The sequence below is a fragment of the Symphalangus syndactylus genome, chromosome 4 (genome assembly GCF_028878055.3).
Source record: "Symphalangus syndactylus isolate Jambi chromosome 4, NHGRI_mSymSyn1-v2.1_pri, whole genome shotgun sequence".
Taxonomy (NCBI): domain Eukaryota; kingdom Metazoa; phylum Chordata; class Mammalia; order Primates; family Hylobatidae; genus Symphalangus; species Symphalangus syndactylus.
The window spans coordinates 62,373,421-62,517,599 of NC_072426.2; the positions used below are offsets into that span (position 1 = coordinate 62,373,421).

At 35.5% G+C, this 144,179-nt stretch overlaps 2 long non-coding RNA genes across 3 annotated transcripts; one reads left to right on the forward strand and one right to left on the reverse strand.

Annotated features, from left to right (window-relative positions):
* Nucleotides 1-25,868: 25,868 nt before the first annotated feature.
* On the forward strand, nucleotides 25,869-103,043 carry LOC134736397 (uncharacterized). Its single transcript, XR_010120397.1, has 3 exons — nucleotides 25,869-25,940; nucleotides 49,652-49,762; nucleotides 102,919-103,043. It is a non-coding gene; the product is annotated as an uncharacterized lncRNA (long non-coding RNA).
* LOC134736398 (uncharacterized) lies at nucleotides 72,033-88,931 on the reverse strand. 2 transcript variants are annotated; one of them, XR_010120399.1, is made up of 6 exons: nucleotides 88,697-88,931; nucleotides 84,199-84,292; nucleotides 80,609-80,704; nucleotides 78,775-78,909; nucleotides 75,549-75,664; nucleotides 72,033-72,362 (listed from the first exon to the last, which is right to left on the reverse strand). It is a non-coding gene; the product is annotated as an uncharacterized lncRNA (long non-coding RNA). The 2 variants fall into 2 exon arrangements; XR_010120398.1 differs by lacking the exon at nucleotides 88,697-88,931 and adding an exon at nucleotides 85,079-85,271.
* Nucleotides 103,044-144,179: the final 41,136 nt, after the last annotated feature.

The following is a 144,179-nucleotide window of genomic DNA, read 5'->3' on the forward strand; positions in this document are numbered from 1 at the left end:
AAGGAAGGGGGGAACCCACAAAAGAAACTAACACATATTTATGTTTCAGGGATGTCAAGCCTTAAGATTAACTCACAGGATGATGTCCGAATTCTGTACTTTTTCAGAGTTTGCTGGAAGTGGATCATGTATTTAAGAGTGAACGGATGTTAAGACGACTCTGCTTTGTTAAAAACTTGTGTTTTGCAGTGAGCAGAAACAGGTTGGGCTAAAACACTGAACATGAAATAAGCTTCACAAAGAATTTAATGACTGTTGAAGAAGGAGAGGGTACAAAAAAACAGAAGAGAGGACAGGCCAGTGAAAGATCATTGTGGAAAGGGGAAGCAAAGAGCTGGAAGAGCAAAGGCTTCTCTTTCAATTGTTTGCATGTGCAGCCAAAGAGCTCTGTACCTTGATGATGGGGGTAGTGCTAGTGCGTAAGCATTATAAGGCTCCTGTGGTGTTTTTGGAGAAACTCTAAAAATCGTTTTTCTAAATTCAGGTTGACTGTAAGAGGATTTAACTGTGTCTGTATCAAAAAGGCTTTCAGGGATATAAGGATTTTAGAGCACTTGAAATAATACCTGCAGAGCAGGCAAGAAAATAATATCTTTAGTAGATCTTGATCCAGTAAAAGAGATTATTAAGGAATCACATATAATAGATACAGTTCAATTTACTGCATTTATACTGAAATTATTTGCTTAGCAAAATTAAGCAATACTTCATGAAATCAGCCTTATTTACATGAATTTTTTTCAAGTATTGATTTGTCATTTGTCTCAGCACATTTGTTACATTTTTTTTAGAATGTAGTTCTATTTTTTAAATAATCTCTCTCTCTCTTCTCCTCTCTCTTCTCCTCTCTCTCTCTTCTCCTCTCTCTCTCTTCTCCTCTCTCCCTCCCTCCTTCCCCCCCCTTCCCCTTCTGGCTGTGTCTAGAAGTGGGAAAAAAATGAGTTAATAGCTTGGTCCGAGAGTCTGACAGACTTAGATTCACATTTAACCTTGGGCTAATTGATTGTTCCATACATATCTTTTGGCACACTACTAAGCTTCTTTGAGCCTCAGTTTCCTGATTAGTAAGCTGAGCATACTCACACATACCTCATAGTTTTATATGTGGTAATATATGTAAGGTGCTTAGTATATAGATATTGTGGAATATGTAAAAGCTGGTACTTTTTCATTCTCCAAATGACATTTTTATGATAATGTTGACAGTTTATATTACATATTAATTATACAAGCAATGTTACTTTTATTTTCTCATTTCTGACCTTGCAGTTTGGTCAGACTTATTATTCCCTGTGTACAGATAATAAAGTTTAGCCTCAGAGATTTTCAGTCATTTGCAACTACTAACTAGAATAATTGAATTGAAATTAGATCATCTAATTGTAAGTAACTGAGAATATTTCTGTCTCAGTGGTGTATAGAATGCTCATTATGGGAAATGAGAATGAAGAGAATGACTTTTAAACAAATTTTACAGTGATATCTTCTGTTTTAGCTTATGCCCCTGATTCTGTAGTTCTATGGCTAAAACATCTTGTCCTCACCTCGAAAGGCTCACTGACAGCAGCAGGGAGAAATATTCATGCATGAAGAGTGTTGGCAAGCACACCAGGGAAATGAGCCAGCCTTTTCATTGCTGTCCTACCTTAAGGAATGAGACTTTACTGTTGCTCAGATAGTTTTTAAAACTCAGGGACATACCATATAAAATATAATTTAAAGGAGCTATCCAGTTCCCCTGAGATAAGCAAATGGCTATAGGGATTTTAGCCAGCTTAGAAAGTAAGGCCAGGACATCTTCAGCCTCATTTATATCCTTGAAGGAAACTGTAGGATGGGGTATTTTATTTGGCTTCATTTCTACTGGCAGGATGAAAAAAAGAAACATTATCAGCTCAGAAGGATTTTTTCTGGTCTTAAGGATTAACCACTGAAAGGAAAGACAATTTTATTAAAAGTTCTTCACTTTAACCATCTATAAAGGATTGATTTGAACTATGGATTCCGAAAGGTTTTAAATTAGGTGACAGAATCATTTTTCTTTAAAAAATCCACCAGTCAGGGCATGAAACTAAACTCCTTGGGAAAAATGATGCCATATTACTTTTGGTTGAGTATTTTCATACTGAGAACAAGAGTAAAATTTATACCATCACTTAGAAGAAATAAATGCCATTTTTTTTTACTTCAAGCACAAAATGTCACCTATTCTTTATTTTCCCTACATCTATCTTGAGTATTTTTATTTTTTAGAAAATATAAGATAAATGCTTGATTTTAAAAAATTTAGCAGTTTTCAAAATGAGTTAGTTCCCTAGCATTCTCTGAAAGCAACCAAATGCATATGAATTTAAACAGGCAATCTATTGCAGTTACTATAATTATGGATACTCATATTGTCCCACTTTTGGCCAGTGGCATCCTCTTTTGTCACCTGAGTTCTTTGGACATGTCCTCAATTGTTTTTGATAGCTTCCTGATCTTCTACCACACTCGTCCTATACACTTCCCACTTCAGAGTTGGAATCAGCTCTTTCTTCAAGGTGTTCTGCTGCTCTCTAGCACTCAACCATTTTAGAGACTACAATCGGATGTGAGAGAAACCAACCATTTTCAACTGACCTGTCATTATAGCTTATATCAAAATTATTTAGAGTATTGCAATTGATTATACTTCAAGATCAAACCGAAGTAATTTAGACCAGTGGTTTTCAATTATTTTTGTTATGTGCACTTGTAAGTAGAATGTTTTCATGATACTCTTTCCTTGTAGGTACTTTATTATTATATTAATGTACATGATTAAAAGTTAGCAAGAAACAGAAATAGGATCTTTATAATTTTTTTTGTCACATGCCTATATTGTGTTGTAGGGTGTGAGAGGTGCGGGTGTACCCTCCAGGTCAGAGAACACTGATCTAGACTAAGAACGTCAAATATTACATGTTTTAATTTATGAAATATTTCAATCTTTCACCTGCTTAAGATTGGTGAACAATTTCCTCTTGCCCATTTTGAAAATTAAGTCAAGATTTAGTGATGATTCATTATGTGTTTAGTAAAATTGAGAAGTACTTGAGATTTAGAAGTAGCAAATTCTGAATGTGCTTTTTCAATGTTTTCTTTTGACTCATAGGTCCATTTAAACTCTTTAGCTGTTGATTTAACTGTTTGGCTCAAGTACTTGTGGGCAAGTAATAAGAAGTTATTATCTGTTAGTCTCCATTTAATTAGTGTTGATTAATATATAAATAAAATCCTCTCATTCCTTCAAACACTAGTGCTTATGTTAAACTGAAATCAGTAGATTTTTATAGTCCTAGGAGTTTAATAAAATGTTACTTGATTTAAATTAAATTTTGATTTTGGAGAATACTGATTTTTCACTTGTAATGATGGATAGAAGGCCTGTAGAAAATAGTTCTTGGGATTTTATTTTAAGTTGGGATCCATTCCACTATAAAAATAATAATATTTAACTAATTTCATTACCTAGGTGTGTACTATACACTATTAGAGAATAAAAAACCTTTTTTCTTTACTAGATTTCGAAGCACACTAACATATCTTAGTTTGAAACAGTATACTCTTTATTTTGTTACTATAGTTTTAAAGTAAGTTTATGTAGTTTAAGGGTATGTACTCTATCTCAAATATAAGACCTAGTTATGGTGAAAAATTATCTTTACTGTACTTTGAAATAAGTGTATTAGATTAATGTGCTAATAAGCATCACTCACATTTTGTCCTTGAGGTTTTGTTTGGTTTGCTCTGTAATCCATGGTTGGCAACCTGTGAAGAACAAGATAATAAATATTTTATGTTAGGCTTTGTGGACCATACAGTATCTATTTCAACTACTAAACTTTGCTGTTAAAGCATGAACGTAGTCATAGACAATATATAAATGAGTGACTTTTGTTGTGTTCAAATGAAGCTTTATTTGTGGAAACTGAAATTTGAATTTTATATAATTTTCACTATCACTAAATACTTTTCTTCTTGTAGTCTTTTTCTCCAACCATTTAGAAATATAAAAACCATTCCTAGCCTGCAGGCCATAGATAAACATTTGGTGGGCTAGATTTGACCTGGGGACCATAGTTTGCCCATGCATTGTATAGTCTACAGAACACAGTCCACAGATTGAAGTTTATATTTGGTTATTACTTTAAGAGAACTCAGAGAAGTTGAAAATTTAAGTCGTTGAGAGTATAGGAGATTGTCTCAATAGCAATCACTGATGGTCAATTTCAATTATCTAAAGATTTTAGGAAATAAGTATAAATTTGAATCCCTTCTAGCCTCAGCTATAGTGTTAGTCTTTTCTCTATAATTTTCTTGTTTTATTTTTTATTTTTATTTATTTATTTTTGAAACAGGGTCTTGCTCTGTCACCAGGGCTAGAGTGGAGTGGAGTGGCGGAACACAGCTCGCTGAAGCCTTGATTTGCCAGACTCAAGCAATGCTCCTGCCTCAGCCTCCCGAGTAGCTGGGACCCCAGGCAGGCGCCACCACACCTGGCTAATTTTTTGTATTTTTTGTAGAGATGGGGTTTTGCCATGTTGCCCAGGCTGGTCTTGAATTCCTGGGCTCAAGCGATCTGCCCACCTTGGCCTCCCAAAGTGTGGGGATTACAGGCATTAGCCACCCCGTCCAGCCAATTTTCTTGTTTTAAAGAGGTTATTTTTGTATACTTACATGCATGAAGTGAATTATAAGATTAGGATTATACATGGAAATCAGTTGAAATGGTCAGCAAGACTAATTTTATTTTATTTTTTACTTCTGCAGAAAAAAAACTTACACAGATAATTCCTTGGAATTTAGAGTAATAACTAACAGTATAATAACACTTTGATTTTTGCTGATTTTAATTTGCCCTTGACAACAGCTTGTGAGGGAGGTGTGATTATTATCTCATTTTTTTAAAAAAATTAGTGGTTAAGAAGTTAGAATCAGGGCTTGAACTACTTTGAATTCCAAAGCTTGGTCTCTGCCACTGTAAATGTATTTTTTATATGTATGTATATATATATATTTATATATAATATATATGTATGTATATATATATTTATATATAATATAAAATATAAAAATATATATTATATATAAATATATATAATATAATAAATATATATAATATATATATAAATATATATATATAAATATATATATAATATATATTTATATATATGTGGGGTTGTGTGTTCATGTACATATGCACATATTAATACATATCCATATACATATTACCAACATATTTAACAGATTTAAAATTACCTCATTACTTATTTGAAAATAAATTGGAAAACATTGCAGATAATTTATTATGCAAACATGAAATAGGAAATTTAGGATAACTCCTTTCTTTAGTAATTTTTAAGAACACTTTCTCCTAAATTTATGTAATTGAGAATCTTAAGCCAGTATCTGAATCATCATCAATGCTGAAACTAGGATCCTCAGAGTTTACCTTAAAAAAAGAGAAAGCTTTTATTTATCTTTTCTCTCCTCCTACTTTAGAAGATATTTATCTAGAGAATAATGGAGGAAGGTTGAGATAGAGCCAATCAGATCAGATGAAAGGGACATCAGGAAAGGTGAGTTAAAAATATCTGATTATTTCCCTTAGGAATTCAATGGAAACACACTAGAAAATTATTTGTTAGGGCCCAGATTCTAATTTTATATTGATTTAAGAGCATTCTGTTGAACTTTATACTGCTATGTAATTCAATAGCACCCTTATGATGTATGCTTTATGGCAATATTTTTAAAACTGTGAGCCATGACACATAAGTGGGTCATGAAATCAATATGGCAACTGTGGTCAGCTTAAAAATGATAGAATAAAAAATGTGAGCGTCCATTGCACTAAATAAGGATAAGTATTGTTTCACAAGATGTTTGTTAAGCTGCAGATGTTTAGTTGTATTTCTGTGAATGTGCTTTCGAGCTTTAATGTAAAGTGGATTTCTTACTGTGGGTGGTGGGCCAGACCCTTAGAAGCCCCTGCTTTATGGTGGGGGTAACCCCCTTTCCTATCCCTGAATGCAGTTTGTTCTTTCAGTTCAAACTTAGACTCCAGCTCTATTTACAGAGTAGTAAGTGATCGAGAACTTGATTTAGAGGGCATTTGATTTAAAATGTTTACCTTCTTTTGTCATTTACATTTAACTATACTGAGCAAGAAAATCGCAAATTCAGACGTTTGGACAGAGCTGTTTTAATGATAGTTTATACAAATATGGGCAGATGTTTAGAAGAGTCACAGGGAGAAAAAAATGGAAATAGAGACCATAACATATATGGATACACAAAGTTAGAAAGTCACAAAAAACACGCTTTGGGGCTTATATACTAATGAAGGATATATAGGATGACAGAAAAAATTCTATATTTACTAAAATAATAATCTGAATTAACTATACTTTTCCACAGACAACATGTTTATTTACATATGAAACTTTAAACCAGTTTTTTCAAGACTTTCAGCTTTCTGAGATCAGTAAAAATAAAACTGGGAAGACAGGCAGCGTAGCTTCAAAATTTTCATTTTGTCAAGATAAAATCAAATGGTTACTTTTAATTAGCCTCTTTTGTTTGTATAAAGCACATTTTTTATGTTAACTTAATTTTTATTTATTTTTTTTATTTTAGGGGGTACATTTGCAGGATGGTTACATGGATATATTGTGTGATGATGAGGTTTGGGCGTCCATTGAACCTGTCACCCAAATAGTGAACACAGTACACAATAGATTCAACCTTTGCCCCCTACGATCTCTCCCCCTTTATGGAATCCCCAGTGTCTATTGTTCCCACCTTATAAGGGTATTTTAAAAGTGAAAAAGTACAAATTACAAAAAAAAAAAAATACAGTTGATTTTATTTAAAATTCACTAGGTTGTCCTTTTTTTCTTTTTTCTCATTTCACCAAACACTGAAGGAAACTCAAGTTTCATCTGGTAATCACTGCTTTAAATTTTGTTCCAACACTGTGTAAAGGGTGTGTCTGCCAGTCTGTCTATCTAGGTTTCTATTCAAAAGAGGAAACACAAGACCTTGGGAACATGTGGAAACGTTAAATTAAAACTATACATTAACTGGCTTCCAGCATCTGTGGGAAAGGGTGGTTCTCAAGTAGATTAGCATTTGCAGAGAGAAGCACGCAGTTAGTCAAACACGGTGATGGATAGCTGGTTGATTCTCTGTGTGCTTTGCTGCTCTATTCTTTTCTCTAAATTACTGCCTAGAATTTCCCAGTATCTCTTTGTTTATTGGGCTATGCTTTCATTGAAATGTTAGACTCTAAAAATGACATAAATCACAAAAGGTAGCTAAAAAGTTTTAATTGATGACATATTTTATGTCCTATTAATTCCTCTATAAATTTGTCTGTCATCACCTTGAGATAACTGACATAATTGGGATTATCATCTCAACACTTTGGAAATTCTTTTTTCTAAATCATTTTTATAATCATCTTGATTACTACTCTTACATATACAAGAGGGTATAGTTCTAGAATTAGGTAATTCAAATTATTATTTGCTTTGGTATATTAAATCATTCAAAACATTTTCTTTGGTCTGCCTTCTTTCTTTACCCAATTATCTGTGGAGCCAATACCTCGCACAGGGTTTTAGATCTTTCTCTTTCTATCTTGAACTTAGAAGATATGATTCTATTTAAAAAATCAAAATGCAATTCACATTCAATTATTATTGTTAAAAACAGTACATAAAACATACAGCAACCACATGTCAGCAGTAGCACTATTATTTTTCAAGTCTTTTAAGTTTTTGGATTCTATGGAAAACTGATGAGGGGGCTTACTTGACTAATATCCCAGTTTTCAGCAAAATCACATGTGTATTTTCTATGAAGATTGCATATGGATTTCATAAAACTGTATAACTGCCTAAGGAAGACAAGGATGTCCTTGTCAATCTGTCTCAGATGTGTTGATAGATGTGCACTGAGTTCTGCTAGCATGCTAAAAATGTCCTTGTTCCAGCACTCACTGACTCACTAGATCATCCATGAGTTGGTGAGTATCTCCTTCTAGATCCTCCAAAGAACTGTACAGATCACGCAGTCACTACAGGACTTGGGGATTAGATTGGGAAAGTTTGTGTTGCAGATATTTCAATGCGACTGTCATTCTAAGAAAATCCTGCCCTAGACTTTCAGCAATTGTTCAAAACCTGTCTCGGTCATTGGTAAATTGTCGCTGTCACACTGTTCTTACAATGTTGGCTTTACTGTCAGTGGCAGATTAGGAAGAAAGCCCTGGGAAGCAAACCACAGATGCATTTGTCTTTAAGCTTTAAGAGTGACTTTTAACACATAGTGTATCTTAATTTAAATCCAAGTGGGATCAGTGGAGGATCAAATTTCTTTTGCTTTCACATTCATCTTACAAAGCTGTTTTTAGAGGGAAAATGATTAGATCTAGACCTCTTCACTGGCCATCTTATGGTATTTGAAGTTGAAAAGTCACTCGGTGATTATGAATGGAAGAGCATCTGATAACCTCAGCAACTGAAAGGAAAGAGTAGTTGATGAAAGCTTATGGCTACATGCTCTTTCTTCCTCCATCCCAATAGGATAGTTGATCAATTTTCACTTATTTTTCTCATATACAATCACAGATACAGCTTCTATTCTCCAAGGAATCAATATGGTCTCAATGGAGTACAGGAGTTTTGGGATATTTTAATGACTAGAAGTCTTAAATAATAAAACCACATTTAAAAATCATTATAAACACCTTGCAAAAATAATCTTTAAGATTGTTTTGAAAACATAAAGGTTAAGAATGGTAAGATGATGGGCTGGGTACAGTGGCTTATGCCTATGATCCCAGCACTTTGAGAGGCTGAGGTGGGAGAATCACTTGAGGCCAGGAGTTCCAGACCAGCCTGGCCAACATAGACTCCTATCTCTAAAAATATTAAATAATATAAAGAAAAAGCTGTAATATATCTACCTTAGGCAGCCATATTAACTATCCTGGCTATGTTGGCCAGGGAGATTAATGTCTTTAAAGAATTTTTATTATCTAAAAATATTAAAAATAAAAAGAATATAATTAATTTACTAAGCATCAAGAATTTATTGAGTGCCTACATTTACCAGATTTAATCCTTGTGATACACACAGGTGAATAAGAAGTAGTCCCTTCTTCAAAGCCAGTAACTTCAGTGATAGAGATTGATATTAGATATTACAAAAGCATTTGATATGAAGACATAACCTGATCAAGGGAGTTCAACAATTAAGGAAGTTTATTTTACTTTTGAAATTTGCTGGGATTGCTTGCCTTTGTCAATAGCTACTCTCTATTCTTTTTTTCCAAAGTGTAGATCAAATTTTCTGCATTAAGTATGATGAGGTACTAGTCTCAACACTATCAGAAAATCTCATCTTGTGCAAAACATAGTAGGGCAAAAAATGTACTACAGTGTAATGCAAAATACTGGCCTATGTGCCAGTCACTTAATCTTTCTATGCCAAGTTATCCATAAAATAGAGATAATACTTGCCTAACTATCAGAATTATTGTGGACATATTACATGAAAACAAATGCTATGTAGTATACAAAAAAGGGTTTTAAGACTATTAAGCAAGATTGTAAGAAAAATCTTAGAAAATAGAGAATTTGGTTTGTAAAATTTTAATACTGCAAGAAACAGTCATTGTTTTTTCCTTTTACTTTGAAAACTGTTCATGACTATGAATTAGAAAATTGTAGCATTATTTTCACTGTTTAAAAATCTCTCAGCTATGCATTTATCATTTAGTTCTATATGGAAAGATAGTCTAATTTTTGTGCACAAGTACTGTTGACATGTAAGTGAAAGGAATTATTCTTCCAGTATATAAAATTTATCATTGCACAGCCATTCTGATACAGTGAAAGAAACACTGGACTAAGAATTTAAAACTTGGTTTAGAGTTCTTAATCCATGGTTGTTTGTGTTACCCTGCATGAGTTTTGGTTTACTCTTCTAGAGAGACTAGGAATAATAATTATTTTTCTATTTACCTTATTAACTAGTTGGGAAGAATAATTGAACAGAGCCTGAAATGCCATATAAGTTGTGTCTGGAATTGCAATAGCAGGGCACATGTTGAGTTAAAACGTATGTGGTAAATGCAACTTTTCTAGAATGTGCAATTACTTCTAATAAAAGAAGCTTCCCTGGCATTTTCTATATGTGAAATATTTGTGCAGGAGTAAGAGCCATAATTTTCATTGCCTTTTCATGAGTCCTAGGAGGCAAGAGTCTCTCTGCAAAGCTCATAGATATGTCTGCCTGAGGACAGAACTGCTGCCAAAGAAGTTAGTATTTAGCCTTGTCCTTGGAGATGTTCAAGCTGCACAGTCTTCCATTCCTCAGAGGTCGTTTATTTTAAATATATTAAATGTGAACATGATATATTCACATGTTCTGGACAGAAGCAAATGGACCTTTTTTAGCATCAAGGAAAGTTGATCAATCTAGATCATAACAATCTGTAACAATCTAGAAAGTTACAGAATCTAGATATTAGGGAAGATACTTGAACAATATTTTATGAGGGATCAGGAAAAGAAGAAAGCAGAAATGATCATCTATAACTAAAGCTAAATTCCTTGCTGTGAAATAATTGCATGATGTATTTTAAGAGAAGCATCTTAGTTTATATTATAACAATGCCATAAATGTGGTTAGGTAGAAGAAAGAGGCTTTGAATGGCTGATCCCTATTAAATGTAAACCAAAACAATTTCTGCTCACACAGAAGGTGGTAGCTCTTAATTATCCACCAGTTCCATAGCGCTCCACAATAGGACACTAAGCTACTCTCTAGTTCTATATCTTAGTAGCACTCTTTTTGAAATTATTGATTGTACTTATTATTTGAAATAATCCTGTGAAGTTATTTATTCATTCATTGTTAGTCTTGTTCTCTCTATCCATCATACCCAGAAGAGTGGCAGGCACTTAAGAGGCAATCCTTTATTACTGTTGAATGACTGAGTGAAAAATGACCTCTGTAACAATATCAGCCTCATCTATGGCAGACTTCAGTCTGTAAGTTGTGATATTTACTTGTGTGCACAGCTTCCCTGTTTGTTATGAAGTTTTTAAGGAAAGAAATGGTAACTTTATTCATCCTTGTATTGCTACACAGCCTTAACCTAATGCCTTGTACTGGTAAAGCCATAAATACATGAATATAAATACATTTGTTTAAACATAATTCTGGCATTATTTTGGTATACGAACATATAAAAGAGTAATAAAATATTTTAGTAAATACAGTTTTTGGCCGGGCATGGTGGCTCACACCTGTAATCCTAGCACTCTGGGAGGCTGAGGCTGGCAGATCATTTGAGGTCAGGAGTTCGAGACCAGGCCAACCAACATGGTGAAAGCCTGTCTCTACTAAAAATACAAAAAATTAGCCAGGTGTGGTGGTGGGCACCTCTAGTCCCTGCCACTCAGGAGACTGAGGCACGAGAATCACTTGAACCTGGCAGGCAGAGGTTGCAGTGAACTGAGATTGCACCACTGCACTCCAGCCTGGGCAACAGAGTCTCAAAAAAAATTAATAATTAAAAAACATAAATACAGTTTTTCATTATTCCTTTTTAGAAAACTCTAAGCAAAATTCAATTATAAATGATTTGTATTATAAGTTATTTTGAGTCTCATTTTTAGAAATTTAGTGCTTTTTATGAATACTTTAATATAAACATTTGTCCTTAACGTCATTTAAGTTTATGGAGATACTTTAAACACAGTTTAGGAGTAGAAAATCTCAAAAGAAGCTATCAGGTGACAGATAATGAAAATGATAGTCTATGACTTAGCTGGGGGTTGTACATTGCATATTCTGATTTTCCGTATTTCTACTCAGATTTCTTTAACAGTCCAATTTCAGTTTCACATGTTCCCACACTGTCATTTGGTACTTATTGGGCGTGACAGACTTTGTTGAAATGAATAATCTCAAAAGACATCCAAATATTTCTTTTACTCTATGTAACTATCGGCTTAAATCTGAATTATTTTCTTTTTATAGGCATGTTATTCAACAAACAATTTAGTGGTCACATTTTTCCTATGATATATTTTCTAGTTTGTAAGTATTTAAGCAGGGTATATAACTTTTAGTTTGATGGTGGTATTTTACCATCATGATGCTATGACATAGGATAGTTAATAGAAAAATCAACAATTCTAAATTATATCAAATGACTACATAATGGAAGAAATTATATATTTTTAAGGCCTCCACCAGAAAAGTTGTGAAATATCAAAAGAGTTAGAATACTCACTTTAATGGATAACAGGGAAACTTTATGTAAATTGTGGGAAAAATACCTTTAGAATCAGAAAAATTTTAAATGTGTAGGGTAAGTATGTGTGTATATTCCTCTATGGGGGATAAAGAAGAAGCAAACAAAGAATGTGGTTAAATTTTGTAATAAATATATATACATATATATATATATATACAGTTATTTGTCAACTTACAATTTTTTTACTGATTTATAATTTTAAAAATTGCATTGTAAATCTAAGTGATTTTAAGCTTAGCTAACACTACTACTTGTGACCACTTCTTTTGAGAAGGGAAAGAGGTTTCAAAATTAGAAGAATGTCATTAAATACGTCTAAGTCCTTTAAGTGGCCAACTTCAGAAAATTCTGTTCTAACCCTTCATATAAAGCTCAGCAGTTAAACAAAAGGTATTTTCTCTCTTACTCTCCTTTTGCTAATTCCTTATCCATTTAAGTTTTTTCTAGAAGATGGAAGATTTTACTGTTTTCTTTGGATAACTTAGAATTATTTGTATTATATATGGTAAAAGACAATAAATTACCTTGTTAAGTGACTTTTTTGATAAATTAACCCAATGTCAGTAAGTAAACACTGGGTCGTTTTTTTTTTCTTTTGAAGCCATTGTGATATGGAAGATCCCAACAAGCCCAGTATCATAATTAATTTCAAAGACCATGAGATAGTGGTGAAACTACCAGGCAATTGATTCAGTAGGTCTGCTACACTGGTGTAGCTTCTTGGCTTTATTCCAACCCTTAACATTTTTTCTCCCTAAACTAGAAAATAGTTCAGAAAACTTACGTATGTTGTATCCCTGCTCTTGCATTTACTCTAGAGAAGACTACCATTTTGTTCTACGTAGTACTTGTATCTCTATGTTATATATGTTTCTATGTAATTTCTATGAAGTGAGTATTTCATTCATGATTAGTTTTTCCACTATTTCGTTTGCACTAATTTTGTTTCTGTCTTCTTCAACCTACCGTTCGTTTATTAAGACATCTGGACTTTCTGTGTCATCTTTAGTCTTTCTTCAGTCCTCCAACTTCTTTTCAATACTGCAGTCATGATGATCCTTAAAATTGAGAGGATCATATCACTTCTAAGTTAAAACTCCCTAGTGGCTTCCCTTGAGAATTCTACAAGATTCTATTTTTTCCCACTGAGAAAACATTAAGCTTCCTTTATTGATTGCTACAGGATCAATTTTGAAAATAATTCATATATATTTTTAAAAATGCATGTTCTTTATTCGTTAGGTAATGGTTCTACATATATCTGTTAAATCAAGATTGTTAATTGTGTTGTTTTAACCTACATCCCTACTAATATTCTGTGTATTTTCAGAAGTATTTGGAAATCCAAGGTTTTACCTATTTTTTATTCTTGTTATTTTTGTCAGGTTTTGGCCTTGATGTTTGAGACTTTATTTTAAGAAATATTCATACTTATGATTGTTATGTCTTTTTAGACCTTGTTTCCTTTATGAATGAATAAAATCATGTTTTACCTTATTCATATTTTTTGTCTTTTATTTCTATCAAAGCATTGTTTTGGTAAATATTTGCCTGGTCTTATTCCCCATCATTTTATGTTAACATTTCTGTCTCATTGTGTTATAAACTTGTCTTTGGTAAATATAGTGATGTTGTAGGTAATCCAGTATCAGAATTTTCACTTTCATGTTTAATTGATTTCCATATATTCTAATTGTTAATGTGTTTGATTATAATTCTATTATCTTATGCTATGTTTTTCCTGGATTTTTATTTGTTATTGTTGTTTTATTGTTTTATCACTCTTTCTCTGAATTGGTCTCCTGCACTTCATGCCTGTGATTTGGAAGTTTAAACAGTCTCTCTCTCTATATCTATATCTATATCTGTATCTATATATGTATATATTATTATATATAATGCATATTATAAATATACACTGTATAAAGTATTTTCTATATATACTGTATCTACATATACATTTAATTGAACAATGTATAAACTTCATCCTAAATCTTTCTCCTGATATTGTTACTTTGTTTATTCATTTAAACATTTTATTGACGCTTATTTTAAAGTCATTTTTAGATTGCCCTTCTATTTTGGGTGTGAGACTTCTTGGTTTTTGAATGTATTGACTCTCTTATGATATATTTCTGCCTCTTGCTATTACAAATTTTAATTGTATATTCTTCAGTGAAAATTGCCAACTTGTGGGAGTCCTGTGCATGACCTAAGTTGTAGAGGCAGCAATTATCCCCCCAGGTTTATTTCTGTCTTATCCATACGAGTTTAATTGATTCTTGACCAGTTACTTTGTTTTTCTTCTTGTTCTACGCTTTCTGTGCAGGGCAATCGTTTTCTTGAACTCATGGCCCATAGTATGTGGCCTACATCTGTGCTACATCTCCATGCCAGTGTACAGATTTATTTATTTTTTTCTAATTCACTTACTCTAGTTCCCATTTCACGGAAGAGACAGCTCATTCTGGTCCCTAGATTTGTGGATAGACTCTGGCTTGTAAGTTCTAGCTTCTTACCTGGTGTAAGATCTCTAGAGTTGGCTCTTACCCTCAGTTATTCATGAAAATCCCAGCCTCTACTTGTATATGTGGTCCTGAAACCCTGGGTGCTTAATCATATTTTGGAATGGAAATGTCTGTGTGTGTATCTATAGATCTATCTTGAAAATTATTAGAATTTTATCCTTATATATACCAAAATACATTTTGGCCTTTTATAGCATTTTGTCAGCACAACTACAAATCCTGATTTCCTTATTTGACTCAGATGAATACATTTTAGTTAGTATTATTTACATTTAAACTTTTTTTCTATCTATATCTCATTAAATGTTTCTTAAAATATTACAATTTTTGTTTTTGAACTTTACTTAAGATGCCTGTACTTATTTGCAGAGGGCGTTGATAGGTATTAATGTGGCAAGTTTTAAAATTTATAGCTGTAAGAATCGTGAGTTCCAGGTGACCAGGAAGAGGTAGAGACATGCACATATACACATGCACACAAAGTATGAAGGTAAAGGAGTTCCCAAGTCATTTAGGTAAATATGTAAATCCTTATTGGTAGTAACAAGTTGATACAAGGTAGGAACTCATCTCCCTTAACTAACACAACAATGACCGTGACCTATAACTGTCAGATGGCAGGTGCTCAGTGTTTGGCTCTTTATACTCACCAGTTGGAGTGCCTTCCACCAAAAATCCAGGTGGGTCTATTTAAGGGAATGCTTACAAACAGGATTGTCTCGATTCTTGAACCAGTGTGAGCAAGGCCACATACTCATTTCGGAAGGTGAAAAATCTATGCACAGGTGTTTTGAATAATTTATTAGTCTTCTGCTTACTACGGTTCCAGAAAGGCAGTTTCTCCATAGATCACCCTTTTACTCTGAGTAATACGATTCCTTTCTGGATAGTTCTGATAATGTGTTTTGTCCAAATACATTACCCTGTAGTAGAATTCATTAGCAAACATTTATTGAGCACTATCTCCCAGGAAGAATGTAGATGCTAAGAAAGCAGTTGAATCAGACATCATTCCTATCTCAGGTGGAGCTCATGAACTGGTGAGTTTGCAGAACTGTGTGTTTCTTCCCTTTAGATGATGATAATGATGATGATTGTTAATGTTCTATAAATAGTTGCCATGCCACTTGCTTTAATTTAAAAGAAAAAATCATACAAAGCTTGGTAGTTTGGTATTAGACCCATTATTCTGCAACAATCAGATCATGCTTAAATCATGATGCTCAGTTTGGGACATTATACTTCAGAGAAGATATACACTCTCATTTATTCAGAAATGACCATAATGTTGGGGAGATTTGAAAGCATGTTATGTGAAAAAAGTATAAGGGGACTGGAAAAATAAAATTGCTCATAATAAAGTTGAGAAGACTTATATACACCAATCCCTACATCCCTTTTTCATGTAATATGATGTCATTCAGAATAAAAAGTCTATAATTTCCTATTCCTATCAATGCGAAAGTCATATTAACTATTTTATCAGAGCCATGACATGTCGAACTAGTATATTTGCCTATTGTCACAGGCTCCCAATGCCTAGTAGAAGGAATCAAGCCCTTTTACTGTTGATTCTTCAATAAACACCAATGTCAATGGCTGGCTCAAGTTTTATTTACATGAAAGGATGCTGAAGTTATCATTGTATACTAGAGAGGGCTCTTCACATTTGTTTCTGGTCAAATCCAAATGTGAATGGTCTTTAATTTATTTATTTACCAAGAAATAAATTATAGCTTTTCACATTGAGAATAAACTCTTTCCATCTGTCTCTTCAAAATTGTGTTGCACCACGCATGGGACTTTTGTGAGCCACAGATAGAGTCACATTTCTGTCTACTAACTGAAACAAGCTTGTATAGAGTTAACCATCAGAAAGTTAAATATTTGTTATGGGTTTTACAAATGGAAAATATGAACAGAAAATTAGTATTTCTTTTTCTTGAAAATATGATCTATCTGTAAAATGGTAGGATAGCAATATAAAAATGATTTTGGTGCATGATAAATTCATAGCTCTCTACATCAATTTTGGTAAAGGGGGTAAAAATGTTGGAACTCTGGCTTGTTATCAAATTTAAATCATTACCAGACAAGATCATGCTAAAGCCCAGATACTGTGGTTTGGAACTATCTGAATCCATTCCAAATTACTCTTGGACAACATCAGACAGGTTTAAATGCAGTGACTTATATAAGAAATTACTTTTTGCCTATACTGGTTCCATCTGTTCTAAGTTGCAATGAACATATCCCCATTGTGTCTGCAGTTCCAGTAAAGGTGTCTCACAGGTGCACATGGGGCCACTTGCTGGTAAAAGGTCACTGAAATTCCTTTCTAGCTCTAATTTTAGATTTAACTCCTTTCTCAGAGAATTGAGGAGAGAATCAGAGTGGAAAGGAAAGAATGCTTTGTTTCTCAAAGTAAAAAAAAATCTTATTCACATTCTTCGTTCCCTTTTTCCCATAAAGGATTTGGACTTGCAGAGACCATTTATATTAAAGTGCTGTAGTTCAACGATAAGTTCCAGACATCTCTAGCTGCATCTTGTTTTATGTCCTTCTGGGTATGTCATTTCAATAAGGTAATATTTATGCCAGTTCTAGTGAGGAAGATGGAGAGGGGGTTTTGCACACCAGCTGTTAAGATGGAAAGTCTGAGATTCTCCAGCATATTTTTTGGAAATTATTTCATTCAATAAAAAGTTTTTCGTTTTTCAATGAAAAATGTATTGAATAGGGCACAAAATAATCTAATTGATGTTTTAAAAATTTAAAAAAATTTGCATTATTCCTCAGAATCATCTCCTGGTATGCAAATGTACTTTTACATTACTGAAAAAATCAGAATATCTTTCAAAATTTTTTATGAATTTATATGAACGGACTTTTTATTTCATAATTGTCTATTTTGCACAAAAATTTTTATTTTCAATAAGCCTGCTTTTACTGATTCATAGTCCAAGCAAAATAGGACAAATCTTCCCCCAATTTTTAAATCTCGTTTTCTTTGTTGTCTTTCTCACAACAGCAGATTCACTTCATCGTTATTTCCCTATTTTCTGTCATTTCTTTCTTCCTGTATTGACCTATGGCTTGACGGAACATGGAATGCAGTTCCTGGCTTTTCTTCCAGGGAGATATGAGCATGTGGATGTTAAATGCACTGCGTAATGGGCTGCAAGCAACATGTTCTATGACACTTGTAGGAAATTTTGCGAAGAGAGAAATGGACATACACTCTGTCCTCTTATTTTCTTTTCTCATTTTGCTGTCTGAAGGACACGTGTGGATCCTCTTGGACCATAAGCATGAGGCCACACCCAAGAGTGTTGGAGTGGTGGCTGGAGGAACCCCAGAGGGCTGCACTATTTGTGCAATTCCAGTGGGCAACAATCTACATGACCTCTATGAATAGTGCCCCACTGGAGTTTGTAATGCAGTAGCCATAGGAGATGGCTCCCTAAGGACTTTGTGGGACAGAGCCACTGCACCATGGCCTCTCTCCCCGGAATTCATATATGTGAGAAACAAACTTCTTTCTTGCTCTGACCATTGTGAATTTGGATTCTACTATTAATTGTAGTTGAATCTAATACCATCTTATGGCTTATATAAAATATGTATACTCTATATGAAATACATGTAAATACATTATATATGAAATAAGTTTACAGTTAAGTTAGGAAGTGAGTATGCATACATGAGATGACATGAAACAGTTACCAGGTTATCTGACAACAAGTATAAATATTAAGCTAAATTATATATTAGTGGAGGCTATCAAATCTTTTTCCGCTTAGTAAATACACACAAGGCGAGAATTTCATGACAAATGACACAAAGCCAGAAACTAAAACATGTTGGTGATGAAAAGCTGAAGAAGATGCTAAAATAAAAAATAGCATTGGACTAAACAAGCCACGAAGGAGGCGACATGTGGGAAATCGTACTACAAATGCCAACGGTGGAAGTGACTATAATAAGAAAGTTCATAGGACTAGTATTTTGCACTGTGACATCATGAGGTGTTATTTATATTTCAAGAGTTATTATATGTCTTCTCATGATATAAGTTAAAATCACTAGCTTGTGGATGATGGGGATTTTGTCTTTTATTGTTTTATAATTTCCCAACATGGCCCTGTGTTATTTTTATAGTAAAAAGTAAATAAATAGCCCTAAAATGTCATCTTTTATAGTGAAATTTCAAATCCATTTAGATCATGAAGAATTTAAATAATTTAGTTTGAGTCTTCAAAGAGATTTAATTTTCAGAGATTATATTATAGCCTCATAATTTCCTATATTAATTCATGGCCACATTTTGAAGTTTTCACTGTTGGGAAGCTCTTCCATATGCTTTAGTTAAATCATGTGATTTAAACCAACTTTCCTTGCCTCTTATTATAGATGCAGTTTCATGCCCTGTCCTGTCATCATTTTAGAAAGAAATTCAATTGCACAATAGTAAAAATAACATCTTTATATTATAAAGCTTTATACATTTTAATACACTATAGTATGTGTATTTTATTTATTTTCACAAAATATTATAGAGTTACGTTTATTATAACTTAATGTTATCTCTCTTGGAAATTACTGAACAGAGAATTAAATCCAGCTCCTATAATTTCAAGTCCAGAAGGCTCTGTGTATGGATCTAGATTTTATGCCGTGTGAAACCTATTTGTGCAATTTTAGGGACTGTCCTTATCAAAAGTAATACGACATTAAAAATAAAAATATAGGCTCAGAAGTGAGAATTAGAATAAGTAATCACAAAAAAGTAAAAATGTGAAAAAGCCAAAATATCTAAAAAATATTTAAAAGTGTAGAATTTTAATTAACTGCTTCTTACACATCCATAAGATATTTATTTTAATTTTTTCTTAGGAAACATCCTGTGTACTATTTGATTATCTTCTCATATGACAATGATTTTGTAATTTCTTTAAATAGAAAGGTAATTCAATCTTTTTTATTGGCAATCTTTTTTTGTTGATAGATCTGAAAACTGTTAGATTCATGATTCATTTTAGTAATGTCAAATACATTTTTAGTCTTATTCTCAAATTTGGCAAAACTGTTAACTTTCTTTCATGTTTGGGCTATAATATTTCATGGCTTTTGGAGGCCATTTATGCAATAATTAAATACTCCTTGCATTAACCAGTTTTTTCTCTACTATGTCCTTATTGTAAAGGCTAATTGTGAGATTTGTAGTTATTTTTTTCATGTCAGCATTTTGTGTCCAATCAGCAAAAAAGTCTTTACTAAGATTTACTTTTCTTCATTTATTGGATTTTCAAATAATCTAAAAGTCTTTTCATTACTGCTTTTCAAAATGTATCTCTTAAGGAATTATTACTGATAGCATGGTCTAATTTTTTGTCATAATTTACTTTTCAATGTCAAGGTAAATTCCACTGCTTCCCTTGCTTTTTTATTGTTTTGTATTCTATTAATTTTCATCAGAATTTTCTTAGTTTTTTCCATAAATAAATTTAATAATGACTAAAAGTTACCCTTCATTTGTTCCAAATTGGGAGTACTGAGCTTCATGATGGTGTACTCAAGCACTGATACTATATGCATTGCTTGATCAATTAATATGTGAAGAATTTCGGTGCTGAATGTTTATTTCTTCATATTGACTTGCTAGATCTGTAGCAGTTTGCACACCTTTTATTCTGAAACCCTTAGACTTCATCAGGCCACAATGAGTCAGATATACTTAGACATGATCCAATATGTTGGCATGCAGAAAGCAGGTGATTTTACCCAGAAATTTTTCGGTGAAGCAGTACTGCTGGGCTTCTGTTCTACAAACAGGATTTCTGATCACATTCCAATATAATTCCCATAAATAAAATGTTTAGTGTGTGTATAGTTATTATGATGAACTACTGATTCTAATCCTTTCCTGATGAGAGTGAATTTATGTTTTGTCTAGGTATTGATGAGAAGCAAATCCCCCACTCATAACTATACGTGTCTGTTGATTAGAAAATTATCCAAAGGCTACATTCAAGCTTCATTCATTTTCCTTCCTTCCTTCCTTCCTTCCTTCCTTCCTTCCTTCCTTCCTTCCTTCCTTCCTCCTTCCTCCCTTCCTCCCCCCTCCTTCTCCCCCTTCCTCCGTCCCTCCTTCCTCCCCCCTCCTTCCTCCCCCTTTCCTCCCCCCCTTCCTACCCTCTCCCTCCCACTTCCCCCCTTCTTCCCTTCCCTTCCCCCCTTCTTCCCTTCCCTTCCCTTTTCCTGCTTCACTATGCACATACTTCCATTTCTAGGTCTTCAAGGACATATTCATATCATGGTATTATCTCTGGCTCTGCAAATGGTTGGTAGGAGGATTAGTAGGAACTATTCTTATGACTGACGATACCTAAACTATACACAGAAATCACTGCCAGTCCCTAAAATATATTCCAGTAAATCTAAACTAAACATTTCTCCAAATAATTTCCCCTTAGCTGGATCTCAAAAATGTATTTGGCCACTCTACTGTTAGTCAAAATTAGGAGATAAATATAGAGGGAAGTTGGAGTCGAAGGAGAGAGATTTCTTAACCAAATTAAGAAAACATATCTTACTTTAGAGTATTCTGCAAAACTATATAACCTTCAGAGTCCAGGAAGGGGTTGGTGAAAGTGAGAAATGCTTAAGTTTCAATAGCTTTGCAGTAAACATGCCTCAGTATGCAGTGGTATCATTTTAAAGACATAGATTTTGTATTTAACATGGAAATACTTGACTGTTTATTGTTAGATAAAGGAGTAAAATCAGAATTTTTACTGAGGTTATATTTAACTACAAATTTTATCTGCAATTTGTCAGCTGGTTAGCCATTTTTATGGGTGTTCTTTATGTATTCAGTTCTGTTTTGTTTCATCATGGTCGGCATGACACACACAGTTTGCTACGCATTTGGATGATCTGTTGGTTGCTAATACTTTCCAATAGTTAATGACCATGCCATGATGCTTAAAAGACCTCCCATAAAATTTTAGTAACTCATCCCTGCCCATCTTATTAAGTGTGCCAGAAGGGAATCTTACAGTTATTTGTTTTTCTTCTTTTTGTCTCTTCATTCTACTGAAGTTAGATTATTTTGCAGAGGGCAAACAAAAATGTCAGTGAGTGACCTGCCTATAGTACACATTTCTATTGGTGAGTCTTCTTTAGTGGTAAAAGTATCATATAACACATTAGTGTGCACTGAAGGTTGAACATGTTATATGTTGCAAGTCAATACATGCCCCCACTATATTTTGTGTTTTCTTTTGTCTCAAACATATGTGTTTTCTTTTGTCTCAAACATATATGTTTTCTTTTGTCTCAAACAATGCTGCATATTTTGTCAGCAAAATTCCAAAAGAACTAATCTTGCATTCTTGGTATCATTTCTTACTTATTTGTTTATTGGAGACACCAGCTGTATTACTTTTCTTAGATAGCGTAGTATATGAATAAACATATATTTTCTTGATTAAGCTTTTTATCTCAATATTTATTGCAGTCTGTGTTTGACAAGAGTACCAGTAGGTTAAAAATTCTCCTCAAAAAGCTGGTACCATGACCCTAAATTTTGCACATTTTTTTTAATGTTGGAAAAACACAAGGTTTTCCTAAGGATAGTTTATAATACTTGGTGATGATATATGACAAGGACTGGGTGTTTATATTACCTCTGTCAGGATTCCGTTAGGTCTATTAATGTGCTCACCAAACACTATAGAATTCCCTGATGAATGTACGCAGCCTTTTAACTGAGTGACCCAAGGATATGCTGTATTTTAATCTCCACCTTCTACATTCGCTTTTCCCAAACACTTTATTTGGCATTTATCACATTCAGTGCCCTCCTATTCTTTTCATCCTTCTTGTTTTATTGATGAATAATGAGAATGTTAACACTGCTTATCTTGACTTGGGCAAATGAAGAGTGACTTGCCTAAGAGCCTCTAGCCTGAATCAACTGGATGATTTCTGTGTGTTTGCTTCCAGTTTTAAGCTGTGATTGCTTACACCTAACAGTAGCTATAAAATACACATTTGTGGGGAAGGCTCTAATCTCACAGTCAACGAAAGTAATCTTATTTTGTGATATGACTATAAATGAAACCATACTTTGCAATGGCTAGTCTGATGCCTGTGTAAAACCAAAAGGGTTTAAGACAGAAGAAAATTGAAAGGAGATAGCTCAATAGGTGTTTTAACTATGCTAGCCATTTATTCCATTCAAATAACTGCTATGATGAATATTTTAAAAATATGTTCATTCTCACAATTTCAGTAGGTTAACTATCTTTGTGAAAGAATTTATTTTTTCACAGAGAGACGGATTATATGACAAAATTGGAAACGTGGAAATTGAAATCATAATGATAAGATAAACCACATAAGCATAGGAAAAAGGTGAGTTAGGGACATCTCCAAATGAGTTGTGAAAAATGTGGATGTTACAAGAAGATGCCACGTACTTACACAGAAGTGCCTGAGTTACTTAAAGGTTAATGCTAACAACATCACGTGTATGTGTACACACACATGCATACTATATGTACGTATGTATAGGTATACATAGAAACAGAATAGCATATGTGATCCTAAAGTAATTTCTATATGAAATAAACAGCCAATATTTGTTCTTTAATTCAAACCAGCCATTATGGTCTCTTAATATGCATATACGTATGGGTATATATAATATACATACGTAAGTGTATATATCATATGTTACATATATATTCAAATAGTCTTCTTTCAGCAACAAAAGCCAAATTTTTATAACATGTTGTGCTGACCAAGCATAAACTCTGGCAACTTCAGCCTTTTAACACTTTTTACGTCCAGCACGTTTCTCAAATTGCTAAATTCATGTCTTACAAGAAAAATGGATTGTTCCTGCATCTTACTTTTTTAATCTTGCTGCTTTGGTTCTTCCTGAATTATATTACAACTAAGATGCATATTTTGAGTTTTATCTTCTATTTACAAAATCAAAACTCTGTCAGTCTGCTTAGTCACATTGGATTGTGTTTTGTGATCATCAAAGATTTTACTGGAGGAGATTCAGCCACATATTCCTCTTTTCCCTTATTGCTTATAGCAGTTCACAGTAGAAGTGCTCACTGAAATGGGAAGGCATTTTTGTTTGTGAATTCATTTCCTCTTTAATACTGTGTACCTTGTACTCTGCAACTGGTTTGTGTGACATTTTTTTGCTTTACTATAATATTTTTACATGGGATAGAATACATATTTATGTATAAAGTTAAGAAACATTAAGAATAAAGAATTGAGTAAGTGAGAAGAAGCCTCACAGCTTCCAAGAGACAATAGCTAGCTTCGGGTATGCATTTTTTGAATAACATACTTGCTCCTTGTATACTCTTGAGGTCTTTCAAAGGATACCACTATAAGTAAGCAGAAGTTAGTACAACACAACTTGGGCACTATTTGTTTGTTAAAGTGGTACAATGTGTAGGGTTGGGGAGAAAATCAGTCCTCCTCCAGAAATGAAACTTTCTTATTATCTCTGGAAGCTCTGGCTCTGGCCTATGAGATTGATTTTAATCAAAGGATCTGTGTCTATCTGACATAAAGATGTCTGTAAGTGCATGAGCCCTTCTTCAATATGCAAAATCTTGAGATGCTGTGTTCTTACCTTTAGATGCAATAAAAAGTGTTTTGAGTTTAAAACAATAGAAATATCATTTCATAAAACCTTTGTGATTCTTTTAAACAAAGTTTAGTTCTTTTAAATTTTATTTCAATTAATGTTTTTGCAAAATTGCAAAGTAATTTTGGTACTTCTGTGGAGGCAATTGAATTGTCTTTAATTACATGAATTTCTTAAACTGCTTTTAAGTAACTGTTTTTAAAAGGTTTAAAATTTTTTATATGTACCTTCTGAGCCTTGGTCAATGTTCTAAATTGAGCTTGGGCTCAAAATTAGGATTTGTACCGTGAAAACATATGCAATCAAAATACATGGGTTGGAGTCTAGGGTTTATGACTTCCTAGCTGTTTGACTTCAGTGAGGAGTTAATTGGCTCCCTGAACTTGAGTTTTTCTCAAGTTGAAAATAGATATAATAGTGTGTGATTCACAGGATGTGTGAGAAAATCAAATGATATGTATCTATTATATATGTAACATTTGTGTTTTTCTATAGTCATATGATATTTAAGGCATCATCATTATTGTCAATAATTAGCTAATAACCCACATCTGGCATCTATCTCCTGTCTCTAAGAAAGTGAATATATGTAATTGTGTGAGCAAATATCCTCCTGGACCCTGTATAAAAGAGACTGATAACACAATGGGGAGATGTGATTATTATAGTCCAAGGAGCACCTCACATATATTAGTGCTCACAGCTGCTGAAGAAAACAGTACTAGCAGTACTAGCACTGACAGAGATGAAGCTAAAGCTGTTATTTTAAGGGATTAAACATAGAACGGAGGTACTATGCATTTACCTCAGAAAGGGCATGCCTGCTGGAGAGGTCACAACAATCACAAATCTGGTTTTATTTTATCAGTTTATGTTGAAAATTATTATTAGTGCTAATAGGTCCATAAAAATTGTTCAAAATATTTCAAAGAGAGCGAGTGCAGCTGTTTGGCAAGCCTTAGGTATTGATAATAAATATGCCTGACAGTGACTTACATAAAACAGCAGTACTGCATTGAGCTTAAGCAGCCCACCTTACTATGTCAAAGCTGTAAATTCTGAACTTGAGTTTTTCTCAAGTTGAAAATAGATATAATAGTGTGTGATTCACAAGATGTGTGAGAAAATAAAATGATACGTATCTATTATATATGTAACATTTGTGTTTTTCTATAGTCGTATGATAATTAAGGCATCATCATTATTGTCAATAATTAGGTAATAACCCACATCTGGCTTCTATCTCCTGTCTCTAAGAAAGTGAATCTATGTAAGTCATAGATTTCATCCTGGAAGTCATGTTATGTAACATCACGTGAAATCAAACACCAGCCACTTTTGAAAGTAATAAACTTAAAGGGTAAGTAGGTTACTTTTCTCACCTTTGTATCTCTCAACCTAGAGCTTGTGTGATAATCTAAAATACAGAGACAGTTTGGCAGAATCTTTAAAATCAAATTATAATTTCAGAACAGAAACTATATAATTAATCCTATAAGTAGTACAACTTCTTGGATAACTTTGAAATATCTTTCACTTCAAAAAAATAAAAAGAATATGACAAAAGAAAAAACACAGGAAAAAAGTTTCATTTATTTATATAATTATGTACAGGATGATAAAATATTTCATTGAATGTTACAACTGAGGTAAAATATACACATTTAATGTATGAAAATTTTCTTAAGGTATGTCTGTAAAAATGATAAAATATGTTAAAACTTTTAAGTTAATTCTATCATAGAGTGATTTAAATCTATTTATAAATTTGACAAATTGTCTACTAACATTTGCTTCTTGCTTCTGATGTCCTTTACAGATCCTCATTAATTATAAGACTTTACACAAACAGATTCCTTTGGAAGGGATGGTGGTTTTTTTTCTTTCCACAGTATAGTATAGTATCTTTAGAGCTTGTTAGTCCATCATTTCTTCTCCCCTCCGTGCTTATCCAAAGTTAAGCAAATACACTATAAGAAAAACAAGCAAAACTGTATTCCAAAAAACATTTTTGCTGATATTTATTTATATCAATAATTGCACTATTAAACAAAATTTCTGTACAAATCATTGCCTTTGGAGCTACAAGAAACGTAAATATAGACGACAATGAGCTTTATCTAGTAGAGGGATGTCACAAATATTTGGTTAAGGACAACTCTCATCTTCTGGATGCTTATACATAGAGGGTAATTTGAAAGCTTTAGGCATGAAAAGCTTTGACACCTTTTATTTGTCTGAATATTTTAGCATGGCTCAAATGGAAATCCCCATGTGTTCTAGAATGGTGATCTCCAACCTTTTTGGCACTAGGGACCGGTTTCGTGGAAGACAGTTTTTCAACAGACAGGAGTTGGGGATGGGAAGGGATGGTTTGGGATGAAACTGTTCCACCTCAGATTATCAGGCATTAGTTAGGTTCTCATAAGGAGCATGCAACCTAGATCGTTCCTATGAAAATCTATTGCCACTGCTGATCTGACAGGAGGTGGAGCTCAGGTGGTAATGCTTGTTCACCCATCAATCACCTTCTGCTGTCTGGCCCTGTTCCTAACAGGTTACAGACCAGCCCAGGGGGTTGGAGATCCCTGTCCTAGAATACTTTTCAAAAACTTTCATGTGATAAATGGCAAAAGAAAGGCACAAAGTTTGCGAGAGCTCAGAGAATCCAAAGATCACACTTTGTGGTTGATGGGGAGGGACTTAGAAATACCTCATGGCTAGACGCTGACCTGCAGACTTCTCCATTTTACCTACTTGATGCCTTCAATTGAATGTCCATTAGTAATTTCTAATATGTTTAAAATGGAAGTCTTAGATTTTTCTCTCAAATAGTTTTCCATCTGATGATAAATGGTACCAGTGTCTTCCTAGTTGTTGAAGCCCTAAACATAGGCAATATCCTTTACTTTTCCCTTCCCCTCTCTCCGAATTTTCACATCACCCATATCATCCAAGTCACTCCGGTTTTCATTGTCTTCACTGCTACCCCTTATCCACACCAACATCATCTCACTACCAGAGCACATACAGTCACTCACATGCTTAACATCCTTTTCTCTCACAATGCCCTTTCCTGGGCTAACTGCATGGATAGTCCTTTTTCATCCTTTAGCTGAAATGCCATCTGAAGAGAGAAGTTTTTTGCCTAGTCACTCTCTCCCTGACACTCCTCTATATCCTTTTTTATAGCATTGCTTGAAACCTGTATTATATAATGCATCTGGTTTGACACTGGACTAACAACTCCACTGAGAGTAAAGAGCTTGCCTTCCTTTTTTACCATTTGATATGGTTTGGCTCTATATACCCACCCAAATCTCATCTTGTAGCTCCCATAATACCCACATGTTGTGGGAGGGACCTGGTGGGAGATGATTGAATCATGGGGGTGTGTCTTTCTCGTGCTGTTTTCATGATAGTGAATGGGTCTCACGAGATCTTACAGTTTTAAAAATGGGCGTTTCTCTGCACAAGTTCTCTTTTTGCCTGCTGCCATCCACGTAAGACATGACTTGCTCCTCCTTGCCTTCCATCATGATTGTGAGTCCAGTGAAACCTCTTTCTTTTATAAATTTCCCAGTCTGGGGTATGTCTTTATCAGCAGTGTGAAAATGGACTAATACACCATTGTATGTCTAGTGACTGAATGTTGGGCATATGTTAGGTGCTGAATAATTATTGAGTGATAGAATACCTGTACATGTTTTGGGGGTTCTGGTGTTTCTAAAGGAAAACTACAGCACAGAGCACGTCATGAATATGTAAAAAGGAGGCCTCTTCAATTCATAAAGTATATGAAGAGACAGTAGAGCACAGTGGCAAAACTTACCATCTGAGGAGCCAGAGTTTCTAGGGTGGAATCCTAACTCTGCTTCTTCCTTGTCATGTGGCCTTGAAACATCACTTTATCTTTCCCTGCCTCATTTTCTTCATATGTAGAATGGAAACCATAATTTTAATATTTCATAACGTTTTTATGAAGGTTAAATATGCATAAAGCACTCAAAATTGTACCTCATTTTTATTAAATATTAGTCTTGTTTCACATTTAGCCACAGGCAAAAGTTCATGTGTTTTGTCCTGTGCACCTGTAAAATACCCCAACTTACAGAATAAAATAATGGAGAAAAATATAACTTGGCCAAGTTTGGTATCTTAAAGAATTTCTTTCAGTTGACAATACAGTAGTCTTTTTGGTAAACTTTGTTGTCAGTGTTAATGTTGTTTATAAGTAACCAGTTTTATAGGGTTTCATCCTCATCCTTCCAACTGCCTTCCCCAAGGGAAGATGCAGGTCTGGTATCTGTGATAAAAGAGAGAGAAGAAGAAATCTTAGACTGGCCAGGCCAATCAGGAGTCCTTAAGCCAAAGATGCCCATTGAAAGAGTCCTGAATTTCACCAGAAAGTCCACTTTTGTGCCTCCACTATTGTTAGTCATTTGCTAGAAGTAGCCTGTAGGAAGTGTGGCCTCCATGGAAACACAGGGGTGGATCCAGGGGCAAACCCAGCAGTGGAGGCTCTCCATCCACTACGCTCCACACTGCAGGAGATCTGAGTGGTGCACTTTCATGACTGCCACACTAAAAAATACACATCTCTGACTTCTTCCCCTCATAACCATAGTCAAATTATTTCAGCTGAGTGAGGCAGAAGATGGCTAAGGCTTGGGAATGATTGCAAAACTTAGTGCTATGCCAAAATCTGGCAGGTGAGGGTATGCACAGGGCTTTGTCTCCCTGTAAGCTGCACGTGGTGACTTGAGGTAGCACAAAGGCTTGAGAGAGCACCAGAACACTGATGCTTTTAAGCAGAGCATTGCCTATGTGATCTTTGAAATGCTAGTGGAAGGCTTGTCCCTGTACTCATGGAAGGTCCTGTTAGGACCTGGGAGACACTACTGCCTATAAATGAAGAGTAGAGAATATGAACTAATTAGCTGATACTGTTCTTATCCAGGGACTGGGAGAGGGCTAATTGTCTTCAGTTTGTTTTTTTTTTCCTTCTTGGTGTTTTAGCATAAAACTGATGGCATGCAAATCATCAAACTTCTGGCTAATGGAGGCCAAGACAACAACATGTCCCATTAATAATATATTTATTGTGACCTAAAGTACTGTAACAGCTTATTCTTGGCTTCCCTGATAGACATTCTCATGAACAGACAGCTCTTGGAGAAGGCTATGTCAGGTGATTCTGCAGTGAAGGGGAGATAGAAATTTTGGATTCCTTCTGTGCTATATAAAAGATCAAGGAAACTTGATAGTGACTCAGATCTGTTCTGTCTAACCACAGCCATTTAAACTTTACTGTAAGTTTCCAAACAGAAAACGCAATTCACCTAGAAGTGCACTTTATGGGTGCTCAGCATGCAGAGAAAGAATAAGAAAAATCTTTAGAAGAAAACCAGGAAGGCCTTATTTTCTCTGTGGTAACAACATTCAGTGCCAGAAAACGGGTAGAGATAGATAATTTTGACAGCAACAACAGAAAAAAAATAAGAGAATCTGTGAAGATTTGAATGCAGCATTAAAAAAGACCAGGAATTAGAGTTAAAAATTTGTTTTTAAATTGTAAATTTCAGTAGATACATTCAGGGATGATTAATCACTCTTGAGCTTCCTTTCTTAAATGATTAGGTTTTGCCACTGAGTCTTTTGAAGTTTTATCCATAGATTTATGGCTGCTGCATTTCCTGAGTTTTTTCATGTTTAAAAATATCTGTCTGTTGCCTTTTTACTTGAATAACTTCTTGGCTGGGCATTATATTCTTGCATCACATTTGTCAACATTGTGCAACTGTTTTCTGGCACTGCCTAGTTCTGTGGAGTAGCCTGAGATGTGCTTGATTTTTCCATCCACGTAGGTGAACTGCTTTATCTAGATGCCTGAGTAATCCTTTATCCTTGAAGTTTTATGGCCAACCTAGGACCGAATATTCTGCTTCAGTTTTTTCAATGTGCTCTTTAATTGCAAATTCAGTTTTTTATTTCAAGTAACTTCGTGCAAAGAACATTACAGAGATATGATCTATTTGTTGGGATTTCTATTCCATCTCATTCCATCTCATTTTGATCTATCTTTTATGTATATTTTCTTCTCTTTAGTTTCTTTAAGATTTTGGTCTTCCCCATCTGCATTTATGTTGAACATCTTAAACCTTTTATTTATGCCCATTAACTTTTGAGCAACATCTATTTTGGTCATTTCTTATTCTACAACAAACTTTTGTCTTCAGTTTGGTTTTTTTTTCAATATTAAATATCTCTCTCCAGCCTATTCAGGGTTTTAATATCTCAACTCTGAGATCCTACTTGACTTATTTCATATTTTTACTATGTGTTTTATAGTATAAAGAAGTTGTGAGTAATAATCTTCTGTTCTTTGATTTACATTTTTTTCTAAGTTAGGTTCTTTATCTTTGAATGATCTTGATCTTTTCCTTGTACTAAAGAGAAGTGAAAAACATTGCTGGAGGGAAACTGGAAAGTAAACCATAAGAGATAACTCTTTCTGATTAAAATGAAGGCTCTGGGGCTAATATCTACTTAAATGTTATGAGACCTGTCTTAGTCCCTTTGAGCTTCTGTAACAAAATACCCTAGACTAGGTAATTCATAAACAACAGAAATTTACTGCTTACAATTTTGGAGGCTAGGAAGTTTAAGATCAAGATATCAGCATATTTGGTATCTAGTGAGGGTCTACTCTCTGCTCCAAAGATGGCACTATGCATATTATCGACGGGATTTTTAAAAGGCTAATGAAATTAACCAGAAAATTGTGAATAGACATATAATATATTTTAAAGTGATAAAATGAGAACCGAATAAATCAAAGAACAAAATTTCTATTGAGTAGAAAACAATGTCATAATTATTACCTCCATAATTAACATAGACATAAATGCAATTGAATTAGAATCAGGATGGTTATTTTGTTTGGAATTGGCCAAAATAATATTGAATTTACAGATAGGATTAGATATATGAAATTAGCTAAAAGTTATTTAAAAATTGATAAGGAACTTATTTTAAAGGAATTAAAATATAACAAAGCTAGTATGATTGTTCTAGTATAGTATTGGAATAAAATCAGATGAACAAAAATTTGATATCTTATTATATATAAAAACTTATAATAAATGTATTTTTTGAATTCAGTGGTTTATTGAATCAGTTTAATTATGGTGTATTTAATAGTGCCTATACAACTGGTCCTCCATCTGGAAGAAAATAAAATGGAGGACCTATATGATATGATATATACAAAAATAAATTCCTAATGGATTAAAGTATTTATGTAAAAATTAAACAAGAAACAAAGTGAGTATTTATATTATCCAGGTGCTTTAAAGACTTAAAACAGGTAATCTGAAATTAATGAAAAAAAATTTGCATTCATACTTCTTTGAATTTATGGAAAAATATAACCTCAAAAGATGTTCTATAAAATGAAAAATAACTTCTGAATTCATGATGGATAAGGATTTAATGTCAAGATTTTCAAAAGCTCTTCAACTTGAAAATTAACAAATTTATATCTCTATACTAAAATGGACAAAAATGTTATTTTGTTGTTAGTTGATGGGCAAATCCAGATGGCTAACGAATGTATGAAAATATGTCAAGCTTCATCACTCTTCACAGAATTTTATTTTGAATTCTTCTAATGAGGTTTCTTATGATATCCATAATTTCCAACATTGCCCATAAAATATCTAGAAACAAAGGTTATTGTTTTCTATCAATAGTATGGTACACTGATAGAAAAAAAAAATCCAAACACTGGGTTTGAGTTTTTTTAGACAAATTCTCCACATTGATCAATTTGCTATAGTTTTATTCAAACTTTTAGGACATAGATCGTGTATTTCTAGTGAAGCTCTTCATGCCACATCAAAACTCCTATCGGGACTGGAGTGACCAGTCCTTTGTGGTAAAAACCATTTTTTTCTTATTTTGTTGCATTTTATTGTTGGTATTTTTCTTATAAAATTTGATTTACCTGTTCTTTGTCTTCTTCATGAGTTTTGCTTCACTTTTTTACCTAAAGCAGTAATCCTAAGAAATAATTCAAGAGCGTATGGAAGAGGACAGAAGGATGCAGAATAAGAGGAACTTGCTCTTTGGGTCTGTCACTGCTCTTTGCGCCTGAGCAAGGCTCTTAGTGCCTTTCTGCTGTGAAGCCTCGGTCTGATGAAAGGCTGTGTGAGGGTTGTGAGGGTCCACTGTTTGCACTACAGTGGTCTTCAGTGAAGCGAACCCTTAATCTACTGACAAGGGAAATGGAGTGCAGAGGTAGTCTGAGAACTCAGATTTCCCAGTTTCAGCACAGTGATTTTTTTCTATACTAGCAATATCTAAGTATATATTTTCTCTTTTTTTCCTACTAGCAGTCTATTTATATCACTACAGATTATCTTAAAAAATAAATAGGAATTTCGGAAAAAAATTTCATGTTACATGATAAGAAACAATTTTAAGTAAACAAAAATCTTTTGGTCAGTGCATTATTAAAGATTTTATTATAGGGCTTATTTATAATTCAATTTTTAATAGTGTTTATTATATGAAATATGTTTTTATTTAACAAATTAAAAAGCATTAAACTTTAAATAAATTATGTAAGTAAAATATGATTGCTAACTAATAAATTTGAAAATAACCTAATATTTTACATTTGGTTTGGGATCATTTAAAAATAAAACATTTACATAAAATTTAAGTATGTTATATAGAATCGAAATAGAAAAAATTCTTAGTGGAAAGATATTAGTCTATTTGTACTTTTTGCTTAACAAAACAGTTAAATTATTTCTATAATTTTTTTCTACTTGATAAGATAAAACATTTAGGTTTCTTTTTTGTAAGCTTTTCTCTAATTACATGACATTACTGATGGGGTAAATTTTTTTTTCTCATAATTGGAAATAGTTGTCAAAAATATTTTAAACGGTGAATTTATTTTATAAAAGTGGCATTATTATGTATAATATAGTATTGTTGATTATAGGAAACTAGTAAAGGTTATTCTGAAGTGAATTTGCAGTGTCATCACCTCAGGTTCTGTGTCAGAATTTTCCATTGGTTCTCTTACATTTCTTAGCCTTTTTGTAGTTAGGGAAGACATGAAACTAATTTTTGCCAGTGGACATTTTGTGAGGAGAAATGACACATGCCATTCTGGCCCAAAGCTGTGAAAAGTCCATCGTCCAGTCTTTTCTCTTCCCTTGCCGTGGTTACCAAGAAGGCCACATCTCTAGATGGTATAGTTACAAGATGCTAACACCATCATCTCCACTATCTTGGTCCTTGAGTGACTGCATTTAATGGAGTACCTCTGTCCCCTGCAACCCCACCAATCTCACATTGGATATAACCTGTAAATAAGAAAGACAAATTATTTCTGAGAATTTGGGATTGTTTGTTGCTATAGCATAACTTAGCCAACCTAAACAAATATAAGCTCTTTATTACTTTATAATCATGTTCAAATAAAGGCCCAATATGGATACAAAAAATCATTTATAGTGTAATAGTGAAAAACATCGCAGTGGTGACTGTTGCTCAGTTGAGTGACTAAGACATTGAATGAATGAGGCTAAACATACTCGTTTGATCTTCATTTACCCCCATACTTAGTGTGCCTGAGAAAATTTCACGTTCTAACTTATTAAGATGGAAATTGAGAAAACATGATATTTACCACTTTTAATGCCATGAATCTTTGAAACAACTTAAGGTTCTATAAAAAATGCTCAGAAGACAATTACAAAAATTCAGCTTCAAGGGCATTTTTGAATCAGTAGTGCTATTGGACTATGTGTATAGCATCTCAATAGTTGTAAAGGGGAAAATATATGTTATATAAGTAGATCAAAGTTAGTTTCATGACTTGTTGCATCTCATATTTATGTCTTAAGTTCAAAAGGATTACTTAATTTTGGTGCATTATCAAAAATATAATATCCACTTTGATAATATACAAGGACACTGTATTTGTTCAGTCACCTCAAACTAACTTAAAAATTAAATGTAGCAAAATTACATGAAAGTGCCAAGCTTCTGGAAAAGCATGGATGTATCTCAGCCTCAGAAATTAATAAAACAGAATATAATTTGAATGCTGACAAAACTGTCTCTCTGTGTTTCTCTTAGTGCCCATTTTCTTTTTTCTTATTGTAGATTTATTGTTTTTTCCACATAGCAAACAAAAACAAAAAACACAGGAAACAAAAGTCTGGATTTTACATTGATTTGCCTTAAGTGACTAAGGATAAACTGAGCCAATTCTCTTGGTCTTGTATTCAGAAATCCCAGGAAAGGGGCTAATTTGCCCAGCTTGGGACAGGAACTTCTCCCCTGTCCTATCAATTGAAGTTCTTCAGATTGATTTGCCCATATGTCTTGTGGGTTTTGGTTGTCTGCTCATGTTTGAAAATGATGGACAAACTAATTATTTCTGCTAGCTCTTGTGAATTTTCTCCAGATGGGCTCTTCCATGATTGAGAAGTTTGGGGACAAGGGTATAATTGGCTGGCTGACAGGCTTCACTGTGTGATACAGGGTGGGGAACAAAGGAGTTGATTGAAGGACCCATAAAAAGGAGAATTGTTAAAGTTTGCGTTGAGACTCCAACATTCCCACTTAGATCTGCCCACGCAGATTAATCACTTTTTCATCTCTTCTCTTCTCTTCTCTTCTCCCCTCCCCTCCCCTCCCCTCCCCTCCCTTCCCCTCCCTTCCCCTCCCCTCCCCTCCCCTCCCCTCCCCTCCCCTCCCCTCCCCTCCCCTCCCCTCCCCTCCCCTCCCCTCCCCTCCCCTTCTCTTCTCTTCTCTTCTCTTCTCTTCTCTTCTCTTCTCTTCTCTTCTCTTCTCTTCTCTTCTCTTCTTTTCTCCTCTCCTCTTCTTCTTTTCTTTTCTTTTCTTTTCTTTTCTTTTCTTTTCTTTTCTTTTCTTTTCTTTTCTTTCTTTTTTGGTTAATAAAAGCTATATGAGAGGGGATGGGCAAAAAGGCCAATTGGTACAACTATTTCATAAGTAGAGCTTCCTTGAGCCTCATGTTCCAGCCGTAATTCTTACACATGATTTTTTGTTCCTTCTTTCTCTTTCTTTTTTTTTTTTTTTCTCCTGCAAAATGGAGTCCTGGGCCTGTCCAAGATTTTTCTTGAAAGAGTAACTTAAAACATATCTACTGTCCATAATTTTCATCTAGGGTTGATTCAAAATATTTAAAACCCATAGAGCATAGGGAAACTTAGGCAAGGAACTGATATCAGTAGGAAACAACTGTAACTGACTAAATAACAGCCTATGTCCTTACTGATGTGAAGGAGACTTGGAAGAGAGGAAGTAGGGGAAAGGTATGCTAATTTAGCTTTTGAATCATGTGTATATTATTTTTAAGTCACCTTCTTCATATTTGCATTGTGAGGCAAAAACAAAAGAAAACAAAACCAACCCCTGTACAATTAAAATTAGAGATGGAATTATAACAGCAAGCTTCTGGCCCTTGGTCCTATTTTCACATTAGTCCTTTCTAAATTTTTATTTTTATTTTATTTATTTATTTATTTTTGAGATGGAGTCTCGCTCTGTCGCCCAGGCTGGAGTGCAGTGGCAAGATCTTGGCTCACTGCAACTTCCGCCTCCCTGGGAGGCGATTCTCCTGCCTCAGCCTCCCTAGTAGCTGGGATTACAGGTGCTCACCCCCATGCTTGGCTAATTTTTGTATTTTTAGTAGAGATGGGGTTTTGCCATCATGTTGGCCAGGTTGGTCTCAATCTCCTGACCTCAGATGATCTGCCTGCCTCAGCCTCCCAAAGTGCTGGGATTACAGGTGTGAGCCACCATGCCTGGCTGCCTTTTCTAAGCTTTTTAATCAGATGTAGCTGATGGAAAAAATATAGTTTGGACTAAAGTGGCTTTCATAAAATTACAATGTAGACATGGCTAAAACTGAGGGAGGTCATTCGTTACATGATGCACTGCAAGTTGTGAAGCTCATTTTTTTCATAAAAGTACATTTTAAAGGGAAATTAGTACGTATGTTTTAGATTCATTTAAATCACTAAAGTAGTTTCATTTAAGCTCTTAGACGCTACACACATATTTACTTCGCCTCTTTCACTCTCTCTTAAGAGCTAGCAAATGTCTTTATACAAAGGGTTCATTCACATCCAGGGAACAATTCCAAACATATACGATTGGGCTATGACACAAACCAAAAGTAACTTCTTTTTTCCTTTGTATTGTATTTTACCAAAATAGAATCAATTTTTTCTTTGTGTTGTGATGCTTTTCTTCCTTCAGTTTATATTCTTGCTCACTGTAAGGTTATAGTTTTAAAATATAAGATAATTCAGGTGCCAAATTATGTAATTAATTGAATGACTTAGCTTAAATACATTCTTTTTTAGAATAAATTAATACTGTCTTGACTTGCCTATGGAAGAACACACAGTGATGATTATAGAGAACTAAAGGAGAAGTAGTAACTCATTTGACTTTTAAAAACTATCTTCAACAAATGTTGAACATTTCTTGCTACTCTACATGCTACTAGTGATGTGGCAAAGAAATCAGTGAATTTACTCTTTCCCTCAAGAATTAGTTTTGATTAAATTGTCCTCAGCTTTTATGCCTTTTGGCCTATTTTTTTATACTCATTGTCTCATTTAAAGATGTCTTTTAGGCCGGGCGCGGTGGCTCACGCTTGTAATCCCAGCACTTTGGGAGGCCGAGGCGGGCGGATCACGAGGTCAGGAGGTCGAGACCACGGGCGGGCACCTGTAGTGCCAGCTACTTGGAGAGGCTGAGGCAGGAGAATGGCGTGAACCCGGGAGGCGGAGCTTGCAGTGAGCCGAGATTGCGCCACTGCACTCCAGCCTGGGTAACAGAGCGAGACTCCGTCTCGAATAAAAAAAATAAAGATGTCTTTTAGGACTCTGCTTATCTCATTACACAGTATCTTTTGAATGAAGAAATAGGAGGCATTTATTGATTGTAATACTATGGATAGTTGAGTTTCCTTGAAATATTTTATTTTTAAACTTATGGCTACAGAATCGTGAACTTGATTAGGTTCCTGCTTTGAAATGGTTATGACAAAATTCAGAGTTGGTTATCTTTGTTAATTACCTTGCAGTAGACATTTTATGTACTAATCTTATACCTGGCTTCTTCTTAGTTATACTTACCATATTTTCTCTTTGCTTATTTTATATTAGCAGCTATAGCTATAACTTCTATTAGCAGTTATAACTATCATTTTTCCCTGTGGAGAGAAATGTTTTTATTTTAGCAAAGACATTCATTAGCCTTCATGGCTAGGTGACAATCTAAAATCTTTAGTAATATTGTTACCAGAAAGGGTTCCCAATTCAGACCCCAAGCGAAGGTTCTTGGATCTTGGGCAAGAAAGAATTCAGGGTGAGTCCACAGAGTAGCGTGAAAGCAAGTTTAAGCAAGTTTATTAAAGAAGTAAAGGAACAAAAGAATGGCTACTCTATAAGCAGAGCAGCCCCAAGGGCTGCTGGTTGGCTATTTTTAGGGTTATTTCTTGATCTTATGCTAAACAAGGGGCGGATTGTTCATGAGTTTTCCGGGAAAGGGGTGGGGATTTCTCGGAACTGAGGGTCCCTCTTGCTTTTAAACTATATAGAGCAGGACATTGCCATGGCATTTGTAAACTGTCATGGCTCTGGTGGGAGTGTCTTTTAGCCTGCTAATACATTATAGTTAGCATGTAATGAGCAGTGAAGAAGACCAGAGGTCACTTTCGTCACCATCTTGATTTTGGCAGGTTTTGACCAGCTTCTTTATTGCATTCTGTTTTATCAGCGAGGTATCTGTGACCTGAATCTTGTGACCTCCTATCTTATCCTGTGGTAAGAATGTCTAACCTCCTGGGGGATGCAGCCCAGCAGGTCTCAGCCTCATTTTATCCAGCCCCTATTTAAGGTGGAGTCGCTCTGGTTCAGATGCCTCTGACAGTATCAAAAGGGATTGTTTCCTTGTTTCAAGGAGACTTTCGTGCAATGCTGGACAGAGAGCTGGTCAGAAGGCACAAGGCAAAGGCTGAGGACAAAAGGAACTGAGGATAAAGTCCTCTGATAATTAACTAAAATTTGGAGAAGGACTTAGGGCTTCCATAGGTCAAAGAAAGCTGTCAAAATGCTAGCAGAGTCCCCCAGTTTATATCTCAGCTAAACTTGTGTATGAAATACTTAAATGAAAATATTTTTGAAGTATACTGTGCAAGTATCTTATAGCCCCTCAGATTACGTTATTTTATGTGTAACTTAATATTGCACATTTTAAGTTTTTAGTATTCCATATTTGTTTCAATTTATTATGTATGTCATTACAATTTTTATTTTTGTCTTCCCCAGATTATACACCTTTTATAAAACAGATGAAGTACACTTAGAAATTCTAACGTTTGGGAATATTTAGCCTGCTGTATATATAGCAGTTATGTTTACAAAAATGTAGATTCTTTATTTTTCTTTAACAAAATCAATAGATTATCATTATTTTAACAGAGATTAAATAAAATATTTTACTTTATCTCATTTTATTCCATTATTAATAATTCTATTCCAATCCAGAAAACATACCATGCCAACAAGCCAAACACAGACGACATACTCAATGACATGTAGTAGATACACATTTAGTACCACCCCTCCCCCTCCAACCCACGTATTTATTGGGGACCTCTATGCTCCATGCACTTTCTAAGTACTAGAATAATGCAGAAAACAAAACAGATCAACATACCTATCCTCGTGGAACTTATATTCCAGTAAGGGGAGATAGGCAATAAACACAGTCAATAAGAAAATACATTGTACGACAGATTGTGAAATGTTGTAAGGAGAAAAATGGAAATAGAGAAAGGTGATAGGGAGATATGTGGGGCTTAAAATTTTAAGCAGGTCATAGAAAGCATTGCAGAGAAGACGATATTTGAATAGAGACCTGAAAAAGGTCAAGGGTGACCCAGGTGGATATTAGGGGTACCAGCAAACAGCAAGTGCCAATAAATAAAATTGGATTTTCCTTTTTCTCATGTTTTATTCCATTGTTAATAATTCTAGTCCAATCAAAAAAAAAAAAAAAATACTGTGCCAATGAGCCAAACACAAATGACATACTCAATGATGTGTAATAGATACAGAACGTTTAAACATTCCATACGTATTTACCGGATAGCTCTATGCCCCAGGCACTTTCTAAGTTCCCCATGAAGCAGGGAGCATGGCCTCTGTGTTGGAGCAGTGGGAAAGTGACTTGTGTCTGTGGAGTGAGTGGGAAAAGCAGAGGGTAGGTAGGAAATGATGACCAGATTTTGCAGAGCCTGAAAGACCACTATAATGGGTAAGGTTTTTTGTTTGTTTGTTTTTTCTCTGAGTGGGGAGGGACACCATTGGAAAGTTTTGAGTATAAAATTGCTGTAATCTAAAATGCTTTAAACAAGAATCACTGGCTACTCTGTTAAGAAAAGACTTAAGGAGAAGGATGAAAGCTTAAAGCCTAGTTAAGATGCTAATGCAAAAACTCACATAAGAGCATATAGTGGCCTAAACCAGAGGAAAAGTCATGGTGAGGAGTGGTTGGATTTGAGAGTTAAACCCACGATTTGTGGAATGATTGGATGTAGAGTGAAAGAGAATCAATGAAGACCTTGGGATTGTTGTATAAACAACTGGGAGGATGGAGTTGCTAGGAACTAGGTTGAAGAATCCTGCCAAAAGAATGAGTTTTCTGGGATGATGTGAAGTTCATTTTTGCTCCTTTTGAGATGTTTATGAGATATCCAAGTGGAGATGACAAGCTGATTCAAGATTGCCCAGTGTTTTGTGTGTGAGCAATTATGTATTTATAAAACTCCAATGATCCAGGAAGCTTGGAAAGTCCTATTTTCAGCTGACGAGGTGTTTTTCTCATCACATATCTCTAGATATTTCTGCTGCCATCATTGTCTACTGTTGTAAGAGTACTGGCTTTTACCCGATTTTAAAGTGCTTAATTCACTGTTTATACTAGAAATGCGCATACATAATGTTTTAAGGAGAAAAATAAAGCTGTGAATAAGAACAAATAATTCCTCATATCTTCACATGGCTTTCAGGAGGTCAATAAGAAATCCAAACAGAATGAGAGAGGTATTTGACATTAGCATATGTACACACACACACACACACACACACACACACAAATCAAAGTAGACTGACCCTTCCGTGTGAAAAAGAAATCGAGAGTAAATAAATGTTTATACCTATTAAGGGTCTTTTGTATTAAAGGAGGCCAAAACAAGCTGGCTGTATCTGGCTGTATCTATGGTGGCTGTATTCGCAGGACATTTCCTCTAAGGGAGCCTTGCTAGTTAAGACTGTAGAAGGAGCAACGGATAAGGTGGAGAGCTCACAACTTAGCAACAACTTGGAAAGTATTGTCAATAAATGCTCCAGGTTGAAATGGGGCCAAGTGACAGGATGTGATAATATCATACAACTGAAGCAGCACTTCAGTATCTAATCTTGGGATTGGAGAAAAATCTGGGGGTTCACACCACGGAAACCATGTCAGTTTGGAATTTATAGCTCTTCTCCACTTAAGAACAGCCACAGATTACTGGAGGCACACTGTGATACAGCTTACTGCAACATGTCTATGATAAAGCATGGAAACTTGCTTTTTATACCAGAAAAAAGAAAACAAAAAACACCCCCCAAAAGTGTTGTAATAGAAACCAAAGCATCTGGTTCCCACTATCACCATGTTTTGTATAAATGTTTCCTAAGATCTAGTTCCTTGATAACGGCCTTTGGTAAACTCATTTAAGAAAAATTTGGCCCCATGTCAACGTTTCACTAAACAACAATGACTTTACATGTGAGCTATCCTCTAACCTAGTCTTTCACAGTTAGCATAATGTTGAGACAATTTGCATTTAGTTCATAATAGGCAAACAGGAAATCCAATGGAAGTGTGTTAGGACTTCACAAATAGCTGGTCAAGAAGCCTAGAGGAGAAGCAAGAAAGTGACTAGAGGAGAAAAAAGAGGCTGAGTTAGAAAAGGGAGTGAGGAGAGAAATGGAGTGTGAGAGAGAATACAAATTGGAAACAGAAGCTTGGATGGGAAAATGCCATTTTAGAAAGTAATCTTTTAAATTCTGTTTTTTAAGTCATGCCTAGAAGCTGTCCAAACTACAGCCAAATAATAAGATTATGTCTGATTCCCGATCCTAGCACTGTCAGGCTTGGTTAGTGTGACGCCTCTGATGTATTTGGTGTGATTACTTTTTGTTTTGTAGCAGCAGCAGAAATCCTCTACACTAGATAAAAATCGTTTACAGCTTAAAAAATGTTTTTATTGCAAAATTTGCATGCAAATTTCAAAGTGAACATTTTTACTTTATAATTTTTTTGGCCAACTAACAGATATAGCTACTTCAACAGAAATGAAAATCACTACACACAATCAAAAATTCTCTTTCCTGAGAATAGAGGAGACTTCATATTTTATAGTACTTTTACATAAACATGAGAGAAACCTTGTTCATCTTCCTGTTAGAAGCAAATCCCTGCATCATTTTAATGATGTTAATAATTAACAATACTGATAACAATAAAACCAATACCAAAAAGAGAATAATATTATACTTGGAAAGTTTTATTTGATGACTTCCTTATTTTTAAGACTATCTTTTATCCTTTATCTTATCTCAGGAAATGTTTATTGATGGGTTCAAAATACTATTTATTAGAAAAAAAGAACAGATTTAGGACTAAGATATGTGATGTTGATATTAATTATTGAGCTAAAGATTTTGCCAATTTTACAAATTGTTCTTCATTGTAAAAAAATGTTTTTATCTTTCCATTTCCCAGTAATTCTTACAGGACTAGTTAGCAAATGCTGTTGATTTACAAATGGTATACACTTTAAAATACTGATATTATTAATACTTCTAACAGTTGTTAGCTTGATAGGCTCACAAAGGAATGAATGATTAGCTTATTTTATGGGCATAATTCTTAGAAATGGAAATGAAGTTTAAGTCACATTTTGAACACAGTTGGATAACATCAAGTTCACACTTCTGAACTGAGAGAAGTTTTCAGATATTTGCTTTGATCTCTATCATAGGTCCTTAAGCAATTTCACTTTTAAAATTTTTCTTTAGAAATTTACACTCACATTTGGGTAAACAGATGGCTTGCACTGCCCAACATCAGATGATGTGCCAAATAGTAATAATGTCAGTTATTTTTGTTGTTACCCTTACTGTTGTGTAGAGTACATTTGATAAAAACAGTGAGAAAAATAAAAGAATCCAGAGCTTAAAACTTCATGAGATTATTGTACTTGGTTACTGTCTTCAACACAAATTCTGATTATTGTCTGGAGAGTTCTGGCAGGATTTTGTAACAAGTTAGCTTCAAATATTTAACTTTTCTGGGACAAAGACTCTTGGAACTTCAGTCTTCTTGCCCTGTAAATCTGCAGCGTTTCTTACTTTTGTCAACAGGCATGCGGAAAGCCTTAAAAAGACACATTTATTTCATTTATGAGAAACTAAATCCAGATACAAAGCTCTTCTCTCACCCACTACTGTTGGCTTTCTTTAGAATGATTCTGTGGTGGTGCTGGGCCCCAGGAAGCATTGTAACATGTGTTGGCAATCTTGCAAACCAAATTTAGAGTCTCTTAGATTCAATATCAAGATATTTATTAGGAGTAAAGCTTGCCTTGAGCTCCTTCTGTGAGTTGATGTTAAGCCACTGGCAGTGCTTCTAGGGTGAGTTTTCTTGTTTATCCCTGGTGATGTTTAATGCAAAGCTAATTCACTTCCTGGGACATCCTACTGGGGACAAGTCACTCTATTAATAGCCAGCAGTCTTGATTGTGATTTCCGGCTAGGTTTGGAATTACGGTTTATAGCTTCTGGGTAGCTTTCATTTAGATAAATCAAAATTATCTTGAGACAACAGGAAAAGATGACATGAAAGAGTGGAAGTTTTGCTACTTGTGACATCTCACTGCACATTGTTTTAAATGTAACTAATTTGTTTTAAATTACTCTTTGAAACAATTCCTACTATTTTTAGCATGGAGCCAATCATAATTCAAAAGCAGAAGACCTTTGTTGTTTAACAGTATTGGTTTACTTATCCCACTCAAGGAAGACTAGTGGTGTGCTGATAAATGTTTAACAACTGGCTTTCCGAAGGAGAACAAAACAAAATAAAACTCAAAAACAAAAGCATTATGTGTAGCATTTGAAAAGGTATAGGGTACAAATGATCCCAGTATGATCAGTTCTAACTTCATAGCCTAATGTCAACTGGCTTTCGATACTTCTAAAAATTTAACAGTAGGCTGCACCTATGTCTGGCTCCCACATGCCACTGGAAAAATACTGTGTTACTTATATGCATTTTATGTAAGTAAGTGAATACGTAAGTAAGTGAAATTAAGTAAGTGAAACCGGAAAGGTTCCCTTGTCCCCCACAGGCATGTGACAGGGGGAGTGGCTGGCTTCTTCAGTGCCCCCCTGCTCAAACCTCTAGGGGGAGCATACAGGCGAGCAGAATGAGGGGCTCTGACCCCACAGCAGTGTCTAGGGGTGAATGATTACAGCTCCTGAAGCTCCAGTGGGCGTGTGTTACAGGGTGCTCTTTTAGTTTACCTGTCCATAGGCGGCTTGTGTTAGCTCAATTAGACCCTCTGCCTTATGGCAAAAACAGAGAGCTGTCTGTATTCTAGGGTTCTTGCCTTGGTGTACTGGAAGAATCAGATCACACGTGGACTTGGAGAATGAGTGCAAGGTTTTATTGAATGGTGGAAGCTTTCAGCAAGGTGGATGGGGAGGACAGAAGCAGGAGGGAGTGGGAAGGTTCTTTTCCCCTGGAGTTGGGCCACTCATCGGTCCGGCCTCTCTTCTGTCTGCCTTGGCCAATCTCCATGTCATTCCGCCAGTCGATGGCCTGCTGGCCTGCCAGCGGCTGTCAGTATGTTCTTTCACTGGCCTGCTACCCTAGACGTCCTTTCGATGTCCAGCCGCTTGTGTGTTCTTCCGCTAATGTGTTTCTCTCGACGTCCAGCCTCATGTGTGTCTGGCCACTAGGGTCTCAGGGTTTTTATAGGCAGGATGCGGGTGTGGCAGGACAGGGTGGTCTTGGGAGATGTAACAGGAAGGGAGGAGTGCCTGTCCTGACCTAGGTCCTTAGGCACAGGCCCGAGAGTGGAGCCCTAGCCAGGGACCCGCCTTTCTCTACCCAGCATTTCCCTGCCCCCCTCCCATATCAAAAGAGCTGAAAATGATGCTAACCTTCAAGAGAACATAACAGTTCTCTCTACAAGAGTGTATTATTTGGAATGGCTTTTTTTTTTTTTTTTTTTTTTTTGAGACGGAGTCTCGCTCTGTCACCCAGGCTGGAGTGCAGTGGCGCGATCTCCGCTCACTGCAAGCTCCGCCTGGCGGGTTCACGCCATTCTCCTGCCTCAGCCTCCCCAGCAGCTGGGACTACAGGCGCCCGCCACCACGCCCGGCTAATTTTTTTTGTATTTTTAGTAGAGACGGCGTTTCACAGTGTTAGCCAGAATGGTCTCAATCTGCTGACCCTGTGATCCGCCGGCCTCAGCCGCCCAAAGTGCTGGGATTACAGGTGTGAGCTACTGCGCCCGGTCGGCTGGAATGGCTCTTTGAGTTATGTCATAGAATTCTGGAATTTGGGAGCTAGGAGGACTTTTTTTTTTTTTTTTTTTTTTTTTTTTTTTTTTTTTACATTTCTAAACTTTTATTTACAGTGGATGCATAATGACATATTAATGGGGTGCGGTGTGATGTTTCAATGCATATGTGCATTGTATAGTGATCAAATTGGGGTAATTAGCATATCTATCACTTTAAACATTTACCATTTCTTTGTGATGATAAATTGAAAATTCTCTTCTAGTTATATTACTATTAATTATTTATTATTATTTGAGACTGAGTGTTGTTCTGTTGCCCAGGCTGGAGTGCAGTGACACAAGCTGGGCTCAATGCAACCTCCACCTCCCAGGTTTAAGTGATTCTCATGCTTCAGCCTCCTGAGTAGCAGAGATTACGGGCATGCGCCACCACGCCCAGCTAATTTTTGCATTTTTAGTGGAGACAGGATTTCATCATGTTGGCCAGGCTGGTCTTGAACTCCTGACCTCAGGTGATCTGCCCAGCTTGGCTTCCCAAAGTGCTGGGATTATAGGCGTGAGCCACTGCGCCCGGACCTCTTCTAGCTATCTTGTAGTGTATAATATACTGTGCTAAAAGAAAAACTTCAGCCAAATTAAATTTAAAAGAGTTTAATTGAACAATGAACGATTCGTGAATTGGAAAGTCTTTCGAACCAGAATAGGCCCAGAGACTCCAGTGCAGGCACGTGGTGGGAGAAGATTTATGGACAGAAAAAGGAAAGTGACATGCAGAACAGGGAAGTGAGGTACAGAAACAACTAGATTGATTACAGCTCAGCATTTGCCTTTTTCGAACATGATTGGAGCAGTTGACCAACATGGTTGGAGTTTTGTTTGGCCAAAACTTGGTGATTGGCACAAGTGTAGGCTACCCAGTCTGTTTATACCTCCATGTGTTATATAGTTCACAATGTACAGAAAAACCTTTAGGCCGAACTTAAATAGGTAAGAAGGCAGCTTTAGGCTAAACTTGATTTTTTTTTTTTTTTTTTTTTTTTTTGAGACGGAGTCTCGCTGTGTCCCCCAGGTTGGAGTGCAGTGGCGCGATCTCAGCTCACTGCAAGCTCTGCCTCCTGGGTTCACGCCATTCTCCTGCGGCCTCCCGAGTAGCTGGGACTACAGGCGCCCGCCAACACGCCCGCTAATTTTTTGTATTTTTAGTAGAAACGGGGTTTCACCGTGTTAGCTAGGATGGTCTCAATCTCCTGACCTCGTGATCCGCCCGTCTCGGCCTCCCAAAGTGCTGGGATTATAGGCGTGAGCCACCGTGCCCGGCCAGGCCAAACTTGATTTAACAACTGTTATTAGTTATGGTCACCCTAGTGTGTGAAAGAACACCAGAATTTCTTCTTCCTATCTAACTGTAACTTTGTACCTGTTGACCACCCTCTTCCCATCTTCCCTTATCCCCCAGCCTCTGGTAATTACTATCCTATTTTCTACTTCTGTGAGATCAACTAAGGAGGACTTTTGAAAACCTTGGGTTCTGTATCTTCATGTTGAAGACACTAAGACCCAGAAAAGAGTCATTTTTCTTTTCAAGGAGGCAATGGCAGCAGTAAGACTCCGACCAGATTTACTGAGCTTCCAGCTCTGTGTTCTTTCCATTAACTTATTCTTTTTTCTTATTTAATGGCTCACACAAATTGTTTTGATTTGCCTGGTTTCTTCTTGTTCTTGATAGAAGTAGTTTGCTGCTCAGTTGTTATAATCAACTGTCCAATCTCAGGAGAATTAAGACATGAGTCAGTAAATGGTTTCTTATTTCTTTAGTGCATATAGATAATGACTATGAAGTCTAAAAAACAAAAAAGGTAAAATTCCACAGGAGGAGTATGTGCCCTTTTAACTATGATGTTCCTCTCCATTTTACCACTTCAGATCTCAGCCAAACATGCAAATGATGGGCATTCCTTTGGATCCACAGTTTTGATCTTTTATCACTTTTAACTAGAAAGTCATTCTAACATTTCTGCTATAAAGCCCCTTGTTGGTATTACCTTTAGCTGTTGCTACCCTATATAAATATTCCACTACAAGACTAGTGAATTATTTACCTCCAAGTCAGTTTTCATCTCAATACTTCTCTGTTTAAAACCAATAAAAGGGGCTGCCTTTCACCCAACAGAATAAATCCCAAACTTCTTAAGTTAAACCCCTGAAAACAGGAATGTGCTTTGCTCCCCTATATCTTTAGTGCTCCCTTATATCACAGTGCCTGGCTCAGGCCAGTATTATTAATCATGTATTGTCTTGTGTACCCACATATGCCTTGCGAGTGGGTACTATTGGAATTACCACTTTATACCTGAAGAAATAAGTGCAAGAAACTTTCCCCTAAACTCACAGTTGGTTGGCAACATCACCTAGACTTGAACCTAGCTTTTCAGATTATACTTTAAACAGCATGCCATACTACCCTCTTGAATATTCTGATGCCCTGTCCTAGTATGAAGTGCTCTCCATAGTTTCCTACCAGCACATCTACCTAGGTTCTCTCTCTCTAAGTCTCTGAGTGAAGTCTTGATTTCAGGCACCCTGGTCCTCTCAGGATGACCTAAATAGGCTCTAGAAATCCTCTATGCCTTTTCTACAACTGTCTCTCTTGCCCTTGTCATTGGAATTCCCCTTCTTTACTTTGAACAGCATCTTAACATTCCTTCACGGATGTTCTTCAACCACCTTGACGTCGGCCTCTCCTCTTCAGACTGCTGACTTCTCCTCAGCTCCATACACTGCTTGTGTTTCTGGACTTCAGGTCTCCCCAGGCAGTTTACCACTTTGAATGGGGACAAGCATTAGGTGTCTTTCTGTTATCCATTGCAATCTGTACACTATCATAACCATTTTATAATACTTAGTATATGTTGATGATAATTTTATTTGCCAATCATTCAGGCCTTTGTAGGTATTTTGACTGTACCTCAAAAGTGAGATTCTGGAGAGGAGCATTGCATTTCAAGATGCCTTTGATGAGTGATAATTTGATAGAGACAATAAAGAACAATTCACCTGTGAAGAGAAAACTATGCTAAGGACACAAGACTGAACCTTCCAGAGTGAGGCAACAGTAGCAGAAAAATAATGGGATTAGAGTGGATAACAAGCTAAATGGGAATCAGTAGCATGCCTTTATGAACCAGCCATAAATAAAAGCATAGCAGGCTAGAAGTCTGTGCTAATCCTCTTATTAGATTTAGCATAGGTCTGACTTTCTTAGAAAAAAATTTCACTAGCTTCTGAGTTTCTCTCTTTCTACTGAAGTGATGAGGAAAGGAGTATAACAGTAGAAATTTAGATGATATATTGGAAAGATATTTGAAAAAAAGGAGCATAAAATTAATTCAACTTTCTGCCTTTTGAAAGTCATCTAATCTATAGTTACGATTTTGCAAAGGCTACTATCAAACCCAACCAGAAGAGGTTTTAGTCTTGTCTACAGTTTCCAAGCTCCTTGTCAACAATGTTTTGGCTGCAAAAATCTGATTGTCATGAACTTCCACACAAGACTCCATCTCAAACTGTATGGCTGTGATCTATGTACAGACATTCTTGCTCCATTCTCTGCAAGGGCCAGCTCTAAAGGCCAATGAAGCTCCTAATTTAAAATTCATATTTACATATTACCTTATTACATATTACCTTATGAAAATCCTTGTATGCTTACCTTTGAATTGCTAAATTGAATTTGTTTCTAGCTGCTTGAAGCTGGTACACTTAACGAAAAAGGCCTCCTGTGGGAATGGTGAAGTCTTTAGTCCTATGAGGGAGCCTGTTTGGGTTACATGATGGTGATTAATGTTAATAAATATTTTGGATGTGTTAGGAATTTCTTTACTTTCATTTGTTCAAATATGACTTGTTCTTTCGTATGGTTTTATTTATTTTTATTTTATTTATTTTTTGTGGGGGACAGAATCTCCACTGCCCAGGCTGGAGTGCAGTGGCACGATCTCGGCTCACTGCAACAACTTCCACCTGCTGGGTTCAAGTGATTCTCCTGTCTCAGCCTCCCAAGTAGCTGGGATTACAGGTGCCTGCCACCATGTCCAGCTAATTTTTGTATTTTTAGTGGAGACAGGGTTTCGTCATGTTGGCCAGGCTTGTCTTGACCTCCTGACCTCAGGTGATCCATCTGCCTTGGCCTCCCAAAGTGCTGGGATTGCAGGTGTGAGCAACCATGCCCGGCCTTTCATATGGTTTTATAAGAAACAGACATATAATTAACCTTCAGTGATTTGGCAATGTATGAGGTATTTCACACTCATTCCATCTGATAACTTTTTGAAGTGATATTATTATGCTTTTCTTAATAGATGAGGAAGCAGAAGTTAAATATCTGTTCAATGAGAAACAGCTAATAACTTCTTGACTTTATGATCTTTCTACTGTATTGTGGAGCCACATATAATCTTCTCTTTGACCAGGTCAGTGAATTTGATCTTAAGTGTTCCGATTTTTCCATAAGAGTTATAGTAAAAGTCTTCAGCAAAGAAATTTGTGTCACATGTTTACATTGGAAAGTAGGAAGAGTCTTACTGGTCAAAAATAAAACAACTACAGTGTATCTTGTATTTTTATAACATAGAAAATGCTTGATATTAATAAAACTATGCTAAAGAAATATCTGTATTATAAAGGTGCTTATTAGGGACAAGTGGTATTATGTTATAGCGAGGAATCTTTTTGGGAATTACATATAGTAACTCAGATTTGTAACTCTTTGAATACTGTCAGCATTGTTTTTATTATTAGAATCATTACTACCACAGGTTGTATTTTTACAATTAGCCTTGTTGCCATCATTTCCTTTCCTACTCTGGAGCTTCCAGGAAGTGTTGGTCATTTCACTCCAATAGGCCTAATGATGGAGTAACTTTAACCCTCCTTAAATGGCTATCCCTTGATGTACTAATTTTTCACAGGCTAAAACTGTAGCCTGTTAAAAGTAAATGCATTCTTTCCAGGCTCCAATGGTGAATTCATTCTCAGATGACCCCTTGACATTTCACAGGCATTGATGAGGTGCTGTCCCCTCTCTGGAAATAATCTAAACACTGATCCCAATGAATGGAAGAGAGCCCTAGATAAGCAGAGGGAAATGTGTTTATGGACATGTTCAGGTCATCCCCACTGTATTACTGAAGGCTAAATACTTATACTTCTAGAGAGAAGGTAGAGGGTGGGAAAGGAAGCACTTCTACCTAGCCAATTAAATTTTTTTTTTATTCCTCATATATAAATGATCTCTTGGATACTTTATTAGGTTAGTAAAATGCAAGGCATATTTGTATCCTGTTAGGTGGTGAAAAAGCTCATACTGACAGCTGAGATAATGTTAGATGGTACCAAATAATATTCTTTTTTTCACTTTCTAGATATTTTGGCAAATTTTAACAAAATAAGCATTAGTTTAAAACATGTCAGAGAACATAGACTGCACTGGACATTTGCTTTGGATTTGCTTAAGAATTTTAAATCATTTTTTAAAGAGCTCTGATGATTCTTGGTGTGAATACAATGACTTAATGCTTTACAACTCATGTACTAGGAGGTATGGTTAACATTTTACATGTCTGGCAAACTGCAGTTCTTAATCTCAGCATCAGTGGGGGTATTTGCTAATTTTTGATAGTATTGCACATTCAAAATTTGAGGTAAAATGTATGTTTTCTAATACAAAGAAGCAGTAGCTGTATACATATAAGTATATATTTATTTTTATGTAATTTATTTTAAGGAGTCAAAATTTATTTAAATTTAGTTTAGTAAGCCAGAAACTTTTCCTAAAATGTAACTTCCACTGGGGTAAGGATTTTTGTTTATTTAGGTCATTGCTTTATCCCTAATGCTTGACACATGGTAAATGCTTAGCAAATATTTTAGTAAATATTTATAAATGTTTTAAATATTAATACATGTTTGAAACTAATGCTTATTTTGCAAAATTTGCCAAACTATCTAGAAAGTAAAAAGAGAATTTTATTTGGTTCAATCTAATGTTATCCCACCTCTGTCAGTATGAGCTTTTTCACCACCTAACAGGGTACAAATATGCTTTGCATTTTACTAACCTAATAAAGTATCCAAGACATTATTTATATGTGATGATTTAAAAGATATTTAACTGATTAGGTAGAAGTGCTTTCCACCCCTGCCCCAATAAAATTCATTTGAGGAGAATTTATTCAACACAATCTAGGACTTGCTGGGCTAGGCAGTGGGTATAACCTTATTGTGCATATGGGCTTGTAAGACTCTCTCAGATTAATGTCATCAGGCACTCACATCATATAAGTAACATTTCACCCTCATCAGGCAAACTTTTGACTATCATTTGCCTTCCCATGTCTGTGGCCTAGAGGTTAAAATTTCCATAATGTAAGGAAACTATTGTCTATTGTTCAGTGACCTTGCAAATAGCTGTTTTTATTATAAATTAATGAACTCATATGGATAATTTTAGTTATTTCTAGAGTTTGGTAATATTAGTCTGTCCCTGAGAGACAGTTTATATATGGAGCAGTGCCATATACTAAACACTGCATGGGGATAGGAAACAAATTACTTCTACTCTTCAAAGAGAAAGTTTGATTGAGGCACAAATGACACAATCTTAAATAAACCATATAAAATCAATGCATTTATGTGGTACAAAATATGTACATGTGAGCCAAGGAAGAATACAAGTAAAATTAAGGAAGGCATTCTAGAAGAAGAAAATAAAAATAGATTGACCTCTAATAAAGATGATATTATCACTGGTAGTGAAAATGCTATGGATAAGAGATATAAAAATGGAAGGAAGCTTATGTAAAGGATAGGTTAAGCAGATTTGCTTAAACAAAATAGTTTGTGTTAGGAAAAATTAGGCATGAGGCAGATGTGACAGATAAACAAAAACTTATTATCAAAGGTGGAGGCAATGGGCAAATGGCCTTAAGTTTCATTAGTGGTTTTGAAGATTAACATATAGTTTTGCAACTAATACTAGGTGTTTTGGTTCTCTATTGCTGCATAATGAGCCATTCCACCATTAAGTGACTTAAAATAGCAACATACAATTATTCCCCAGGTTTCTGTTGATTGACTGGAGCTCAGCTGGATGGTACTTTTGCTGTTCTAACTTGGTGTCACTCATGTAGCTGTCATCAAATGGTGGCCAATACTATAACATCCAAGATGGCTTCCAGTGTCTTGGCAGGATGGCTGCAAGGTTGAGCTGAACTTGGGTGGTAGGATGGCCGGGCCTCTTCATCTCTATCTAGTCTCCAAGGTCTCACCCTCTCTTTGTGGTCTTCCTACATCTTCTCTCTACATGATATCTCTGTATCATGTCAGCTGGACTTCTTATATGAAAACACAAGGTCTCTCAAAAGCTCAGGAGAAGCTGTCAGGCCTAAAAAGGCTTAGGCTCAAAACTGGAGTGGTGTCACTTCTACTACATTTCACTGGTTGAAGCCAGTCAATCCAATGTAGAAGCAGATTACACAAAGGCATAAATACTGGGAGGTTCATTGCTAACTGGGGACCATCTTTGGAAACTCTCATAGTCAGTGATTTGAAGTCATTATCAAGTCAAGCCTCATCAGCATCATCACAACTGCAGCAGCAACAACAACAACAACAACAAAAACCAGCTAATATTTCTGGAGCCCTTAGTATTTACCAAGCATGATTATTAGTACTTTACTTTTATTAATGTATTTAAATCTGGAGAGAAGCAATATTATTATTCAAATTTTACAGATGTGGAAACTGAGGTCTGAGAGATTAAGTAATTTGCTCAACATTGTGTAGTTTATACTTTGAACCCAAGCAGCTGTCAGAGTTTGTGCTAGTGAGCACAATATTATGCTGCTTCACTTGTGGAATATAAAATTCCATGAATATCTCTCTATATCACACCTGACCATCTCTACTAAACAAAAAATGTCAAAAATATTTTAAAATGATATGCTATTTCTCATTATTTGTACCATTCTCAAAATGCTTTAAAATAGCACAAAAGATTCAGCTTTGTTTATTAGGAAAGGATTTGATGTGAGTCTTAGTTGAGTTTGCCAGCTGAAGGGCTGTGGTATTGTGTTCCTTGTACATGATTCAGGGTCAAGAGTTCCAGACTCTGTGCCACAGGAATGGGGCTTAAGCCTGAGATGCCTTGTTATTTTTTGTGCTACCATACATTATCACATAATTTCTCTAAATTTAAATATAGCAGTATGACTTTAATAACTCATTCGGTGACATAAACATACTTTCCTATCTGTAGAATAGGGATGATAACCTTTAGTTCTCAGAGTTTTCTGAGCTGAAATGAATGTGCAAAGTTATGTATGCTAAAATAGTTTCATATAATTCAATTTATACAAACCACAAGGTAGTATTAATGACAATTGAGATAAAAATAGAGCTGAATTCATATTTTACAGTTATTGTTAGAAACCACTTCAGTAATTCAACTGACCAGCCTAATATTCTTTCTGGTGTGGTACCTATGTTAAGATATCCCCAAAAGTTTAAGATTGACTCAGACAAAGCCTTTGAATATGTAAAAAGCAGAAAAAAAATATTTGTTTTCTCTAAAAACAAACTTTACTCATTTCATCTTGGATACTCAAAATGTCTTCATTATTTTCTTTAATTTTCATTGGTGTCTATTACATGCCAGGCATTATACTGGCTCAGCTCAGGCCAATTTCTGCAACAATGGAAATGCTTTGTGTATGCACTATCCAGTGCAGCAGCCACTTGCTACATGTGGCTTTTCAGCCCTTGAAATATGGCTATTGCAACTGGTGAACAGAATCTTTAATTTAATCTTATTTAAATTAATTTAAACTTAAATTTAAGCAACCATATGTGGGTGGCAGCTACCATATTGGATGCTGCAGAATTAGACGCTATCAATGTGTCCTACTGTCCTTCATATCCTGGTTCACTTTTGGGAAGTGATGCTCTTGGAGTCTTTCATCTTTTGATGGTGATTGGTATTATTCATCCATACCCTTTAACCTTGCCCTGCTTTAGTTAAGGGTATACATTTTCAAGGCCACTGACAAATGCTGAGGAGGCCATCTGGCCTAAAGAAGTGTTGGTAACTGTCTTCTCTAGGCATGTGGAGCTCATGAGTTTGAGTCAGATTTTCCTTAAACATCAAACAATTTTAAAAAGCTAAAAAGCCTAACCATATGCCCAATCCCCTTATAGTTTTAGCAAAAGAAATAACATGGGCAGTAAAGGAGCCATTTTAACTAATATGTACTCAGCATTAGAGTGGGAAAACTCAGTAACTTCTTAAATCCAGTGTCTTACATGATTTAATTTTTTAGCTTTTACAAAATTCAAAAATCATTGTTATGTTCCTTTCATTTAATTTTTAAATCTTAAAAAATTCGGTTCATATGTTTCTGATAAGTGTAGATAGAGCTCATCAAAATGCGTTTGGTAAGAGTTGTTTTTAGAAGGTTCCAGACATCCTGTGAATCTTTGGAATAATGAGAAAGACTTCATTAGTTTTGCATAAAATTCCCATTTAGTTAGAGATTGTTAAACTGAAAGCCCAGCCATCTACCAGGTCAGTTGAGTGCTGAAACTATTCCCTGTTCTATAGCTGGCTGAATATTAGTATTTAGGAATAAGTTATGTCTATACAAACAATATAGGACTCTAAAGAGCCTAAAAATCACCTACCAATTTCCTGTCTATGTTTAGGATAAAGAAACTATGGCTCAGAGAATAAAAGTAAGTTGTTCAAAATCTTTAACGTGGCTTAAGACAGATAAGAAATTTGAACTCAGGCTACCTGGTCGTTGGTCATTAATATTTTTCAACAGAGTACACAGTCTCATCTTCATTCTTTAAGTCAATGTAGTGATAGGTTAGAAAAACGGTGTTTTTAAGAGCATACAAGAATACCTTTAATTTTATTTAGTTTTTCCTCTGATAGCACATAATTAACAATTCAATTAAATATATATGCCAAAATTACTGTCAAAAGAAATATATCTTTTAATTGACATAAACATGAAGACATTTCTTACGCAGAATATCTAATGGGAAATTCCTCTTGGTAGCTAGCCGTTTTTTGATCAAAGGAAATAAAAAGAAGATAAAAGATTTTGCCTAATTGCTTTCCAGAGAAAAATAGATGGAGTCGTATTCTATATGATTTGTGAATGTAAAAGCTTGTAGAATTGTATGATATAATTCAAGGGATGAACTGTGTGTCAGTTCACACCTGATGCCCTGAGATCCCATGGCTTTTTTAGGTTTTTGTTCTAGGGATTTTAGAGAAGAGGTGTCACTTAAACTCTTAAGTGCTCTGGGTTCCTTTGGGGAATGTCTGTCTGAAGGAATCTTGGTGTCTCTAAATTCTTGTCTGTTGCTCTCATCAATTCAATAGCATTGTAGCTCTCCTCCAAAAATTTATAAGCCAGCAAATGGCTGAAGCTGGGAAGATAAAAAATGCCCACTGTGCTATCATTTGACTCTTTCAGAGACGTTTACACACAAAGGCTTTTTGGACAGACACTGTTCAGCTCCTGACAATTTACAAATGCCTTCCTAGATAGATTTAAAAATTAATCTTAAGGAGACTGAAGGTTTGGAGCATGGAGATGGGATGTTCAGGGTATAGCCCTCTTTGTATGCTTGATTCATGGGAAGTATGACTTAAAATTTTGAGTGTCTGGAGATCTTGGATCCAGTCTACAATCTTTTCCTAGTTGCTCTGCAATGCTGAACAAGTTAGTTAACCTTCTTGTGCTCATTCTAGGCTCTCAGTTTAAAAAAGGGAGACCAATTCCATGAAAATTAAGGTGCTATTAATAGTTATACAAGATAATACATTAAAAACTCTCTGTATCATTCATTAAAAATCAGATTGGGTTATTTAAAAAGTTGGAATTTAATCTCATCTAAAAAAGCTTAGTTATTGAAAATTAAAGGACAAAGGTTTTAAATACTTTTGGAAGATAAAAATAGAAGAAAACAAATACTCTACAGATAGAATTAAGTTTACAAAATAGCCTCACAATGGAAATATGGAATCAGAAAGGCTATCAATAAGAAAAAAAGTTAAAATAATGAAAGGCATTATTTTCTAGAATTTACAAATATATGACATTTAAGGGAGGAAGAAAAGGCCACTATTAACATAAATATTATAGATCCTTATAGTAAATGATTACTGAACAGAATTTTCATCATTGTATTCTTTTAAGTAAAGTTTCTTTGTGATGATTACAATGAGATGTAAAAATTTTAAAAGAAATGTGCCTTTTTGGCCAGGCGCAGTGGCTCACACCTGTAATCCCAGCACTTTGGGAGGCTGAGTTGGGCAGATCACAAGGTCAGGAGTTCAAGACCAGCCTGGCCAATATGGTGAAACCCCATCTCTACTAAAAATACAAAAATTACCCGGGCGTGGTGGCGGGCGCCTGTAGTCCCAGCTACTCGGGAGGCTGAGGCAGGAGAATTGCTTGAACCTGGGAGGCAGAGGTTGCAGTGAGCTGAGATTATGCCACTGCACTCCAGCCTGGGTGACAGAGCAAGACTCTGTCTCAAATAAAAACAAAAAGGTGTCTTTTTAATTTGTATATCTTTCATCTATATTTACTACTAATCATATAATTATATTTACTACTAATAATATAATCAAACATTAGAGACCAAATATGTATTTTTGTGGTTGCAATAAATCACATGCTAAAATTAACTCATAGGTTAGCAGTCCAGCTTTAATTCATATGTCTCCTTGTTTATGCATATTGCCAAATATTCATGTTTTATCAAACACTAGAGAACTGCTTTTTCACCTCTGATAATTTTATGACCATGATTGGATTTACTATAACCTCAACTCTAAGCAATAAAGACTTCAATAATGTCAAATAAAATAGCACGCATAAGTGGTCTTGTAACATACTATTATTGTTTCATAGTCACATTTAACAATAATTATTCTTTGGAGAACTTTGTGTTACGTGGTTTTTGTAGAACTACATGTGATTTAGTGATAATAGCTTTCTTTAGTGATTACAGATTTAAAGGATTACTGAACTCTTCAGATTTTAAAACAACAGAATTTCCAAGAGGATTTTATTTTCAATTCTTGTTTACTTCCTAAATCATGCATTAATGTGATGTTTGGAAAATGAGCTAAATTTCTAGTGCTGAACCAGAGCCATCTAGAATGTGAATTTGAAAATTGAAAACAAATTGCTAATGTGTACTAGAAATGATGTATTATATGCAAATGTATTTACAAATAAAGCACAGTGTAAGTAGAAGTATGAGTGTGGAATGTGCACCTAGTTAGGAAATAAACCTAATTTTTGCATGCATGGTATGACACCCCATGGATTAAAAGGGTTTTATATATGTCAAAACTGTAGATCGGTGCCTAGCACACAGTAAGAGCAACAGTGTTTGCCTCCTCCCTCTCCTCTCCGTCCCCTTCCTCCCTCTCTTCCTCCTCCCTCTCCTCCCCCTCCTCCCCCTCCCCTCCCCTCCCCCTCCCCCTCCCCCTCCCCCTCCCCCTCCCCCTCCCCCTCTGCCTCCCCCTCCCCCTCCCCCTCCTTCTCCTCCCTCTCCCTCTCCTCCCTCTCCTCCCTGTCCCTCTCCTCCCTCTCCCTCTCCTCCCTCTCTCCCTCTCCTCCCTCTCCTCCCTCTCCTCCCTGTCCCTCTCCTCCCCCTCCCTCTCCTCCCACTCCTCCCCCTCCTTCCCCTCCCTCTCCTTCCTCTCCCCCTTCCCACCCTCCCTCTCCTCCCCCTCCCCACCCTCCCTCTCCTCCCCCTCCCACTTCCCCTCCCGCTCCCCCTCCTCCTCCTCCCCCTCCTTCTCCTCCCCCTCCTTCTCCTCCCCCTCCTTCTCCTCCTTCTTCTTCTTCTTCTTCCTCTTCTTCATCATCATCATCATCGCTGTTATTCACCCTCTCTCTTTCTGGATTCTTTGACTTGTATATGAGATTAGATTCCTGGCTCAATTATTTTAGTTCTTTTATCCTTTTGCTATTCCACCTGAGCCAATTCCAAGCTTTGAGACAATTGAACCCTTTTCTGCTTCCAGAATTTCACCTGGGCTATTTGGAGTACCAGCATTTGAAACTGAGCCTTACATTGCTCTGCAATCCTCTTATTTATCTCTAGTCAACTAATTTCTCTCTCTCAAAAAGGAAATTTCAAACTTAAAAAAATTTTAAAGTTTTATTTTAAATTGACATAATAATCGTACATGTTTATAAAGTATGGTGTTATCTTTTGATCCATATATACAGTGTGTAATGATCAAATTAGGGCAATTAGCATATTCATGATCTCAAATATTTATTCATTATTTCTTTGCGGTGAGAACAATAAAAATCCTTTCTTTTAGCTATTCTGAAAGAGACAATATATTATTGTTAATTACAGACACGCTACTGTGCAAGGTAACACTAAAACTTATTTCTCCTTTCTAACTGTATCTTTGTACCTGTTTATCAACCTTTCCCTCACCTCTCCTCCCCTCTCTACTTCCCAGCCTCTTGTTACTATTCTGTTCTTTACTTCTATGAGATCAACTTCTTTAGCTTCTGCATATGCGTGAGATAGTGCAGTGTTTGTCTCTCTGAACCTGGCTTATATCACTTAACATAATGTCCTCCAGGCTCATCCACGTAGCTGCAGATGACAGTATTTAATTATTTGTTATGGCTGAATAGTCTTCCATTGTCTAAACAGACCACATTTTCTTCATTCATTTCTTGATGAACACTTAGGTTGATTTCATGTCTTATAAAATCTTTATTGCCTCCTTGAAACCTTAACTGCAACTTGCTTTTCTTGCTCTGTTTTAGCAAATGATCTCACCTCATTCTTTGTTATAAAAGAAGCAAAGTGATTAAGCTCACACCACACACACACACACACACACACACACACACATTTTAAAAACCCTTCAACTTCTCTCTTCAATGGCTCAAAATAACTCCCAGTGTCACCCAGTTTTTTTCCTTTCTTTTTTCTGCCTCGGTGATGGGGGGTTCAATTTATTTTCTGGTCTTTCTCCTGCTATTCTTTTGGTCAAGGCTTATTTTAGTTTCTCACAAACCTTGGTCTCTCACCTCCTATCTAAGATATTTTGAAATATAGCCCTCTTCCTTTTGCTTCCTTCTTCTTAGACATAAAAAATTCTATCCTTCTCTTAGGAAAAAAAAATTCTTTAACCAATCAATATTCTTCTTCACTGTGAACTTTTTCACAAACATTAAAAGTCTTGATTGCGCTACTTTACCTACCATTGATCCTCAACTCACTGATTCTAAAAGACTAATGATACAGAAGAGCTTTTCTAATTGCCTCATCAATGACCTGTTTTTCTTGATCATTATACTGATTGGGGAACATCTATCATTTCTGACTCTGTTCTCTGGTATTACAACATGAATTTCTCAACACTTGCTGACAACATGATCCGAGTCTCTTAAAGACTTCTTTCTTCACCTTACTATTGTGTTTTCACTGATGGCTGCTTCTGCTTTGTTGGAGTCTTCTCCTTAAGATTCCCTGATATTCTTTCTTGCCATGTCTCCTCCCCTCTTCTTGATTTCTCTGTTTTAATATCCTTATCTCCTTTAGTATTTCCTTTTCTTGTGTCTATCCCTCCTATAAAGCCAATTTCCCAAAGGTCTATCTTTGGTTTTCTCTTACTACTCCATGGTCCCTTCCATTAAAGATCTTGCTTCCTTCACTTACTTATGTGGCTTTAAATTTCACACATTGTCATATGGGAAGAATATATAGTTCTTCTATCTTACATACACTATGTACACTTACAACATATATCATAAATGCATGATGAAAGTACTATGAACTCTTTCCATCTTTCTATTAATGATCTATCATCTCTCCATTCTCCATCATTATTTCTGGCTCTGTTTTCTCTCTCCAACTATAGCGCACATTCTTAAATACTTGCTGGCAACATGACTTGAATATCTTTAAGACTGCCCTCTTGACCTTAGTATTAATATTCATTTATTTGCCAAATTCTGAGTATGCCATTTCTAAGGGCCTCATATCTACCTCTCCTAGATCCATTCATACTCCCAGTTTAATAGTTCAAGCTTCTTCCATTTCTTACTTAAAATATTTGATTAATCTCATTGTATTAGGGTTCTCCAGAGAGACAGAACTAATAGGATATATATATATATATATATGAGTTTACTAGTGAGAATTGGCTCACATGATCACAAGATGAACTCCCACGATAGGCATCTGCAAGCTGAGGAAGAAAGAAGCCAGTAGTGGCTCATTATGAGTCAAAAAGCCTCAAAAGCAGGGAAGTCAACAGTATAGCTTTCATTCTGTTGCCAATGGCCTGAGAATCCCTGGCAAACCACTGTTTTATGTCCAAGAGTCGAAAACCGAAGAAGCTGGAGCCCAATGTCCAAGGGCAGGAGGAATGGAAAGAAGAATCCAGCATGGGAGAAAGATGAAAGCCAGAGACTCACCAAGCCAGCTTATTCCACCTTCTTTTATCTGCTTTGTTACAGCCACACTGGCAGCCAACTGGAGGGTGCTCACCCATATTGAGGGCGGGTCTTCCTCTCCCAAACCACTCACTCAAATATTAACCTTCTCTGGCAACATCCTCACAGAAACCCCCAGAAACAACACTTTACCAGCTATCTCAGCATCTTTCAATCCAATCAAGTTGACATGTGGTATTAACCATCACATTCATGTTTTTGTTTTTATTTTTGTTTACATTTAATTAGAAATCATCCCCTTCAATCCATCTTTTACCTATATAACATATTTTTCTAAAAATTCAAATATGATCATATAACTCCTTTGCTAAAATATCCAACCTGATAGTCTTTTTTTTTTTCTCTAGGATAAAGTCCAAATTTCTTAGTCTCCAAAGAGTTCTCCATAACCTGCATTTCTAGTTTTATCAGCATCATTCCATCAATGTACCAAACACTGGGTAGACAGGACTATTTGGAGCTCTGTTTATTGGATCTCAATTCTGAATCAAGTCTGCTCATCCAGCCAAAACACATCCTCCCATCCTTATCTGAAAGTTGAACACATAAAGCTTTTAATAGTGCACAGTCATCATTTTTAATAGTGCATATGGATATTTTATTATCACTTGGTGATATTTTCTCTTATATGTTAATATGCGACTCCAGTGCCACCTCTTCTATTTTGCTTGATCCGATTCTGCCAAGTAGGAATTCATCACTCACTCCTCAATCTCTCATACTACTTAATACATTCTATATTGCCTTATGGGTAGTTTGGTTTGCCTTTCTCCTTGAAGAATATGGTCTGAAGTCAAAAGAACTTTAAATTTTACCTTTACCTTTTGCCAGCTTGTCAACTTCTTGATCTATTTGGCTAAGGCATAATGTTTAAAATACCGAGCATAATGCCTGACACCTATTTAATATTTAACAAATGTCATTTCTGGTTATTTCCCTTTTCTCTCTCTCTACTTATTTTCTAATACCTAGCACAGAGCAAATAGTAAATACGATTTTTTCTTGCTGTTCAATTACATTCAAAGAAAGTTATAGGAGGACTAACTTAGATATCTCGTCCAGTAAATTTTTAAGGTTTAAGAAATCAAAATACCCACCTGGCAGCATTTGGAATTATTAGCTCCGTCCTTACTATCACATGACAACTTCACATTGTTAACTATAATGACAAAATGTGGGAGTACTGTCAGGCACTGTGCCAAGCACTTTTTATACATTATTTCATCCCTACATTAATCTCAAGAAGCAGAGGTTATTATTACATCAAGGATTCCACAGACAGGAAGTAATAAAGTTGGAATAAAAGACTAAGTAGTCTGACTGAGTTTAACTGTTATCACTATTACATTAACTTTACTTCTGTTTCTGGCCTCAGTTCTCCTACTTTCTGTATATCAATTGATTAACTGAAAAATATTAGAGCACCGAGATTGGGTGTTTTGCAAGACAGGAAAGAGATCCAAAGAGTTGAAGTTTGAATATTGGAATAGGTAGTTGATGGTAGAATTTGAAGGAATAATGGTATCAGAGTATAATAATAAAAAGATTTGGGTCAATGAAATGGTAAACCAAATAAAGGAAAACTATTCAAATGACCTATATAAATATTAATCCAGTAGAAAGCTCCTTCATATGGTTTATGAAGAAGATGCAACTCACCAGAGTTATATACCACTGTATATGACTTGATTCGGGCCCACTGAGTAGATAACACGTACAGTGATGCTAATATGCAAGAAATGTGTACCCTGTATACTCTGCCCCGAGAAGACATACATGTTACCTTTCTTTATGCATGTAAAATGTGGTTAAATACAATTATGCACAACAATGTTTTGGTTAACAACAGACTGCATATACAATGGTGGGCCATAAGATTATAATACTAAATTTTTACTCTGCCTTTTCTATGTTTAGATATGTTTAGATACACAAATGTTCATCATTGTGTTACAATTGCCAACAGTATTCAATCCAGTAACATGCTGTAAAGGTTTGTAGCCTAGGATCATATAGCCTAGGTGTGCAGTAGGCTATACCATCTAGGTTTGTGTAAGTACACTCTATGATGTTCACACAATGACAAAATCACCTGGTAACACATTTCTCTGAAAGTAAGCCCATTGTTAACACATGACTGTAATTATAAAACAATTCCTAATTTTGGTATTAGATTTTTTGAGGCTTTGTTGTATACAGTTGCACATTTATAAATTTCGGAATAACAAAAATTATTAGAAAGTTAAGCTTGATATAGGAATATGCAAACATGTCTTTGCTGAATTCCCATAAAATGAGATTTCAGAAACAATATTTTTAATGTAATTTATTTATAATGAGAATTATATGTGCCATTTTGAAAACTAGTGTGCATTCAATACAGTTTGCACTTATATAATTTCTTGATTGCTGTGTAATTTTCCCCTAAATGAGATGTTGAGCTTAATCTACCAATAGAGTAGGTCATTCATGCTCAAAAGCCCATCTCTAGATAGCGAAGTGGAATACTTATTTAAGCACTAAAAGCACAGCTCATGAAGGATCATAGGGCAAAGAAAAGATTAGGAAGGCTTTAAAATGTTTGTAGGGAGAAAATAGAAGACAAAGCTTATCTCAAAATTTCAGAAAACCAGGAAGATGCCACTACATTAAAAGCTTCTGCACATAGAGTGTTTTTTGTTTCTTGGATTATATATGAAATAATTACTTTGGGATTTTAAGCATTAGTAGAGCCTTAGGATCTTTCAGTGTACTTTTCTTAAATAACATTTTGCTAACTGTCCTTTGTGACTATAGGATGCCAGGTGTAACTTGAAATGATAAGTCCACTTTACTTCACCTTTCAAGGGTTTTTCCTCTCCTGACAAAGACAGTCAGCTAATAGTTATGTGCTCTTGTTGTAAGGCATGCTAACTTACCCTTCTTTCTGAGGTAAACAAGTTTAAATGTGAAAGTTTTTGTTGTTAGCATACACCTCCTACCTCAAAAAGATAAATGTGACATGAGCTGGCATTTCTCCATAAGAAAACAGATTTAGGATGATGATCAGGTTACATCAGAGAAATTAGGGATAGGCATGACTACCTACCAAGAAATCTGTAAGTGATAATTGTTACTTGTCATTTTCTCTATCATAAAGTTGTTCTATTTGGGAGAAGACTGAAAAGAGCTCTTCGTATTCTCCATTAAACTGGAGATAAGTGTAGTTTGGGTTTTCTTTAAAAAATTTGTAACCATCTTTCCTTTAGTTTGTGAGGTGTGTGAAGTGACTATGATTCTATAGCTACATTTGTGTGGGTGCTACAGCTACTGCCTTGAGATCTAAAGCTAAACTTACATGCTTTGAATGCGAGGAAAATGAAGGTGTTTATGGGATTTAAAGTTTCTGAAACAAATGTCCTAAGTTTGAAATTTTAAAAAACTGCTAGATTTCCCCAGATCTCCTATTGAAATGTGTTGATTGTCTTCTACATCTTGGTTGGAAAGTTTACAAAATATTGCACTAAGGAAATGCCACTGACACTGAGACCTTTTAGAAGACAGCCAGATGACCCACCCTGCTGTCACAGCCTTCAGTGCCACCATTCTGCCTGTTTGAAACGTGCACAATTAAAAATGTGTCCTTGCTGTTTTTCACATAAGCAGATTAAATTGAACAGACTTTAACAATAATATTTTGATAAAAACCAAACAGTAAACAATACCTGGCCATCTGTAATACAGTTTAATACATATTTACTATACTGATGTCTCATTTATCCAGCAGTAAAAGATGAGGTATTTCATGCACAGACATTTTCCAAATAATTCAACCTTACCCCTTTGTGTGCCAAACCATTTTATTTATTTTTATTCTGTGTTAAAATTTTATAAAATGTATTTCTATGCCATCCAACACACAAACTATAGCATTATAATTCACCTTTTCTTGATGACGCAAGAGCATCATTCTGAATGAACACGCCTTCCTATGGAGCAGTTCATCTCAGTGTGTGCTTTTTTCTATCACCTTTCTTGATATCATTTGTCACTTCATTGCTGTCAGAGTAACTGCCTCTCAGTTTTTATTCCTACCACCCAAACTTTCATTCTGTTATTATTATAATCTTTTGAGTGTTAGGAAGTCAGGTAATCAAACTTTAAAAAATTTCTATGTATACAATTATACATGTTCATAATAATAGAAATAAAAATAACAGTGATGGAAGTAGGAAATAGCTAAAGTTTTATTGTTAGCATTTGCTCTAATAATATCCTTTGATCTTTTTGCTATAAACACACACACACACACACACACACACATATATAGTTTGCTTAAAAATAACCAAATTTGGCCAGGCGCGATGACTCACGCCTGTAATCCCAGCACTTTGGGAGGCCGAGGCGAGCGGATCACGAGGTCAGGAGATTGAGACCATCCTGGCTAACATGGTGAAACCCCGTCTCTACTAAAAATACAAAAAATTAGCCAGGCGTGGTGGCGGGCGCCTGTAGTCCCAGCTGCTGGGGTGGCTGAGGCAGGAGAATGGTGTGAACCCGGGAGGCGGAACTTGCAGTGAGCCGAGATCGCGCCACTGCACTCCAGCCTGGGAGACAGTGAGACTCTGTCTTAAAAAAAAAAAAAAAAAAAAAAATTATATGTCTCTGAATGAAGGTAGAAAGAGCCAGTTGAGTGGGACCATCACTTTGACTTGCGCCAGGTTGCTAGAGTTGAGGCTGGTCTGTAGAATGGGTAAAGCCAAACTAAGGACATTTTTAGTTCTACCTAGGAATGTGAGCATCTTTGAGAATGAAGGTACAGTCTGGAATCAACAGCAGCAGGCAGGGAGAGAGAAAGAACTACAGCTAAATGCAGGAGTCCGGCAAAAGTAGTTTGTTTTCTTCATAATTGGAGCCAGAGATAAACACAGTAGAGAATAAAGCATAAAATGATTTTTTTCTTTTTAAAATGCTATGTAGTTTATAATTTATAATTCTTAGCAGCTGTCAGTTTTGAGGGAAAAAAGTAGATGCTTTATCCAGTGTGCAAAGGCATGAAAGTCCTATTTTTGACAGAAATAAAGCTACTAAATTTATAAGAACATAACTCATTTGGAGAACTATATCAATGTGTCATTTTTGACAATGTAGAATATCAGTGATAAATAGAGATCAGAAATAGAATTTGGAATAATATATATTTCTGGATTCAAAGGCAACATTTAAAACGATAATCACACTTCTATGCCTTTATTACTGTTAAAAAAGATAAATAAATAAGATGATGTAATTAAGCCTGATAAAATTCTGGAGTTGGAAGAGTCGTTAGAAATCTCCCTGTCTAGTATTTGTATAGTTCCCTGGAACACTATCCTTCAAGATGGTATGTACACACACACACACACACACACACACACACAGTGTTCCTTTGTCAAATAACTTAGGAAACACTGCAAACTATATCTCTCTTGCTGGAGATTCATGGTGCAAATCAGTGTTGTAAAAATTCTAAGTCCTGCCATAAACAAAATCTGTTTAACTGTGTTTAAACAAACATTGCCCAAGTATATTTGAACACAGGACACTTTGTTTGCTTCGTGTAGGTTTTAAAATCTTACGTGGAACAACTTGTGGGAAATGCTGATCTCATCCTAAACCCTTATTTTACATACAGAAAATTATGTCCAGGGAAGGTTCATGAAATTTAAAAATAGTAAATCCGGAACCCAAATCAACACATCATGTTACCTTTCCCTGCGAGTCACTCTTTCTCTGACTTGCCTAATTCTGCACTCTCATTTTCCATTGCATCCAGCATCTTATTTTTCCCTGCTCCTCCAGCATCTCTACCCTGTAAAAGTTCCTCTGTATTCAGTTTTGGGACTACTCACCCACTCATAGCCTGGTATATATCACCTTTACCTTTGATGCCATATTCAGCTCCAGCCCTGATTTCTCATGGAAGTATCGCTGTGAAATTACTGGCAGCTGTTAGGTTTATTTGTATATTTTGTCTTTATTTCAAACCCAGAATGTCTAAAATCAAATTTATCTCCCTAGCAAATTGTCTGTCCATTTAAACTTCTCTATTTCTGGTAACAAAATCATTCAATTTTGAAGGCCTTTGTTTTTACAGTCAGTTTTGAAGTATTTATGCCTCACATTATTTAGATCCAGTCATATTCTAATTTCTCAGGTTATTTTTCACTTAAAGATCATCCTAATTCACCCCCTCTCCTCCCTTCTCTATTTTATATTTGCATTTATAGCTGCAGTACTAAAAATTTCATCTCTTAAACCAGTCTTTTTCCATTTTATTATTATTTATGTAATTAAAAAATGTATTTAATTTAAAAGATTGTGGGTTCATAGTAGGTGTATATATTTATGGGGTACATGAGATATTTTGGTAAAGGCAATGTGTAATAATCACATCATGGAAAATTAGGTGTTCATCCCCTGAAGCATCTATCTTTTGTGTTACAAATAATCCAGTTACACCTTTTCAGTTATTTTAAAGTGTACAGTTAAATTATCATTGACCATAGTCCCCCCTGTTGTGCTATCAAATACTAGATCTTATTTATTCTTTTCAAGTACTTTTTGTACCCATCATTGTATTATAATTTAAATATGACTCCTAGGTTATTCACTAAAAAGCAAGTTTTATCTTGTTAATTCCGTGTGCGGGAACTCTTAATGTGTATCCATTTCCTGATGTCCTTGTCTGTTTTCGAACATCCAAAACCTGGCCACACATCATCTGCTGGTGGAAATGACCTTAGGCTCCACATTCTCTTCAAAGTCACCACTCTGCTCACTGAGATAAATGCATATCTGATTGCCTCCTTTGGAAAGGCTTATCAGAAACTCAAAAGAATGCAACCATTTGTCTCTCACCTACCTGTGACCTGGAAGCCCCCTCCCTGCTTTGAGTTGTCCCCACCTTTCTGGACTGAACCAATGTTCTTGGTTCTTACATATACTGATTGATGTTTCATGTCTCCCTAAAATGTTTAAAACCAAGCTGTGCCCCGACCACCTTGGGCACATGTCATCAAGACCTCCTGAGGCTGTGTCACAGGTGTGCACCCTCAACCTTGGCAAAATAAACTTTCTAAATTGAGGCCTGTCTCAAATTTTTGGGGTTCACACCAGTTAAGGTCAGTGAGAAGTAAGGGGGTAAATAAAGGGAGAATAGATCATGTTTATTGTTTCTTTTGAGAAAACATAAGAAAATAGAGTCTGTTCGATTGACAAACAGATGAGCTGTAAGTCAGGATACGGTGAGAATGAACAGCATGGCTAGATCCGCGCTTGGGGGTGGTCTCCTGTGGTGTTCTTTCAAAGATCACTAGTGCTCCAAATGACATTATACATTATAGTCATATTAGCTCACTGCAGCTCATCACTTCATTAAAATAGTCATCTGACTCATCCAAGTCTAAGAAGGAAAAAAATTCTAGTTCAAGCACTTTGCTGAGGTGCAGAAATACTGCCTGAGGGAACTGTTACTCTTCACGGGGCTACTCAGGCTTTCTCTCCCTGAGGATTAAATGCCTGCTAAGAAAGTAAGCCTTAGTTCCAGAATCCTTTCTCATTGGATTTGTAATGATAGGATGTTCTATAGAACTTTTCTGCGTGTCTTGGATACATAAATTGGTTTGGCATGCTAATTGAATAAAGTATGAAATATAGAAGAATGATCAAGTACATGGGGTGCAATAACATGATGTAACTATATGGAAAGAGATTTTTCAGTATGTGAAAGAAGTGTAGAAAACCATACTGAGCTCTTTTTGTTTGTTCAGAGGCCAATACCAGAAATTCAAGAGACTCTTAGAGATCCTGTTCTGAAATATGTCAGTTGGTCCAGTTAGTCATGCTGAGATGTGAGAACAGATGATTACATCCTTTCAACCCCTTTGATTTGGGTATTCGGTTCAGTTTGATTAATTTTTCTATAAGGAGATGACTTCCTTATTTAAAGAAGTTATCTCACTTTATGTATTTTGATCTTTTTCTGCTATCATAATTTTTAAAAAGTCAATGAGTGCTTGATGAAAAACAGATTCCTTCTTTATGCAGTCGAGACTGAAAACCATAAACATCATTCCCTTGCTGATACAGATAACAAAAATTGATGGTGGGAGTGGAGAAGAGACCATTTGACTCCATTTTGTGGATTTTCTGGAAAGAAGCACTTTTAAATAAATCACTTTATCAGTATTTGAGCAAAATTGTCAGACTCTAGGTTTCACGAATTTAAAAAGAGCACTTATGAAGTTATTCACTAACAGGATTTCAGACAAAGGCATCTGAGCTCTCAACATTTTATCCCAAATGCCAACCTTTCTCTTTTCTCCTTCCTTCAGACTTCACTCCCTTTCTCTCTCCTTCACTTCCCTTCACGTCTTCCTTCTCAAATACGCATTCAATAGATACTAGCTTTTGTGTTTTATTTTCAGTGCTTTGTGTTTGCAGAACTATCTGGGGAAAGTGAAAAACGACTCTCTAAAGATTTTCTCTAAACCAGCAGTGCACACTGTCTGCACAGCAGCCCTCCCCTCACTCCCTCCAAAAAGGAGATAAAAACCAGTCCTAGTTTCTTATTGTTGGGAGTTGACAACTAATCCACACTTATGTTAAATTGTTGCATGGAGAAAAAAGTCAGATATCGTTTGACAATAATAAAAGAAAGTTAGATGCCAGTGCAAACTATGTGTGTAAATTAAAAAAAATACCTGCACACGTTGAGACAAGAGACTGAGCTATTGTGTGCCACCTAAATGTCCAATTAGGAGGAGGGCAAATTGCCTATAAAAGGTAGCGTGCTGTGAGAATGGGAGGGGCTGTTGGCTCCATGTGCAATAGTATAAGATTCTCTGCTGTGATAATTGCTATTTTTGGCCTTCCAAGTGTAGCTGAGAATGAAGCAGCTTATATTGGCCTGTATGCATTTAGACAGTTGGTGATACCAAATCCAATTATCCTCAGCTGCATGACCACTGAAGCTGTTTTCATCTGTGAGTGATTCCTTACAGCAAGGAGAGGGAGACAACACTAATACTCTTCTATAAGGCATGGGTTGGGGTGTGGGGAGAGACCATAACAAGAGGGCTAACATAAAGCAAAACAAAAAAGATTAGGAGGGAAGAGAACAAGGCTGATGGTGAGCTAGCATTGAATGAAAGGATTTCTAAGCTGCTATCATTTGCAAATACCTTTTACAAAAGGCCATACCACAGCCTACCAGGCTGATCAAAAGCTGCTAGTTATCAGCTAAACATTTTCATTGGCCTAAAATGTATTCCCACAATTTTTTTTTACATTTGTGATTCTCACCCTGACAGCACTAGAATTGCATGAGAACTTTTCGAAATGCTGATACTCAGGTCCCAGCCCAAATCAAATAAATCAGAATCTCTTTTTATGTTTAAAAAGACCCCCAGGGGAATTCTAGTGTGCAGCCAGACTTGAGGACCACTTAGGGAAGGAACACTAAAGACAATGCAGACGTCCTTAGTATGCAGGAATTTCCAGGCATTTACATTTGCAAAATTAGGGCTAAAATATGTGAGGAGCTCTCTTCTGTTAAGGTGACTTCTAACCAGTGTGACACATTTTGCCCTGCTTTTTGTTGACATAAAGTTGTATGTGGCTGCCATAGACCAAACTGTAATCTTTAACAGCAATGCTTCCAAATATGTCAACAAAGCCACTGGACAGAAATGTTTGGGAAATGCTGTATTTTGGGGAGTTTTTAGAACTCTTTTTTTGAGTATTGTCACATGTGTACTTACTGTATGCTAATGTATATTTTTAATCTCCAAAGTTTCTTAAACTTATTTGATCAAACATGTTTTGCAGAGAAAGAGAGTATCCATATAGTTTCCTGTTCCACAAAATACACTTTGGAGAAGATCTGTTTAGTCTCCACACCCTTCACCTCCTACCCTCAAAACTCTCCCTTCGTCATTCCTATCCCATAACTTCTGACACTGACAAGAGTTATGCTGGTTCTGATTAGAATTCTGAATATCAGTAAAACATTGCCACAATTGAGATGTATGTAAATATATATCTTTCACAGTACTTCAGTGGACATGGTCCTTGCCCAGTGAGCTATTGATAATGACCTGTCAAGCCATAGAAAAAACACCTGTTTTTTATCATTAAGTTCCAAAAAGTCACAAAACTGGACCATTGCTAGCTCTTTAGTGGGAGTCAGCATTTCTATGTATACTAAAGTTTTGTAAGTGTCAAAAAAAATTGCTATCAATGTACTGTTACACCCTACTTTCTATTGAGGGAGTCTGCAATGCCTTCATTGCACTGCAGATGTCAACCTCAAAATTGGGGAAAAGTATCTGGGGACTCCCAGACCATTTCCTGTTTATTCTCTTCTCAGGCAGATTAAGCTACAGCAAAGAGGAGTTAGGATAGCATTTGTTTATTTCCAGAGAGGTCAAAATTGTTCATTGAGTAGATTAAATCCTATGAAGAAAAATACCTATGGTTAGAGAGGTTCACTCACTCCATTTCTCCGTCAATGTCTGCCTTCTTTCCTTCCCTAGGTGCTTACCAACTACTTCCCCATTTCTCTCTTTCTTCAATCACTTTCCTTTACTCTTCTTGTTGTGTTTTTTTTTTTTCCTTTGGTTGTCATGTCATTCTCTTTTCCATTTAAATCTTTATGATTTAGTTTCATTTAATGATCTGAAAAGTTGTGTAGACATAATAGCCAAATAATTGCCTATTAATTTATCAGCACTACTCAGTGATATAGGTTTTCTGAAATAAAACTGTGTGTGTTTAAACTTAATCAAATAAGTTCAAATATTCCAAATATAAGAGAGATTTTTTTTTCTACAAAGCAACTTAAGATGTTTAGTACATTATAATTATGTTTTAATTAGTTGTTAGGATATTTTATTAGGTTATGTTAATAATGTAACAAATCTGTAAACAATAACATTCTAACTCTAATGGGATATTTTATTAGGTTATGTTAATATAACAAATCTGTAAACAATAACATTCTAATGGGATATTTTATTAGGTTATGTTAATAATGTAACAAATCTGTAAACAATAACATTCTAATTCTAAATGGATTTTTCTCATGTAAAAGGATGGGCAAAGATACTTTCACTGAAGGCAAAAGAATAAAAAACAGTGGCATTTTAAGATGTGTTTAGATATTTTCCTTGGACAATATTTAAAGTTTTCTTTGAGATTACGGATACTTTTCCAACTACCAAGTGTGATAAGACAGCCTCTTGAGGCCCTCCCCAAAGTGGAGAAGTTTTATTACTGCTCAGGGCCTTTTCATCCTTTCATCTTTGTAAGGTGAATAAATTGTTTTCTATGCCGTATTCAATCTGTAGATCTTTTCTATTGAGACGCAAATCTTCTTTTGCTCTTTGCAGCCATATTTTTCAAATCTTATGATATTTTCCAGAAGAGTAGGGCTTTGAATATATCAATGGACTGAGACGTTAAGAATCTAAATGAAAATCAGGAAAGTCAAGATCTTTGCCAATCTCATTGGTTCATTGTTTGAGAGGATATTTTCTTAATATACTGCCTTGAATTCATAAAGTCCTTTATATTTCTAAAATAAATTTTAGATTAATCATCTCATGAGACTTTTTCCTTGTGGCAAGGACATAACCACTTCTGCCAACTATTACGTACAAAGAAGGAAAACGTTTTTTTTTTTTTTTTTTTTTTTTTTTTTTTTTCTGAGACGGAGTCTCGCTCTGTCACCCAGGCTGGAGTGCAGTGGCGCAATCTCGGCTCACTGCAAGCTCTGCCTCCCGGGTTCACGCCATTCTCCCGCCTCAGCCTCTCCGAGTAGCTGGGACTACAGGCGCCAGCCACTGCGCCCGGCTAATTTTTTGTATTTTTAGTAGAGACGGGGTTTCACCGTGGTCTCGATCTCCTGACCTCGTGATCCGCCCGCCTCGGCCTCCCAAAGTGCTGGGATTACAAGCGTGAGCCACCGCGCCCGGCGAAAACGTTGTTTATGAGAGTCACACGACATAACTCCAGTCACGCGAAGGATTAGGAGAGAATCACAACCAGGACCCGTATCCTGAATACTAGTTTCTTGTATTCAGATCTCCACTCTTATCCCTAGCCTAGGGGTAAAAATATAAAAGAACAAAAAAAGTATAATAGTAGTAAGAAATGACAGTGGAGAAGCATCCTTGTATCTTAGCCTTAGAGTAAATAAACTGGTTTTTGAAAATGGAAATGTTTTGTTAATAAGTAAAAGGAAATATTTTAAGATAAGAAATAATAATATAAAGAAGTTTGGAATGAAATGTGTTTCAGTGATACTTTCACAAACAATTATACTTCAGACCTATGTATCAGTTTCCTTTTCCTTCTTATTCCCCCTTCCCATTCCTTCCCTGTTTTCTTTCCTTCTTACTTTTTTTTTTTTCCCCTGAGACAGAGTCTTGCTCTGTCACCCAAGCTGGAGTGCAGTGGCATGATCTTGGCTCACTGCAACTTCTGCTTCCTGGGTTCAAGCAATTCTCTTGCCTCAGCCTCCTGAGTAGCTGGGATTGTAGGCGACTGTCATCGCACCTGGCTAATTTTTGTGTTTTTAGTAGAAATGGGGTTTCACCATGGTGGCCAGGCTGGTCTCAAACTCCTGACCTCATGATCTGCCTGCCTTGGCCTCACAAAATGCTGGAATTACTGGTGTGAGACACCGCTCCCGGCCTCCTTCTTACTTTTTCATAATATATATATGATGTGAAGTTGGTCAAGGCAAAGTTTCAAATTGCTATTTTGATTGAGAATTAATACATTTTTAAGCTAAAATGGGGATTATTGGATCAACTTTTTACTTAACACTATATCTTGTCAACAAAGGAATCAAGAAAGATTGTTTTTTCTCTTAGGTAACATTCCGTAATGTCAGCAATAAGTTCAATAACCATTAGCGATTATTAGAGGATCAAGAAGAAATTGACAAGTACCTAATAATTTTCCTGGGTAGCAAACTCTGTCTTCCTGTTTTGCCCTCTGGGCTGAAATAAAAGATTTTTCAAGTTCCAGACAAATAGGTAGAAAATGCCTATACTTTATTCTTGTAGACTGCAGCATGTTCCAAGGCCTCAATATCTAATTATACTTACTAGAGAGTTTTGAAATAAAGATAACCCCTTTGGCTATTAAGTGTTTTAAAAATTATGGGAAGAATCCCAGAGAAATTTTCCTCCCTCCTGACACACACTTCTTCTCCTCCCCGCCCAAGCCCATTACATCTATTGATCAGAGAAGCCATATTAATCCATGTATGTACATTTCTTCATGGTATCCAAAAATCCTTGGGTTAATTTGAGTATGGGAGAGAATATAATTGCATAGAGTTATTTTGTTGATATTGCTGTTTCTGCTGATACATCAGCGATGAAGCAGCTTGGATGCTTTACTTACATGAATACATCAGCAGGGATAAATTTAATAAAGCAATAAGCATAATATTTGGCAAATATGATATTTGGGACAACCTCTTTACCTCTCTCAGCAGAAAGGACTAAGTGATTTTTTGTAATTTACCAACCACATCTGGATGATTCTATTCATCACATGCAGAGTGGGGATTTTAAATTACACAAGGTAGGCATACATTTTGAGTTTAGATAGAAAGCTCCATGTCAGGACTCAAAGATTCATAGACTTAAAGAATCTCATGTTTGGGATGTTCTACCTCAACCTGCTCTTTAATGCTTAAATCAACTCAAATTCCAACAGCTATCATCTGCCGGCTCTGTAATATGTGTCTTAGGCACATGCTCACATTTAGTGTTCCTATGAGGCATGGATTGTTGGCAAAGAAACTGCAGCCCTTGGAGGTTAAATAATTTGCCCCAAAATATACCATTAGCTTTGTATATAGTAAGTGGTGGATTCAAGATTTGAACTTCTACCTGTGTGGCTTTATAACTGATGTTCTTTAAATTGCCACCAGGTTATCTAAGGCCATAACACAAGTTACACGGAAGAATTCGAGAACACTGGGTTTTTGGCTAGCCAAATTTAGATATTGCATTAATCTGGTCTCTGACTATAGCTGAGAGTAGTTTTTGTTTTGACATCTGCAACTGTCAAGGCCAAACCTCTATAAATACTCTCTTCTACAGATAGATGACACTCATGAGGCTAGAACTTATATCTGAATATATGTATTTGTGTATATATACACAAACACACACAAAAATATTTGTAGATCTAAATGCACGTTTCTTTTCTCCCACTAAAGAAGGGGAATGAGCAGGTGGATCACGAGGTCAGGAGATCGAGACCACCCTGGCTAACACGGTGAAACCCCGTCTCTACTAAAAATACAAAAAATTAGCCAGGCAAGGTGGCGGGCGCCTGTAGTCCCAGCTACTCGGGAGGCTGAGGCAGGAGAATGGTGTGAACCCGGAAGCGGAGCTTGCAGTGAGCTGAGACCACGCCACTGCACTCCAGCCTGGGAGACAGCGAGACTGGATCTCAAAAAAAAAAAAGGGGGGGCGGGGATGATTTCCACATAAGATAATATTATCTGAATAAGGAGAAATATCAAATTATTTTTAAAATATGGACAACTGAAGACATAGCATGTATCTCTCTCATCAACAAAGAAAAAAAAATCATTCTTTGGAAGTACCCACTAATTAGTCTGTACCTGTTGCTGGGTATCCATAGGCCTCTACTCCCAACTGTCTAAAGTAGTATGTCCTGCCAATTACTTTGAACTTCAGTTTCTTCACCAATACAATGGAACAAGAACAAATTCTATGTCTGAAAATATTTAAAAAATTTTGTATTCATATATGGATTTTTTAATTACACTGCAAATCTTGGTTCTTCCAATTTTAAAACATATTTAATATTTATTGAGTGAGCATTGCTAAATGCTGAAAACTATTTTAAGCATTTTACATGTCTACCTCACTTAACCCTTATAGTAACTTTATCAAATATATACTGTTTCTACCTTTAATGTACAGATGAGGAAGCTGTTATAGGGAGAAATTAAATACTTTCTTATGCTCATAGAACTAGTAAGTGAGAGATCCAGGATTCAAGACTGAGCAATCAGAAACTAGAGAAAAAACTAAAGAGGTAAGCAGGAATTAGAATGTCTGTTTCATGAAAAGTCATTTGCAAAAATATTAGTCGTCTCTCCACTTTGCACTAGCCTTGGGGGAAGATTTCAAAGCAGAAATATTACTCAAAAGAAAAAAAAAATTGTTTTGGAAAGAGTTAACCTGACTAGAACTATCCAGGTCTTTCCCCTAATGGGCTGTTTCTCTCAAGTAGACTGTGGAGTTTTCCACCTTGTCCTACCTCCAAGTCCGAAGAAAAAAAACTATATGACTAATGACAGTGCAAGAGGAAAAGAGCGGCTTTATTTTCAGATTCCAGATGAAGTTTATGATGTTGTCAGAAAGAAAGCCATTTGACTTATAGCCTCAGTAGTCTCAGTATAGATTCTTTTTTGAGACATACACTAGCTGTGGAATGCTACAGCATAAATTAGGTTTTACTATAATTTATTTACTGTGTTTTATAATTCAGAAGTTTTGAGATTAAAACTTCAATAATAGGCACTTCTTAAAAATAATTATGATGAAATTATAATAGAGCAAGAGCTCTAGAGTCAGACTTGGGCTTGAATACTAGTTTAAGTTATTCAATGTGGCCATTTAAAAAAAATTTGTACTTTAGTTGTCTTATCTGGAAAAAATGGGGTAATAATGACCTTCAGGATTGTTTGGGGGTTAAATTAATAAAACTAAAGCATTTAAACTGCTCAGAACATAGGAGCTCATAAATTTCTGATTTCTGTTTTTTTTTTTTTTTTTTTGAGAAGCAATTTTGCTCTTGTTGCCCAGGCTGGGGTGCAGTGGTGCGATCTTGGCTCACTGCAACCTCTGCCTCCTGGGTTCAGGCGATTCTCCTGCCTCAGCCTCCCAAGTAGCTGGAATTACAGGCGTTAACTACCATGCCCAGCCAATTTTGTATTTTTTTTTTTAGTAGAAATGGGGTTTCACCATGTTGGTCAGGTTGGTCTTGAACTCTTGACCTCATGTGATCCACCCGCCTCAGCCTCCTAAAGGGCTGAGATTACAGGCATGAGCCACCGCCCAGCCAACCTCATAAATTTTCTTTGGGTGATGCTAGGTTGGATGAAGATGAACACTGGCTTCTCTCCCTCTTTTTAAAAATGTATGGTGACTATGCTGAAATTTTTCCCATTAACTGGTCACAACTGCTGTGTTTGGTTACAATTGTGTGTTGTATATTCCACTCCTTTGAATTTAATATAAGATTCATTCTTTAGATAGTTCCTTTTGTTAAATAAAACAATACTCCTTTCAAGGTGCGGAACTTTTTCAAATGATATATTCAAGATCAAATTAAATATTTTCCAATGGAATTAACTGTAATGGACATTTCTATAAAATGAATTCTTTCCCCACTCCTTTCAGTTGTAATGTTTGGATGTGGAAGATTTAGAAGGCAAACTCTAGTGTCAGAATGAGTTTTATCCTTGCTCACTCACAATTAATTTGTCCTTGGCAAATTAACCATGGTTACCAAATTTTAATTCCTCATCTTTATAATCTGTACATGCTATTTAATGTACATCAAAAATAAGTCTTCAATTAAAGTGGATTGTGTGATATTATTATATAATTTTATGTATTTTGCATTAATTCTTAGTTTATTGGTATTTTAACTGTTAGAAAAAGCTAAGGGTAATAAGAGGAATATAGTAATAAGATTAAATTTCTGCCCTATAATTTACAATATAAGAATCATGAAGTTTGTGAAGTATTATAAAATAAGTAGACTTTTAAATATAAATTTCAAAAATTTATAATTTATATTCTTAATATAAATTTCACAAAGCACAGAGTAATGTATGCCTAGACAAACTCTTCTTTCTGAAATTTGAAAGAGATGTCATAAATTTAGGCTAAAAATGCTTAATCCCAAAATGACCAGTCCAGTCAAAACTGGAAGCAAAATATCACATAAATTATTTGCTGCTAAATATCTGGTTTATTTCATATAAACTGATCATTTTAATAGTCACAAGATCATCATAAAATATTAATGAAGAACATTATTTTTCAAGATTATTATAGTTTTAAATCAAAGTACACTAATACTTTCCTACATGGTATTTAAACATAACAGACAGAATTAACTGACAAGTGGTTGGCAAAAGTGGACTTATTTGCAAACGATTACACGTCCAACATAATATTATAAAAAGTGTCTAGAAATTTGTTGGTTCTCAGTGCAAATAATTAGTTATTTATAATTAGTAATTTTATATTTACAGTGAAATTTAAAGTAATTTTATTACCAATCACTCTAAAATAAAAGATATTTACTTTCGAATGGTTCTTCAAAGGAATTGAAAAGCAAGTAGAAATTGAAATAATATTTAGTAATGGGATTATTGCTGAACTATCACAAAGAAAAAATACATTTTTTAACTGTGTCGGTCAGTACAACCCTTGATTTAGAATTCTCTTAAATGAATTATTTCACTCACTGCAAAATTATTTCACATTACAATGCTACACTTACATTATTGTCACATGAATGGCATGGTTTGTACAGTTCATATTAGGATTCTAAATATATAGGAGTTATATAGTCATGGAGAGAAACTAATGTGACAATTCAGAATGATAGAAATTTTGGAAAAGTGGAATTTCCACAGAAATTTGATTTCTCAACCCCAAACTTCATGTAAGAAATGTAAAGCCTATATTTATTTTTCAAATCAAAAGTAATTAAAATCAATTTTATTTTGAACATACTGCTACACCCCTTATGATGACTGGTAGTAAAGTATGCTGTGATCAAGTTTGGAATTCAGTGCTTACGAATTTCTTTTTGGAATCAAAACTCTTTACCAGTGACTCCAGTAGAGGGCACCATGCATAACTTCGCATCCTAAAAAGTCTCTGTTCTGCCTGCCTTCGGTTTTCTTAAGTCATGCAGGGGCTCCCTCTGCTGTCCTTTTAGACCAGAAAACAGATGTCAATGCGTTGACCCCAAATGTCACAATTGTTGTGCAATTACATTCTAAATATTATTGCATAATATTGCAGTTCCAGATTAACTACCCACAAGATTACAAGAAAAGATAGCAAACAAGTTGAGCAAGACTTAAATGCTTCTATAGTTCCTAACAAATGTTACTTCTAAAATGACCAGGTAGGCAAATAAAATCAAATAGTACCTGCGCATTGTACAGTAATAGGCGAGAATGACACATAGCCACTGAAACTGTGAACAATGGTGATTAGTTTAAAGAATCAAAATACTCGGGATGTGAGTGCATGTGTCTTTGTGCGTGTGGGTGTGCGTGTGTGTGTATGCTAGATGGGAAAGAGGGAAGGAAGAAGAAGACACTGCTTGCTTGGCTCCTACAACTATCTTTGATCCAAGTTATTTTCATTATACTTTTTTTACTTCATTTTAAGTGAAGACAGAGAATAGGTTTTGGTAAACTCTTAAGAGTTTGCCTAGTTATCTAACAGAATCAAAATAAATGAGATCATGTGTTTCTGCACATGCAGAGATACATATTGAGGCAATTACCTTGATAATTATTTTTTCTAAAATTACTTTTATATTAAATAGCAGGGTAATTGCCAAAAAAGTGTTTTTAGCTTGCCATGTATCTTGCTACATACCGAATATTGTCCAATTTCTGTAGCAAAGCAGTTAGCAAATTACAACTAGTATGCATTTTAATTTCCAGTGAATATTCTCATTCTTTACTTTCCTATCAGGGTTTGCCCGAATGCCACATATTAACAAATTTTGTTGGCCTTTATACCTTCAAGTCAAACACAAACCACAATTTCAAACAAAATTTTGGAAATTCTTGAAATGTTAAAATTTATCAGCTCCATTTTAGTAGTGCATATTAATAAATGGGATATTCAAGCTTTTGCAACAACAATAATAGAGCTGTTTTTATTAATTGGCCAAGTGAGTTTTCTAAGTGTTGATAACTAATGATTAACTATGGAATTTTAGTTAATGGGTAAATGATGATGAGGCAGAAAAAAGAAATGTTCTATGCAGTATATACATTAAATGGATATGTTGTCTGATCTTTTGGGTTACTCCTAACATTATCAGTGGTGGGGTTTTCGTGGGAGAAAACCAATGTTCTAAGCTCTTTCTGTAACATGAGGTTTTGAATATAAGCATTCTTTGTACCACTGACATTGCTATATTTGTAAAATAGTCTGGGACCAAAATTTGGAAAAAATATTATAAAACTATTACATTGATTTGCTTACCATTAAAATGTTATAATCCATGACCCCGTAGTCAGAGAACATTCCAAACAAATACAATAAAAACACAATGTGAAAAAAAATAGGGCTTAAAATTTGGAGAATTAACTTTTTAATTAAGTTGGTTCATTTGCCTGATGCCTGCTCTAGACTTTGAGGGTTACTTGGTGTGCAGAAGATAAAACGGTAAACTTCAGTGAGTAACGCAATTTTAGACATAGCAGACAAAAATCTTCACTAATATTTTAGAACAGATTTTTTATTTTGGTAGATTTCAAAGGATGGATTTTATTCCCCCAAGTTGGAATAATATTAATTAGAAACTTATATTTTTGAAAATTAATTTTTATTTCACACATAGTTCAGTTACAAAGCATGTAGAAAATTTAGATCACAACATCACCTTTAACATCCTCTTAGTTGTTCTTGAAGCTGATAGGACAGCCTTCTTGTCTTGGTTCCTTGATTTCTACTTCCAGTCCTTACAAATTGCTTACCTCTCAAAACAATTGACACCATAGTGAGAAAGCACAAAGCCCAAACCAAACTAAATATTTTATGTAATATTATGACTAAAATCAGATTTTATTCAGAAATAAAAAAATCCTGTGTCTATAGAGTCCAATAAAGCATTGCCATACAATGATAATTACAAAAAGTTGCAAATGATTTTTAGGTGATTTTATGTTAAAATCACCTAAAGTTTTGACCAGATATAGGTATCATAAAGATAGGACTGGGCACGCTTATGTTTGTGTGAATTTTTCTTTGGAATTGCTATAAAAGAAAAAAAAAGTGACTCAGATTCACACAACAGCCTTCTTGCTGTAACTAATCCCTCTAGATCTGGCTGAGTCGCTCAGGCTGTACTTCCTGCCTGAACCCGCCTATTGAACTGAAGACAGAACAAAAACAAAATAAAATTTCGGCAAAGATCCTTTTCATTATTTTTTAAGAATGCCAAAACTTGTCGAATTATTTGAACATCAAAGTGTCTTCCTGTCTCTCGCTCATTGTCTGTGGTATAAAATTCTTCATTCATTGTCTTTATAAAAAGAGGGCACAGATCTTTGCAAGGAGCTTTGCAAGTAACCTGTGCATATTCCAGCAATGAAAAGGCCTTGCAGATTCATAAAACTAGAGCAAATCAAACTCTCTTTAGAAAAGAGTTACTTATAGAAATATCTTGAAATCTCAAAGGACATTTTCTTTCTTTCTTTCTTTTTTTTTTGAGAAAAGCCTCTATAAAATAATCTGCTTAAAATATGAGGATTTTTTCTTCCCCATTTTTTAAAGATAAGGATAAAGACTATAGATAATTCATGTGGATCAAAGCATGTTGGTTTAGTTATCTGTTGTAAGGTTTTACTTGAATCTTTTACAAAAGATTTTTGGTTAAGTCTTGTTAGGTCTCTGTTTTGCAACTCTAAGCTCTATGTTATTTATAATATTTTAACAAGGATTAGTGGAAGTGAGGTAAAGTGATGAACTTCCACATTTAAATAGTATTTCTTCTGGCAAATTTTAGTTAAAATATGATAAATTATATTTGCACAGACAAAATACACTGATAAAGCATCCGTCTGCCAGTGACTCACAAGGCCAAGTCTCCCTTGTGTACATTAGTCCGTGGAAGACATTTCACAATAGAAACCCTTCTAGAAAATGGACTCATTTGGTCTGAAATGAGTGAGAAATTCAGTCTGAAATATTGGTGAGAAACAATCCTAGTTCTCACCTCACTATCATGATTTCACCACTGGTTTGATTAGAACTTTTAGAAAGTTGAACCCCAACTAATTTTATGTGGGGTTGGTTGAATCCCAACCCCACATAAAATTATGTGATTCCATCATTTAATGATTCTAAATCCCCTGGAAGACACATTATCAAACAATACATTGCTCAGGGTAATATATTACCTTTGAAGCCTTTCATTCCAGAGAGATGGGCTGAAGGGCTTACTCCCTGAATATAACCTGATTTTCAGTTCTGTAATAAGCACACATATTCTGAACAATATAAATGTATTCTAGATACATTTTTCCTCTCTAGCCCTCTCTAAAGAGAGTTTCTGAATTATTGAATTTTCCCTTTACCTTTCTACCTATATGTGGGTGGTACTCAAATTACTTAATTTCTAGTAAAAATTTAGGTCTTATTTTCTCTAATTTAGGAAGTTGACCCTGCTTCTTTCTGTAGGTAGTGCAGCCTGGATAGTTTTTGTTTCCCATAGAAGAATGTAGTCTGTTGCTCACCTAGTGGGTTCTGATCTAGGAGAATTGGCAAAGCTCTGCAGTTTGTGAGTAGCCAGGAACCCATAATAACATAAGTCTCTTCACACTACCCACTGGCTATCTATATATCCGTGTATCCATATGCATGTCTTGATAGAATATGTTTTGATTGTTCACCCATTCACCACCCCAACCATCTTTGTATTATTTATACTTGATATTGCTCCACAAATAATTTGTTACAGTTGACAAATATGGACATCTGAAAAATATGCACATACATACCAATGTTTCAGGGACTAAAGGAAAAGCGAAAATAAGAGGTGTGACATCCTGACCAAGAGCCACATCTTGGTTAGCTCACAAAATGTGTTCAATAACTATTTGTTAAATAAATCAGTAAGAAATTATAAGGGCAAATGCATCATTTGTATCTTGGATTCTGAGTAGCCAGCACACAGAAAATGGTAAACCTAGTAACATCTGCTTTTTAAAAAATGCTTCAAAATCTTCTCCTCTTTAGATGAGCAACATGGTAACTGAGAGGAGAATATGAAGCAAGTTGTTCCACTTGTGCTTGGGGACATATTTTTTCTTTATTCCTAAGAAGCTACATGAATAGTACTTTCCAGAACTCAAGTGGGAGAATGTAACTATTGTGAATAATGGTTACATTATTAATTGTGATTAATAATAAATATAGTGAATAACTATTGTGAAATAGTATTGCTTAATAGTTTTCTAATGACCCAGTATATCAAATATTGTGCCAACTGTGACGTTCCTAATAATAATCTCCTATAAATGAAATGTCCATAACTAGGAAAATATTTAATTTCTGGATTGAAAATTACAAAATCCTTGACTTATGTATCATTTTAGATCTATGTGAGAATTGTCACAGTAGGTCAATCAGCCCAACATTCTTCAGGTTAAAAAGGTTTGCTGTGCAGAGCAAAAGGCTGTTCATCTTCTCTGATATCAACCTCAAAATATAAAGGTAGAAAGAAGACACCCTACCTTCTGTGTTTCTTATTCAGTTATTCATGAATTAATACAAACTTTAAGATTTTTACTTTCAGGACAGATATTTTTAAATACATTTGTCTTTTCAAGCCCTAGAAGAGGACTAAGATATCCCATTTGTATATATGCACTCACACACATCAACACATAACATAATGGATTGTGTCTCAGTGCTTATACATTCATATATTGTTATGACTCTTGGCATATCCAGATTAGCTGAATGTATTTCTGCATGTATGTGCATGAACTCACAGGTGTATACTATCGCAGCCACACCCACACACTTTCCCAATTGTTATCTTCTGCCTTGCACATTACTATTTCCCAACTTTCATGGCCTCCAGCATAAACATACCTTTCCTCCTCTGTTTACTGATTTACTCTTTACCAGATAAACATTATCTTGTGACCATGACCTCCTTGCTCATCTGTCAGCCTTTGCAAACCAGGGGAACTGTGACTGCCCAAGATCCCTTACCAGGGGAAAATATTAATCAGTTGTAAAGTTTAGGACTTGCACAACGGAAGCTGACACTTCTGAGAAGTCCCCCGAATATCTGTACCCAGCAGATGTTACTCTGCATATTTTAGGCTTAACGACCTCTCCCACCATGTAAAGATTATAATGTTTCATTTCTCAGGAAATGTAAAGGTAACCTATTTAAGAAAGAATATCATTAATCCAGGGAAAACAAATCAATATCAGTTCTCTAGTTTCAATACTTACAGTAAGTGCATATTTGTCTTGTTTTACTCATAAAGGCATCCCTTTAACCAATAAGTTTTGATGCTCTCTAAAATTCAGCAGGGGCAGCCTGAATCTGTAAAAACATTGAGAAGTCAAAGTTTTCACACAAGGATCATATGCACATTTTGCTTGCATTATATTAAATTAATAATCAAGAAATATGGGTTGAAAATATACCATTGATGACCACAAGTGTCTGTATTACAGCTTATGTGGTTGGGCTAAAAGTTATTGCATGCAAAGAATGCCGGACGCCAACTTGCTTTATCTAACACCATGACAGTAGGAATTATCATATATCTATAGCAAAAAATAAAATTGTAGAATTGAAAAGGATAAATTTAACCCTTGCAATCTAAGAAATGTGTGACATGACCCTCACACCAATGACTAGAAAAAAAAACCATTGGCACTAGCCATATTTTAAACTTCTCTCACTAGCAGGATGTCTTCCTTGTCAGTTTGAGTTTATTCAGGACATGGTTTTATACTCCATTCTTTTGAGTATAAAACTCTCATTTTTAAAAATTTTTAGCATGAATTTCTAGTGTGAAAACTCCATTGTTTCTCCAAGTTATAGTTTTTAATGTAAAACTGGTTTTTGTGCTGTAATTATTGCAACTTGTAACAATCAACAAAAAAAATTTTCAGTATCAATTTCTTTAACACTAGGGTCTCAAAATGAGTTAGATACATCATTTTTATACATAGTCTAACAAAGAGTGGCAAACCAAGGAAGGCCACAGAGATTTCTTTTACAGAGCAGATCTGTTTGTTGTCCACATTATTAGCTTCTAGTATTGCATAGTAAAACCCCCCAAGTGGATTCTGAATATGCAGCAAATTTATATAAACTTACCATATTTTTTTCCAGGCTGTGTTTTCTACTTCTTTCCCTTCCTGCCTGACAATATGTTGCCATGCTATAAAAGCCCTAATGCCCATTTTCAACGATTAGCTGTACATCAGCATTACCACCACAAATCCACAAGTTTCACATCAAGCATTAAATGGGATGAATATTGATCTGCTAAAGAGGATTTATTTATTTCTAGCTCTATCCAAAGATCAACTGCTAGCAGCTTTTGGGGGATCTGTGAAGCTCTCACAGCACAAAGCTACTGCATACATGACACTGGACTTGACATTTCAGTTCTGGAAGAAAACCAAACAGTAAATTCAGTGCAATAATCCTAGATAAATGAGATGATCACTGGAAAAGCTGAGATAGTTAAGTGGTCTATCAGAGAAGTCCAACGGATGGTATTGAACAGTTGCTACATAGAATCCTCACTCATGTCAATATGGTCCAAAGCACTATCATATCAGATGCCAATATAATCACATTAAAACAATCTCTACCTCCTGCTTTCATTTCTCTGCGTGTGTATTTTTCTGGATTTACAAGTGATTGTAAATAATGCACAATGTGACAAAGCTGTAGCCTAACAATTGTTTTGAGTATGCGTAAGCTGCATTGTAGTATAATATAAAATATAGGCAATGCGTTAAATCACCTTATGCTATGTAGCTTGCGGGATGCAGCTTCATATTCTTACTGGTGGATCAAAGGATGATGGGGCATCATGTTTTTAAAAAAACAAGAAACGTCAAATTCTGTCTTAAATTTTCCGAGACCACTGAAGTTCCTTTCCTTCTCCCCCAATTTGTAATAACTATCCTCCTCTATACCACTGAAGTACTATAATTACCTTAAACTTACAACTAACATTGGCTGAACCAAGTAAATACTCAGTGTTTGCAAAAATTCAGTGTTGTTGAGAGAGGTGCCCTTTAACTTTGCCACAACAAAAATTTTACTTCTACCCATACAGGCATTTGATTAACATTTTTTTCTTTTAAAATCTTTTTTTATCAGAAAATGTGAAAACTTGTGTACATCCAGCTTTAATAACATTAGACAAAATAATCTATCTTTCATCATCAGAAATATGAAAAATAAACTGTATAAATATTAAAAATGCTTGAATTATCTTGGTGTAAGTCACCAAACATTCATTGAAAATCTAGCAACTCAGTCCTATCAATACATATAAAATAATTTATAATGAAGACTGATGTAGTAAAAATGATTGTGTTATATGCCATTTTAGTATCAGTCTATTTATATTAAAACAGGTACATAAGCATTATCTTATTAGATCACAAGCTATGTGAAAGGCAGGGTGGTGTCTTATGCCAGTTGTACAGGTAAGGATTCAAGAGGGTAAGTTACTTATTCAGTGATGGCAAAAGGCTCCAGCTCAATTCTTCTCATGTCAGCTCCCAGGTTCTCATTCATAGACTTTGTGGTCTGCAAGTGTCCAGCTTGGCTGTCCATACAAAACAAATTAGCTGGAAAACCGTCCATTTCACTTTGCTTTGTAGAGACACCATCTGAAAGGAAGTGTATCATAAATCAATAGAGGTCGAGGGAAAGTTTAACTAAGCCACTTCCTCATCAAAGAGAAAAAAAAAAATCTTAGAATTTTCTTCCAGCCTCTACTGCATAATAATGCTTTTCTGTTTGATTGTTTACATTCATTTTAATTATACCTGTCAAACTGTGTGTGGAGTAAGACGACGTAAATAACTGAAACAAAAAAGAAAAAAGTGACATAAGACTGGAAGTTTTGTAGCTCTAAAATAGTAGAAGCAATATCTCAAATCGTAACTTTACCCTTTTGGAGAAAAATGTTTCTATATTAATCATGTTTCTGGAGGTAGGAATATTATGTTTTGTTGTGGATATTTGAAACTTTTGGTAGCAGATGTCCTTGGAGAGATACCACTTAACTTAATTAGGGCTTATTCACAGGCCTGTGCGTCTAGATTGCCAAGGCCAAGTGATGTTTATCAGTCTAAATAGTGTCATTGGAAAAAAGAAAAACTGGAATAAGCGGTGCATATTTATCTTCACTCTCTGATTGTGCAGTTCATTTCAATTAATGTTAGTCACCCAGAAAATAGAGTTCATACACACTGATTTTTAAAAAGACACTAAAATACCCACAAACTGCGTGATGCAATAGTTTGGGGGTTGCTTCTGAGATTTTTCAGTTACTCATTTTGAAAATCGTTTAAAAATTGGTAATTCTTTGGTTTTAGGTTTTTTTCCAAAGAAAAATAAAGTGTTATAATAATATCATATGCCAATTAATAGTTTATTTTCAGGAGATGCGTTTTCCACATCTCCGAATCATATACCCTTTAGGAAGGAAAGCAATATCCCCCTTAAAGGAAAATTTCGGGGGGCAGAGGGGGGATATGGGATGGTTATCACACAAAATTGTGACCCTGTATTTAGGGCATTTCTCAAGCCATTGATTCAGGAAACTGGAAAAGTCTTGAGTTTCAAGGCATTGACGACATCATAGAATATGGATTTTTTTTTAGTATAACCTATCATTGATACTTTTCAAAGTTACCCATGCAGGAGAACAATTTACTCTCTTGGTTCATGATGTCTGCCCTCTCCTTCTTCAAGGTCTCATTTTCCTTCTAAGCATCTCCTCTCTCTGGCAGTTTTTGTGAGATAAAAGTCATTATACATGGAAAATTTCTATAAAAATCAGAGACTTGAAGACATTAAGAAACTGTAAGCTCAACTAACAACAATTCATCTCTGTTATGCTTAAAAGTTATCAGTATGCACACAGTGGGAATCCAATAAATGGTTTTATACTAAACTACATTGAAAACTTTTTCACCATGCCACTCAATTAGTTAAGAGGAAATCAAGCTATTTAAAAATATTAGGAAATGCATTCAAGGATGACTTACACAAAAATTTTAAAACAGAAATACAAACATTTATTTATATCTACATTGTTGAGATTCTAAAGTCATTTTACATATATCTCAGTAGATGTTTCTAGTACGCCTGCAGAAGTCTTACTAAAGCTGAGAGTGCAGAATATTTGACTCATTCTTCTTAGTCATAATGCTGTTACCTAATACTAATGTCTTTCTTCAGAAACACTTAATAACATATGCCACATTGAAGTTGACAGCAATGCTTGCAGTTATAGTAACATGGCAAAATTTCAGAAAGGAAGGAAAACAGCCCTTCTTCCCCTGCTTTAAAAAAAAAAATATGGTCAGCCATGCCTTTTCCCTTTCTGCTGGGTATGTAAGACAATATCCATTCTGCCTTTTGTTGCAGGTAAACCAAGACCATTTAGGTAATGTGTTGCTTTTGTCTTGATTGTTTATGCCAGCTATGAGCAAATATGCAAGCGAAGTGCTAAAGGCAAGCTGTCAAGTCATTGTACTGAGAGCTGGACTAGAAATTCGAGTTGAATTACTTAGTTAATCAAATGTCTCAATGTAAAAAGAGTGTGGAAATACTGTTTTGTGGTAGCTTATTTCAGAGACAGATCTGCTTAGATCTCTGCTACGTTTTTTCCAATTTCCTACCAAGAGTAAATTGGTTTTGCTCACATTATTGTTCTTTCTCACGTTTCATTGGTCTTACCAGAGAAAATGGCTCAATGCGTTAGCAATGATTTGGAGAATACCAATCCCTTGATTTAGGCGACAGGTTTTTATTTCTTCTCACCCATTGTTCTGGATGCTTTTTCTTCTTTTCATAAACAGAACAGAACAAAAGACTATTGTTCTTAACATGCATTGCATGTGCTAGTAACGTATATGGGAAAATATAACAGGAGGGATTTTCTTTTCCAGTTACATATTATACCACTGCTTAACAGAAGTGCTAGCAGCATAAAATGATGCAATAAACCTCTCTAACAGTAGCTGATTTGTATGCAACAATGACCATAAGGGTAACTCTTCAGCAAACCTGAATCTCATATATAATGCATAGCAGTTAATAAATCATAGTAAAATCAGATGGCTTAGAGCCAACAGTACCCACCTAGTAATGGAAAGGGGTGGAAAGATTTATAGACACACAGATTCTGTCTGGATTTTGCTTTTAAGATGCTTACCAACTGCAGTGGAGTATCTGACACAGTTTCTAGCTAGACTTGTATCCTGTTCATTCACTCCATCTTTTTGTCTGAGGATCTTTTGCAGAGAGCTGCTACCCTTTTTCTTCTACCACCAGGTGGAGTGTTTTCTACCATTATTTAATATTTTACAGTTCAGACCAATACAAATCTTATGAGGAGAAAATGTTCTTTTTGAACATCTCATTTTTAAAATAAGTTTTTAGTAAGCTGCGTTCCTCGATCAAATGCATTCAGATAAATATACCTTGAAACCACTTCTCAAAACACTAATTTTGCTTTAAATGACGTCACATATCTTGACAGAGAAGCAGAGTTATATTTTTTGCTTTATACTTTCAGAACAAAGTGTTCTTAGATATGCTTATTGGATCTCACTGCCAGTGTTTTACTGGCTCTTCCATGTGAATCTAAAAATGCAGAATTTGCAAATTTGTCACATGTCAAGGGAAAGAATATTGAGGACAACATGTGCCATACAGATCTGAGAGAAGCATTTACTTCAAATCTGTTTCTGGTTATTGGTAGGTCTTGGCCAATTTCCGGTGCTGACATGGGCTATTGAGATGTGTGGCAAACATGTCACCTCGGAGTTAGAAATATTTGAAACTACTGAATTATGATCCTGTACAAATTCTTAGCATTACAAAAATGAAGATAAATTGCTGAAGTAGGGGTGGGTATAAGAAATTGTTAATGCTTCCGCTTAGTTTTCTACATAATTGTCTGTCCTGTACAGACTCACATTTTTATTTTAGATTAAAACTTTACATTTTCCTTTACTGCTGGGTTTTGATGAAGTGTGGAACAGGGATCATCTTCCTGAATGCTCTAATACTCATGTACATATTTTCACTAAAAAGCATCGTGTTATCATACTGTCTCTTTAATGAGGTATGTTGAAATTAAAATGGATAAAATAGCATATAACATCTCAATCTTTTTTTTGTTGTCTAGAGCATTAGAAATATTTTCCTTCAATTATGGTAACCACAAGATGGCAGTAATTCCTTATTAAATGGACAATCTTCTCTGCCCTGGATAGCTGGGTAGAGACTGACTCCTGGTAAGAGAGGAGGAAAATAAAGAGAAGGCCTTCTTTGCATTAAGGGTGAAAATAAAATGGTGCAAAGGTTGAAAATAATAGGAGTGGCCTAAAGTAGAGTAAAATAGTTTATCCTGATGTCATTAGGTTTTCAGATGGCAAAAATTTCAGGAGAAATGGTGTCATCAGACTAATCCTCTAGCAGGCAATATTGTAAAATGAGTACTTTGATATAATCTGGGGATGTGACTAGTTTTATTTCTATGTGTAGTAATTAATTTCCTCGTGACTATAAAATCTTAGGCTTGTTTTGGCAGGTTTAATCCTTGGCTCTCATGTGATGGTGCTGCATTAATGACAGTGATTGTAGGCAATAGTTTGATAGTCAGGGATGGTTCACTGTAAAAACAATCCTATGTCCCTGAAATAAAATATTAATTCAAAACAAAATAAGTGGTGACAAAAATACATAATGAAGTGTCCTAACATTATATGTGCCCTAGAACTCTCTGTGCTTGAGGAACTCAGAACAGATCATATTTCAAGGGAATACTGGTGCATACAGGAGTATAGATAGCAAAGCAAATTGGAAAATAATAGAGTTTTTTTTGTTTAGTCTCTAGAATTAGCCCCAATTGATAAAGTGATCTTTATTTTTGTGACTGTTAGCCAACATGGATAAGATATTTAGAAATTGGATTTTTATAAATACAATCCAATTGAAAATTGTAGATTTATTGTCATAAAAATACATATTTTAAAATTATATCAATCAGATAAAGCTGTGTAATAGCAACAAAGCTAGGGGAAGCAATGGATCAGAAAGTTACTTATCACAGTGATTTGAAAGGCTAAATATGGCTAAGTTCTGAAAAATACCACATAAAATCAATGTTTTTACAATTAGATAAATTGTATTAACTTTTACACATTTGATGGAAAGGAATTTTATTCATTTTTGTCTGTATGTGCAAAATCTAGTTTTATCTCATTTTATATCAATAATTTCTAATTTCCTGCTGTGTATTATAATTCTGATTGTAGCATTTCAGAGTCGTGATAGGTTTTCTTTGTGTCTACACATGAAAAGTAAAGGGTCAAGAGAGTTATATGGATGCTTCAGCCTCGAAATGTTATTACTGGGCACAATATTGTATATTTAAATTTTGCAGAGAGACTAGATCTTAAGTGTTCTCGCACACACACAAAAAGGTAACTATGAGAAGAGATAAATATGTTAATTAGCTTGATTATGGTAATCATTTCACAATATGCACATATATCAAAACATCACACTGTATATCTGAAATATATATGATTTCTGTTTGCCAATTATGTCTCAATAAAGCAAGAAAAAATGTTATTACTAAGAATATCTCAGTAATTAGAACAGAGGGGTATTTTGAAAACTAATCTTTATTATTTTAACTTTTTTTTTGTATTATATATTTTGCTAGCATAAATCCAGTGAGTGAAAAATATTTATTTATTTTCTTCCTCATCTTAAGTTATCCCAAATGATCATTTGTAGGAGCAATTTGATGAAATTAACTGAATTTCTCATGTTAAATATATTGGCAGAAGCTAAATTTAGTTCTTATAAATATATAATATTTAATATATATAGAAAGAGAAAGAGGAGGAAGAGGATGTTTGAATGAACCTTTTTCTTTTATCTTGCCTGTTTCTAAGCTTTAATTTATTTATGATATAATATTTTAGAGTATAACTTTGAAAATTCTAGAAATACTAGAAAAGTACATTTAAGTGGACACTTCCAAAGCTATGAAACTTTCAAAAAGGAGCAAATGAAGACTCAGAATCTAAATTTTTTTCTCAAAAACGCTTCTGATCATAATCATCAAAGCCTTAAAAAATATAGTTTGATTTTAACATTAAAAACTGCAGAGGTCGGCCGGGCGCGGTGGCTCACGCTTGTAATCCCAGCACTTTGGGAGGCCGAGGCGGGCGGATCACGAGGTCAGGAGATCAAGACCACGGTGAAACCCCGTCTCTACTAAAAATACAAAAAATTAGCTGGGCGCGGTGGCGGGCACCTGTAGTCCCAGCTACTCGGGAGGCTGAGGCAGGAGAACCGCGTGAACCCGGGAGGCGGAGCTTGCAGTGAGCCGAGATTGCGCCACTGCACTCCAGCCTGGGCGACAGAGTGAGACTCTGTCTCAAAAAAAAAAAAAAAAAAAAAAAAAAAACTGCAGAGGTGGCTGGCAAGATGTCCAAATAGGAACAGCTCCCATCTGCAGGTCCCAGCAAGATCAATGCAGAAGGCAGGTGATTTCTGCATTTCCAACTGAGGTACCTGGCTTATCTCATTGGGACTGGTTAGACAGTGGGTGCAGCCCACAGAAGATGAGCCAAAGCAGGGTGGGTTGTCGCTTCACTCAGGAAACACAAGGGATTGGGAAACTCCCTCCCCTAGTCAAGGGAAGCCATGAGGGGCCGTGCCGTGAGGGTCCGTGCTGTGAGGAACAGTGCATTCCAGCCCAGATACTAGGTTTTTCCCACCGTCTTCACAATCCGCAGACCAGGAAATGCCCTCGAGTGCCTATACCACAAGGGCCCTAAGTTTCAAGCACAAATCTGGGCAGCCGTTTGGGCAGACATCCAGCTAGCAGCAGGAGTTTTTTTTTTTTTTTTATATATACCCTAGTGGTGCTTGGAATGCTAGCGAGACAGAACTGTTCACTCCCCTGGAAAGGGGGCTGAAACCAGGGAGCCAAGTGGTCTAACTTAGCAAAACGCACCCCCATGAAGCTGAGCAAGCTAAGATCCACTGGCTTGAAATTCTAGCTGCCAGCACAGCAGTCTGAAGTTGACCTGGGATGCTCCAGGTTGGTGGGGGGAGGGGCGTCAACTATTACTGAGGCTTGAGTAGGCAGTTTTCCCCTCACAGTGTAATCAAAGCAACCAGAAAGTTTGAACTGGGTGGAGCCCATCGCAGCTTGGCAAAGCCACTGTAGCCAGACTTCCTCTCTAGCTTCATCCTCTCTGAGCAGGGCATCTCTGAAAGAAAGGCAGCAGCCCCAGTCAGGGGCTTATAGATAAAATTCCCATCTCCCTGGGACAGAGCACCTGGGGGAAGGGGCAGCTGTGGGCACAGGTTCAGCAGACTTAAACATTTCTGCCTGCCAGCTCTGAAGAGAGCAGCAGATCTCCCAGCATAGCACTCGTGCTCTGCTAAGGGACAGACTGCCTCCTCAAGTGGGTTCCTGGCCCTCGTGCCTCCTGACTGGGAGACACCTCTCAGCAGGGGTCGACAGACACCTCACACAGGAGAGTTCTGGCTGTCATCTGGTGGGTGCCTCTCTGGGATGAAGCTTACAGAGGAAGGAACAGGCAGCAATCTTAGCTGTTCTGCAGCCTCTGCTGGTGATACCCAGGCAAACAGGGTTGGGAGTTGACCTCCAGCAAACTCCAGCAGACCTGCAGCAGAGGGGCCTGTTAGAAGGAAAACTAATGAACAGAAAGGAATAGCATCAATATCAACAAAAAGGTCATCCACACAAAAACTCCATCCAACGGTCACCAACATCAAAGACCAAAGGTAGATAAATCCAGCAAGATGAAGAAAAACCAGCAAAACAGGTGGAACATTCCAAAAACCAGAACACCCCTTCTCCTCCAAAGGATCACAGATGCTCACCAGCAAGGGAACAAAACTGGATGGAGAATGAGTTTGATGAATTGACAGAAGTAGGCTTCAGAAGGTGGGTAATAAGAAAATCCTCTGAGCTAAAGGAGCATGTTCTAACCCAATGCAAGGAAACTAAGAACCTTGAAAAAATGTTAGAAGAATTGCTAACTAGAATAACCAGTTTAGAGAAGAACATAAATGACCTGATGGAGCTGAAAAACACAGCACAAGAACTTTGTGAAGCATACACAAGTACCAATAGCGAAATCAATCAAGCAGAAGAAAGGATATCTGAGATTGAAGATCAACTTAATGAAATAAAGCACGAAGACAAGATTTTTAGAGGAAAAAAATGAAAAGGAATGAACAAAGCCTCCGAGAAATATGGGACTTCATGAAAAGATCAATCCTACATTTCATTGGTGTACCTGAAAGTGACGGGGAGAATGGAACCAAGTTGGAAAACACACTGCAGGGTATTATCCAGAACTTCCTTAACCTAGCAAGGCAGGCCAACATTCAAATTCAGGAAATACAGAGAATACCACAAAGATACTCCTTGAGAAGAGCAACTCCAAGACACACATAATCGTCAGATTCACCAAGGTTGAAATGAAGGAAAAAATGTTAAGGGCAGCCAGAGATAAAGGTCGGGTTTCCCACAAAGGGAAGCTCATCAGATTAACAGCAGATCTCTCTGCAGAAACCCTACAAGCCAGAAGAGAGTGGGGGCCAATATTCAACAGTGTTAAAGAAAAGAATTTCAACCCAGAATTTCATATCCAGCCAAACTAAGCTTCATAAGTGAAGGAGAAATAAAATCCTTTGCAGACAAGCAAATGCTGAGAGATTTTGTCACCACCAGGCCTGCCTTACAAGAACTCCTGAAGGAAACACTAAACATAGAAAGATAAAAACAAGTGCCAGCCACTGCATAAACATACCAAATTGTAAATATTATCGACATTATGAAGAAACTTCATCAACTAACAGGCAAAATAACCAGCTAGCATCATAAAGACAGCATCAAATTCACACATAACAATATTAACCTTAAATGTAAATGGGCTAAATGCCCCAATTAAAACACACAGTCTGGCAAATTGGATAAAGAATCAAGACCCATGGGTGGGCGATATTCAGGAGACCCATCTTATGTGCAAAGACGCATGTAGGCTCAAAATAAAGGGATGGAGGAATATTTACCAAGCAAATGGAAAGAAAAAAAACAAAAAACAAGCAGAGGTTGCAATCTTGGTCTCTGATAAAACAGACTTTAAACCAACAAAGATCAAAAAAGACAAAGAAGGGCATTACATAATGGTAAAGGAATCCATGCAACAAGAAGAGCTAACTATCCTAAATATATATGCAGCCAATAAAGGGCACACAGATTTATAAAGCAAGTTCTTAGAGACCACAAAGAGACTTAGACTCCCACAAAACAATAGTGGGAGACATTAACACCCCACTGTCAATATTAGATAGATAAATAAGACAGAAAATTTACAAGGATATTCAAGATTTGAACTCAGCTCTGGACCAAGTGGGACCTAATAGACATCTACAGAACTCTCCTCCCCAAATCAACAGAATATACATTCTTCTCATCGCTACATCAAAATTGTTCTAAAATTGACCACATAATTGGAAGTAAAATACTCCTCAGCAAATGCCGATCTAAAATCGACACCCCAACATCAATTAAAAGAACCAGAGAAGGAAGAGCAAACAAATTTAAAAGTGAGCAGAAGGCAAGAAATAACTAAGATCAGAGCAGAACTGAAGGAGATAGAGACACAAAAAACCCTTCAAAAAAAACCAGTGAATCCAGGAGTTGGTTTTTTGAAAAGATTAACAAAATAGGTAGACTGCTAGCCAGATTAATAAAGAAGAAAAGAGAGAAGAATCAAATAGACACAATAAAAAATGATAAAAGGGATAGCACCACTGATCCCACAGAAATAAAAACTACCGTCAGAGAATACTATAAACACCTCTACACAAATAAACTAGAAAATCTAGAAGAATTGGATAAATTCCTGGACACATACACCCTCCCAAGATTAACCAGGAAGAAGTCGAATCCCTGAATAGACCAATAACAAGTTCTGAAGTTGAGGCAGTAATAAATAGCCTACCAACCAAAAAAAGCCCAGGACCAGATGGATTCACAGCCAAATTCTATGAGAGGTACAAAGAGGAGCTGGCACCATTCCTTCTGAAACTATTCCAAAAATTAGAAAAAGAGGGACTTGGCTGTAACTCATTTTATGAGGCCAACATCATCCTGATACCAAAACCTGGAAGAGACACAACAAAAAAAGAAAATTTCAGGCCAATATCCCTGATGAACATCGATGTGAAAATCCTCAATAAAATACTGGCAAACTGAATCCAGCAGCACATCAAAAATCTTATCCACCATGATCAAGTTGGCCGCATCCCTGGGATGCAAGGCTGGTTCAACATATGCAAATCAATAAACATAACCCATCACATAAACAGGACCAATGAAAAAGACACATGATTATCTAAATAGATACAGAAAAAGCCTTTGATAAAATTTAACACCTCTTCATGCTAAAAACTCTCAATAAAATAGGATTGAACTTATCTCAAAATAGTAAGAGCTATTCGTGGCAAACCCACCGTCAATATCATACTGAATGGGCAAAAGCTGGAAGCATTCCCTATGAAAACTGGCACAAGAGAAGGGTGCCCTCTCTCACCACTCCTATTTAACATAGTATTGGAAGTTCTGGCCAGGGCAATCAGGCAAGAGAAAGAAATAAAGGATATTCAAACAGGAAGAGAGGAAGTCAAATTGTCTCTGTTTACAGATGACATGATTGTATATTTAGAAAACCCCATCATCTCAGCCCAAAATCTCCTTAAGCTGATAAGCAACTTCAGCAAAGTCCAGGATACAAAATCAATGTGAAAAAATCACAAGCATTCCTATACACCAATAATAGACAAACAGCCAAATCATGAGTGAACTCCCATTCACAATTGCTACAAAGATAAAAAAAAATATCTAGGAATCCAACTTACAAGGGATGTGAAGGACCTCTTCAAGGAGAATTACAAACCACTGCTCAAAGAAATAAGAGAGGACACAAACGAATGGAAAAACATTCAATGCTCATGGATAGGAAGAATCAATATCATTAAAATGCCCATACTGCCCAAAGCAATTTATAGATTCAATGCTGTCCCCATAAAGCTACCATTAACTGTCTTCACAGAATTAGAAAAAAACTACTTTAAATTTCATATGGAATCAAAAAAGAGCCCATATAGCCAAGACAATCCAAAGCAAAAAGAACAAAGCTGGAGGGATCACACTACCTGACTTCAAACTGTACTACGAGGCTACAGTAACCAAAACACCATGGTACTGGTACCGAAACAGATATATAGAACAATGGAACAGAACAGAGGTCTCAAAAGTAATGCCACACATCTGCAACCATCTGACATTTGACAAGCCTGACAAAAACAGGCAATGGGGAGAGGATTCCCTATTTAATAAATGGTGTTGGGAAAATTGGCTAGCCATATTCAGAAAACTGAAACTTGACCCCTCCTTACACCTTATACAAAAGTTAACTCAAGATGGATTAAATTCTTCAATGTAAGACCTAAAATCATAAAAACATAGAAGAAAACCTTGGCATTAGCATTCAAGACATAGGCATGGGCAAAGACTTCATGACTAAAACACCAAAAGTAATGGCAACAAAAGTCAAAATTGACAAATGGGATCTAATTAAACTAAAGAGCTTCTGCACAGCAAAATTATCATCAGAGTGAACAGGCAACCTACAGAATGGAAGAAAATTGTCGCAGTCTATCCATCTGACAAAAGGCTAATATCCAGAGTCTACAAAGAACTTAAACAAATTTACAATAAAAAAAAACACCCCCATCAATAAGTGGGCAAAGGATATGAACAGACACTTATCAAAAGAAGACATTTATGTGGCTAACAAACATATGAAAAAAATCTCATCATCACGTGTGGTGAGTGAAATGCAAATCAAAACCACAATGAGATACCATCTCATGCCAGTTAGAATGGCAATCATTAAAAAGTCAGACAACAGCAGATGCTGGAGAGGATGTGGAGAAATAGGAACGCTTTTATACTCTTAATGGGAATGTAAATTAGTTCAACCATTGTGGAAGACAGTGTGGCAATTCCTCAATGATCTATAACCAGAAATACCATTTGACCCAGTAATCCCAATTCTGGGTATATACCCAAAGGATTGTAAATCATTCTACTATAAAGACATGTGCACACTTATGTTTATTGCAGCACTGTTCACAATAGCAAAGACTTGGAACCAACCTAAATGCCCATCAATGATAGACCGCATAAAGAAAACGTGGCATATATACACCATGGAATACTATGCAGCCATGAAAATGGATGAGTTCATGTCCTTTGTAGGGACATGGATGAAGCTGGTAACCATCATTCTCAGCAAACTAACACAGGAACCGAAAACCAGACATCACGTATTTTCACTCGTAAGTGGGAGCTGAACAATGAAAACACATGGACACAGGGAGGGGAACATCACACATCAGGGCCTTTTGGCAGGTGAGGGGCTAGGGCAGGGATAGCATTAGGAGAAACACCTAATGTAGATGACAGGTTGATGGGTGCAGCAAACCACCATGGCAAGTGTATACCTATGTAATAAACCTGCGCATTCTGCACATGTATCCCAGAACTTAAAGTATAATAAAAAACTACATTTTCTAATAAATAAATTAATTAGAATATTAATATACTTTTTTATTATGGCACAATAAAACTACATAGTATATAGCTATACATAGCCAACATTTGAGTAATAGTAACAAAATGCAATACTGTTAAGCCACCATTATTTGAATAAAATAGGCATTAATAAAGAGAATATTAATTTCAATAGCTCACAGATGGGAGAATTTTGAAGGAATTTATTCTTTTTCCTTTTTTTTTTTTTTTTTTTTTGAGATGGAGTCTCACTCTACTTCTCAGGCTAGAGTGCGGTGGTGTGATCTTGGCTCACTGCAACCTCCACCTCCCGGGTTCAAGTGATTCTTTGCCTCAACCTCCTGAGTAGCTGGGATTACGGGCACCCGCTACCACACCCAGCTAAGTTTTTGTATTTTTAGTAGAGATGGGGTTTCACCATCTTGGCCAGGCTGGTCTTGAACTACTGACCTCGTGATCCATCCGCCTCAGCCTCCCAAAGTGCTGAGATTACAGGCATGAGCCACCACGCCCGGCCGGATATATTCTTTTGTTAATGATATAGATAGAGAGAATGACTAGACTTTTAGTTTTAATGTGCTTATTTCAGTTTGAAAATTCACTTTGCAGGTGGAAAGTTGGAATTACCTGTGAAAATGATGGCAATTTTACTTGACAAGAAAACCAGTAACATTCAGTTATAGGAAATGACTATGCTTTAGTTGAACTTATTCTAACCATACCAATGATATGGTTTGGCTCTGTGTCCCCACCCAAATCTCCTCTCATATTGTAATCCCCACAGGTCAAGGGAGGGACCTGTAATCCCCACATGTTGAGGGAGAAAGGTAGTTAGATCATGGGGATGGTTTCCTCCATGCTGTTCTCATGATAGTGAGTGAGTTCTCACAAAATCTGGTAGTTGAATAAGTGTTTGACAGTTCCTCCTTCACACCACCCTCTCTCTCACCTGCCACCATGGAAGATGTGCCTACTTCCCCTTCGGCCGTGATTGTAAGTTTCCTGAGGCCTCCTTAGCCATGTGGAACTATAAGTCAATTAAACCTCTTTTCTTATAAATTATGCAGTTTTGGGCAGTTCTTTGTAGCAGTGTGAGAATGGCCTAATACGCCAAAGTTTTTTTAAGATCTATATTAATGACCTGATTGAAAGCTGATGATGTTGTCCCAGTAATTAAGGCTTTAAACATTTATGCTACAATAATCTGAATATTTAAATTAAATTATGATTTTTACTTAAATTATCTTCATGATTGTATTGCTGCTTCACATACCTGTAAGTGCTAGATACATGAATGTTTAACATGGTGCCCAGTCAGCCATTCATTTGATTTTCCATGGCTCGTAGATCATGGCTCAGTTGCAACCTAGAAACACAAACCCTTGCAAAGACTTGCTGTGGAAATGAAATTAGGAGGATATTATTAACTCAGCCCTGGAAAGTAAAGAAGAAGGCTTCCTTCATTTCAATTATCATTTTGCTTACTCTATTCTTAGTCTTTTACAGACAAAAGGATCTTATTTCAATTTCATAATTTTAAGCAAACTACAGGACATAATTGTAATATTGTAATTAAATGCATCTAAACTAGCTTTAAATGCAAGGTATAGGTAGGCATATGTTTGAAACGTTTGATATTTTTTCTGCTTCAGCATATATACCACAATGCTTAAAAAAATTTTTAAACATAAGACACGTGACTAATGAAGTCATAATCTCTATTCTGAATTCTATCCTTTGATTAGTAACATATAATCTTAAGAGGAGATTTTATGATTGCAATTTGTTATTGACCTTAGAACTATCCCAGATACTTTCATATTGAAGACACTTAATCGTGCAATGGGCAGTGTCCTGGAGACCTCAGAGGATGTCACAAGCCCATGCAGTGTCTAGGACTGCAATCTCACTCTAAAATGAATATTTGCCAAAATATTTATACTGATGAATGGCTCTCAGTTAGCAATGGAAAATATATACTTCTTTGGCTATGAAAAGTAACAAAAGCAAAAGAGAAATTTAAGAGTCTCAACTAAGGTGAATATTATTTCATATTGGGTAAGATCCTCTAAAAGTATATTATTGGAGAAAACATATATTTGGGAAATATTCTCATAGAAAATTATTTTTTTTACCTGAAAAAATTGTCAAATTATTTGATATTTTAATAGTGAAGTTATGTAATTTTCTTGTCAAAGTAAGTGTCCATATAAACATACACTAACTCCAGAATATATGCTAATACCTATGCACACATGATATTAAAACTTTTATATGACTTCTTTCTTTATATGACATGCCTTTTAAGAAATTCTCATCCAAGTGAAAAAATAAAACCAAAGATGTCAAGAAACCATGCAAAATTATTCTTATGCTTTGACTCATTTGAGATTTCATTTTTCCTAATTCTCTATGCTGACTGTGTGACACAGAAAAACTGTAACCACTTGGAGTTCACACATGCAAGCACACACATACTCATTCACGTGAAGAAAGAGGATTGTGTAGATTAGATGTGGCTTACATGACTTGGGATCTCTAATAATGACTTATTTTACGCTTATAGAATAAACTCAATAAAGTTAATCTGTTTTATGGTAGTTTATGTTTTGAAGAATTTAGTTATGGCTAGTTAATCCAATGATTTTAAACAATTTCCATCTTTTATTTTTTTCCTTTCTTGTACTCATTAATGTTCAAACTAGTAGGTATTGAATGAGAAATTCTGGGCAGATAATCAACCAGACGTTGAGGATGTGAGGAATATCAGACAGATCTCTGCCTTCTTTCCTATTTATTCACTCAATAAATATTTATCAAACACATTCTATATACTCTTCTAGGAATTTAGAATATACCAGTGAAGAAAATACAAAATACTTTGTAGAATATACATTCTAATTGAGAAAAATGAACAATAGGAAACATGATTGATAAGTAAATTATATACTATGATAGGTGATAAGAGACAAGAAAAAAGAAAAATAGAGCAAGGTGAAGGGCATTTGGAATATGAGTATGATAGTGCAGTCTGCAGTATTAAATAAGATGTCAAGGCAGACTTTATTAATTCAGGAATTGGGCAAAGCATTAACATAGTTGTAGAAATAATAATTACAGTTATTATATAATAACTAATATGCGGGCCAAATACAGGGCACTGTGAGAGTGTTCATAGACTAGAAGGTCAGGGAATGTTTCCCTAGGTAATTGACATTTAAGCTGAGGCTTGAAGGATGAGACCTGAGATGACCTTGAGTTTTATTGTTCTGCACTCTGGTCTTCCACCCCTAAGTTGGAGTACTCTGAGGCATTAAGTAATAGCTATTGAAATTATTACCAAACTGCTTGCTGCTTTGAAGAAGTCAGCATTATAGTTTTAGTTCTGCAACCACAAAGGAAAAAACAATCTGAAATCCCAAATCTTCCAATGCAGTTCCCCAAATATGATTTAATTTAGTCTGCACAACTTTGAGGCTTACATTTGTGTTGGATTATTGCCAGGCAAATGTGGGAGAAGTTTTCTGCTTGCCAGATAAAGGGTGCTTTATCCCTGTTCTCATTGGTCTGACATCGAGGGAGGAAGGATTTGTAAACACTACATGGGCTCCAAAGGGGAAAGTCAAGACGGAAGGAAGCTGGTGAACTACAGGAATCCTTAGAAACATGAATCATCCTCTTCTCTCGAACTCTGGGTTTTATCAGGTGGAGACTAATGATGAGGTGGATCATCAGTCTCTGTAACCCTTTTTCATCCTTGAACTGCCCCGCCCCCCCGCCCGCCCTGCTTAGGGTACGCTATTTAAAGAACAGAAATGAAAACATATTCTACACCCTGAAACAGTGCATATGTCCATTTCCTTGAAGATAATGGATAGAACCGAGCGAAGGAGTGATGGATTCACAAGGTTATGGGTTCTGTGTATAAATAAAACGTTTGGAAATGAGACTGCACATCGACAGAAGGAGATTACAGTTTTCTACACAAATAAGTGAGAAAACTATCCAGAAGTAGTTTAAAATTCTAAGTACCAGGAAGTACTTAGAATTTTACAGGGATTTAGTATAGAAGTTCTCATGAGTAAGGTCATCAAAATATAGACAAAGAGATTGGAGAACACCTGCAAAGGGCCCAAGTTGAAGAAGGAGATTCTGTAACTCCCACAGCAGCAGTCAGATATAAATGGCTTCTTTCTGCTCTTTTCCTCTATTATCCTTTTCTCCTCGCTTTTCTCTTTTTTCCTGATAGGAGAGAGTAAGAAGAGGCTGGAAAGATATTTGCTGATTTGGGTGAATTAAGTGGAGAGACTAGGAACATCAAAATCGGGTGAGATTGCCAGCTACCTAACAAATCTGCATTCAAACCAGAGGGCCAACAACCTGCATAACCCACAGGAGAGAAAGCGGACTAGTCCCACTCATCCTAGATCATACTGTGAAACACAGTTCCTCCTTAGCCTTGAATACTTTCTTTTCTGAACCCTTCATATTCCATTTTCAGATTATTTTATTAAAATACTGATAGACCAATCCTAGGCATATTCTGAGCTCTCTGCAACTTTCCTGTGTTGTCCCTTTTTACTTTCTTATATTGGCAACTAACCACTTATGAATACTGTAAGAACATATTACAGAAAATTTTATGAGCTGGTTTTAATGTAAATCATAAGAGATCTTTAGGATAAAATCAGAAATGTTTGTAATGCTGAAATGAATAGTGTTGCAGTGTCTCTTAGCAAAAATGCTTGGGACCAGAAGTGTTTTGGATTTTGGATTTTTTTTTCACATTTTGGAATATTTGTATTATACTTACTCAACTGAGCATTCCTACAAAAATCTTAAATCTACAATATTCTAATAAGTGTTTCCTTTGAATGTAATGTAGACACTCAAACAGTTTCAGATTTTGGAGCATTTGGGATTTTGGATTTTCAGACAAGGGACACTGCACCTGTACAAATATTATTTTCCAAATTTTGTACCTTGTACTTCTACATACATACAAATTAAATTGAGCCAACATAATATGTTATTTTTTCATGTTGAAATGATTGGTTTATTTATTTATTTATTTATTTTAATTATACTTTAAGTTCTGGGGTACATGTGCACAATGTGCAAGTTTGTTACATAAGTATACATGTGCCATGTTGGTGTACTGCACCCATCAACTCGTCATTTACATTAGGTATTTCTCCTAATGCTATCCCTTTCCCAGCTCCCCACCCTCTGACAGGCCCGGGTGTGTGATGTTCCCCTCCCTGTGCCCATGTGAAACTGGAAACCATCATTCCCAGCAAAGTAACGCAAGAAGAGAAAACCAAACGCTGCATGTTCTCACTTGTAAGTGGCAGTTGAACAGTGAGAACACATGGAAATATGTTCTTTAAATTGTCAGTTTAATTATCATACAGCTATTTATCATCTTTTGGGCATAGCTTTTGAAAACCTTGGTTAGTTTGTTTCAGAATTTTTCCAGATCTTACAAGATCTAGATCAAGCTGACTGACACATAGTGTCTTATGTTGTCCTGCCCATTAGAATAGCAAGAAGTGTTATAAAAATACTGTGTCTAATGCAGTGACTTATCTCCCTGATAAAATGTCAATGATATATAAATATTACTTCAATAATTTGTATTTCCTTGAGAGTAAAGCAAATAATTACTATAATCCCTGTGTATTATATAATTCTAAATACTCTTGTAGATTATATTGAATGAAGCTATGTTTACTGACTTATCTACTTCTATATTATATAGTTACATTTCAATTACTACCTAATGCCCTTCTTATTGCAACACTTGACAAAGTCATTAATATGAAATATGATTTCTGGTTCTCAAGGATTCTCTGCATCATTTGTATTTCTACAAAGAATTTTAAGTAATTGCAAGGTACACTTATACCACATTAAATTATTTTATTTGCATGTGAATAGTCTTTAATGCTTAATAGTATGACATAAGTTTTACATTGATTTTTGTTGAAATGCTTAATTCATTCTGAAATATGATTAGATTCTTAGTTAAGCAAATTGACAAGGCTGATTCATTGATTGATTTGTTCAACAAACATTTATTTCCTCCTAACTGTGTACTAGGACCCTGCGCTACATATTGGTAAAGAGAAACAGAGTCCTTGTACTCATAGAGCTTATCAGGTAGGGCTAGAGGGCTCATAGATAATTAAGCAATAAGAATGAAATCTAGTACATGTTTGACAGGATGATATAATGACTACTACTCGTATATTCTTGTATAATAAAATAAATATGAAAATAAATTGTTGGCTTTTCTGACTTGTGCATGGCTCAAAAAGAGTGAAGCCTAATGTAAACTGTGGACTTTAGGTGATAATCATGTGTCAATATAGGCTCATCAATTGTAGTGAATGTACCACTCTGGTGGGAAATGTTGATAATGGGGGAAGCTGTGCATGTGTGGGGCAGGAGATACAAAGTGACTTTCTATATCTTTCACTGAATTTTGCTGTGAACCCAAAACTGCTCTAAAAATAAAGACTGTAAAAAAAAAATGCTGGGTTAAAACAGTAATAAAACCCTTAAATATTAATGGAACAGACAAAAAATTATTAGGCCATCCCATGGTATGAAAACATTACAAATAAATAAAAATATGTGCATTTTAGAATTTTTGATTGTAAGGACCATTTTATTTTACTCGTTTTTGTCACTTCAGAAAATTTATTTTCAACCATTTTGTTTTTAGCTGATTTCTATGGAGCCAGATGGCCATGTGTATTGGGAATGAGATTAGACTGATTTGCTAGAATCAGGTATTAAGTGACATTAAAAAATGGTCTTATTTCCAATGTGAAGAAAATGAAGGTTTTTGAGAGACTGTAAAAATCAAGTCATTTTATTTTAATCAATAATTTTCTAGGAGATGATTTAATTTCAATTAACAGCAGTTATGTAGTTCATACAATACACCATAAACTTTTCTAAGGATCATCAAATATATTTTTATTTAATTTTCACAACAACTGAGGCATGGAGGACTTTCAAAAATTTCTTTATTTCATATATGAAAATACTGAGACATAAAGAGATGGTTTAAGTGGTAGAGACATCTCAAACACCAGTCTCTTGTGCTTCTCTTTCTAGCCATCTATTTTACTTCTCTGAAGAATTACCACATGTGTGCTTTATGCTAAGTACCCTTTAACATATTTCACTCTGTGTTCTTAGATGTCTTCTGAGGCTTGCTGTTTTATATTGGATTCTACTATAATTGTGAGGAATATTATATTTTTATAAAAAGAGTTGCCACACTATTTTCCCAAACACTGTTATTGTCACAAGCACATTTAAGCACGCACTGGATTTCATTGCAAATGGCAAAAATTCATGCCAGGTGCCTCAATATAAGGTAAAATTAGGAAATGATTAAAACTAGAACTTTTTTATATAGGATTATCTGCTTTTTTTAGAATTGCTTACAGAAAGTAATAGATTTGAATGTACATCAAGAGACTATGCAATACATTTACTTCCTAAGCAAATTTTTAAGAATTTAAATATAAGAAACATTTCTATGGGTCTCCAGATTAGTAAAATAAATGGTGTTCAATTTCATAATTTATTAATCAGCAGCCCATATAGTTAGCAGTTTGTTATCATCTTTAATATACAAAATTTTATCTTTCAAAATGTTAACATTTTAAATAAATAATGATTTAATGTGCCTTTATTCTTTTGTTGTTGCTTCTAGAATTTTATGTAAGTATTACATACAGGTTTACATTTTTTTATGGAACTTATTCTGCTCTGAAATTGAAAGAAAAAAGTGAGACAGAGAACAAGATAAGGGAGAAAAATAAAAGATCAAATATACTCTGAGTGCTTAGACATAGGGGACAGTATTTAAGAGCCCACACATGAAGCAACTTGTTGGTTCACAGAATAAGCAAGTAAATGACTAGAAGGTTGGGACCTTTCATGGAAGAACAATGCTCGGATGAGCTGAAGGCATAATCTCTGAAAGAAAGCTGGTCACATTACTAGTAATTATAGTTAATCAGCAACAATTGTCTTGACCGAGATACAGATCAACATTGAGCACTAACCTAACAGTACTAATGAGGGTAATGGAGGATGAAGAGAGCCTGATTGAACTCAACAAGGCATTGAATAACCTGAGCAGATGATGCATTTTCAGTCTCAGCTCACTTGCAACCTGTTGTTTTAATGCAGAAGGCAATAGCTTTGTTCAAATCACGGGACCTTGGTTGTAACTCTCAACATAGATATTGGAAAAAATGGGTAATGTTTAGCACAGTAGGTAATATTTGTTTGCATGGCCTACATAATATTAGCAGGGTGACATTGCCTTATATAATCTTTGCCTCTCAAAATGATTTGAGATTCAACTAAATAGGCACTTCCTGGGAGCTTGTTAGATATACAGACTCTCAGGCTCTAATTCCAGACCTATGAAACTAGAATCTGCAAGATCCCCAAGGGATTCTTATGCACTTTAAAGTTTGTGAAATGCTAGTAGTCTAAATCCAGATATGCCTTGGATCTAGTTGTTATATTGTCTCACTCTATCTAGGTACAGTTTCTTAGGTTCAAACTCTAATAATTTGTACTCCATGCGATAAGTAATGTATTTGAGAAGAAAAAGCCACTTTTTTGTGGTAGTCCTTTAATCCAAGACAGCATTAATGCTCAAAAAAGAAGAGGTAAAAGATCTCTGGGAAGGAAGAACGGAATTTGGTCCATGTAAACAGTCCATACAGCACAAAGCCTTCCATTAAATTAAAAAATACTTCCGTGTTACAACACTTTTTCAAGAAGCCAATGCACTTTGCACAGATAATACTTGGGCTCCAAATAGGTAACCAGCATCACTCTCTTTTATCCATATGGAGAAAATATCATAATCATGAGAAAGTTAGGTAATTTGGGTAACTCATTCAGTGAAATATTTGAGAACAAACAAATTTAATTGTTAATTTTCTGCCATTTCATGTAATACATTATCTTCAGTGAATGGCAAGGTCTATTCTAATACGTTGAATACCTTCACTGGATGAATGTAATACCAGATTGTTGAAGTACATATATTTTAGATTTGGTCTTGTAGATGTCAGATATCTATGGTGTAAATTTAAGTTAATTTTGGTGATCTTTCTTAAAGAGTACAAGATATTCACATATTTCTTCACATAGCTGCAAACATAAAAGGCAGGGAGAAAGTGAGCCCACACATTAAGACTTCTATATTCTAGCTTCATTATCATCGTTATCTTATTTCTCACCACATGAACATATTATCCTCATTTTTTTCCATATGGAAACTGAGGCTAAGAAAGGCTAAATAAATAATTTACCTAGCACAGTCAGTGGAATGAGGCTGAATGCAAATGATGTCTGCTTGACAGGAAAACTAGCTCTCTGTTTACCACGCTAAATTTGCTTACTTGTATTGCTTGATTAGGATTTCTGTCCATACTACATATCTTTGGAATGTGTTATCCAGCAAAACTAAAAGAATACTAGAAGATTTTATTATGAATACAACAATCCCTTTCCTCAGACCTTCTATATATTCTTGTTTTCTTCTCCCATAGCCAAGTACTATTAATTTTCAATCTGCATGTTCTTCGTTTTATATCCATGTGTCTATATGTTATTACTTATTATATCAACTTTTGATATTACCTATTGACTTTATGTTTTGATAGTGGAATACTTGTCCCTTGTTATATTTGCTGCCTTTTCCAACATTTTTTATTACTTCTGAGGTTAATAATCGCTTTGTTTAGTTTCATATTTGCCTATCAACATTTGTTTCCAAAGGCTACAGTGGATCTGTCAAATATTTACTACTAATAATTAAAGGTTCTCAAACACTCTATAATTTAATATTTTTGTCTTAGAGACCTTCTTTCCATGGCTCTCCATGCTCTTGCTGAAGCTTGATCATTTGCCCGGAAGTTCTGATGCAGAGTTTGTAATCCCTGGGCCTTCCTTCCTGGAGTCCAGTGCTGGATTCCCTGCTTTATGGATGTGATGTTTCTCTTTCTTGGCTCACCCACCATGTTGTTAGAGTAATTTCCTATGGTAATTTCCTACAAAATTATGTTTGGAAAATAAATATAGTAATTCGTGGCTTAATAATAGGGACACTTTCTAAGAAATGTGTCAGGTGATTTCATCCTTGTGTGAACATCATGGAGCATACTTACCCAAACTAGATGATACAGCCTACCACACACCTAGCCTATATGGTATATCCTATTCCTCCTAGGCTACAAACCTGTACAGCATGTTACTGTACTGAATACTATAGGATATTGTAACATAATGGGTGGTATTTTTATACTTAAACATATCTAAACATAGAAAAGGTACAGTAAAAATATGGTATTATAATCTTACGTTGTATATGTGTGTATGTTGTATATGTACATATATACACTGTTGTATGTGTGTGTGTGTGTGTATATATACTCTTGTATATGAGGTCTGTCATTGAAATGTTATGAGACTGTATTATGATTCTTCAGATGTCTGAAAATGTCACCATTTAGTTGATGGGTTAGCTGCTGTTCTTGTTATTTATTGCTGTGTAACACATCACCCTGAAATTTAGTGGCAATAACAACCACTTTATTATGCTCACAAATTTTGTTGGGCAGGAATTGGGGCATGGCACAGTGGAATGTCATGTCTCTACTCTACAGTGTCTAGAACTTGATCTGAGAAGGTTCAAAAGGCTAAGAAAGAGTCAAATGGCTGTGCTGAGATCATTTGGAACTTCTTCACTCACAGATCTGGCCTTAGATTGGGTTTGGTGGAAATGATAGACGGGCATGCCTACATGTGACCTCTCCCTGTGGCCTGGGCTTTCTTACAGCATGGGGTTTTTAAACAACTGCCATAGCCAGATGTAAAACTCTAGGCTGAATATCATTTTTCCCCTCACTCAGTGAGACTATCCGACTTGAATGATTTTCAGTTTTATCTTTTTTTCGATTTTCTTTTGTAATTTTCACTTTCTAAATTTTCTCTTTGCTTAATTTCTGCTGGTTACATAGTGGCTTTTTGAGCTTGATCTTCTAAATCGTTCTATTTTTATTGTTTTGTTCAACTTTGTAGATTTTTTCAACTTTATGCCAGAACTCTTTGCTTGTGGTCTGAACATTTGGGTCCCCTCAAAATTCATACAAAGATACATATGAAGTTCATACCTACCCAATGTGACAATACTAAAAGATGGGGCTTTTGGAAGGTGATTAGGTCATGATAAAGGAGATCTCAGAAAGCTAATTAACCCCTTCTGCAGTGCGAGGACACAGCTAGAAGTCAGTACCTATGAGGATGAGGACCCTCACCAAACACTGGCCAAATCTGCTGATGCTGATCCTCCCAAACTGGGATACGTGAATTTCCCTTGCGTATAAGTTACTCAGTTTGTGGTACTTTTGTTATGGCATCCTTAACAGACTAAGACTCTCTTTAATTTTTAAAATAATCCTATTTTAACTATGCAAGAGCTCACTTTTGTTCTTTGATTAATTTTGCACATAATATTCTGATTATGAATTTAGTATTTTTCTCACTTATCTGGCAAAATTACAATGATAGTGATGATGATTAGTTTTCATATGCTACCTGTGTTACCTTTGTTACCTTTGTTTCATCTAAATTATTATTTTTTCACTTGTTTTAGTCTCTGTGTTTGACCTTGAAGAATTTTCTCAAAACCATGGTGCTCTGACTTTTGAGAGGGAAACCTAAAAAGATGATGAAAAACATTGGTGAATGTGTGTGTGGTAGTGGTTGTAGAAGGAAAGGTTCTTAATTCTGGAGGCATTCTAAAGAAAACTTCTAGAATTTCCACAGAAAGAGCCTATTAGTATCCTATGTGTCCAATCCTATTAGTATCTATATAGGACTTTTCTCAGTCATTTAGTTTCTCTAATGAAGAATACATTACTCTTGTATTAGTGGGTATGTCTAGATGTCAATGCTCTGGTGGCAGTGTGAAGTGAGCTTTCTGGGAAGGCCTCACCACTCTTGTGCAGGCTTTATTTAATTCCACTGTTTTAATTTTGATACCTGACTTCTCCTCTCCACTGGCTCTGGTATGTCCTAATTCAATTTGTCCAGCAAGTATAGTTATGTTATATTCCCAAGATTTAGGGAATAAAGATCTGTGGTGTGACTCTTCCTAATGAAGACTTTCAATCAACTCCCACTTTTGAATGCCTACCTAACCATGGCCTTTTATGTTAGTGCCTCCAGGAACTAAGAAATTCAGGAATTCAGGTAAACCTGGCTCAGCTTCTCCTTGTTATTCCCGTCTCCTTAACTCTCAGCCTCATCTCCTCTGCTTTGTGTTCTCTCTCCTTGGTTCATGTTTCAACTTCAGAATAATGAGCTTTTAAAAAAACGTTCCTGTTTTCTTTGCCTTTTTGGAATTTTTTTCTTTTCATTAATATTTCAATGTATTTTATGGAGGCATCGGAATATAAGCACATTCTGCTCCTTAGAGCAGTCTAAATATCATAGCAAATGTCCCCACATCTCAAGGACTTAACACAATGGACGTTCGATCCTACCAACATCACAGTCTAATCAAGGGAGATGCAGTGTAAGGGGGCAACTTCTCACTATGTGGTCATTTCGGAATCCAGCCCCCTTCCAACTTGATGTTCTACCATCCTTTAGGACCTCTGTGGCCTCCTGCGTCCCCTGTAGATTTTGGAAAGAGAGCTCATACCGGATAGGATGGAAGGCAACTCCAGACTGAGGAGCTGCATACATGTCATATTTGTACATGTGGCTATCACAACATTCAAGGGAGACTCAGAAATACAGTTGAGCAGTGTCTCTGTAAAGAAGAAATAAGTCTGGTGCATGTCTAATTTATCTCTGCTAAAAGATATATTTGGTTTTCTGTCTGTCATTGAATCAGAAGTCTCCAATACATGCTCTTCCCAAAATGTGCTCATCAGGTAAATACATAGGAAAAGATAGTTTAGTTTTTCATTTCTTCATGTCATTTGTTATTTAGGATATACATGCAAAATCTAATTTATGACAACTGACTTACTATAAAACTTAGGATAAAACCTAAGAAATATTTCCTTGAGATAATTGGAAGAGAGGAATCTAATTTTAATTTTGGTCACCTGACAGTAATTTCCCCATCTATAAAACAAGAGTGGTTCTTGTACCCTTCTACTTGCACACTCTTTTGGATGAATATTGAAATAATTTTCTATCTAGGATATACTCTGCATATCTTAGAAGAAAGTCACTATGGAAATGCAAATGGAAAGACAAAACACTTATTAAAGAGAAACTGAAAAGGCTAAATTTGTCCTTTTCCTTTTTCACTTATTTAATTTTAAATTATTGGTTCTACTACTCAAACTTTGGACTGCATTATCTAAATGGTTAGTTCTCCTGCTATTTCAGGAGCTGGTCCTCCAGCTTTACTTGATTGTAAATTTTAATGTTAAGTCTGTTAATCTTTAATTTTTCCTAGGTAAGTGGGTATTACTGACTGTGTATCTTATTGAGTAGTTGGTTGTGAAAACACCGTAGACTCATTCTATAAAACCCATGTTTATACATGTCCAGCTATAGAAGTTTTGTGTTATGTAACTAAAATTAGTAATCTGTTCATATAAACGACTCTCTTAAGTGACAAGTTTTTCTTGTACATGAAAAGCCTGGTGCTAATATTATCCCTGATAGTATGTTGAGTGTTTAGATGAGCAAGAACCTTTTTTATTTCCACTTAGCAGTTCTCAAATTGATCCAAGAAAGAAAGCCCAACACCCGAGGAGAACAAATAATGTGGAGAACCTGTACTACTCCCGAGAGGATGCCTAGACACAAGCAGTCAGCTGAATATAAATATTTTAAAGTCCTTATCATTAAAGCTTATATACAATTGTATAATATTCCATAATATGTTTTTGCTTATTTTGATTTTAAATATTATTTTCCTTCTGAAATTTTCCAATTAAATTTATGTTTAAGGACATGCCATATTTATTACTGTAACAATACTTTGAGAGTATTTCTAACCGAGGTTGGAATAAACAGAACAAATATGACAGGAACTTTTTCTTCCTTTGGGTAGGAGAAATAGTAAAAACCTATGGCTTTTTGCTTGAAATTTTATGCAGCAGCTACTTATTTACTGTGTCAGTAGAATTTCATCCATATTTAGTAACTGTTAGTAAAGAATTTAGATAATCCGATTATTTGTGTTATCTTCCCATCATATCAACTGGAAAAGCATTTTTTCAGATTATTTCCTCTATACTAGTTGAGGTCACAATTACTGTGTGAACTTGGGAATCCTGCTGAGATTTGTAAGCAGATAGGGAAATGTTGATAGGCTAATTGCATAGACTTTGCATTATGTGAAATGTTGAAAAATGCCTTGTATTTTTAATATTACAATATCATCACCTTCTTTACAAAAAAATTATGAAGTTGAAATCTTATATCTTTTACTCTTTTAAAACTGTAGGTCATACTCTTTTAGATAAGATACTATGAAATTAAATATCAGCTCTCAGAATAGTAAGATATTAGAATTAGAGCCCATACTAGAGAAATAATTGCAGAAATTTGTCAAACACTTATGAAATATATAGACATAGAGGTTGCCATTTAACATTTTTTGACAGTTCAAAATTTGAGCCCATCTGATCATGGTTTATCCATTACGCTTTTTATAAACTTCCCTCCTAATTGAAAATGATTTTCTAAAAGATTTTTCAAGGTCGGGAGCAGTGGCTCACGCCTGTAATCTCAGCACTTCGGGAGGCCAAGGTGGGTGGATTACCTGAGGTCAGGAGTTTGAGACCAGCCTGACCAACATGGTGAAACCCTGTCTCCACTAAAAATGCAAAATTCGCCGGGTGTGATGGTGCATGCCTGTAATCCCAGCTACTTTGGAGGCTGAGTTAGGAGAGTCGCTTGAACCCAGGAGGCAGAGGTTGCAGTGAGCAGAAATTGTACCATTGCACTCCAGCCTGGGCAACAAGAGTGAAACTCCGTCTCAAGAAAAAAAAAAAAGATTTTTCGTTGTTGTTGTTGTTTTTTTTTCCAATATCTTATTGTTTCTCCTCAAACTTGTCAACTCCTTGCTTCTTCAATATCTCCTTTCCCAATAATTCCTTACCACTGCCTTATATATTTCGGAACTTTCTTGGAAACAGACCGTTTTTTAGATTGAACCATGTGAAATTGCTGATAATTGATTACTTTTTGACCTACAAAAATGACAAATTTATGTGGTTCAACCTCCACTTTGTTAACTGCATCCTAAAAGTTACTTTCTTTTTAATGCCAGATTTCTCAAACATGGAATTTAGTTTCTTACAATTAAATGTAAATTCCTAATCTTTTATACTCTATCTCCAATCCATTTTACCCGTATCCCAAAGGCAACCAATATTCCTGAACTGTCAGATTAAGTTATCTCTTCTGAATTCTTTTCCCTTCTGCTTATTACAGCTTTTGAACATATTGACATTGCATTGGAGACTCTTAGAAACTGATTCTTTACTTTAGTGTCCTGGCAGCGCTTCTACTTTTCTGACCTCTTTTCGTGGCTGCTTCTTGCTATATTTTAACTGTAGGTCTCCTCTATGTCAGCCTTGGGACCCAGTTTCTTTTGGCTTTAATTTTTCTTCTTTGGAGACTCTCACACATGCTGATTGTACTGATGGTTATTTTGGGCCTGACTATGTTCCCCTCAAATTCATATGTTGAAGCTCTAATCCCCACCGAAGAATGTGACTGTCTGTGGAGAAAGGGCCATTAAATATGTGAGCAAGTTAAAATGAAGTTAAAATGAGCCCACTAGGGTGAGCCCTAATTCAATCTGGCTGGTGTTTTTATAATACAAGAAAATTTGGACACACATAGATACACCAGGAATATGCTTTGAGAGAGGAAAAGCCATGTGAGGACACTGAGAAGGTAGCCACCTGAGATTCGAGAAGAGAGGTCTCTAAAGAAAATGCTGATACCTTGATCTTGGACTTCCAGCCTCCAGAACTGTGACAAAATAAATTTCTGTTGTAAAAGCCACCTAGTCTGTGCCATAGCAGTCCTAGCAAACCAACACAATGATCTATGCCTTCCCCACTTTTATTTTTGTAAAATAAGAGTCATAGTAAATGTTTTGTAATAAACAAAATGATGCTTAAATGTTTGGGGAACTTTATGAATCTACTGTATTGAGATTTATGATGCACATGGAATATTAAAGACTCAGATATTCTACAGTAGGGAAATATTTGACTCAGTGCTTCTCAATCTCATACTTATTTGGCCATGACAACTTTTCCTTTTCTTTTTATATATTGCTCAGTATCTCCTAACATCCTGTGGAACATACTTGGAAAATGTTAGCCTATCTCCCACTTTAACCTCTAAATGTATTTACAGTTATATATATCTATCTGCCTAATAGCCATTTCATAGTGAACTAGGTAAAGAGACATGTCAGTTTAGTATATATTGACTTTTTGGTCTCATTCTTGAACAGGAGTTTGTTATGGTATGTGGTATGCTTGGTGTACTGCAATTGGTCCTCAAGAAATCTTCTTGTCTTTAGATTCTCTTTCTCTAAGGCTAACCATACCACATGATGTTATCAGACTCAAATTCTCTATTTTTTTATTCCCCAAACTACTCTTATTATAATGCCCTACTGCTCAAAAACCTTTCATTATTCTCTATTATCACAAGTTTATCACAAAATTCTTAGGTTAACATTTAAGGTCTCTTCAAAATCTGACTCCAACCTGTATGTAATTTTTCTATGTTGTTCCTTTATCAGAGCTCTCCATTCTATCTGAGATTATCTGAAAATTTATTAATTCAGGTGGGTTCAACAAACATTTACTGAGTATCAACTGGATTGAAAGTCTATGAATATCTACTGTCAATCAAATATTGTGCTAGTTCTGCAAATGCTATGTGCTCTCCACCTTCTCCTCCCCTTTGGACATTTCATTCTCAATAATGCGATATAATTTAACAGTCATTGTGACTCATTCATCTCACAATTTCTGAGTATTTGCTACTTGGTCAAGCCCCTGGGGATACAGCAATAAATAAAAGCTCCCAATATGAGAAAAAGACAAAAATAAAAAAATGAATACTTCAGACATTCATATATTCTGTGAAAAAATACACTAAAGTGATAGGGACAGCTGGAGAGAAAAAATGATCAGAATGATGAGCTGAAACAGAAATAGAGAAGGAGTCATCTGAGAAAATCTGGGTTAAGAGAATTGCTGGCAGAGGGAATAATTGCAGAGGTCCTGAGGCATGGCAGAGCTGTGATGTTTGTAAAATAAACAAAATTGTTAAAAATTGTGTTTGATTATTCTAGTATTAACAACTCATTATTATGTCTATATTCCCGGTTATCATGACTGTTATTTCTCACTGTCTTTGTTTAAATCCTCCTGTTAACCCGAAGGTAAGTCTAAGTCTCCTCTGCAAAGTCTGCATGTCCACTACCATCTTTCATGGCAAACTATTTCTCTTTTGAGTCTCAGCATGTGTTTGACTACACTCATTGTGTACTGATATAAACACATTTTTGCAGTAATATCTTATCTTTGTACTAGTAAACATTCTTAATAGTATACATCTTTGCTTTACTATTAGATTATAAACTCTCTAATAAAAGAAACGATGCATGATAAAATTTTTGCACACCCAATGTCTCTTGAGTGGGATTGAGCATAAAAGCTGTCTTTGTAGAACTTACATTGAATTACACAGAAAAATAACACTAAAACATACAGTATTGTTTAAGAAGATATGGAATGATTAAGGGTACAACCACATCATTTGAGTCTTGAAGCTTTTGAGCAATAAGACAGATCGTGTGGTATTCTGCTAATTCACCCTGCTACTGTGGTAGGTACAATGTCAGAATGAGACCACACATGAAGCTATCAAAGAAAGTAGTTACTATAGGCCTGATGGGTACTTATGGTGATTACACAGTGAAAAAGAGAGGCAGATAGTCAAAATCTCAAGCCTGCCCATGAATCCTGAACCCAAATTCTGCCCTGTCTTCAGCCACTTCCAAAATGATTCTCAGAAGATGTGTGCACAGAGCAGATCAGAAAAAAATCTTAATTTTCAACTGGGCTTTGATATCAACTCTTGTGTAACTTTCAGGTAAACTGTCCCTGACCAGCGGTGGGCCACAGGTGCCTCTGGTCCCCTTAGTACAGTACAAAATGTAGGTGTTTGTCACTGACATTTTACCTCTCTAATTTTGGTATTGAAAGGATTAACACCATTAGTTTTGACTGGGTTCAAGGAGTGACAAAAATAAAACCTGTGGGATAAAAATGTAGCATGTGAAAGACAGGAACTTTTCTAAATTCTGGAGCAGAGTTTATCAAAACTTCCAAATCCAACACATCCCAAGGAAAGGGAGGGAGGTTGGGGAGAGACAAGTGTAGAATGGTCCTCTTTTAATAGGAAGGTAACACAGGTTTCATTTATTGAATGGCATGATCACAGGGTAGTATTAAGAGAGGAAATTTTATCCATAAAAGACTCACAAAAGTGAGAGAGGAAACCATGAAGGCAGAGAAGACATTAATCCCTTGTACATGGCTCACCTAGAACCATGCCCTACTTCAAGGCTTCTCTCTTCACTTCTGGCCCAGTAGAGTATGGGGCCAGCCAACAATGAGGCTGTAGAACAGACTGCACTCTCTCAGATGCAATCATTCCTCTTGTGTATAGTGTAAGTTAATTTCTAGTACTTCAGAGTGTAACAATATGGGTTTAATCCTGACTCCTTTACTCACTAGTTGAGGATGCTGGACTGGTTACTTCACATTGTATAGTGAGAATCACAATTGTATGGCACTAAGTCATAGAGTTCACATGACTATTATACGAAAATGACATTTAATATATAGTGAGTGTCCAACAGATTATTTACTGTCAATATTATCATTGTCTATTACTTACAAAATATAACAAAATATATATTATGAAATGACGTAATTTAACATTTATCTCTCAAGTACCAAATACAACAGCTTTAGCTTGTTGTGATTTAAATGCCCCGTATTTGTAAAGATATTTGCATCTGTTTAGAAATTAATATTTTCTTAAATGACAAAGAGCTGTTAGATTCCTGCAGCACATTTCAAAAGGATATGATAAAACATCTAGCCTTATAATGTGATAGGAAAAATTAGCTACTATTCCTAGGTATTTTATTCTCTTTGAAGCAATTGTGAATGGGAGTTCACTCATGATTTGGCTCTCTGTCTGTTATTGGTGTACAAGAATGCTTGTGATTTTTGTACATTAATTTTGTATCCTGAGACTTTGCTGAAGTTGCTAATCAGCTTAAGGAGATTTTGGGCTGAGACAATGGGGTTTTCTAGATATACAATCATGTCATCTGCAAACAGGGACAATTTGACTTCCTCTTTTCCTAATTGAATACCCTTTATTTCCTTCTCCTGCCTGATTGCTCTGGCCAGAACTTCCAGCACTATGTTGAATAGGAGCGGTGAGAGAGGGCATCCCTGTCTTGTGCCAGTTTTCAGAGGGAATGCTTCCAGTTTTTGCCCATTCAGTATGATATTGGCTGTGGGTTTGTTGTAGATAGCTCTTATTATTTTGAGATACGTCCCATCAATACCTAATTTATTGAGAGTTTTTAGCATGAAGGGTTGTTGAATTTTGTCAAAGGCCTTTTCTGCATCTATTGAGATATCATGTGGTTTTTGTCTTTGGTTCTGTTTATATGCTGGATTACATTTATTGATTTGCGTATGTTGAACCAGCCTTGCATCTCAGGGATGAAGCCCACTTGATCATGGTGGATAAGCTTTTTGATGTGCTGCTGGATTCGGTTTGCCAGTATTTTATTGAGGATTTTTGCATCAATGTTCATCAAGGATATTGGTCTGAAATTCTCTTTTTTGGTTATGTCTCTGCCAGGTTTTGGTATCAGGACGATGCTGGCTTCGTAAAATGTGTTAGGGAGGATTCCCTCTTTCTCTATAGATTGGAATAGTTTCAGAAGGAATGGTACCAGTTCCTCCTTGTACCTCTGGTAGAATTCAGCTGTGAATCCATCAGGTCCTGGACTCTTTTTGGTTGCTAAGCTATTGATTATTGCCACAATTTCAGAACCTGTTATTGGTCTATTCAGAGATTCAACTTCTTCCTGGTTTAGTCTTGGGAGGGTGTATTTGTCGAGGAATTTATCCATTTCTTCTAGATTTTCTAGTTTATTTGCATAGAGGTGTTTGTAGTATTCTCTGATGGTAGATTGTATTTCTGTGGGATGTGAAGGACCTCTTCAAGGAGAACTACAAACCACTGCTCAATGAAATAAAAGAGGATACAAACAAATGGAAAAACATTCCATGCTCATGGGTTGGAAGAATCAATATCGTGAAAATGGCCATACTGCCCAAGGTAATTTATAGATTCAATGCCATCCCCATCAAGCTACCAATGACTTTCTTCACAGAATTGGAAAAAACTACTTTAAAGTTCATATGGAACCAAAAAAGAGCCCGCATCGCCAAGTCAATCCTAAGCCAAAAGAACAAAGCTGGAGGCATCACGCTACCTGACTTTAAACTATACTACAAGGCTACAGTAACCAAAACAGCATGGTACTGGTACCACAACAGAGACATAGATCAATGGAACAGAACAGAGCCCTCAGAAATGATGCCGCATAGCTACAACTATCTGATCTTTGACAAACCTGACAAAAACAAGAAATGGGGAAAGGATTCCCTATTTAATAAATGGTGCTGGGAAAACTGGCTAGCCATATGTAGAAAGCTGCAACTGGATCCCTTCCTTACACCTTATACAAAAATTAATTCAAGATGGATTAAAGACTTATATGTTAGACCTAAAACCATTAAAATCCTACAAGAAAACCTAGGCAATACCATTCAGGACATAGGCGTGGGCAAGGACTTCATGTCTAAAACACCAAAAGCAATGGCAACAAAAGCCAAAATCGACAAATGGGATCTCATTAAACTAAAGAGCTTCTGCACAGCAAAAGAAACTATCATCAGAGTGAACAGGCAACCTACACAATGGGAGAAAATTTTTGCAACCTACTCATCTGACAAAGGGCTAATATCCAGAATCTACAATGAACTCAAACAAATTTACAAGAAAAAAACAAACAACCCCATCAAAAAGTGGGCAGAGGACATGAACAGACACTTCTCAAAAGAAGACATTTATGCAGCCAAAAAACACATGAAGAAATGCTCCTCATCACTGGCCATCAGAGAAATGCAAATCAAAACCACAGTGAGATACCATCTCACACCAGTTAGAATGGCCATCATTAAAAAATCAGGAAACAACAGGTGCTGGAGAGGATGTGGAGAAATAGGAACACTTTTACACTGTTGGTGGGACTGTAAACTAGTTCAACCATTGTGGAAGTCAGTGTGGCGATTCCTCAGGGATCTAGAACCAGAAATACCATTTGACCCAGCCATCCCATTACTGGGTATATACCCAAAGGACTATAAATCATGCTGCTATAAAGACACATGAACACGTATGTTTATTGCGGCACCATTCACAATAGCAAAGAGTTGGAACCAACCCAAAGGTCCAACAACGATAGACTGGATTAAGAAAATGTGGCACATATACACCATGGAATACTATGCAGCCATAAAAAATGATGAGTTCGTGTCCTTTGTAGGGACATGGATGAAACTGGAAAACATCATTCTCAGTAAACTATCGCAAGGACAAAAAACCAAACACCGCATGTTCTCACTCATAGGTGGGAATTGAACAATGAGAACTCATGGACACAGGAAGGGGAACATCACGCTCCGGGGACTGTTGTGGGGTGGGGGGAGGGGGGAGGGACAGCATTAGGAGATACACCTAATGCTAAATGACGAGTTAATGGGTGCAGGAAATCAACATGGCACATGGATACATATGTAACAAACCTGCACATTGTGCACATGTACCCTAAAACCCTAAAGTATAATAAAAAAAAAAAAAAGAAAGAAAAATTAGCTACTATTTACCCTCAATTCAATATGATGGCATCATTTAACATCTATTACCAAGAATAAGTATTACAAAGAGCTACTGATTAAAATACTTTTTAAAAAGAGATGCTCCTAAAATGTAAGTGCCATTGCTGGTATACTAGTTTTTTAGTTTAGGAAATTTTAGTGTGCTCCTTTGAAATATTGGCTAAGAAGTGCTCATTTTGCAGAACAAGAAAAATTAGGAACACAAAGGGGCTTTATTTGCATTCAGTTTTAAAATTTTTATAGTAACCTTATGAGGATGCTGAAAAAGTGTGAGACATGCCCAATAATATTTGATCAATGAGAAGTAAATATAAAATTTGAACCTGGTACTCTGGTTTCTGAATCTGTAGCCAGCTAAGCTCTAGAATTTCAAGCATATGGAATTTTGATAGCTTTGAAAAAAATTTAAGAGATTAAAAAATGTCCATAAGTGGATCACCTGAGATCAGGAGTCTGAGATCAACCTGACCAACATGGTGAAACCTCGTCTCTATTAAAAATACAAAATTAGGCTGGGTGCAGTGGCTCATGCCTGTAATCCCAGCACTTTGGGAGGCCGAGGTGGGAGGATCACCTGAGGTCAGGAGTTCGAGACCAGCCTGGCCAACATGGTGAAACCCCGTCTCTACTAAAAATATAAAAAATCAGCCAGGCATGGTGGCGGGTACCTGTAATCTCAGCTACTTAGGAGGCTGAGGCAGAAGAATTGCTTGAACCTGGGAGGTGGAGGTTGCAGTGAGCCGAGATCGCATCATTGCACTCCAGCCTGGGCAACAAGAGTGAAACTCCATCCCCTCCCAAAAAAAAATGTCCATAAGATAGGCAAAGGAAGATGCAGTTTTCCCCAATTAAGGAATACTTACAACATAGAGTAACGTAGCTATTATTGTGAGCACAAGAGTTAGTGAAAATGCCATTGACTAGTTTCATGAGACACATTGTAGAAAGATTAAGTGATTTTGATATGGAGGTTATTTTAAATTGAGGTGCCATAAGCTTGGTACTTTGAATATGATTCAAAAAAGGGCTCTTTCTTTTTAGATGGTCAAGGTTATTTGAAAAATTCATAAAAAGGAAACTGAGAAGTCAATGTTATAACATTTGTGCCCCCAAAAGACTTTTACTTTTACTTCTCTGCAAATACTACACATATTACCTTTCCTAGGTTTGAATTCAGTGATTTTTTTTTCTCTTTTTGACACTAACATGCCTCATGATAGCACAGATGGGTTTTTATGAATACAAAGTCTCTAGGTAAGAACATGCTCAGTATCTATGAATATCCACTTTAACATATATACAAAAGGCAATATATCATTTAGAAATGAAAATTAGGTGACTGTAAGCAATAATTTCACATAATCATTCTACATTTTAAGGATGAGCCAAATCATTTTTCCTGCTAAGCAGAACCTAATTAGGTTAAATAAGCTAGTTTCTTAATACCTACTTATGGGTATAATGCACACTGTGTACTACTCATGGTTTCTGAAAGGAACATTGTGTCCCTTTTAATTGGCATAAAAGAACTGTGACAAGGAGTAGTTACATAAGTCAAAGAACCAGCAGACATATGGTGGCTAAGGGAGGAGAAGGCTCCAAGAATGAAGGTGTGGTTCAAACTGCAAGTAGCAGACCAAACAGATGGAAGTAAGGGTGACAGTAGGTACAGAACTCCTCTTTTCCCTGGATGTCATTTAATTGATAAAGTATTTACTGATAATGGCTATGACACCGCCCTTCACAAGGGTTATTTTTACTTTAAAATGTGGTTCTCAAAAGTGAGACAGTTTAAGACTCAAAACACACAAAGCTGTAATGGAAGTAAAATTGCTATTTTATGGAAAGGAGACATCCACTTGGTCAGCCTATCATCTTAGAAACCCTCGGCCGGGCACGATGGCTCAAGCCTGTAATCCCAGCACTTTGGGAGGCCGAGGCGGGTGGATCACGAGGTCAAGAGATCGAGACCAGCCTGGCTAACACGGTGAAACCCCGTCTCTACCAAAAAATACAAAAAATTAGCTGGACATGGTGGCGGGCACCTGTAGTCCCAGCTACTCAGGAGGCTGAGGCAGCAGAATGGTGTCAACCTGGGAGGCGGAGGTTGCAGTGAGCCCAGATCGCACCCCTGCACTCCAGCCTGGGGGACAGAGTGAGACTCCGTCTCAAAAAAAAAAAAAAAAAAAAAAAACCCTCAAGTGTTACAGTGTAGTTTGATATAAACATATTTGATAGATGAGGCAAATGAATCCAGAATGTTAGCTGATCTTCTTTTAGCTACAGCACTCGGGGTTATGTCTGTTGTTAATTGTGGTGGTGGTGTGAAAGCGCATGTGTGTCTTAGTTGTTGGGCTATTATAACAAAACAGGTTTGGTGGCTTAAATAATATTTATTTCTCATAGTTCTGAGGCTGGGAAGACCAAGGTCAAGGCACAGGCATATATGATGTCTGGTGAGGGCCCTCTTCTAAGTTTGCAGATGGCTGTCTTCCCATCGGATCCTCACATGGGAAAGGAAAATCATCTCTATCCTGTCTCTTCTTATTAGGACACAAATCCTATTCATGAGGACTCCATCCTCATGACCTAATTACCTGTGGAAGGCCCCACCTCCTAATATCATAACACTGGGCATTAGGATTTTAATGTATGAATTTTGGGGGAACACAACATTGAGTTTATTTGGCTATGTAAAGTTTATGTGTCTATGTCAATTGGGGTAATGAAGTGTTCTTCATCTCTGTCATCTCTCACTTTCCTCATCTTCTGATTGCCTATTTGCATAATCACTAAAACATTGGCATGGGAGAACTTTGCCCACAGTATCTCTAGAAAACTCTCAGCTGCCTGTCTTGGTCAGGTCACTTCACTTATTTATTAAGTAAACATTTTTCATGAGCTAGAACAGAGAAGTGAGAAAAAAGGGGTGACCATTACACATTTCTAGTCTTTATGAAGGTTACAGATTACTGGGAGGTACAGAAATTCAACAGAGTCGCATAAACACATATAAAGACCTTGACCATAAGAAGTGATTTTTGAAAAGTGTGAGGTATTATGAGAGCAGAATGTCATGTAGGATGAGAGATTAGAGAAGGCCTTTTTTAGTCTGTAATATTTAAGTTGAAAGAGGAGTACAAATGCATGGTAAAAAGTAGACAAAAAAGCATTGTAGGGGCTGGGTGCAGTGACTCACGCCTATAATCCCAACAGTTTGGGAGGCCGAGGAAGGTGGATCACCTGAAGGTCAGGAGTTTGAGACTAGCTGGCCAACGTGGTGAAATCCCGTCCCTACTACAAATACAAAAATTAGCCGAATGTGGTCGTGTGTGCCTGTAATCCCAGCTACTCGGAAGGCTGATACAGGAAAATCGCTTGAACCCTGGAGGCAGAGGTTGCAGTGAGCCAAAATCACGCCTTTGTACTCCAGCCTGGATGACAAGAGCGAAACTCCATCTAAAAGGAAGCATTTTAGGCTGAGGGAAGAGACAGCACATAAGGCTGAGGCACTAGAAAGGCTGGAGTCAGAGTGTTGAGTTGGGTGAGCTTAGTGCGATGTGAGGCTTGAGAGATCTGCACGTGCTAAAGGAAGGGACTCTGGATGCTTAGTATTTTAGTTGTGATGGGGAAGCTTTGAAAAGTTTTAAGTAAGATTGTGACAAGATCCAGTTAATATATTAAGAATATTTATTTAACATTATGAGGAGAGTTGATGGGGGAGATGTCAAAAATGGAATTGAGCAAATGATTGGATAGTTTTTAGTTCAATGGAAAAATGAAGGAAGCTGATGGTTTGGGGAGAAATGAAGGAGGCTTGGATTGGGAAGGTTGCAGTGGCAATGGAGAGATGTGAACAAATGTATCTTCTCTGTGGAGTCAACAAGTATTTTGCATATATTCGATGTCTGGGGACAAAAGCATGCCGTGGATGGATTCCTAGCTCCTGCCATGTGCAGCTGTTGGGATAAGGTGCTGCCACTTATAGGAACACTGGAAGAGAAGCTGCTCAGGCAGGGATTAAAGCGGATTGTAGCTACTTAGTGAGATGAAAACAAAGAAAACACTTCTGATGTTTAACTCCTTCAAGTAATATTTATTCAAAAAGCTCCACTATAGATAAAACCCTGTGGTAGGTGCTGTGGCTGATGAAAACAGGTTCAACCCGTAATTACTGCTCTTCAAGATCTTCCAATAAGGAAAGTAGACATACTAAGGAAGGTATAACCTCAGGATATAATGTTTTGTTTATGGTGGACTTCTCTTCATTTAAGTATCAAGGCCAGCTTTGAAAATTTAGACTTTTCAGGACTCAGTTTTCTCATTTGTAAAATAAAATAGTGTAGACAAAGTCTGGTCAAGGGGTCAATAGCATCTGCATTTCTTTGGAGCTTGTTAAAAATGCAGAACAACAAGCCCCATGTCAGATCTACTGAATCAGAATGCACATTTCTGTAAGTTCTCCAGATAATTCGTATGCCCATTAGCTTCTGAGAATTGCTGCTTTAGATGATCTCCCAAGTCCCAAACACTGGACTTCTAGAGCTAAGTCACATCCTCTCCCTGTGGGAGGCTTGTATGCATTTGACTCGTCTGTGCAAATACACGTTAGTGACAGAGGGCTGAAGCACTATTGGTATAATCAACAGCAAGCCAACTCAAAAAATTAGTTTAAATATATAGAGGAGAGCTAGTATTATCTATCTAAATATATATATACACCAAGACTTGCTAACAATAAAAATTTATATTCAAGAATTACTCTCAAGGGCCTTAATTAGGCTCCATATTTCACTTACCTTCTTTAAGACAAAACTTTTAAATCTTGGTAACTTAGATATGTAATCCATTTTATGCCAATAATCCAGAGGAAGTAGTAGGACAATTTGGTAAATACTATATAACTAACCATCCAAAGTTCATAGTAGTTAAATATTAAAATAAAGTATATTGTTTATGAGGATACAGTGGTGGTAATTATATTTACAAGTGAAAATTGATTCACTTGTCTTTTGTGACAATAAAACAAAAGATACAAATCAAAGAAAAATTTATAAGGCCTTTGAGTGTTAGAAGGCAAAATCATGTTATTGAATTGATGGCTTCCTTTGTCACAAATTTATTACATATTTTTGATAGAGTAAACCAAATGGATTATTGCATTTTAAAATTATAGATGCAATGGCTTTATTTTATTTTTAATCACATGTAGATTTCGTTTATAACCTATTTGCTTTTAATTAGATATTTGCTTTTAATTAGAAAATTGATAAAAATACACTTAAAAATCATATCATTCATAGATAATAATGGTCTATATAAAAGAATTTTTATAATATATAAATAATAAATTGAGTGCATTTAGATGCTAGTCTCATATCCTACTTTTAGAACATTATTTAATTTAGATAAATTTATATGAGTATTTTAAAAGCATATCTGTTGTGAAAAGTGAGACTCGTAGGTAGTATATAAAACTTAGAAAATTTACAAATTTGCTTTCTACAGAAGAAAGCTATTTTTTACATATTTATATGGGCATGTGAATAACTTACCCAAATAAATGGTAAGTTCCTAAAAAATAAGAAGTACACTTTTTTCCTCTTTTAACAGAGCACACCACTGATTGAAATGTAATAGACACCAATTAACTACATTAACCAACTATACTGTAAATAAATAGGCTTCCTTAATTTTGCCCTAATTTTTATGTTGATTATTTGGAGATATATTGAAATTATAAAACATTTGAGTAATTATTCTTTAATTTTTATTTCACGGCAGAGTCTTGCTCTGTTGCCCAGGCTAGAGTGCAATGGCGCGATGTTGGTTCACTGCAACCTCCACCTCCCATGTTCAAGCAATTCTCCTGCCTCAGCCTCCGAAGTAGCTGGGATAACAGGCACATGCTGCCACGCCTAGATAGTTTTTTTTGTATTTTAGTAGAGACAGGGTTTCATCGGGTTGCCCAGGCTGGTCTCGAACTCCTGAACTCAGTCAGTCCACCCGCCTCAACCTCCCAAAGTGCTAGGATTACAGGCGTGAGCCACTGCGCCCGGCCTATTACTCTTTAATATTAAGACTGTAAAACTGGCAAGTTCTGTGTACATTATTGCAAAAGAAACATTTCAAATGTAGTTTTAAAATTTTTAAGTTTCATTTACTTGAAACAGAGACAAAAGCAAAATATTAATAGTTCAACAATGAACGTAGCGTTTCTTAACACAATCTTTGTAAAGTTATTCATTGTCTTCACAATCTTTGTAAAGTTATTCATTGTTTTCTACTTTTTTTTTGCCTAAATAAGTAATTGGAGATACTTTAATCAATTTTTATGTGTTCATACATGCCTAATACTTCTCTCATTTATTAACATACTAATAAGTCTTATGATCCTTAAAATGGATTGTGGGCTCAAACTGTCTCTGTTTACACTTGAACTCTCCTTGACAACCACAGATACAAACTTACAAGACTCAAGATGAATTAGGATGCCACAGAGTACAGTTAATAATTGTTTTCATATCAGTATGTCTCAGTCTCTTTCTCTCTCTTCCCTCCTCCTCTTAATACCACACTCTACATATGCTGAATCAAGTTTTTCCAATTCAAAAGATATACAATGCTACTTTCTAGAACAAATATTTAAAACATGTTAACTACATAAAACATTAAGTCCTATTATTTTAATCTCCATCACAGAACAAAGAAAAATCTATGAATCTCTAGGAAGGTAGAAGAAGGATGGTGAAGTGGAGCAGCCAGGGCGCCAAGATAAATAATAAAAGAAGAAGCAAAATAGAGCTATGACTTGGAAAATTGTTCAAATGTTTTAATTAATTTGATATTTTAACCAGTCAATCATTATAGAGTCAGAGAATCCCTAATTGAAAAGAATTATTACAATAGTAAACTTTCAGGGGATGCACCTTTTATTTTAAAAATATACTTGCAAAATATTAAATATCTCTTCTCAGTTTTCCAGAGTGTTTAATTTTTTAAATTAAATTTTAAATTAAAAATTATATTTAATTTTTTAAATTAAATTTTAAATTAAATATTATATTTAATTTTTAAAATTAAATTTTAAATTAAAAATTATATTTAATTTTTTAAATTAAATTTTAAATTAAATATTATATTTAATTTTTAAAATTAAATTTTAAATTAAAAATTATATTTTAAATTAAAATTATATTTAATTTTTTAAATTAAATTTTAAATTAAAAATTATATTTAATTTTTTAAATTAAATTTAAATTTAAAAACTTTTACTTGGTATAGTGTTCTAACTCAGGACTAAGAGGAATTTTGAAAACACTTAGTTATAAGAAAAAGGGGTAGAAATATCCTTGTTCGTATTTTCCTCGATGAGCCTTTATGGTTTAGTAGGTAATTTGAAGTGACACTATCTTCTTACTCCTGAAAGTTTATAGTTTAGTTTGAAATCTAAAAACATTGATTTTTTTCTGAGTTTATTAAAAAACAGAAAGATTTATAATTTGACACAGAACTGAAGTTTCTAAGTTTATTTTTCCTTCTTTATAGATCCAAATTAACATCAAAATGTTGAATATACCTCTTGAGTAATAAATTTATAATTCTACATTATGACCATATGCAGTATACATAAACATTTATGGCTGTATATGTGCAAAATATGTATGTCTGAAAAACCCCAATATTTAATTACAATATCAGTAAACCAATTTGGGCATAAAGTTTGAACTATACCTAAAAATATTTGATACCTAAGGAAAAAAATCCAATAACTAACTTTGGATCTAGACCTACAGAATGATTCCTTGAATGGGATTTTAATAGAAAGTTTACTGTACTTACTACAAATGTATCTCTACAAACAGGAAACAATAAATTATTAAAAATGCATTTTACTTGACATGTATGTTATGCCATTATGATGCTGACATTGTATATTTGGAGGAATGCCTCAGAATACTTACTGCTTAAAAACTATGTAACTGTAAAAGCTGTTAAGGAAGCCACTGAACTGGGAATTTAATACCTAAGAGGGAATCTTTTGGAAAGATCTTCACTTTTCTATCACTTGGGTTTTCCAATAGAAAATTTCCCCTGTGCTCAAAATATACTGTGGAATTAGATATAATTAATATATAAATATGTCAGGTAGGTGAGATATATTTAATGGAGGCAGTCTAGCAGATTTTCAATCTTGAAAAAATAGGTACAGTATTAAGTTTTCATAATATATTTTTCTTTAACATTTTTGAATATATTCTTCTTTACTTGATGTGCTGCTTAATGAGAGAAAAACTTTCAAAAACTTTCCAAAGTGTCAAAGAACTTCTATTTTGCTGTTTTTGTCCTCCCCATGCTGTATTTTACTTGGAACTTCTTTCAGAAAGTGTGGATCTTATCTGTGTTTATTTTTTCCCAAAAAATAATGATGAAAGGAAGTGGGTAAAATGTTAGGAACTAATTAACCATCTCATTGCAGTTAGTGGTTCTGAATTTGAAGAACTTTGCATTTGAAAATTAGGTACAATAATCTCCTAAATAATTTTCCCAAAGCTGAAAGTTTTGTAAGACAGACTATATTGAATATGGTTGCAGTGTTAGCACAGTATTTTCTCATCCTATCAGGGAAAAGGTTTGCATTTCCACCTGGAGTTTTATTTACTTCTCATCATGAAATCTTCCATTTTGATATTATCCTGCTTCATGTTACTGGTATGTTCTCTGGAGTACAATGTCTATGAGAATTGTTGGTAATTTGAAACAGATTTAGAAATACTAATTATCACAGAATAAAGCCATAGTATCAAATAATATGTGTATGAAACTGGGATTTCAATCTTCGTGCATTTGTGAGTAGAAATCTAAAGCATTTGTAGTAGTGGCAAGGTTTGAGGAAGACATGCGAGTACCAGGTAAGTTTACCATTTTGTTTTTAAATTTTGTCATTGAGTTATTTACATTACACATTTTCATTGATGTATTTCAATATATTTTATTACCATAAGGAGCAGAATCACAAGAATCAAGAAAAATATTAAGTTAATTCTATATGACCTACTTTTAAGGATTCATATATGCGTATTACACACACACACACACACACACACACATACACATACATATATACTCTGGCTAGCTTTCAATTGCTTTTAAAGCGTGATCCACAGTTTTCAACATCTTTTGGGTGGGGACATATGTGAGGTGGGGAAGGAGTGGGGATGTTTTGGTTTGCATTCTGTACAGTATCTGGATTTTCCAACATATCAAGACAAGTTTTCCAAATCATTTCACATTCCTGTAACAACTCACCATCACATATTTTCTCTTATTAAAGTCCTGATAAGTCCTTGAAATCCTAGGCAAGAATTTTCTTTAGAAGTGAGACACATTTTATGTCCTTGGATTAATAAAATATTTCAAAGTTATGATAAATGTTTTATTCCAGATATAATGCCCAAGTAATTATACACCATAATAAAATTAATCCAGCAAAATGATGTAAGAAAAGTCAAGAGTAATGAGGTCAGTTTTGCTTTTACAATTATAAAGGGGCATTCATTTTAAATCAACTTCAGCCATTTAATGAAAAGCTATTCATGTACACGTTAACTTGCTCAATACAGCAGTAGTAAATAGAGAAAGTGATTGCCAACATTATTCCCTGAAGTCTATCTAATGAATTCCCTTTTAACCTGGTGACCCACACAACTCCACACCATGATTCAGATGACAGGAACATTCACTTTAATACTCTTAACCATAGGTTTGGAGAGCAGTCTGTAATTAAGGGTCAAGTGATTGAGAATCATTGATAAATCCAGTCAACCCCCATCATTCAGAATCTAGTGGTATGGAAGCCATTTACACAAATAACCTTTAACTGCTCTTAATTAATGCGCAAGTGTATAATTTATACTATTTTCCTCTGGACTGGCTTAACCAAAGCACTCATTCCTTGTCCAGTAATGGCATTTGGTGCTAGATTTCAGACATTTGTGAAACATATCCTGATATTGATATTGAATATATTGTTTGGTATTTCGTAACTGATCCTGTGCAGCATTGAGCAAAAAGAAAAAACAAAACTCAGTTTTTTAGATAAAGTTTTTCATATCCAGCTCTAAGTATATCTATCTGAAATGATTTGTAAAACAAGGTGGGAATAAATAAATGGTTGAATAAATATATATTTTTATTTGGCCTAATACTAATTGTCTTTCTCTGTCTAACAGAAAAAGTTAAGCTAAAACGTCTTTGTATCTTTGACTTTTATCTACTTGTGACATCACAACTCATACCATGTGAAAGTACTTATAGAAATATACTTTCTTTTAATCACTTTATTCCGTTTCTGATTTTTCTTCTTTATTTCACTTTTTTTGTTGCTTGACAAAAGAATCTCAATGATTAAAAATTTACAATGATTTTTGTGGGCAATTCATAAATTAAATTTATGAATTTTTAAATGTGGCATTACATGCCACAGTGAATATTTTTGCAGACAGGCAGCACTATTTTTAGCATACGAAAAGATGATTCTGTATCACTCTCAAGAGAACATAGTCTGTGCAGAGGTGTTTGGGGCTGCCCATTTCCTCACAAAATTGAAATGACAAGAAAAATGAGTGGACAAGTACAAGACTTGTATTGTTCACTACCATTGTACTGACATTAAAAAGAATAAAAGGGAAAACTAAAAAGAAACTGAATTTCTATAGTTTGACAAAAAAGGTCAACAATGAATAATAGAAACAATATTAAATAAGAAGGCAATAGCAGTGTTAAGAATCTCCTTCTTTTTTCCCATTTCTTTGCTTGTCTCACTATGGAGAACTGTTAGTTCCACAGTTGTTAAAGACAAGATTCCTACTTTTAAAAGAGATGTTTTTGTTTTTAATCAGCTTACAGTTTCACATTTATCACACCCTGGGAAGGAAAAGTTGCTTCTAGTTCCCACCAGCCTGAAAGAATTAGGACATTATTGTGGCAGGAAAGTTTTTAATTCACATTTTGGTAAAACTCTCACATGAGGATGAACTTACCTAGTCAATTAGCAAATGAAACCATACTGTTTGCTTTCATTTCATGTCATTTCACCAGAAATTCTACTTGTCTTATATTAATTAGCATATTATATTTTGGTTTTCTAAGTATGAGGACATTACTGGTTATAACCGCTTGTGTTTCTAAGTTAATTTATTAAGTATAGGCATATGAATAAGAAAAATACAATACTAAAATATATGAGGACAAAACTACAGGTCAGTTAAGATTTAAAATAAGTAATTGTGTTAAACAGGTATGTAAAAACATTGTGCATCATATATGAAAATTCATAAACAGAGGCTGAGTGTATAATTTCCATTCCTAAGGTCATTATATTTTTGTGACTTCCCCATCCTCATCAAACACACATTTGCTTATTATCATAATAAAATAATTTTTCTATGAGATGTAAATATTTCCATAATCTTATAAAAGAGAAGTTTAAATATAATTGGGACATAATTTATTTCTACTTATATAAATATGCTAAGGGCAGCATTCTCTGACTTCATTACAGAACAAAATAAGAAATTTTATAAAAATAAGTCTCAAAAAGGAAACTATTTCTAATATCTATTATTTGAGATAGTACTATGTCAGTAGCTTTCTGTACCCTTGGGGATCAAATCTGAATGTCATATTTACCTAGTAGCTGTACAGTATATTGAAATAATATACCAACTTAGGGCAAAACCAAGACCTTTTTTTTTTTTTTTTTTTTGAGACAAAGTCTCGCTCTGTCACCCAGGCTGGAATACAATGGCACTATCTCGGCTCACTGCAACCTCTGCCTCCTGGTTTCAACAGATTATCCTGCCTCAGCCTCCTGAGTAGCTGAGATTACAGGCACATGCCATCACACCAGGCTAATTTTTGTATTTTTACTAGAGATGGGGTTTCACCATGTTGGTCAGGATGGTCTTGAACTCCTGACCTCGTGATCCACCTGCCTCAGCCTCCCAAAATGCTGGGATTACAGGTGTTAGCCACCATGCCTGGCCAACAAGACCATTTTGACAAGGGAGCTACACACAAGTCAATGCATTAACTTTTTACCTCACAGGCACCTAAGTTTAAAATGTGCTTTAAATGAAAGATTAAATTATTGTGGTATCTCCAATTCAAACGAGCTGATATTTGTCTACATCTATAAAAGCTAACAATTGAAATATCACACATTATGGCTCGTATGAGTTGTGCATTAGAAAGAACAGAGATGATAGTTTACTCACTGGACAGGTGGCTCTTGGGAGAAAAGAAGAGGAGATGTACAGGACGAGCAATTAACAGGGAAGAAGCTTTAATTAGGATGGAATGTCAAATGACTGATTCAATTACTATAAACAATCGGGTTCAGACCCTTATTGTAAGGTACTCTAAAAACCCTGTCTGCTCTGGTCTGAATGTTTATGTCCACTTAAGATTTATATGTCTAAACCTAATCACCAATGCAATGATATTAGGAGGTAGGACATCTCAGATGTGATTAAGTTATGAGGGTAGAGCTCTCATAACCAGGATTAGTGTTCTTATAAAAGAGGCCCTAGAGAGTTGCCTTCACCCTTCCACTACGTGAGGACACAGCTGGAAAGTGCCCTCCAGGAACAGACCTTCACTGGATGCCAAATCTACGTGATCTTGGGCTTTGCACCCTCCAGAACAGTGAGGCATAATTTTCCGTTCTTTATAAGTTAACTATCCAGTCTATGGTTTTTGCTTTAGCAGCTGAAATGGACTGAGACACTGTCTTATGTATACTTTTTTAGTTGCAATTTATTTTTTTCGGGGTACTTCCTCTAGTTCCATTAATAATAGAACAAACATTATTTTTGAAAGATTTCTCTTGAAAACTTGAGAGTACTGGTCTGGAGGAGCAGGAGACAAAGTCCCTGCCTTGGTAATGGCAGAAACTATATCATGACTATCATACCTCACCTGTAAAATGGGCATACAAATATTTTACTTCAATAAGAAATCTGCTGTGTAGGTCAGATGAAGTGCTTGGGATTCACTCTGGCAGATCCGTATTCCGTGGTTCTTGTGATTCAGACCAAGTTAGTATTTGATATAAATGGCAAACTGTAATTTCTTTCAGAAGCAGTTAAGCATATAAAAACTTTCATTCTAAAAATTCAGATTTAAAAAATCTTGAAATCAGAATCGTTCATCTGGATTCCAGATCCTGTATACCAAGATATTTCATCTATCATAAGTTTTAAAAATAATTGCTCATATATATAAATAACATTGTTCAATAAACATTTTATATGAATAATATATCAAATGTTAATATTTCCTATAGTATCAGAAAATATTGCACATTGTAATGAATGTATTTTAATTTGTGCATAATTAGTAAAATAAACCTTAATTTAGCCTTACTTTTTCTTAAATCAACTAATGCTTAAAATATCTCCACTTTCCCTGTATTCAGTTTGGTTTGTGCGAATTCACTTCGCAGTCAAAATTGTAGAAGAAATATTGAAAAATAAAACAGAGATGAAAGAAGAGCTCCAGATTTAGTATTGACTGGTTTGTAATATAATTTATCAAAATATAACTCTTGGACCTCATTTTCTTCACTCCTCTTGGGCCTAGTAATGGAGAAATATTTTTTTACCTGCTTTTATATTTATTCTTCTTCGATTGTATTTTATTTCTTTCCCACAAAACGTGTTGAAGACTATTTCTTCATAAGCACAATGGATTGAATATATGTGTTTATTTTCTCTCTCAGCATCAAAAGATAGTAAATTAGGAAAAAAGGATTAATCACCAAGAATAATAGAATGATAGAACATCATAGAACAAATTTTTAAACATTTTGGAAAAATATAAAGCTGACAGTGGAGTTGCAATTGATTCATGAAAGCAAAGGAAGTTACAACCTAAGTGCATAGAGAGGGTTGATGCCTGTGAAACAGCACCAGGTTGTCTGGTAGAACACCTAAAGTTCCTAGCACCAGGAGAAATAAAGTAGTCTGCAAGCGTGGTGATGTGGTTTGGCTCTGTGTCCCCACTCAAACCTTATCTCAAATTGTAATCTTCATGTGTTGGGATAGGGGCCTGGTGGGAGGTGATTTATTCATGGGGGTGGTTTCTCCCATGCTGTTCTAGTAATAGTGAGTGAGTTTTCATGAGATTTGATGGTTTAAAACTGTGTGGCAGTTCTCCCTTGCTCTCTCTCTCTCTCTCTGTCCTGCCACCATGTAAGACATGTCTTGCTTTACCTTTGCCTTCCACGATGATCGTGAGTTTCCAGTCGCTTCACCAGCCCTGCAGAACTGAGTCAATTAAACCTCTTTTCTTTATAAATTACCCAGTCTCAGATATTATCTTTATAGCAGTGTGAAAATGGATGAATGCAGAAAATTGGTACCAAGGGTGGAGCACTGGCATAAAGATACCTGAAAATGTGGAAGCAACTTTTGAACTGCATAACAAGCAGAGGTGGGAAGAGTTTGGAGGGCTCAGAAGAAGAAAGGAAAATTTGGGAAAGTTTGGAACTTCTTAGAGACTTGTTGAATAGTTTTGACCAAAATGCTGATGATGATATGAACAATGAAATCCAGGCTGGGGTGGTCTCAGATGGAGATTGGAAACTCATTGGGAACTGGAACAAAGGTCACTCTCACTATGCTTTAGCAAAGAGACTGGTAGTATTTTGCCCCTGTCCTAGAGATCTGTGGAACTTTGAACTTGAGAGAGATGATTTAGGGTACCTGGCAGAAAAATTTTCTAAGTAGTAAAGCATTCCAGATGTTACCTGGCTGTTTCTGAAAGTATACATTCATAAGTATTCACATAGAGATGGTCTGGAATTGCAACTTATGTTTAAAAGGAAAGCAGAGCATAAAATTTTGGAAAATTTGCAGCCTGACCATGTGATAGAAAAGGAAAAATGATTTTCTGGTGAGAAATTCAAGATGGCTGGAGAAATTTGCACAATTAAAGAGGACCTGAATGTTAATGGTCAAGACCATGGGGAAAATGTCTCCAGGGCATGTCAGAGACCTTCACGATAGGCCCTTTCATAGGCCTGGGGGTCTAGGATGGAAAAATGGTTTGTGGGATGGTCCCAAGACTCCGTTGCTCTGTGCAACTTCAGGATATGGTGCCCTGCCTCAGCTCCAGCTGTGGCTAAAAAGGGCCAATGTACAGCTCAGGCCATTGCTTCAGAGAGTGCAAGCCTCAAGTCTTGGCAGCTTCCATGTGATTTTGGGCCTGTGAGTGTGCAGAAGGCAAGAGTTTGGGAACCTCTGCCTAGATTTCAGAGGATGTATGGAAATACCTGGATGTCCAGGCAGAAGTCTGCTATAGGGGTGGAGCCCCCATGGAGAACCTCTGCTAGGGCAGTGCAGATGGCAAATGTGGGGTTGGAGACTCCACACAGAATTTCCACTGGGACACTCCTATGGAGCTGTGATAAGAGGACCACCATCCTCCATATCCCAGAATGGTAGATCCACTGACAGCTTGCACCATGTGTCTGGAAAAGCCATAGGCACTCATGTCAGCCCATGAAAGTAGCTTTGAGGGCTGTACCCTATAGAGCCACAGGGCCAGAGCTGCCCAAGGCCTTGGGAGCCCACCCCTTGCATCAGCATTCTCTGGATTTGAGACTTGGAGATGAAGGTGATTATTTGGAAGCTTTAAGATTTAATGACTGTCCTGATGAGTTTCAGACTTGCATGGGGCCTGTAGCCCCTTGGTTTTGGCCAATTTATCCCTTTTTGAATGGGAGCATTTACCCAATGGCTATACCCCCAATGTATCTTGGAAGTAACTAACTTGCTTTTGATTTTACAGGCTCATAGGTACAAGGGACTCGCCTAATCTTAGATGAGAATTTGGACTTGGACTTCTAGGTTAATGCTGGAATGAGTTAAGACTTCTGGGGACTGTTGGGAAGGCATGATTGTGTTTTGAAATGTGAGGATGACATGAAGTTTGGAAGGGGCCAGGGATGAAATAATATGGTTTTGCTCTGTATCCCTGCCCAAATCTCATCTTGAACTGTAATCTCCATGTGTCAAAGGAGGGACCTGGTGGGAGGTGATTGGATCATGGGTATGGTTTTCCTTATGTTGTTCTCATGATAGTGAGTGAGTTCTCATGAGATTTGATGGTTTAAAAGTGTGCGGCAGTACGCTCCTCACTCTCTTTCTCTCTCTCCTGCTGCCATGTAAGACATGCCTTACTTCAACTTTGCCTTCTGCCATGATTGTAAGTTTCTTGAAACCTCTGCAGCCATGTGGAACTGTGAGTCAATTAAACCTCTTTTCTTTAGAAATTACCCAGTCTCAGGTAGTTCTTTATAGCAGTGTGAAAACAGACTAATATAGCTGGGAAAAGCTTCAGATTAGAAATAGGCAATCAGGTTCACAGCAGCCTCTGAGAAGTAGGCCTGGGAAGAGGTATCTAAATCAGAGTAGGAAGAGAGGCTGGGATGGTAGTCTCTAGGCTACAAAGAGATATACATTGATACTTACATGATGTAACTGAACATTGGAAAATTATTGCAAGGAATATCATGTGTTATTGGTGTATAAATAGGTAAAAATACCTAGAAAACCAAATAAATTATGAAAAATGACCCAAGAAAAATAATCATAGGAAAAAGAAAATATGAAAATAGCTTGCCACTTGACTCCATATTAGACAATAGTAATCATTCAAAATTTAAGCAAAAATTATAAAAATTTGGCAACGTAGAGGGAAAGTAGCAGAAAGAGATGATGAAGGGTAAGACTTTTAAAATCTCAACTATTATAGCTAGTGTCACTGAATCCAGTCTAAAATTAATGAATACATACACACCACACACACATCTGCTACACGAATGATAAATGTGGGTGTCTAACTCAGTTGGCATCCTCCCATGACTCCTGTACAGATTTTGTGCTATCTGCTGTCATGATGGACTATCTATGATGCAGAATAATAACCAATATAGATATGGTTACCTATTTTTGTTTGTGGGGTTTACTCTTAGGGGGAAGTTGTTCTCAAAGTAAGATGTATTCTGCAGTAGTCCCATTTTCCTCATTTTATGTCAAAACATACTACCTGAAATTTCTATGCTTTTTAAAAATTACTGCTTTTTTTTTAGAGATGGGATATCCCTATGTTCTCCAGGCTGGTCTCAAACTCCTGGGCTCAAGTGATCCCTTCAGCCTCCCAAAGTGCTGAGATTACAGGTGTGAGCCACCACACTCAGCTATACTTATACTTTTTTTTTTTTTTTGAAATGGAGTTTCACTCTTGTTGCCCAGGCTGGAGTGCAATGGTGTGATCTTGGCTCACTGCAACCTCCCTTTCCTGGGTTCAAGTGATTCTCCTGCCTCAGCCTCCTGAGTAGCTGGGATTACAGGCGTGCACCACCATGCCTGGCTAATGTTTTGTATTTTTAGTAGAGATGGGGTTTCACCATGTTGGGCAGGCTGGTCTCAAACTCCTGACGTCAGGTGATCCACCTCGGCCTCCCAAAGTGTTGGGATTACAGGCATGAGCCACTGCACTCAGCCGCTTATACTTTTTAAACAGGAAAACTATTACGGTGCTCCCAGAATAAACTCTGATACATATGATGAGGTTTGCTTTGCTCATCTAAACCAAATAAAATTCATATAATCATAAATGGAACTTTCACAAGTCTCCTTAACTCAGTGAAAACTTTCTGTCTGCTCTTGTGGAATTTTGCATATTTACATTATGACATTTATCCTATTGATTATATTCATTATGTAAGAACTATTTTATTCACTTTTGTATTTTCAGAATCTGTTACAATGATTGAATATAACAGGAATTTTTAAATAAAGGTATGATGATTAAAATGAACTACATTAGGCCGGGCGTGGTGGCTCACACTTGTAATCCCAGCACTTTGGGAGGCCGAGACGGGCGGATCCCGAGGTCAGGAGATTGAGACCATGGTGAAACCCCGTCTCTACTAAAAATGCAAAAAATATTAGCCGGGCATGGTGGTGGGCGCCTGTAGTCCCAGCTACTTGGAGATGCTGAGGCAGGAGAATGGCCGTGAACCCGGGAGGCGGACCTTGCAGTGAGCTGAGATTGTGCCACTGCACTCCAGCCTGGGCAACAGAGTGAGACTCCGTCTCAAAAAAGTAAATAAATAAATAAATAAAATGAACTACATTTATGTGTTTGTTACAAGAAGCTTTTAAAATATTAAAGTATAATTTTAATATAATTTACATATTAAAATAAAAATTTTATGAGATCACATATAAAGAATTACAGATTCTGATCTTGGTAATGTCCTTTAGGCACCTAAAATGTTTTCTTTGTTTTAAACTCATGTCTTAGTCAAGGATAATGCTTATCCTACATAACATACCTGATATTAAATATCAAAGAATGTGCATACTCTTTAAAGTTAAAATATTACATGAGAATGCAAAATTTGACTCTCCCATTGCCATCAATATTGGGCTAATAGATTTAGATATAGGGGATCAGTTAATAGATATAAGAATGCACACAAAATTTATAAAAAAATAAGTAAATAGAGATTTTAATATTTAGAAAATATGAAATAGGTAATGTAAAACATAGTGTGAGATTATTGTTGTTGGAAAGGAAATATGAATGAAAATAATTACCTGTCTAGGTTTATTATAAGTATCAAATATTCATTATATGGCAAATTTTTAAATGATCGTAAATTAGATAATTTCTTATTGCAGCAGTATTGTTGCTTAACTGTAAAACAGCATGTTTTATATATATAGAAATATTTCATATTTCTATATATAGAAATATTTCATATTTCTATATATAGAAATATTTCATATTTCTATATATAGAAATACATATAAATATATATATTGAAATATTTTATGTTCAGAAATATTTTATGTTTTTTATGTTCAGAAATATTTTGTTATGTTTAACATGTTTGATTACTGTTCTGCATATAGTTACATATATGTATAGTTACATATGTACACACATACATACATGTATATATTTATATAGGAGTTATTACTGTGAATACATAGAGTGGAATCACCTTCCAATATTGCCTCTGAGCAGAAAATTGGGTATTGAGAAACTATAGAAACATTTTACATTGTTGTTTTAAATTACTCATCCTTATAATAGCGCTCAATGATAATTTAACATTTTATAATCAGCTAAAATCTGCTTCATCTTGATTGGTGAAATTTAAGTTAAATGTTTTATTTCTTAAATAGAAAAAAATTGCAACTGTAGGCTGCCTAATTAGTCATAAGTCAAAAATTTGGATTCACGTTTAATATATAGTGCCAGATATATTAAATTCACAAACATTTATCATTCTTTTTGAAACATAGCTGGGACTTACCCCTAGAAATGAAGATCAGAATACATTTCTTTAATATGAATAAAAGCTTGTGCCACATCACACTTTAAAAACACCCAAATAGCAAGATGATAAAAATTATATACCCTTGGTGAAACATATATGTTATTGTCACATGAGTTACCATCTTTGGCCTAAGAGAAATAATAAACCCAGGCTTAAATTGGGAAAATACACATAGGACATCTTGAACAAAGTGACTCATAATGTGTGTTACTTTCTTGCCATCAAATTTTTTTTCTACACAATTCAATTTTTTCCATGTGAAAGTAAGGAACAGAGATGGACATAAGATAGCAAGATTCACAAGGAAAATAAAACTATTTATAGTGTTCACTATTGTTCATAGTGGTGATAATTGCTTCTAGTACATTGTAGGTATATAATCAACTGTGAATAGATTATAATGCAAGTAAACAACTTCATATTTGCAATGGGGTCTAGTTCTATTTCTTACTAGTCTCTTTATGTTGGGTATGTAACGAAAGTTCAACTAGTTGCATCAACTATCTTGCATCAACGAAGATAATCAGTTTTCTCTCCAGACTTCCGAGAACGTAAATTAAACTTGTATTTTAAAACTTATTTGTAAACTATAAAAGAGCATGCATAAAATACAAGCAGCTTTCACTTTGGACAGATAGTGTGGACTGTAAATGTCACTGTGCTAGCTCATACGTTGAAAGTGATTTTTACTAATAGGAAAAAATAAAACCATAATCTTTAAAAATTTGTGTAACAGAATGTGAAAAACATTAAAAAAATGTTTTTTTTGAGACGGAGTCTCGCTGTCGCCCAGGCTGGAGTGCAGTGGCGCGATCTTGGCTCACTGCAGGCTCCGCCCCCCGGGGTTCACGCTATTCTCTTGCCTCAGCCTCCCGAGTAGCCGGGACTACAGGCGCCCGCAACCTCGCCTGGCTAATTTTTTGTATTTTTAGTAGAGACGGGGGTTTCACCGTGTTAGCCAGGATGGTCTCGATCACCTGACCTTGTGATCCGCCCACCTCGCCTTCCCAAAGTGCTGGGATTACAGGCGTGAGCCATCGCGCCCGGCCCATTAAAAAATTTTTTACTGTTATTTATAAATATATAAGGAAATAAAAATAGTAAAATTAACATTTTTTAGTACACTGTAATTCAAAACATTAGAAACAATGAGAACTAAAATGTTTTATTTCTGTGCAAATAACTCATCAAAAATATATTGAATATTGCTTGCCTTCTCATAAAGCTGACAATACCTATTGAATGATCATTTTTATATTCATTGGTGAATTGTCATATTTCTTTCTAAGATTGGATCAGCTTCCAACATTTTATTTTTTGTACTTACAATATCATGAAATATTTGAGAGTTCCTTTAATGTGAAGTTGTTTTGTAGCATAGCTTCTGCTGGGACCTTGTCATCCTTTTCGTCACAACCATTTTCTTATTTATGTTGATAAATTTGCCCTCCCTGAGTTCCTCTGGCTGTGTATCTAGAGTCTCAAATGTCAAACACCAACATTCTCACATTCAACTAGCTCTTCTATGATTCCATTGATATTTGGTTCAAGGTTCTCTTCTAGCATTATCATTTTTGCCCTTGCTGTACTTTCATCTTTGTTGATCTGTTCTTTCTTTTAATTACCCATTTTTGTAAAGTGGCATATTGGTGGGTTTTTCCCTGAGAAATAAGGAGGCAACAAAGAGATGTATGCTTAGCTGAGAATGAACTGAACACAGTGACCAAGCCCTGGAACACTGCAACAGCAGTGACATACTTGGTCACTGATCACGATGGGTATCTGTTATCACATAGTAGGGATTTGTGATCTGAAAAGCTAGCAACCAAGTTTGTACTTTCTGCAGTTGTTCTCAGTTAATACAATCTGGTAGCCGAAATGTGAACTATGCTGTTGATTGGTGTTATTCAACTAATCTGTGTAATTGAAATTTATGTATATCGGAACCAAGCACGGTGGGGATTGCATTTTTATTATGCGCATACCTCTATGAAGTCATTTTGCTAGTTTTCCATAGAAAAATGTAACTCTTATAGCAAATCAGTCTTATTTATTATTTGTATGATAGGCAGTGGTTTATAACTGAACGGGTTAACATTTTTTATTAGTATGAGGAATGATTTGCATGTTAACTAGGTTTTCACTATATTTTAGAGAATCAAAACATGATAATTTTCCTTGATAACAGCAAAGTTTATTCTAATCTCTTTTAATTTATCACAATACAAAATATTGTATTTAGCAAATCAGATTTTGGTAGAAAAACATTTCCATTTTAAATAAATGCTGTACCTGTAATTTCACTACTGTCCCAGTAGAGACAATTTTCCCTTGTGAAATTTTAAAAAATAATAATAGGAAGTCACTTAAAATAAAATTAGAGCTTCAGTTCTTTATTCAGAAAAAGTGACAAATGCTCTTTTTTGGTGTTGGGTTCAAATTGTGCTATATACACAGGTTTTAAGGCAGAATCTGAGTTTACACAATGGAATGAGAATGGTATGTTGCTCTTTCATAGAATATTATTTCCAAGTGATTGGAGGGAACTTGATATAGTCTTTCTTTTATAGTTACAACATCGTTGAGAAAGAAGAAAGAATTTAATTTGAAGAGCACCTCTCTAAATTTTCCCTCAATATACTTTGCATTAAAGAGGACAATGAAAATGATTATATCTAACTATAGCTGAATTCACTTCCGTTTGCTAGCTATTTGCATTATATGTTATCATTTAAACAGTATCTGAATATTTGTACTGACCCAGTAAAATTTTCTTTTGTCTTTTCATTAAGTGAGTTTTTTAACAAACAGAATATTCTGTATACTTTTTGCTTTAATGGTAATCAATTATTATATCAGAGAGCTAGTTGCAATCAAAACATTACAGAAGAGCAAGACTTGAATGATTAATATTATTTCTGTAGCAACCAGATTCTAATCTATCAAACATGTACTAATTTTGACTTTTGTTTCTTCTTGGGAAATTACTGCATGCAAATATGTAGCCATATCCTAGCTTTTTAAAAAAATTCAAAGAATGCCAAAAAAGCAGGCAAGCAGCAAGTTATGTACTCTACATCTTGTGGTATATTATCATGATTTTTGTGAAAGTTTCTTTCTCTTTTTTCTTATGCTTCGTTCTGCTTCATCCTTATTCTTCACTTCTCTATTGGCAACATTCAAATACATTTGAAGTATGTCTTTTTACTAATATGCTATTATTTTTTTCACATGCTTTAGAGTAAAAAATGATATGCAATAGGTGTCTTGATGTGGCTTCATATATATTTCATTCATTGCATCTAATTGTTTTATTATGTAGTAGTTCACCAAATTTTACTTATCCATACCTCCATTGATGAGCATCTAATTTGCTTCTCTCTGCTACAGCAATGTTACTAGGAAGAATATTTTCATATATGTCTCTATTGTAGACCTGTGTGACAATTTCTCTAGGATATTATCCCAGGAGCAGAATTTGGATTATGTAGCTGTGGATTCTTACTTTGATTAAGTGCTACCATCAAAATAGTACTTCTGCATGGCCACACAAACCTATACCTCCACTTGTATTTTTTTTGGTGCTTTTAAGCTTTTCATTTTCGTTTTTTGAAGATTAACAATATCTTTTCTCATTTTACTAATAGAGTTGCTATCTTACTCCTGTGGATTTGTGCATTCTAGATAAAAGAGTTTCTTGTCAGTTTTAAACATTAAAAATTTATTCTCCCTCGCATCTGGTAATTGTATACTAATTCTATCTATATCATTCTTTGATATCTCAATTCATTTTAATCAAATTCATAATTTTTTTGCCTTAAGGTTTGTTTTGTTTTCTATTTTATAATAGGAAATTTCCAACCCTGTAAAACAACATATCCTGAGTTAAGCATTTGCATTATTTTGCAAGTGCTGGGTAGCATTTGTTCTATTTATATTTTTGTAACAACTTGTATAAAATTATAATTA